Raw genomic sequence first — 122213 nt, forward strand, 5'->3', positions numbered from 1 at the left:
TTTGATGCAGTACTATCATAATATCCTGGACACCATTTGAGGGTACATGTCAGGAATCTTAGTGTTAACACTTAAGATTTCAGCTCTTTACGATGAACGAGAACTTTCAGTTATTTAGAAATAAAGTATACTTCCTTACCTGATGTATGCTAAACTGTATACATTATAATTGCTAAAAACCAAAAGAAATTCATTCTACGAATTTCTTTTGGTTTTCTTACGAATGTCACTGAAAGTAATCTGAACAAAATCTACATGAAAGGTTCGTTAATTAACTCTTATATCTTTGGCATAAAGGTTGTGGTCCCAGCACAGGGCTATATGGAACCCTACTGGTAACTTTCCTTTTCAGGATATTGCCCCTCTGCACACAACCCTTTGATATCTATCAGACAGCCAATTGCTAAGCCACTCCACCAGCTTAATATCTACACGCATACGTTGCAGCGTAATTATTAGTTTATCGTGTGGCACCATACACATGCCTTTACAAAATCTAAAAAAAAATGCAGTGTGTGCATTTCCCTCATCAACAACATTTGTTATTTTATCATTAAAGCTAACCAGATTACTGAAACTAGAGCGCTTCTTAAAAATCTGTACTGACCTTCACAGATAATATTCCTCTGCCCAAGTTTGTATACGAGCTCTTACCAATTACTCCAGTACATCAACAATCACAGAGGTAATACAAAGTGGTCTATAGTTTGATGCCTCCATTCTCCCACTACCTTTATCTAGTGTCACTATCTTATCCTCCTTTCCCTTCCCAGGGACTTTTCTACTTTCAAGGCCTTCATTAACAGCCAATTCAAATATAACTGTTAGTTCTTTAGCACATCCCTCTAGGACTAGTGGCGAAATTTCATCTAGTCCTATCGCTTGCTTACAGCCATAGTGCTTCGCATTATAATGAATTTAATTGAATTTAATTTAATGAATTAATAATAGACTCTATGCGTGCGACAAGTGATAGTCCTACTGGCAGTGTAGAAATTCGTGTCAGAAAGTCCATAACATCGACAAAAACTAGATGATTATCCTTCTCCTGTTGAGATTCCCCAGCAATTCGGTATTTATATTAATAATTTTAATATAAATGTTAATATTTAACATTTAATCCATATGCAGCCTAAGAGCCTTATACAATAGTTGTAAAAGGATTTGATTAGGCAATATTTGCCGTATCAAAAACGAAACATATACTGTCTTACTTATATATACTGTATTACTTAATTGTATGCGTAAATGGATTAATGTACAAAAATATTCATTTTATTAAGCATCATTTAGAGATTTTGCGTGGTTGCAAACTGCATCTCTCCCCTACTTTACATGTTTGAATGGGGTAATCGTTTTCTTCACGCAATCATTGTTTACACGAGGTTGGAACACATACGTTACATAAAGAGAGAGAGAGAGAGAGAGAGAGAGAGAGCCCTGCATCTCACCTGTCTTTTTCTTTTTTCTTTTTAAATAGTTTTTAAGAACATTATGTGAAATTCAAGAGGTTTTTTTTTTTTTTTAGTTTTTTGGACATCAGAGGAATGTAAGATTTAAAATGGGTGGCTAGAGAGCATTTTTTTAGTTGCTTTCTTTTTTCACAATTTCAAAGCTATTGGAAAAAGGTTTACGCCCTGTAAACCTTTTTCCAATAGCTTTGGAAATATATGGATAAATGTACAAAAATATTCATTTTATTAAGCATCATTTAGAGATTTTGCGTGGTTGCAAAATGCATCTCTCCCCTACTTTACATGTGTGAATGGGGTAATCGTTTTCTTCACGCAATCCTTGTTTACACGAGGTTGGAACACATACATTACATAAAGAGAGAGAGACAGAGAGAGAGAGAGAGAGAGAGAGAGAGAGAGAGAGAGAGAGGACTCCCTGCATCTCCACCTGTCTTTTTCTTTTTAAATAGTTTTTAAGAACATTATGTGAAATTGTGTAGCTCAGTGGATGTGGCGTTTGCCAACCACGGCGCTTGGCCGCACGAAGGAAGACTTGGTTTCGAGTCTAGTCGGCGACTAGAGGAAATTTTTCTAAGCCTTTTTTCGACCGGTTCCCGAGTTAGTAGATCTCTGGCACGGGCAAGCAGGTTTTTCCTCCCGGAAACTCGGGTTTTTCGTCCTGTAAACTCAAGAAAATCGACCGTAGAACCCACATTATTTCAGACATTAAATATATTGTGTTAGGGTTAAGGACCACGAGATGGCGGCACATTTGAGCCGTCTCTCTTCACTGAGCACCGCTTAATTAGTGATAGCCTTGGGCCATCTATCTCTGATTGGTACCAGTGGAGATTGAACTGCTCACTCAGTCTCCAAAAGTTAGATAGGGCTAAATGGCCTCGCCTACTCCCCGTATACGGGAATAAAAAGGCGTTAGCTGATTTTTTTTTATGTGAAATTCAAGAATCTCCATATGAGACCGACCAACTCACATTTAGTCGAAAGAGACCAGATAAAGATAATATATATATATATATATATATATATACTGTATATATATATATATATAAAGATATATATATATAAAGATATATATATATATATATATATATAAAGATATATATAAAGATACCTCACGTCAGTGACGTGAGGTATCTTTATCTGGTCTCTTTCGACTAAATGTGAGTTGGTCGGTCTCATATGGAGATAGGGATTTTTTTTGTTCCCCCAGAACAGGCAAACCGGCCCGAGAACACACGCATCTTCAGACATAGGCCACACCCGGAGGCACAGGGCCAACCACATTATCCTCCAGATACGGTAGTGGTTAAATGTAGAAAATCCTCTACTCTGCAAGGTAAAAAAGGAGGGAAGGAATAATAATAAGAATATGATAAACAAATATAAACTTTTTGATCTATAAAAAAACACTTCTCTATAAAGTTATTGAAATCACTCTATAGTCTGTATGAGAAAACAATAATATGCATAAAAGGAGGTGAGTTGTAGGGTAGTCACTAGTGACCAGATCAAGATAAGATAAGGAATTGTGACGTGATTGGTTGTTCAGACGATGACGTCCTTGTGTGTGTCTGTCTGTGTTCACTAGGCATCTACAGATGCCGTATGGTCACTCCGATGCTCGATGATGTTCCACACTAGGCCTCGCCATGTAGTCCTGTTGTTTGCCCTTCTGGCAGCCTCGACTCTCTGAAGATCAGTCACTCCACACATGCCATCCATCCATCTCATTGATGGTCTACCCCTGCCTCTTTTTGCAGGAACTTTACCTTCTATTACTGTTCTGAGAAGTCCTCCTTCCATCCTTTCTATGTGTCCAAAATATTTTAATTTTCTTCTGTCAATATCCTTAAGGAGCCTTAAAGTTCTACTAATCTTTTCTAACACCCATTCATTTGTATGCCTTTCAGTATATGATATCCTCAACAGCCTTCTGCAACACCACATCTCAAAAGCAGATATCCGTTTCTTATCTGACTTCTTTAGGTTCAAAGTCTCGCATCCATAAGTTGCTGTTGGAAAAACAACTGCATCCAAAATCCTCAACTTTGTTCCCATGGAGGTAGATCCATCCTTCCAGATTTTAGAGAGGTCTCTGACTGTTATTTTAGCCATTCCTAACCTTTTTCTGACATCTTCTGAACAGCAATTCTTCACATTAATAATGAATCCCAGGTACTCAAACTTGCTGACTTCCTCAATTCTTTCTCCATTAAGATACATTTGTTTCTCAAGAGCTTCTCTGTTTGTTTTTCCTTTGAGAACCGTGATCTTTGTCTTGCTAGAATTGGGTTGAAGTCCTCTGTTATTACTGATCTTGTTAACTTTGTCAAGAATTAGTCCTAGTTCTTCCATGTCATTACAAAGGAGTACTGTATCATCAGCGTACCTCAGATTACTGATCAATCTATCTCCTATCGTAATTCCTGTCTCGAGCTCATCCAATGCTTCACGCATGATGTCCTCTGCATATATACTAAACAAGTGAGGAGAAAGTAAACATCCTTGCCTAACTCCTTTTCCAACTTGAAGCCAGTCAGTCAATCCAACACCTGTTCTTACTGTGGCTTCTTGCTCCTTATACAAGTTGGCTATCAACCTGATAGTGTGTTGATGAAAACACTCATTCTTTTCATTACTTCCCACAGTTTCACATGCTCAACACAGTCAAAAGCTTTAGAGTAGTCTAAGAAACACATTACCAGAGGGAGTCTGAATTCTTAATATTTTTCTATGATCTGTCTAAGGCAAAGGATCTGATCTCTGGTGCCCCTACCTTTCCTAAAACCTGCTTATTCCTTGGGCATCTCTGCCTCAACTTTGGCCTCAATCCTATTTAGCATGATCTTTAATAAAATTTTGCTTGCATGAGATATCAAACTAATAGTTCTATAATTCTTGCATGCCTTCATATCACCTTTCTTGTGTAGTGGTATGAAAACTGACTTCTTCCAGTCTCTAGGCCATGATCCTGTCTCCCATATCCTTGTAATCAATCTATGGAACACTCTTATCCCTCCATCTCCTGTGGCCTTAATTAACTCTGCTGGGATTTCATCTGCACCTGGGGCCTTATTGTTGTTGAGCTGCTTAACTGCTCTTTCAACTTCATGCCTAAGTGGAGAAGGTTCCAAATCAAAATTTTCTTGGTGGGAGGACTCCACATTTTCTTTATCCACTTTGCTGTACAGTTCCTCACAGTATTCTTTCCATCTGTTTTTGATTTCCAACTCTTCTGTTAGTAATGATCCATTCCTGTTTTTGATGACATTCAATTTAGGCTTGAACTTGTGCTTTAAGTCACGAACTAAATAAAACATCCTTTTATAATTATGCCTTCTAATCTGGAACTCTATTTCTTCACATTTATTAGTATAGAACTTTGCTTATCCTGCTTGATGGCTTTTCTGATTTCTCTATGTAATCTCTTGTATTCTTCGGTCCCTGTGTCTCTTTGTTTTTCCAACCGCCTTCTTTTGATTAGTTCCCATGTTGAATCTGATATCCATGGGTCTCTTGGTTTTCTTATTGGGCCGAGATACGTCTTTGCTGTATCCTGTATTATCATCTTGACTCCATCCCAAAGCATTTCTGGTGAGATTTCCTCATTGGTCTCCAGAAAATCATCCAGCCGAGTTGATGTTTCTTCTGTGAATCCACTAGGAATTACTCTAGTGGAATGTGCCTGACCTGGAAGTCTTCGGAGTCTGTCTTACTTTGGCTCTTACCAGCTGATGGGCTGTACCACAATCTGCTCCAGGACAAGTATGCGCATCAGAGATGCTTGTCTTCCACCGCTGGAGAGCCAGGATGTAATCAATCTGGTGCCTTGACCTATCAATGTTGGATGTCCAAGTATAGGTCCGTCGTGGATGTTTCTGGAAGCAGGTATTGGTAATAACTAATCTGTTAGCACGGGCAAATTCCAAGTCTTTCACCATGGGTGTTACGTTCACCCAGACCAAACATGCCACACTCTGGCCTGACTCTCATACTCTTTCCCACTTTTGCATTAAAGTCTCCTAAGATGTACAGTATGTCTCTCTTTGGTAGGCAGTCCAAAACAGTTTGCAAGTTTTCATAGAATTCTTCACTCTCTTCTTCAGGCCTATCCGTGTGGGGTGCAATTTTAATATGCACTTCGCATCCATGATAACCTTGACGTCTACAGACATCTTGGCCGGTAGCGTGGTTAACCACGCTACCGGCTAAGATGTCTCAGTGTCATATGCTGCTGAAAGATCAATAAAAGCTGCTTCTTTTCATAAGCATCTTCGATGTGCTGCGTGAGATTCAGAATTTGGCCACAGCAGGACTTTCCGGGACGGAAACCGGCTTGCTTGGGTATAAGTTTCTCATCAATGTTTGCTGCTATTCTTTCCAGAATCATTCGTTCAAAAACTTTACACAAGTGGCAGAGGAGAGAAACAGGGCGAAAATTCTTCGACTCTGTAGGTTCCTTTCCTGGTTTAAGTAAAGCTACCACTTGAGCTTTCCTCCCTAATTTGGGCAACTGAAGAGATTCTACACACCTGTTCATCAATTTCACCAGCCATTGGATGGTTACCGGACCTAAACGCTTTATCTGTTCTGTCGGAATGTCGTCCGGGCCAGCATCCCTATTCTCTTTCAGGTGCCATATAGCTTTTCTTAGTTCTTCTTCGGAGAACGGAGAAGCTAATGAATTAGACTCAGCTTCTTCAATGTGCGTAAGATTGGTTTTCAATGTCTTCTTGTCTGTCCTGCCATTCAATAATAGCTGGTTAGCGATATGTTTTGGTGTGACCTCTGTTACATAAACTGGAGTTTTAGTTGGATCGTTGCCTTAAATTCTTCACCAGTTTCCATGCTCGTCTGCTGTTCTGTTTCATATCCAAATCCTGCAGTAGCTTCCTCCATCTCTTCTTTCTACCATCCGTGAGTTTGTCCATCAGTTTTTCGCCTGCCTCAATTGTGTCTACAGCGAAAGGATCCTTGTCATATCTGATTTTATATTCTTTTAGTTGTTCTGTCTGGTCTTCATTAAGTCCAGCGATATACTGAGTTCTGCACCCTCGTAGTATGTGCTGCCGAGATACTACTTTGATGGTATTCATGAACTCTTCATAGTTACTTGGATCCGCTTCAAGAGTGTTTACTGTCTGATCGAGTTCCTCCGCAAATCCGTCCCATCTTGCTTTTTTAAAATTAAACCGTCGCTTAAAAGGTACTATCTCTGGATTGATAACGGTTCTGACTTCACAAGTAACAGGTCTGTGCTGAGTTCTTGGTATCGGCTCTTCTACCATCTTCGTCGCTTGCTCGGCTACTTGTTCACTGATAAAGATGTTATCTCGATTATATCCTCTTCTCCACCTTCCACTATTGAATGATGGTCTTAACTTGGGATCGTGGATTAGCTTCAGTTCTTCTCTGTCAGCCCGATTTTCCAGCTCAGCACCATTTCTGTCAGTCATTTTGTAGCCCCATGTGACAATTAAAGTCTCCGAGTATTATTTTAACCTTCTGGGCGTTAAAGTTGGCAGGTTCTTTGAAGACAAAATCTTCATTAGGTGGCTTGTATACCGATGTGATTGTGCAGGACTTGATCTCGATGGTTAATATCTCTATATTATTATGGGATGTCATATGTATAGATTTAATATCCAAGTCTGGTTTAGCAAATATAACACTACCGCATTGCTCGTGTGGTCTCTCAGCTACTAATTTCATGCCATGAATTTTTGGTCTACTGCTGTTTATCCCTCAATGTGTCTCCTGGATAACTAAAACATCACATTTACGTTTATCACATATGTATGCTAATAAAACTTCCTTTTCGAATGACAGTCCTTCAATATTTATTGAAGTTCAATATTTATTCTTAAAAGCTAGCCTTGAAGAAGCCTGATTTATAGTTCGCCTGATTGTCCCGGTAGCTGAAGGATTAGCCAACGTTGAGTTTCAACGTTGCCCAGGGGACGCCCGATTGTGATTTCTGAGTGATCGCTTTTGTATATAACACAATCTACGAGGAGGCTCCATCAGTGTACCCCATCAATGATGAATTAAACAGAAGAGCAATTATAGTAAATGGAATGATGTCAACATTGTGTAAAAGCTTCTGTAATGAAATAAAACTGAATATTCATTTTATGAATGTATGGGATGAGTTTGCTAAAAGGAAGGAGTATTTTAGGAGAGATGGTTTGCACTTAAATGGATTGGGCGCTTGGCATTTAGAACATTTATTGATAAAGGATAGAGTAAATAGTCAGAAAACTGGGAAACGGGATTTGCTAGGGATACAGGTGATAGAGTCAACTGTAAATAGCACTGAGGTTATTAATCGCTGTGAATTTGGGAGTAATTTAATCCCAAATCTGTTGTCGCTGTATGACAGAGAAGAGTTGAGAAGGAGGGCCATAATTGCAAATGATCTTATGCGCAGGTTATGCAGGAGGAGTGGTGTGAAGTTTGTGGACGTATGGAGTGAGTTTGATGGGCGAAAGTACTTATATAAGATGGAGGGTTTGCATTTGAATTAATTTAGTGTGCTGAGACTGGAAAACGTGTTGCTGAATGAAGTGAAAGTGGATGTGCAGAATCAAGAAAACTAGAGCTATTGGGGGGGGGGTTGATATGCAGATATCAGGGAGGCAGTTGAGTGTAAGAATGTGTATAATATGCCTGAGCTGGTACGAAGGACAACAAATCAAAATGGGATAGTTAGTATAAGGCCTCAAGATATGGGTGTGACTAACAGGCTTCTGCATTTCATGTATACTAATGGCAGGAGTATTAGGAACAAGAAGGAAGAATTATTGGCCTTGGTTGGCTCTTCCTGGCCACATGTTATTGGCATTAGTGAGACATGGTTGACAGAAGATGATATGGCTAGAGGGATAGAATGTGAAGGGTATAGTTGTTTAGGAAGGACAGAGAAAAGAATGGGGGAGGAGTGTTACTGACAGCTGATGAACTACAGCCAAGGAGAATTGAAGCTGAATTGCAGGATAGTGAAGAGAGCACATTTGAGGCTATTTGGTATGAGATTGAGACTAGTGGAATAAAATATATAGTTGCGCGCTGCTATAGACCAGGTGATGGAATAGATGGTAGAGATAGTATGCATAGACAAATAGACACGAGTGGAAGGAGGGTAATTATTATGGGGGATTTCAACTATGGTAACATTGATTAGGAGGAGGAGAGGACACATGGGAGGAAGGAATTAGATTTTATGCAGTTATTAAGGGATAACTACCTGAGACGGCATGTAATGGAATATACTAGGGATTCGATAGTGCTTGACCTTGTAACTGCATCTGAGAATTTGACTGTAATGAATATGACCATGTTGCCACCAACTGATGAGAGTGATCATAATGTCTTGACCTGGGAAGTAGCTAAATGTGTGGAATTTTCAATTAAGAAAGGGTACATGTGGAATTACCGGGCTGGTAAGTATGACAAGCTTAGGAGATTGCTTGGTTCAGTGCCACGGCATGTACAACTGCAAGGGCTGGAGGTTGATAGTGCATGGGAAGCGGTAAAGGAGCGTTTGAAGGAGGTAATGGCTGACTGTATACCTAGAGTCCGGATAATAAATCACGTAGGGGTTAAATGGATGAATAACACCATTAAGCTTGAGCTGCAAAAAAAAAGAAACAACTGTGGAGGGAATTTAAGGAGAAAGGTGACCTGCAGGCCCATGAACAGTATAAAGCACAGGCCAGAAAGGTAACGAGTGTGGAAAGAAAAGAAAAAGCGGATGATGAAAGGAAATTAGCCATGTAAGCTAAAGAGAATCCCAAACAGTTTTTTCGATATGCTGCAAGTAAAAGAAAAAATGCATGCGGCAGAATGATTTTAAGGAATGCCGATAGTAGGGAGATAACTGAATCAGTTGATATAGTGGAATTACTGAGCGAGCACTTTGCAAGAGTATATCATCCAGGAGGTGATATTGCAAGAATGAAGGAACCAATAGCTTATATGGGAATTGAGGTGAATAGTTATTACAAAACCTTAATGTGAATACTTCTGTGGGATTGGATAGTATACCAGCTCGAGTCTTACGTGAAGCGGCCAAAGAATTGTCAGTGCCCTTGACCATTTTGTTTAATTTGAGTCTCGGGTGTGGGTTAGTCCCGAGGGGGTGGAAAGAGGGGAAAATAGTTCCACTGCATAAAGGTGGTTCCAAGACTGCTGTTGCAAATTACCGACCGATCAGCATATCAGGAGTCGGTGTCAAGGTTTTGGAGAAAGTAGTCAAGATAAAAATACAAGAATGGATAGATGAAAATGGGATACTGTATGGGCGACAGCATGGTTTTGTGAAGGGTAGATCATGTCTCACTAGCTTGCTTACGTTTTATAACAGTGACGACTGAACTGGATAAAGGTAATGGATATACAGTGATACTGCTGGACCTTGCTAAGGCCTTTGACAGGATACCACATGAAATTCTAATCAGTAAAGTGCAGCATATGGAGATGGATAGGAGGGTGGTTGATGGAGAGATATTAGACAGTAATTTATTCAGCGGTAGAGTCTAAAAGACGACCTGTGACTAGTGGTATGCCGCAGGGTACTGTTCTTGGACCACTGATATTTAATTTGTTCATTAACGATATAGGAAAGGGTCTGAGAGGAACTGTTCATTTGTTTGCTGATGATGCAAAGTTGGGTAGAGCAATAGTGAATGCACATGATGTCAAAATTTTGCAGGATGATTTGGATAGATTGGATGATTGGGCTAAGGAGAATGGATGTCAATTTAATGTGGCAAAGTGCAAGGTTATGCATTTTGGGGTGAAAAGATTAGCAGCAGTATACCACATTGGTGGAACTGTACTCCAGGAGATTGACGAGGCCAGGGATTTGGGAGTGTTGGTGGATAGGGAGTAGAAGTTTAGGGGGAACATTGCAAAAGTGGCTTAAATCAGCTCATCAAATCACTTGGTTACTGAAGAATACTTTGACGAGCAGAGACAAGCAAGTTATTCTTCCTCTGTATCGAGCCTTGATAAGACCCCATCTGAACTACTGTACCCAGGTCTAGGACGCCAGGGTTTCTTCTTGATGGGGAGGTGGAGAGGATCCAGACGCGAGTAGCAAGATCATAGCAGGTCTAAGGAATGAACCTTATTATGAGAATTATGAGAATGAAGAATTGTGGGTTGCAGAAATTGGTTGATAGGCGGGATAGGGGTGATATGATTGAGACATTCAAATTACTGAAGGGTTTCTATAAGATTAATTCAGATAATATTTTTCAGAACAGGACTGGTGGTGGGAGGACTAGGGGCTATCCATAGAAACTGGGCAAGAATGTGGTTAGCAAGAGTGTTAGAACTAGGTTTTTTACTTGGAGAGTGGTGAATGAGCGGAATAAGTTGCCAGAGTCTGTTGTGGGTGTCATGACTGTGAATGAGTTCAAGGCAAAGTATGATAGATGCTGTATGGATGTTAAGTAGTTGTAATAATATTTAATAATATCTGATAACAGTTTTTAATAATATCTGAATTCCAGCGACAATAATAACATTGTCGCTGGAATTCAGAGATATTTAGTTGTTTGCGGATGACATGAAGCTGTGAAAGGTTGCTGAGTATAATAGATCTTCAGGAGGATCTGAGTAAGCTGGAAACGTGGGCAGATGAATTGGGACTCCAGTTTAACGTTGCTAAATGTAAGCTTTTGAATTTTGGAATCTGCAGATGAGATACTGCATACTCTATATGTGGAAGTATATCGAATGAAGTAGAGGAAGCATGAATCTTGAGGTTATGGTGGTTTTGAAATTTAAGGGGCATAATGCAAAGGTAATAAAGACAACTCACACAAATCCGCCCAGCTATCGAATACTGTTCGCACATTTGGAGTGGGACTCCTAAAAGCTCCCTCAAAATGCTTGACTCAATACAGAGGAGAGCAATTAGACTGATAAATGACCCATCTCTTACCAACTCGCTCTCGTCACTTTCACATAGACGTTTCGTCTCTGCATTTGTATATTCTATAAATATTTCCACGTCAAATGCTCATCTGAAATAACATCGATAATTCCCCCACTCTGTACTAAGCCCATTGGAACACGTACAGCTCCGTCCAACATCCTTTCGTAGTACACCTTGAAACCCAACCCACAGAATAAGTTTCTTTTCCTCCTCCTTCATCCGTACTACTGCAGTACTGTGAAACAGTCTTCTCCCTGACGTATTTCCCAAGGAATACAATATACAGGCTTTTAAATCAAATGTAAACAAGTTTCTCCTTTCCAAACCCACTACCCATATACGGTACTAACGTACTACAGGTTGATTAGCCAACCTCTCGTATATGGGCCCCAACATAAAAAAATAAAAATAAAAATAAAGGATTGCTGCAATATTAAAACGAACGTTAATCAGCAGAGATAAAATTATGGTGGTGATTCCATTGTATAAGTTCCTGATCAGGCTACAACTGGACTACTGTGCTCAAATCTGCACAATAGATGTGGAGATGACACTTTGGACAGATTGCAGAGGGCGCTAACAAAAATCACTTCAGGACTGTGGAATGTTAGCTATGATGAGAGATCGAAGTCGTAATCTGCAGAGTTTGAGGGACAGAAGGCGAAGGATGATATGATCGCGACGGTTAAGCTGTTGAGGGTACTTACAGGATGTATACAAGATTTTTCAGATTATGGAAAATAAGAAAGACGGAAGAACTAGAGGCCATCCTCGGAAACTGCGCAAGGGAGTGATAAATAAGAGGGGAGGGGAGTTTATTATTATTATTACGTGGAGTGTGGTCGTTGGGTGAGTGGAAAGCATTGCCTGCTTATGTTGCGAACGCTAAGAGTGTGAATGAGTTTAAGATTCCGTATGATAGACATGGTGCCGACAAAACAGATTTTCCGTAATAAGTCTGTGGACTTTTGTAACATATGTATACATCAGTGGCGTTGTGTGTCCATTTCGGTTGAGTGTGCTGTCGTGTGCTTACGCAACCCGCGGTTGCGTAAGCACACGACAAAATTCACATGATTTTGACCGTATGATTGCATTTTTATCGATGTATGAAAAGTTTAAGAGTGCAATAGCGCATTAGGGCCCATCTTAATTGATCCAATGCAATTAATTGTAAGAAAACTTTGAATACTTTAATTTATCAATTAATTTTAACAAAATCTGCGTAGATTGGGGGACAATGTTTGTTTTAAGAAATATTAGAAAACAATAATGAAGAAGAATGCTATATTTGAATTACTCACAGGCGTAAATATAATAGTAAATTCGGAATTCGAGAACGAGGCTCACCTCCTTCGACTACAATCATACAATCCACAAAAGCTCTGGCAGAAAATGGCCATTCAGTAGATCGTTTCCCATTGTAAATATGGGCAAAAAATTATAAATTATTTATACGCCAGTTCACACTTCACGCACGCAGAGATGAAACTCAGAAAACAAAACCAGCAACTCATGACAAATGACAGCGTTCAACTGGATTGGTTGATACAATACGTTTTGGTTGGCGCAACTGATTTCTGGATGCTATTGTTTAAGCGCACACCCTGCCTCGCTTTCTGCGTGGTTTATAACCACAAGAATGTTAAGAAATTGAACAGTTAGATCATTGTCAGATCAGCCGAGATCCCTGCGGATGTCTCGGCTGATCTGACAGATACATGCAAATTGTTTAAATAAATATTCTTACACATATCCTGTGTATAGCTTGGAGTTATGACTAGCTGTACATGCATACATTACGTCAGTTTGGTTTAACACGTGTTATGTAAAGGTGCGTTATATTTGACAGCAAATTGTATCTGAGAGATACCGAGAACTCCAATGTCAGTACAGTATTGCTTTAGTTTTTTTTTTGTTTTTTTTTTCTTTGTTTAATAATTTCTAGATTGTAACTGAAAATAAATAAATAATCATGTATTATATTTGCAGTTTTTTTTTTATTGCATTTTAGCACATACTAGTGATGAGTGTGTCTCTCAGATACATGCGACATACACTGCATTTTTTTCGACCGCGACCTCCGCAGGGTTAAGAGCTCAAAGGTGTCCGTATTTGTGACCGCCCACCCAGGCTACTGACGCGAATGTGATGCAATGTTTACGCGTCGAAAAGTGTCATCTTCATGAAGCATTAGTATGTTGTATTTAATTTTTGGAATCATGCGAAGCCAGGAAACACTTAGGGGAGTCTTTAACAGGAATAAATGCAAAACCATAATACTGGTGATATTGCTATTCCATGGGTGTGCACCACACCCAGAATATACGCCCCCTATTTTACATAACGTAATGCAATATAATGTATGTATGATATATAAATGGTGTAAACCTCTTGAGAGTTAATGTAATAATAATAATTCACTTTCCTTATATACAAGCATGCATACTCACAACGACTAGAGTGATATTGAGTACAGTACAGTAACGAGGTATGAAGCGCCTGTGGCAAGTTTCTAACTTGCGCAAAAATGACAAAAATTTTGAAAAATTTAAACGTAACAAGTTAAATTTTACTAAATGCAATATATTAAATATTTACTATTAATCCCATCAAAACGAGTTGCAGTATGTTGCAGAATTTGTGTGTCTAAAGCAGCGTATTGCAGAAATTTAAAAATACAATATAAAATAGCGGACTTTTACATCTATTTATTTATTTTTAACGTTTTTGCGCTCGTGGCGGGTGCCTCTTTCGCCACGCCCTCGTTACGGCACTGACTGGATACTGCACACACAAATGAGCTCATTTCTGTGTGCATCATGAGCTCAGGTCTGTGCACTTAAAAAAGTGGAAGATAATACGACTCTCGCCACGACAAAACAAAAACGCATGAGTTCATGACTTCCGTGGTTGCAGCGTGGGGAAAAAAAAAAAAAAAAAAAAAAAAAGCAAGTAGAAACAGCCAAAGTCTCCCTCTAGAGCTGATTTAGTTGACAAGACTAGCACTATTTAACTAAATCTTATGTGGAAAACATTTCAGAAAATTCTGTTGCTTTATGTTCGAATTTCTAATTTCCCTGAACATTTCGATTTTTGCAATTATAATGGTTTGGTTTATTCACTTTTTTTTTTTTTTTCACGAAATTAAAGATACGGTTCTGAAGATTTTAAAGGTAAACTATACCAACAACTGATCAGGATCAAAGTTTGAAAACTATGAAGCATTATACACAAAAACATAATAGACGAGAAGTTACGAAGCATTTTTAGTATCGTAGTTTGTGCTGCTATTGTGTGTGGTGTGCGAACTAGTACTATATATAAATAAATAAATCCTCCAACTATAAACAATACCGGAAAACATGGTAATGCATATGCATGTAAATATACTGTACGTGTCTCGGATATAGAAATTACTGATATATTGATATCAGTTTTCATACTAAACTATGTAAAAATAAATAAAAAATTACAAAAATATATATACAATTGATAAAAATGGGGGGAGGAAATCCTTAGCCCACCATGGTTTACTAATAATCTTTCGTGGGTGGAACCACAAAACAGAATTAACTTCAGTATGTTAAGGAGAGGATTCAATCCTAAGCCTTTATTCCATCGAGTTTTTTCTTCCACAGTTTTTCCTCAAAGTAATTCTACAGTAGAAGCACTTAAAATTCCATTGGAAAATGAACAAGAAATTCGGAATTTTTACATTGTAAAATCTTCCAAATTCGAGTCCTTTCTTTTAATTTATTCATTTTGTATTACTAGAGGTGTCAAATAATAATAATATCGTGATATTTTACCATAACTTTTTATCTTACATTGTGTGCATTTTCTGCATTCGATTATCGTTTTTTTTTCTCCCGTTTTTTGGATTCCTCGCACTTTACAAAGAAAAACAACTGACAACATTAAAAATAAATAAATAAATACTGTCGCTTCTGATGTGGCAACTCACGCAGAGTAGGATTTTCAATTGGTTTTTTTTTTTTTCGAACTACTAATAAACAAATAATGGTAATAATAAATCGGAGGATAAAGGAGGATTAGGGTTAAGTCTCAAAGCAAACAAGTCAGGTTGCGAAAATTATAATGAGCTATGAAATAAGTGTTTTAACATTGCAAAACTAACCAAAGTTATCTATTAAGTGAAATAAAACACTTGGGCATGTAATTGTTTTCCTATGATAAAAAAAATAAATAAAAAAAAGTAGCGCTGCGCTTTGAAGCGAATAAAAACAGCTGTTAACTTAAATGTAGTCGACTATAAAAGTTGCCCCCTTTTTTGCAGTCGCGCCTTTTGAATTTGTGACACAGCACCTTGTCACTACGGATTTAGTTGTTTAAAATTATGAATATGCTTAATTTTCTTGCTACTATGATAATTCTTATGAACGACATCTCCACTGCTACAGTAATACCTATATATATTTCTGAAAGAAATGCTTCAGATATTATAACATGGAAAGAGCTCAATAAAAATTTGAAGAAAGCATTTTTCAATCCTATAAGGACGCAGTACTTTCCATCGATTCTACGAATTGTATACGCAACACAAATAACAAGGTCCTGTAGCTATGCATTCTTACGATATACTAAAAGTTTACAGCAAGTAGAAGGTTGGGCAGTGCGAAGTAAGTTTCAAGTTTTTAATACTTCATAAATTTAAATTTTCACTTTGATAAACGGTGCATTTTGGAATGGGTAATTAAAGAAATTATCATTTCATTTATAACTATGTAATTAGTAACGGAAGAAAATTCTCCGCAGTTCATTCGGTTTCGACGAAGCCTTTCACACGGAAAGACCTGGGTTTAAATCTCGTCTAAGATGCAAAGTATTTTATTTCAGGAAATTTAAGATTTTTCGTCAGGCCAACCTGCTCGGAGAACACATAAAAATAATACATTTAGGTTAAGACAAACACCTTATCCTAAAATTGTGGTTACGAAAGCCAGTCTTGGCAGGTAGCACTGTGAAAATGGTTTGCATTAGCACTAGGTAGTCCGAAGAAAGACCGTTCCAAATATGATTCTAGTCGACGACTAGAGGAATTTTTCTAAGCCTTTTTAACGAATTAACCGATCTCTGGCACAAGCATGTTTTTTTTTTTTTTTTTTTCCTCCCTGGAACTTGTAGTTTTCATCCAGTAAACTCAAGAAAATCGACCCCGTAGAACCCATACTATTTAAGATAACCCTGTTACGGTAGCCTGAAGAGGATTGGGGGGGGGGGGAGTTCGGTATCTAAAGCACGGTCCCCGTATTACTTAACTCTTAGCCTGACGGGCAGGCTAAGAGTTAAGTAATAGGTTATAGTTATAGTTAGGTTATAACATCATACATCTCTTAGGAGATGTATGATGTTATACATTATGGTGGAAGGTCACTACCCAGACCGGTTTCGACCTTTATTGAGGTCTCATCAGCGAGTAGGTAGACCAGGTAATAAATACTGAGGTTCCGATCTTTGAGTTTCTTATTCGGCTTTGAAATAATGTGGGATTTAATATCCCCTTAATTTAAATAATGTTATATCGCCGAAGTGAAGCCTATTGGCTCTTTTATTTAAGTAATTTATGGGTGCACCTTTTTTGACGACTCGTATAGCAAAGTATATAAGTTCTTTTCGCTATAACCTCAGTATTACCTAGTAGTATACCTACTCACTGATGAGATCCCAAAGAGGGTTGAAACCGGTGCGGGTTAGGCTTGGGTTTTGAGAGGCTCTGCTTGGGGATAGGTTTTTGCTTGTCTCTGAGTAGGGCCACCGCTGAGATTATGGCTCTGCTTGGTAGTGGGGGTGAGCCCGCCACTGGGTAGAGCCTATGCTGAGAAGTTCTTATCGGTGACGGTGTAAGCCTGTCACTGAGTGGAACAATGCCGAGATGAGCGATCTTTCGGGATCGTCTAATTTTTAGAGCCCGCTTCACCTATACATAGGTCGAAACCGGTCTGGATAGTGACCTTCCATCATAATGTATAACATCATAATTCTCCTAGGAGATGTGTTTTACATTATGGGTAATACTAAGAATAGTGATCAGAACTTGACACACCTTCGTAACGAGTTGTCCTAGTGTTGAACCATGTGCTCTAGCATACGCTACAATCCGCCGAAATTTTTATAGTTTACTATATTCGGCATGAAACTCTTTGATTCCGAACTTTGAGTTTCTTATTCGGCTTTGAAATAATGTGGGATTTAATATCCCCTTAATTTAAATAATGTTGCATCGCCGAAGTGAAGCCTATTAGCTTTTTTATTTAAATAATACGGTTTTTTATTTCTATTTTATCTTGGGGGCCGCTAGAGCCTGTCCTATATCCGAGGAGGCATGGATGGAAAATAAATAACTAAAAAGCCTGGGTTCGATTCTTGTTTTATAATCATATATATATATATTCCGCACACAAGAGGTAAAAGAACCTATAGCACCGTGGTGTTCAACTTTTTTTAATACATAAGCTATTTTTCTGTAAAAAGTTACTCGGCGATCTACTCTCTTATATAGATCACGTTCCCCCAACCTGATATCTGATTACGCACAAATAAACAACTAAAAATAAACAACTAAAAAAAATACGCAACTAAAAACTTTGTTTGTGTATTTAAAAATGTATTTATCACTTTTAATTATTTTAATACAACAAATATATATATATATATATATATATATATATATATATATATATATATATTGGAATAAAATATAAATATTTTATTTATTTATATTTTGGAAAACCAAAGTTAGAAAAAATTACAGATTGATTACAAACTCACAAGTTACAGGAAATGCCGGTTGATTAAAAAAAAAAAAAAGTTAATGTGAAATTTGCCATTGTTTGGACCTCGCAATATTTTCATAGTCAAGTTGATATGAAGAAGTGGCCAATCGCAGACAATCATCCAAATGATCATTTGTAATTTGGTTTCTTAATTGATTTTTTATGACGGTCACATGTGAAAAAGCGGATTCTGACAACTATGTCGATCCGAAACACGACAGAATTTTTCGCGCAATATCAGTTAATATTAGGAATTTTTCATGTGCATACTTCCAAATGACTTCATTGTTTATTGATTTTAAATGTAAACTATTCTGAATGTTTATTATCTCAAGTTCTACTTCAGTTTGGTTTATATCAAACAGCCCACTAATTTTATTTGAAATTTCTATGATGTTCAAGTTTTCTTGGAATGGATTATTGATAAAAGATACAATCATTTCAGTTTTATTAAAATCTTTAAATCTTGAATTTATTTCTTCCTCAACTAATTCCATTTCACGAATAAATTCTTTTAAATCATAGCGAAACATTTCTTGATTTTCTTCAAAATTTTTTAATAAATATGGGAGATGTCTAAATTCGCGGTCATTTATATTTTTCTTTAATAAAAGTAAGTATTGTTGGAAAGTTTTTATTGAGCTTAACATGTTAATTAAATTTTTATCTCTACCTTGTAACTCTAAATTTAAATTGCTTAATTTCGTACAGAAATCTGCTAAAAATGATAAGTTTAACAACCATCTTTTATCACTCAATTGTGGATAAATATCTCCTTTTTCATCAAGAAAAATTTTTATATCGTTAATTAATACAAGAAATCTTTCTAAAAACTGACTTCTGCTGAGCCAGCGAACATTATTGTACAACAGAAGTTCCCTATCATCATCTACCTGTAATTTAAATAACCGCCGTTGCAGGGCTTTCCCTCGAACAGAATTTACAATTTTAAATGTAATATCCAAAAGATCTTTTGTGTTTAATCTTTTACTACACAGTACTTGTTGGTGGATACTACAGTGGTACATTAAAAAATCATCTGGATATTTGTCATCGTTTTTACATAATGAAATAAAGCCTGATTTATTACCTAACATTGCAGGAGCACCATCAGTAGTAATAGACATAAGTTTAAAAAGCGGAAGTTTGTGTTGTTTCACAAATTCATTAAATGCCGAAAAAATGTCTTCTCCCTTAGTCCTTCTCAATAATGGTATAATTTTCAAAAGTTCTTCTTTACTTGAATAATCTTGAAATACCATTAACTGAGCAATATCAGTGAAGTCGTTTGATTCATCAAATTGTAACGAAAACGCAACACACTGGTGAATGTCTGACATTAACCTGGCCTGGAAAATTTCCCCCGGCAATTGGAACTCTTCCTTTCGGAAATTTGAAACCTTGTCTGCGGCCTAGAAGTAGTCTCTCTCTAGCGACGTCTCGAACCGAGAAGCTCCTTTCTGGAAGCGGGAAACTCCTCTCTCAAGCAACGTGGATCCGGGCAGTTTCTCTGACGGCGACTCTGGACCGGGCGGCCTCCTCTCTGACAGCAATTCTGGAACCGGAACCACCTTCTGCTTGCTTCAGTCCCTTTTTATTAGGCCTCCTCTGAGACCTCGCATGAAGTTTGGCAATCCCCCAAAGAATCGGTATGAGTCTTTTATCTTAAGTTTCAAGTTCGGCACGCCTTTTGTTCTCCTCCGCTTTCTTTTGATTGTAAGTTGCCGGCCATCGAAAAGTTGTTTGAACTCTTTCTTACTGACTGCGGAGATGTTTACACTTAGAGCCTGCAAACCTTTCTCATACATACAAGTTTCAATAACAATCTTTCTAATGCAGCCATGTACAGCTTCGGCGACAAAAACATTGCCTTTGTTTTTAACACTCTAACATATTCTTATTAAAGCAGTATATACAGTTAGCTTCAAAAGAGTTATTTACAAAAACATCTAATACAAACTATACCGAGACATAGTTTATTTTTTTACAATATTCACATGGGACTTAAACTAAGTAAAAAATCGATGTAATGTGCTTTGGAATATTTAAGCTACAATCGAGTTTTTACACTTTGCTTATAATCGTATTCACTCGGCTCGCTGTTTGACTTCCACTGATCCAAATTAATTCATTTACCCAGACTTATAAGAAAATTACTGATTTGACAATTTTAACGAAAAATAAATAAACAATAGCAATACACTTAAAGCGAATTAAAAATAATACAACATAATGATAAATAAAATATTATGTTTTCAGTTTTAATTAAATTTGTAAGTAAGGAGGAATACACAAGAGATCGACCAAAAATCGCTCCGCAATCGACGGGTTGAACACCCCTACTATAGCACATCAGTGCTGTGTGTGTGTGGGGGGGGGGGGGGTAAATATTAAAATGAAGAAAAAGAAACCTATTGACATTTTTCTTAAAGAGCTGTAGGTTGAAATTGTTGAGAAAAATCGTGGAGAAGGCTATTCCAGAGGACAGAGACTGATGGAATAAATGAGAAAGAGGTCCGATTAGTTTGCAGTTGCACTGTAAAGGGATGATGAACTGCTCTTGTAAACACCAACCCAGTTTTTTTCCCTTTTATCTCCAACCAAAGGAGTGGACGTTAAATGGAGGGGGGGAATAAATCAGCTGGTATCAAAGAGGGGATAAGAGGATTCACATCAGAATATTTTAGATTCTTCATTCTGCAAACAGACAAACTGTCCTGAGAATACAATGAAATTCAAAGTGACTTATAATGGACTTCTTGTAAGAAGCTTGAGCAAAGAGCAACGTTTACAGTACCCTAGGGAACTGGAGACTGATTCTAAAGGGATTCTGGATTTTGAAATTAAAAAAAAAAAAAAATGGGAAATCGAATTTAGGTACTAATGTTACAACTGTAAAAATATCGAAGGGGATGGTAACTCGCGAATAAATCTGGAATCATGAGCTGACGTGATGGATGAGTATTAGCACCAGTATGTCTTGTCATCCCCCGCCGCTACGTCAGAGGAACGCCATGAATCATATGAAACGCTTAGGTAATAAATTCGTTTTATATTCTATGGTACAAACGACGTATCTATTTATAAAATGCAAGCCCAGCAATAATAACAATGGCCACCAAAAGTTTAGGTGCGTTTTCTTGTGAAACGTTGTTTTAAATACATATGGTTCGCTGTAGTTGGTGGATTGAGTGGTGGAGACGGATAGCTGTAGAGTTGGTGCCCTCCCTCGATGAGTTTTTGGACTCCCTGGAGGTGTCAGGCAATAATAATAATAATAATAATAAACCAAATCTGAAAAATGACCTTAGGTTTTTACCCCCCCCCCCTCCCCTACACCTTTATTTCGGTGTGACTTGTTTTAACTGTGTCCTTTAGAGTTATGAACTGAGCTTTCGCAATACACTTAAAAGAGAATATAATACGAGGGGGGTGGGTTTGGAAAGTTCTGATAAACACCTAGAACAAAAATTAATTTTTATGTCATATATCCTAAAGGAAAAGATATTTTCTGAAAAAAACTTTTCAGAAAATATCAGAACTTTCCCCATACAAAGAACAGGCAAGTCAAAAGTGCTCTAAATGCCATTTTATGCAAATAAGAAATTTTGATCTGCGAGCTTTCGCAATTATCCCATAATTTAAAAACTCCTGCATGTTTCAACGTCAGATGTAAGTGGTCATATATCTAACAGTCGCAATTAAATCAAGCATGCTGTCGAATCACGACTAACAATCATAAATAACCAACTTCACTTGCATAATCTCACTGGGTTTTGGGATCGCAAATCGACTATACAAAGAGCGGAATTATAAAGAAGCTTAAGAAAACCTACTACCCAGTATTTCTTTTAGCGCGAAGCACTTAATAGTAGGTGTGCTTTGTTTTGCTAACAGAAAACGTACAGCTAACAACAAAACACGACAAATTCCCTTTTATATCGGTATCCTCTTTATAAATACTCTATATCAGCGTTTCTCAACCTTTCTAAGCCCAAGGACCAGTAAAATGCCTAAAACAATTCTACGGACCACTAAGTTATGTCACTTTTTAAAAAAAAAACTATGTAGGGATTACCAACATTTGGGAAACACTGTGCCATTTATAGCATAATAAATCTAAAAGCATGTTTTGAATACATATGGAAACATAACTAATTAAATTGGAAGTAAACTATTAAAAGTGTATCATCATTGATAACTAACATAACTAATCCATGACACCAGCTTTTTCTCGAATGCCTTTATTTTGTCGTAGGCATCAAGAACAGTTAAAGAATTTCCCTGAAGGGGGCGATTTAGTTCATTTAATTTCGAAAAAATATCTGAAAGATAGGAGAGTGTTGATTGCCATGCTTCGTCAACAAGGAGTGATGCACAATCAGAATTACGTTCATTTACAAAAAATAAAACTTCGTGCCTTAACTGAAATAATCTTGTTAGTACTTTGCCCAAGCCAGCGAATTTCAGAATGAAGCAATAGTTGTATATATTCACTGCCAATTTCATCTCAGAGTACTGAAAATAACCTGTTATTTAACGGTCGAGCCTTAATAAAATAAACTAGCTTTACAGAGTTGTATAGCACAGTTTTAATTTCTGGAGGCATTTCTTTGAAGGCTAACGCTTCCCTATGTATGAAACATTGTACCCAATTCATATCCGGAGCTACTTCCTTAACCATAGAAACAACCCCACTATGCCTGCCTGTAAGGATGCGAGCTCCATCCGAACAGAAGTCTATACATTCTTCTAACTGAATCCCTTGGTGTATTATGTAATTATTGAGAGTGTGAAATATTTGTTCTCCAGTTGTTCGGGATGATTTAGTTCCCCAAAACAGAATATCGTCATGAATGTTGTTATCATGCGCATATCGTACGTAGCATATTAACTGCGCATCATTTGTAACATCAGTAGTCTCGTCTATTTGTAACGCATAATAAGGACTCTTCTTAACTCTTTCGATTAACTGAGATTCTACTTCACCTGCAATAACATTAATTCTGCGACCAACAGTGTCAGAGGAATCAGATCAACAACTTTTAGTAACTTGTTGCCAAAACATTTTTAGCATATCTTTTATAGCTGGAAGTAGTAAATTTTCCTCGACAGAATGAGGTTTCCCTGTTTTCGCTATGCGCAAACTTATGAGATAGGATGCTTCCAGTGCCTTGCTATTAATGGAACCCATGGCTAAAATTATATCTTTCCAATGATTTAATGTCCCTAAGCGTAGCTGAAAAAAAAATTCATTTGGCTTATTTTTCACATCACAATGTTTAGTTTCTAAATGTCGGAGTTTCGCAGGTTTCATGCGCTCGTTCGACAACACTTCATAATACAAAACACATTGAGGTTTCTGTTCACTTTCATCTCCGCACCAAGTAAGCCAGAATTTCAAATATGAACTGTCATATTTCCTACTATGTGTTTTTAGTTTTAACTCCTTGTTTCTTCTACTTTAATAGTATCTGATTTTCTCGCCGTTACAACACGTGTATCAGAATTAGGTTCAGCATCACCTGTTTCGTTTGCTTTTCTTTCAAATCCTAGTTCTAAGCCACTTTTCCATTATTAAAAAACGTTTCCGAAAAATATATAAATACTGGGGTTAACTCACCACACAATTTGTCCAAGTATCACTTAGCACTTCTGAAGATACACTGAGCTTTGGTTGAAAGAGGGAAAACCTTCAATAATAAAAATTAATAAACAACAAGCAATTGGTTGAAATGTGGTAACACATGTTCACTTCAAATCTGACAAAATAGCAGGAGAAGGCGGAAGCAATAAAACCGTATTTTTGTTCACTTCATCCCTCTTTTATTACTCGTCATTCTGCCGCTACAATAATTTGTAGAATGATGAGTAATTAAAGAGAGGAAGAATATTCATGGAATGAACATTCTGCTGCTATTTGTTGGTTTTTTTAAGTATACATTTTATTTCAATAATTTTTACGTACTTATTCAATTTTAATTTGTTTTGTTTGGATAATTAAAAAAATATATATTTATTTAATTAATTCAAGTCTGCCTGCGGACCACGGGTTGAGAAACACTGCTCTATATTACAAGCAGCTGTTTTAAAAATAAAATAAAATAAAATAAAATAAAAAAAAAACGATCCCTTATACTACCACAATACTAGAAGTCCACCATTGCTGAAAATCGTGTCTCAGAGTTTGAATGCGACCGCGAAAGCGAGTGTACACTCAGAAAGTGTTTGGACATCATCAAAAAATAAATAAATAAAATTTAATATTTGTAAATGTCTCCAGTTTTGCCAGATATGAATATTTTCTAAAATAAGAACATAAATCCGCTAACGCCTTTTATTTCCTCCAGGAAGTAGGCGAGGCCGTTTTAGCCCTATCCAAAAGGTTAAAACGGCATCCACTGAAGAGAGGCAGACAAGTGCCACCATCTCGTGGTCCTTAATCCTAACGCAGTATAGTAATGTCTGAAAAAGTGTGGGTTCTATGGTCGATTTTCTTGAGTTTATGGGATGATAAACCAGTTTGTTTGTGCCAGAGATTGACTGATTTGGGAACTGGTCAAAGAAAGGGTTAGTAAAAGTTCCTCCAATCTGCCACTAATCAAACTTAAAATGGTCCTTCTTCGGGTGGTCTTGTACTGTCTTTCTCTAGATTAACCAACTACAGACCATACAAAATCTTGGTCAATGACCTTTGGATCCTCTCCTCCACTTCCTCATCTCAAAGAAACCCAGGTGACTAGACCTGAGCAGAGCAATCCAGATGTAGACGTATTGAGAGGTTATAAAGAGGAGTGATAACTTCTTTATCTTTTGTTAGTGTGTTCCATAATGACCAAGTTATCCCATGAACTATCTGGGTCATTTCAGCAATATGTCCTCTGAACTTCAACTCTATTTATCACAACCTCAAAATCCCTAGCTTTGATTTCCTGGATTACAGTTCCATTAATGTGGTACATAGCTTGTAATGTTTTCATCCCAATATGCATAATATTATACATTTGAACATTAAACTAAACACATTTTCATCATACAGTCAACTTATTTAAATCATTGTGAAAGCTTTCTATATTGCCTTAACTATTACGCCATACAGTTTTGCATCAAAAGCAAACAACTGAATATTTCCCTTCAAATCATTCCTATATCTTTTATGTAATCTGAGCACAGGGCCTTACAGCATACCACTATTCACCTGTTTCTCCTGGATTCTGCTCCTTCATACACTACCATTTCGTAATGTCCATCAGCTACTCTCATATCCATATCACCAGCTTCTTATCCATTCCCAATTTGACTTTGCCATTCCCTTTGCCCAACTCAGCTGTCATGCTATTATAAGTTGGTAAATTACTAAGGTGACCCACCCTTCACAAAAGCCACGCTGTCTATACAGAGCATCATATTCTTATCCACTCATTTCTGAATTCTGTTTTCGACCAACTTTTCCAATACTTTTACCACCTCTTCTGAGATAACAATTAGTCTATAATTTATTACCACAGTCTTTATGCAATGAAACTATTCTGCCTTCCTCCCACTCACTTGGGACATTCTCGCAATATACAAGCTGATATCTCATGATCATATTTGAATTGAGATTCTGCAATATTCTAAGTACTTCCAATTCATCAATCTCTATTTTTACATCAATTGCGCTTCGATGATTTGCAGGGTCGTCATTCAGTAAATCAACTATTTCGTCTGCTTCAGTCACCTTACTACCATCAGCACTCATTAATCCTTCCATAATCATACTTTATTTAATTTTCCATATAGCAAAGGAACACTTTGGGATTTCCTTTGGACCATTTAGCTAATTTGTCATATGATTTTGTTTTCTTTATCATGAAGGTGACCTTTTTTTTTATTTCCTTAGTATTGTACTCCTCATGAGATTACTGATCACCATTCTCCTGTTTATATCTTTAATATTACACACACACACAGACACAGACAGACACACACACACACACACACACACACACACACACACACAAATTCCCGACATTTTCTAATTTTGTAGTACCTGCTTATTGATACTACTCATCAATCTAACTCTTACCAACTGATCCTCCTGCCCTTGAGTATATAATCTGATACTGATTCCTCTGGATACCCCTTGACTACCTAACATGCATGGCTAACATCCTTTCCCTTCCAGATTCTTATGCCATGGCTCTGTTTCATGCTTCCCCTAAGCTTATCATAATACTGCCTTATAGTTCCACATATACTAAAAACTTCTTAAAATTCTTCTTAACTAAAAATCCCACATTTTGGAACTTTCCAAGTCAAGACCACCTGATCATTTTCCCATCAGAACAATATGGCCATCTTAGTTATGGACAGATCTTTTGATCCTATGTCTAGATCCAACACTCTCACTTTGATTCCTCTCCATCACATGCTGCTTCAAGTAATTAACTCTTACTAGATGTATAAATTCCATCTCCTTCATGCCATTTTTCTGTCCCTATAATTGAACCCCCTCCCTCTTCTAGATTTCATATAGAATTTTCAAATTCAAAATTTTCCATTTCAAAATGAATTTCTCCCCCATCCCCCTTAAATTACAATAACTGCAAGAATGGTGTAAGCGGGAGGTTTATTCATTTCTTAAGTCCTACACAAGGGCAGAATTTCCATACTAAGGTTCACTGCTGGGCCCACTGCTGTTTAATTTGTACATAAACGATATAGGAAATAACCTCAAAGGAAATATTCAGTTGTTTGCTGATGATGCAAAATTAAGTAGAGCAATAGTTAATCAAAGTGATGTGGAGAACTTGCAGGATGATTTAAATAGGCTGTCAGTATGGACAAAGGTTAAATAGTTGTCAGTTTAAAGTCGAGAAATGTAAAGTTATGCATTTTGGGATAAATAGATTACATGATGTGTATCACACTGATGGCAATGTACTCAAGAAAATATATAAAGCTAGAGATTTAGGGGGGTGGTAGACAGAGAATTAAAATTTAGAGGACATATTGCTAAGGTTTTTGTTATGTTCCATCGAGTCGTTTTCGACTCCTGGTGATTCTATGAACATACCCTCTCTATTCATATCTGTCCCTGACAATATCTTTCAGAATTTACAGGCGCATTCCAGTTGCTTCTTTAACTCCATCCATCCATCCATCTAATTCTTGGTCTTCCTCTTCTCCTGCTTCCATCAACTTTAGCAAGCATTATCTTCTCCAGATTGTCATTTGCTTGCATAACGTGCCCAAAGTATGACCATATTTGCTTGATGATCACAGCTTCAGTGGAGTAATCTGGTTTTATTCTGTCTATCACTGATTTATTGGTTTGCTTTGCAGTCCATGGTATTCTTAGTAAGCATCTCCAAACCCATAATTCAAATGTATCTATCTTCCTTCTTTCACTCTTTCTCAGAGTCAAACTTTCACATCCATACAGTACCACAGGGAATACCATTGCTTTCACGATTCTGATTTTTGTTGCGAGACTAATATATCTTTATCTTTAAAGACCTTGCTTAAATTTGTCATTGCTTTCCCAATGAGAAATAATCTTCTAACTTCTTCAGTGCAATACCCTTTATCAATTCGGGATCCTAGAAGCACAAAATTGTTAACTATTTCCATTTTCTCCCCTCTACTTCAAAATCATGAAGTTCACATGTTGCCATAACTTTTGTTTTTTAGAGGTTAAGTTTAAGGTCATATTTAGCACTTTCTTCTTTAACTTATTATGAAAGTAGGACGATTTCCAAGTACATTCCAGTTGCTTCTTCCTCCAAATCTTCTTTGCATTCTGCTAGCAAGGTGGTATCATCTGCATACCTCAAATTATTAATATTTCTTCCACCAATTTTAATTCCAATTGAAGACTCCTCCAGCCCTGCCATTCTTAAAATGTATTCACTGTACAAGTTAAACAGGTACAGAGATAAAATACATCCTTGTTGCACCCCCTTTACCTATTGTGAAATACTCAGTTTCTCCAAGAATCGGCCTGGTTAGCCAAGTAGTTAGCGTATCCGCTCTCCAGCCAAAAGGCTGCGGGTTCGAATCCCACTGTGGGCATGGATGTTTGTGATTGTCTGTGAAAGTACTAGTGGTGGTAGTCAGTGGTAGATGGCGTTCATGGAGTAGTGAGATGAAGAGTTGTAGAGTAGATGCCCTCCCTCAATGCATCTTTGAACTCCCTGGAGGTGTGATGTAATAATAATAAAGATTCCTCAGAAGGATAATAACCTGAAAGGAAATATTCAGTTGTTTGCTGATGAGGTGAAATTAGGTAGAGTAATAGTTAATCAAGGCGATGTGAAGAGCTTCTTCTGGTGCCTCTGTAGTGTGTGCATAAACCTGTATGATGGTCATATTCACTGGTTGTCCACCGACTCTGAGAGAAATGATTCTGTCACTCATTGGATTATAGCCTAATACATACCTGGCCATTTTTTTCCTGAGTAAGAAAAATACTCCATTTTTACGACTCGTCTCATGTCCTGAGTAATACACCATATAGTCCCCTGACTGAAAATGGCCCACTCCTGTCCATCTAAGTTCACTTATTCCCAATATTCAGCTTCATGCACTACATTTCCATCTTTATTATTTCCATATATTGTTCTTAACACATTACACATGATCTAGAGTCTTACTATAGTCAAGGAAACAAAAGTAGACACTCTTTTGATATTCCTGTGCTCTTTCTATTATCTATTTCACATTGGCGATCTGATCTCTTGTTCTTCTGCCTTTTCAAAATCCTGCCTGTTCGTCTGGCATTTCTCTCTTCATGAATGGTCTTAAGCAAGACTTTACTTGCATGAAAAATCAGTGCTATAGTTCTGTAATTTTTTCACTCTCTTGCATTGCCTTTCTTCAATAAAGGTATATAAGTTGATTTTTTCCATTCCTAGTCCATGTAGTTGTGATCCAAATACGTTGACATAAAGCTGTTAAAATTTTAACTGCCTCTTCTACCAGGGCTTTGAGCATCTCAATAGGTATCCCCCCCCCCCTCCTGGTGCTTTCTTACTGGATAGCTGTTGTAGTGCCCACCTCACTTCGCTCTCCAGTGGTACTGGCTCCTGTGTATAACCTTGCTCTTCAAATTTCTCAGTAATTTTGGAGTCTTTTCTGTAAAGGGCTTCTGTATACTCTTTCCATCTTTCTTTGATGTCTGCAGCTTCTGTAAGATATCCTTTGTGATTACTTTTCAATACTGTCACCTTGGCTCTGAAATTTCCTGTCAGTTCCCTGATCTTTTTGAAAAGATCTCTTGTTTTTCCTTTCTTGTTTTGGTCTTCTATTTGTTGGCATTCCTTATTAAAGCATTTTTAACAAAGTCTGAAACTCTGAATTCAAATGCCTTACTTGCTGCAAATTTCCTGTAGCCTTCATTTTCTTCCTTTCCTGAGCAGTTTTGATGGCATGTTCTGACAGCCATCTTCCGAAATTCTTCTTCTTACAAACTGTTGGAATATTCTTCTGCTTTAATTATATCTTTAATCTCTTCCCATAATTCATCTGGTTCTCTTTCACACAAATTGAGCATGTTGAATCTGTTCTGTATACTAATGTTGTATTCGGCCAGTATTTCCAAGACCGTATCTGATTGACATTTGTGTTGTTTTCAATTTCTGTAATTTCACATGTAACATAGCCACTAATAATTCGTGATCTGTTCCACAGTCTGCACCTGGAAAAGTGTTGACAGACTGAATTGCACTTCTGTATTTTCTTTGTCCAAGTATATAATCAATTTGATTTCTGTATTGTCCATCAGGTGATATTTATGTGTACAATCTTCGTTTGCATTGTTTAAAGCAGGTGTTACAATAAGCAAAGAATTCTCTGCACAAAGCCGAACTATCTCTTCCCTGCAGTGTTACAAATACCTACACCAAAACAATCTGCTATTCCTTGTTCCTCAGTTTCTCCCACTTTTTGCATTCCAATCTCTGATAAGTAGCCATAAATCTCGCTTTGGTGTTGCATCTTCTTGTAACTTTCCATAAAATTCTTCTATGTCTTCTTCTGTAGTGGATGCATAAACCTGTATGATGGTCATATTCACTGGATGTTCACTGACTCTGAGAGAAATGATTCTGTCACTCACTGGATTATAGCCTAATACATACCTGGCCATGTTTTTCCTGAGTAAGAAAAATACTCCATTTTTACGATTCGTCTCATATCCTGAGTAATACACCATATAGTTCCCTGACTGAAAATGACCCATTCCTGTCCATCTAAGTTCACGTATTCCCAATATCCAGCTTCTTGCGTTCCATTTCCATCTTTATTATATCCAGCTTACCTTGGTTCATACTTCTAACATTCCAAGTTCCAATGTTGTGGGTTCTTGTGAAACAGGAAGTCTCCCTTTTCCAACCAGCAGCATCTGCGACCAAACTTCCTTCTGGGTTTGACCTCGATACATCATAATAACTGGTTCTACTTGTGGAAGCCCTCTGTTCTTCCCCAGTTACATGCCTTCAAGTCCAGGGGTCTTACCATCCAACACAATATAGTACTTTCTCATTTTTGGCATGTTCATAGAATGTTCTTAGCAAGGTATAGAGGTAGATTGCCATTGTCTTTCTGTGGAATATTTTTCGACTTTCCAGTCTAGATTCACACTGTTCCATGAAAAAGGGACACGTCTAGAAGGATGTGACTCTTCACCACACAGTACGGTCTTGGTAAAGGAGAGGCTAAGTCTGTATTAGAGATATACTGCACATATCCTGGAATAAATTATCCCTTACCCCCATTGCTAAGGTAGTCGACAGCCCATAAGATTACTTGAGTATTGAAGAACACATTAACAAGTACAGATAAGGAAGTTGTCACTGTTCTTTATAAGGCCTTGATATGCCCACATATGTGCTCAAGTCTGGTGCCCTAAGTTTCTTGGATGAAGAAGCAGTGGAGAGGATTCAGAAGCGAGTGACCTATGAAATGTTCTGTATGAGGATAGATTGAAGGTTCGTGGATTGCAGAAGTTGATTGATAGGAGAAAAGAGGGGATATGATAGAAACATTTAAGTTGCTTAAAAGGTTTTACAGGATAGATGCAGGGAAAATGTTTCAGCACTTGGCTACAGGGACCAGAACAAGGGATCATCTCTGGAAGTTGAATAAAGGTGTGGTTAGCAGGGGTGTGAGGCCTAGATTTTTTGCCTGTGAATGAGTGGAATGAGTTTCCAGAGTCAGTTGTGAGTGCTTTGTCTGGTAATGGGTTCAAGGAGAGGTATAACAGATTGTGTGGATAGATTGGGTCTCCTGCGACGAGTCTTTGGACTCCATGCTGTTGCCCATATAATAATAACAATAACAACAACTTTATATCAATGAAAGAATAAGATTAGAAAGGATTACACTGTCTTTTAAGGGGATGGGAGGAAGAATCAGAGTCTGGCTTAGTTGTTTTATGAAAGTCCACCACAGAAGCGGAAAGAAAAGAGAAAACATGAATACAACATACAGTTGTTAAGAGATGGAATTTTGTGGAAAGACAGCAGAGGAAGTTCTTGTGTTAACAGTTTGGGAAAATTGTAGTGTAATTTTTTGTCAAATTTGTAAACATGTTTGGCCAAATATGCATGATAAGTCAGTACTTAAAATGCAACAAATAAAGATTAATAATAAATTGAGGTAGGGACGTATCAGAGAGTAATGATGACAATGGGATACAACAGTTTCTGTGCTTGGGCCACTGCTTCTTTAAGAGATGTTTGCTGGGGATGAAAAAATGTTGGAAATGTACAAAGACAAATAAAAAATGACAGAACTGTAGAATATTAGCTATGACAGGGAACTATGGAATCATGGATTACAGGGTTTACCAAAGGCATAAGTTGGTGAGGGAATTTTTACTCTACATAAGAGGGAGAAAGAATCAGATGTTATTCTAGGAAAGTTTAATCAGAGTTAGTTTGATAAGTAAGGAAATGAGGAACCGATTTTTTCTTATGTCACATTTAATAGTTGCTGAAGAAATGCTGTTTATCAATCAGCTTAAGGAGTAGGATATATTGTATAAGCTGGAGAGATTATCCTTGAGAGTTGACACTGCTGTTTCATTTTTATTATTATTATTATTATTCAGGCCTCCATGGAGTCAAAAGACTCATCGTGGGAGGTCCTTCCTAAGAAACACAAAGTCTATCAAGACTCATCGAGGGAAGGTCCCCCCCCCTAAGAAACACAATCTATCATACCACTCGTTGAACTCATTGACCGTTCTCGCTCTCACCACTCCATCAGGCAATGCATTCCAGGGTTCAACCACCCTCCATGCAAAGAAACCACTGCTCAACCTCTTGCTTACAGTTTCCTTTCGTAACTTCTAGGGATGGCCTCTTGTCAGCAATCCTTCCCGCTGTTCAACCCAGTGAAAGAACTCCCCAGTGTAAACCCCTGTAACCACCTCTCAACAGTTTAAAAGTCTCAATCATATCACCTCTCCTATCCACCAAACTCTGCAGTCCATATTCCCTCAGCCAATCCTCATAACTATCATTGTACAGTCCTGAAACCATCTTTGTTATCTGCCTTTGACCCTTTCCACAGTTAATTTATCCCCTTCAAATCCTGGGGCCAAATCTGAGAACAATAGTCCAAGTGTGGTCTGATCAGGGTCTTATACAACGGAATGATAACTGTTTTATCTCTGCAGGTCAGGGTCCTCATTATTGCAGCAATCCTCTGTGTTACCTTCACCACCTTTGCAATATGTCCCCTAAATTTCAGGTTTCTATCAATCATCAACCCCAGATCTCTTGTCTCCCCTACTTCCTCCAGTATAACTCCTCCCATAGAGTATGCAGTGTCCCATCGATGTTTCCCAAACCTCAACCTTACATTTTGCTGCCTTAAACTGACACCCCATCTATCTAGCTTATTCATATCATCTTAAAGGGCTGCCGCATCTGCACTATTACTAATAATCCTTCCCAGCTTCGCATCATCTGCAAACAACTGAATATCCCCTTGCAATCCACTGACAATGTCATTGATATAAAGGTTAAACCGTACTGAGCCCTGTGGAATGCCACTTGTAACCCTCTGCTTCCTTGAAACTGCCCCACCATACACAACTCTCTGATACCTAAATCCAGAATCCAGTTGACCAATCTGACATCCAGACCCATGTGCTGCGACTTAAATATCAGCTTATCATGTGGCACCCTGTCACACAATCTATCCATACAATCTGTATCAGAGAGTTGTGTATCAGAATCCAGTTGACCAATCTGACATCCAGACCCATGTGCTGCAACTTAAATATCAGCTTATCATGTGGCACCCTGTCAAATGCCTTCGCTAAGTCTAAGAAAATGGCAGTATATGCCTTTCCCTCATCTAATGCTCTTGTAACTTATAGCAAAGGTGGAGCAAGCTATGAACACTCCTATCCCAGTATCTCCCATACTGGGATAGGAGTGTTCGTATCTCCCATACTGGGATAGGAGTGTTCGTAGCTTGCTCCACCTTTGCTATGAGTTGCCTGGTGTTGTACCACCTACCCAGGTAAGATAGTACAACACTATATTCAGTCCTGAAGATATTTTCAGGTGCAAACTTTGTTTGCTCTCACTGGGATAAAGGATTAAACTAAATTTATCATAGTCTAACCTAGTGATAAATAAACTTTCAACATCTTTCTCTAAATCCAGAGTAATTTAATAAAAAAAAGGTGGCAAACCTTTTGGCAACTCCTATAGGTAAAGATGACCTTGCTACTGCTTCTGCCTGGTATCTCCAACTCTGGGCCTAGCTCCCACTGAAGAGACCTCAATAAAGGTCAAAACTAGTCTGGGTAGTGGCCAATCCCTTAATGCATAACATATCCACAAGGAAATATGTTTTGCATTATGGGAGATACTGGGATAGGAGTGTTGGTAGCTTGCTCTACCTTTGCTACGAGTTGCCTGGTGTTGTACTACTTACCCAGGTAAGATAGCACAACACTATATTCAGTCCTGAAGATATTTTCAGGTGCAAACTTTGTTTGCTCTCATTGGGATAAAGGATTAAACTAAATTTACCATAGTCTAACCAAGTGATAAATAAACTTTCAACAGTAATATACTTGGATTTCGCAAAGGCTTTTGATAGAGTACCTCATGATAGGTTGATAGTCAAACTAGAGCAGATGGAGTTGGATATTAGATTGGTGCATTGGATTAGAGACTGGCTATCTGATAGGTATCAACAAGTTGTGTATGGGGGGAGCGATATCCAGGAAAAGGAAAGTCACTAGTGGAGTGCCTCAGGAGTCTGTTTTAGGTCCATTACTGTTTAACTTTTATATTAATGATATAGGTGAAGATTTGGATGGAGATATTCAGTTGTTTGCAGGTGATGCAAAGTTGGGACGAACCATGAAGTGTAGTAAAGATGTTGTGGACTTACAGGAAGACTTGAATATATTGAGTGATTGGGCACGGAAATGGGGATGTGAGTTCAATGTTGCAAAATGTAAGGTTTTAAAATTTGGAAAACAAAGATGGGATGATGCAGAATTTATGCTTAGTGAGAATATATTGTTGGAGGTAGAGGAAATAAGAGATCTGGGAGTGATAGTGGATAAAAATCTAAAATTTAGGGGACACATCGCCAAAATTGTGAAGAAAACACAAAGGCTTCTGGGAATGATGCGGAGGACACTGACGTGTAGAAGTAGGGAGATTCTTGTTCTGTTCTATAAGGCTTCGATTAGGCCACACATGGCCTATTGTGCTCAGATTTGGTCACCGGGTTTTCAGAAGGATGAAGAGATGTTGGAAAGGGTCCAAAGGAGACTGACTATGGTAGTTTATGACCACTGGAATGTCGAGTATGAGGAAAGATTGAGAAGACGTAATTTGCAGAGTCTGGTGGACAGGAGGAAGAGGGGAGATATGATAGAGACCTACAAGTTGGTAAGGGATTGTTATAGGATCAATGCTGGAGAACCAGAGGTCATCCCTGGAAACTGTATAAAGAGGGTGTGAGAGTCAGGTTTTTTTTTGTGCAGAGTTGTGAATGATTGGAATGCCTTGCCTGAGAATGTGGTGTCTGCAAAGAGTATGAATGTGTTTAAAACATGGTATGATGAGCTGTGTGTGTGATAAAAGGACCTCCCAGATAAGTCTTTGACTCTATGAGGTCTTGGGGTGGTAATAATAATAATAATAATAATAATAGTGGCGGAAGGTAGATGGCGTTGGCGTAGGTGCGGTTAGTTGTAGTTGGTGGAGATAGACAGATGAAGAGTAGGTGTCCTCCCTCGATGAGTCTTTGGACTCCCTGGAGGTGTCACATAATAATAATAATAATAAAAAAGTTTCACCTCCTGGAAACTTGGGGATAGGGGGGGAAGATCTTTCCACAAAACAGGCAAACCAGCCAGAACAACTTTTGAAATAAACTTTTCAGGATTATAACTAAAACAACAAAGTCTTTATTCACAAAGATTATAATGTTGGAAAGGGTCCAAAGGAGACTGACTATGGTAGTTTATGACCACTGGAATGTCGAGTATGAGGAAAGATTGAGAAGACGTAATTTGCAGAGTCTGGTGGACAGGAGGAAGAGGGGAGATATGATAGAGACCTACAAGTTGGTAAGGGATTGTTATAGGATCAATGCTGGAGAACCAGAGGTCATCCCTGGAAACTGTATAAAGAGGGTGTGAGAGTCAGGTTTTTTTTGTGCAGAGTTGTGAATGATTGGAATGCCTTGCCTGAGAATGTGGTGTCTGCAAAGAGTATGAATGTGTTTAAAACATGGTATGATGAGCTGTGTGTGTGATAAAAGGACCTCCCAGATAAGTCTTTGACTCTATGAGGTCTTGGGGTGGTAATAATAATAATAATAATAATAATAGTGGCGGAAGGTAGATGGCGTTGGCGTAGGTGCGGTTAGTTGTAGTTGGTGGAGATAGACAGATGAAGAGTAGGTGTCCTCCCTCGATGAGTCTTTGGACTCCCTGGAGGTGTCACATAATAATAATAATAATAAAAAAGTTTCACCTCCTGGAAACTTGGGGATAGGGGGGGAAGATCTTTCCACAAAACAGGCAAACCAGCCAGAACAACTTTTGAAATAAACTTTTCAGGATTATAACTAAAACAACAAAGTCTTTATTCACAAAGATTATAATGTTGGAAAGGGTCCAAAGGAGACTGACTATGGTAGTTTATGACCACTGGAATGTCGAGTATGAGGAAAGATTGAGAAGACGTAATTTGCAGAGTCTGGTGGACAGGAGGAAGAGGGGAGATATGATAGAGACCTACAAGTTGGTAAGGGATTGTTATAGGATCAATGCTGGAGAACCAGAGGTCATCCCTGGAAACTGTATAAAGAGGGTGTGAGAGTCAGGTTTTTTTTGTGCAGAGTTGTGAATGATTGGAATGCCTTGCCTGAGAATGTGGTGTCTGCAAAGAGTATGAATGTGTTTAAAACATGGTATGATGAGCTGTGTGTGTGATAAAAGGACCTCCCAGATAAGTCTTTGACTCTATGAGGTCTTGGGGTGGTAATAATAATAATAATAATAATAATAATAATAGTGGCGGGAGGTAGATGGCGTTGGCGTAGGTGCGGTTAGTTGTAGTTGGTGGAGATAGACAGATGAAGAGTAGGTGTCCTCCCTCGATGAGTCTTTGGACTCCCTGGAGGTGTCACATAATAATAATAATAATAAAAAAGTTTCACCTCCTGGAAACTTGGGGATAGGGGGGGAAGATCTTTCCACAAAACAGGCAAACCAGCCAGAACAACTTTTGAAATAAACTTTTCAGGATTATAACTAAAACAACAAAGTCTTTATAATGTTGGCTGCTTCAGTCATAATTCCAACCAACAACAGGAAGAGTGGGTTGATAATGTATATACTTGCTACTGTTAACAAAGGCCCATGAGTATGGGGCTCTTCATGACTTAATGTGAAAATTCATGGCATATGGCAGCACTATGCACTGTGGAAATGCTAAGGGATTGCTTATTGATGCTAGGATCTCCAAACATATTCTCTCAGAATTTGATAAGATGAGGATGAGCAGCAGTCTGAGAATGTCAGTCAATATTTTAACCAATCTGACAATACTTTTGGATTAATGCCCCCTACAGAGTTCCATTTTTGGAGCACAATGTACTCAAGAAATGGAATGCAAACTGTGGACTTGGGAATGCTTAATAGCTGACTAGTTGAGTGGATGGCATATCTGCTCTCAAAACCAAATCATTAGGCTGTGGGTACTACCAAACCATGGATGTATAAATTAAAGATGCCAAGAAAGTATATTCTTGGTTTCATCCTTTATCCTGTAAGCAAATAAAGTTTGCATGTTAAGTAACTTCACGATTGGGCTACTTCTATATGGAGGCTAATAAGTTCACATTAATTGCCTTAGTATCCCATAATGCAATGCACATATCCTTACAGACAAGTATAATGCTATGTATTATGGGAAGGGCCACTACCCAGACAAGTTTCGACCTTTATTTTTCCTTTATCCAAAGGTGGAGCAAGCTAACATCACTCCTATCTCAGTATCTCCTATAATGCAAAACAAATCTCCTTGCGGATATGTATAATGTTATGCATTAAGGGAAGGGCCACTACCCAGACTAGTTTCGACCTTTATTGAGTAGGAGTCTCTTCAGTAGGAGCCAGGCCTTGGAGTCTCATCAGCCAGACCCAGAAGCGATACCAAGGTTGAAGTAACGCAGAAGTCATATTTCTATATATAAGTAGTCAAAAGGTGTCACACCTTGAAAGTTTATTTTTCACTTGGTTAGACTATAATAAATTTAGTTTAATCCTTTATCCAAGTGTGAGCAAACAAAGTTTGCGCCTGAAAGTATCTTCAGGACTGGGGTAAGGTGGTACAACACCGAGCAACTCGTTGCAAAGGTGGAGCAAGTTAACATCACTCCTATCTCAGTATCTCCCATGCCTGGCTCCCACTGAAGAGACCTCAATAAAGGTCGAAACTAGTCTGGGTAGTGGCCCTTCCCTTAATGCATAACATTATACATATCTGCAAGGAGATGTGTTTTGCATTATGGGAGATACTGAGATAGGAGTGATGTTAGCTTGCTCCACCTTTGCAACGAGTTTCCCGGTGTTGTACCACCTTACCCCAGTCCTGAAGATACTTTCAGGCACAAACTTTGTTTGCTCACACTTGGATAAAGGATTAAACTAAATTATTATTAGTGTCACACCTTATTACTAAAATACTCTGGATTAGAGATAGATGTTGAAAGATTTTTTCACTTGGTTATACTATAAATCAGCAATTTTCAACTGGTGTGCCGCAAGATTTATGAAAACAAATTAATTGAAATTGCACATTTATTTATCTTGTGTGTGTAAATCAATCAAAATTATGCCTATTTTTTTGCCAGATTGTCACAAAATTAAAAGAATATATTTTTAGTGTGCCGCAGAATTTTAATAATTAGTCTAGGTGTGCTGTATTATGAAAAAGGTTGAAAATCACTGCTATAAATTAAAGATGCCAATGTTGACACCTTTTGACTACTTGTATATAGAAATATGACTTTTGCATTACGTCAACCTTGTTTCACTTCTAGATCTGGTTCCCACTAATGAGACCTCAATAAAAATCGAAACTGGTCTGGTTGGTGTCCCTTCCCATAATGTATAGCATTATACTTGTCCATAAGGACATGTGCATTGCATTATGGAATACTAAGGCAATTAATGTGAAGTTATTAGCCTCTATATACAAGTAGCCAGTCATGAGGTTACTTCATGCACAAACTTTGTTTGCTTACACTTGGATAAAGGATGAAATCAAGAATATAATTTCTTGGCATCTTTAATTTATAGCATAACCAAGTGAAAAACACTTTCAACAAACCACAGATATTTGTGACTCTCTCTCTAAGGCAGATGGATTTCACTCACCCATGTGAACACAAGTGGAACACTGGTTGGAGGAAAAGTTCTGTGTTTAGTTTCTAAAGCATGGTTTCTGACTTAATTATCTAACCTTTAGCTAAACACAGTACTAATGTACTATAGGTTTAACTTTTTGTAAGTAGTACTCACATAATCTGGAGAAAACTAAAAAGAGTAGGTGGTGATAAAGCAGAGGGGGCTAAGATCAAGGGTGGAGAAATCACTGCTACGATATGGCATGGTTAGAACTGTTTACAGACCCAAAATACGAGTTCCAGTGTGTTTTGAACTTGCACGGACTAAGTTGATTTGCTTGTAAACTGTTGTCATAAACAAAATATGGATGGATAAAGATAACCTCCAGAGACTAAACATGGAAGCGGGTGTAAACTGGTTTAGTAAACAAGGAGAAGCAGTTTCAATTATGGTAATCCAGACTGGAATGAAGAGATGATGGCACTGGATACAAGGAAAATGAATTATGTTTTTAAAATTTGAGTTTTTGAAGACATCATTATAACAGAGGGTTATGACGATAACCCTCTGTGATAATGATGTCATTATAACACTTTTTAGTAAGGAAAAAGTGCAGTAGAGTACAATTAACCAATCAGGCCAAGAAAAATTCCAGAAGGTTCTTTTAATATGTGGCCAGAAAAAGATTGATTATGGAAGGTTGATATTAGTTAACAGAAATAGTACATGGACAATAGAGTTGAAGTATTTAATGAACAAATCACAGCAGAGGAGTGACTGGCAGTAAGTTTTATATATTTTAACATCACTCCAAGAAACGAGAGGCTATAAAGCCTATAGTAAATAAATGCCAAGCATGAGCTAAATGCTGTGAAAGAAGGTATATGAGAAATTAAGTAGACTCAATATTAATAGGATTCAATGAAATATCATCATGTTTTAAAGGAATGTTTCAGTGAGTTGATAGCAGCATTAATATGGATAAAATTATCCCACTTCACAAAAGATGATACAACTCAGCTTTCAAATTATAGGTCAATAATATGAATATCTGGAAATGTGGTTAAGGTGTTAAAGAGAATGTTAACAGCTGAGATCCTGAATTTGGTGGATAATCACATCATTCTCTGTGATGACCAGCACAGATTTTGTTAAAAAGAGGTTGTACTTTAGCAATCTGCTACATATTATAGCAGTATGAGAAAAGCATTTGATGAGGGAAGTTTCATATATAGTAGTGTATTTATGTTTTGCAAAGGCTTTGATAGCTTGTAACATGACAAGTTGGTTTTTAAACTGGTATGGATGATGTTAGATAAGAGTTGGTAAGACAAGTAGGAGACTGGCTGTCTAAAAGGTATCAGCAAGTTTTGTTCATCAAAACAGTAATCCAGAAGATGAAAATCACTAGTTGCATAATGGCATCCTGCAGGTCCATTTGAGACAGGTACTGTGTCATTTTTATGAAAATGATGCTGCAAAAAGTTTAAATAGGGACATGCAGTGTTGTTTGTTTGTTTGAGCACATTCTGTGGCTAAATTTACAGTAAGATCTGAATAAACTGCCCTAGTAGATAATTGAGTGGACTACCAGTTCAATGTGCTTCAGAGTGTAACATTATTCCAAAGTTACAATTTGCAGCATTGGTCCTTGTCCTCCATACTAGGGGACAAGCATTAGATGCAGAGCACAAGAACTGGAAGATATTTTGAAAGAGTCAAGGAAATAAAGGATCTAGGGATATCATGTTGGAGATTTAATGGAATATTTACAGCACTTGGAAAGGATTAAACACTAATTTTAATGCTTCCAATATTTCGTCTCAGTCACTAAAAAAACATCTTCAGGGATTACAAGTAACTCTTGTAACACACACACACACACAACAATACTAAATGAAACACGAGCGACTCTAAAGTCCTATCTAGGTGGAACGCCCTCTATGGGCATTTGTAGGTGGCCTAGGATGTAAAGTAGAACCTCTGACAATTATTGTTTCCCAACTTTTTGGGAAGTTTTATGCATCCATATTTATTTAAATTTGGTAGATTTCTGAGTGCCACTGCAGATTCTAAAAACAGTCTTTCCGTAGTAAATTTAAAAAAGGAAAGACTGTTTTTAGAATGATGTCCTCTCACCATTTAAGCTTTAACAAATGGATCTGGGGATAATGGGGGATAAAAACCTGAAATTTAGGGGAGAGGGGACACATTGCAATATAGAGTTTATGGTTCCATAGTATAAAGCCTTGACAGACTGCATACATATAGATTACTATGTAGATTTTGGTCAGTTTTCAAGAAGATTTTTTGAAAGGGTCCATAGAAGTGTGCCTAAGAGTGTTGATAAGAGGAAAGAAAGATTAAGAGAAATGCAATTTGTAGTGCTTGGTGGACAGGAGGAGAAATAATATGACTGGGACAAACTGGTGAGGAGTTTTCCCCAGATTAATGCACACGAGTTTTTTTAAGAGTGAAAGAAGATAGAAGGGAGAAAAATGAATTTATGAAAGAAGTTTTCAGAAGATAAGGAGTAAACAAGAGGCCATCACTGGAAGTATAAGGAGGGTGTGAACAAAATAATGAGGAAGAAGGTTTTTTTTGCATGGAGAGTAGGTGACGAGTGGAGTGCTTTGCCTGAGAGGATGCGAGCACATTTCAACAAGACAGTGTTGGCCTCCCAAAAATGAGCTTTAAAACCATGGAGGTCTCATGATAATAATAATAATAAGAGGGAACTTTCATGAAAATTGCATGACAGTATCATGAAAGAAAGTGTTGAGGAGTGGAACATTTGCATAGATGGTAGGGGATGATTGGAATACACTGCAGGAGGGATGGATGTATCTGCTGTGCATACACATGATTGTATCATGTGAATGAATTTAAGATGCAATCTAATGAGTATTGTGGCATTTAGGGTACACCTCCCATTGAGGCTTTTGAAATAATAATAATAATAATATAGGTGATAGATGATTTTCATCACGAAGTGTGAGAGCACCATCCCAGTTAATGGATGCCTGGAAGTGACTTGAAAAGTATCATGTTTGGTGTCTAGAGCAGTGTTTTCCAATTATCTAACCTTGAGTCTGCAATGTTTAGTTCAATAATGTTTTATAGACTTTTAACCATTCACAGGTTTGTCATAAACTATAAACATCAGATGGTAATAAATTTTAATTTCAATTACTATTCAATTTTCCTACATAATGAAGAAAAACAAGAAATAAATTATATTAATGATAGTTGAGATATTATACTGTAAATTAATTCTTTTTACATTTACCCCTTATTTTACATGAATGATTTCAAACAATACTTGGCAGATTTTTTCTTTTTTTTTTTTGCAGTGTTGGATGCAACTGGTAAAATACAAAGTGGCATTCTGGATGGCACGTTTCTGAATCTTGGTTCATATGATGAATGTTTGGATATGTCAGTAGCAGAAAAAAACAAGTTCAACAATAAAGAGAACAGCTATACTCAGTTCATTGCAGGAAAATATTGCCTCATTAAAATGACTCATCCTTTACTAATTTCAAGAAACCTATCAACAAACAATAGTCTGCACTCTAAGGAACTTCCAGAATGGGTAAGACTGCCCTCATCATTTTTGCAAATCATTTTAGTATTAAAGATCAATGAAAAGCTACACATGGACTAAAAAACATGTTCATATTACGTGGTACCATCAGATTGCGATGTCCACTCGGGCTCACTTTGTGTGTGTATGGGGGGGGGGGGGAAGGCACACATTTCAAGGTTCACTAAGATATAGTATAACTATAGTATAAGAAATCAGATGTAAGAAAGTTCATAAAGAACCTTCTTAAGTCTGGCAACTCCAAGGTTTGTTATGACAACATAATAATAGTTTAAAAAATTTTCCTTTAAGGCAGGTGGGATGGGGAAGTATTCAAGAACTGGTTTTCTTAATTATTATTTTCATGTTTGAGAAGGGTTAATGTGCTCTAATTTTTTTAATGATACAGAGAATAACTTTCTTCATTTTAGCTCATTTTTTTACTTTAATCAACAGGTAATTTCTCACTGAGTGCCGGAAAGAAAAAAATAGAATTACAAATAATTTCACACAGAGGTATACATTCTTCTTGAGATGGAGAAAGATTCTTTGGATTCTTACCCCTCCTAACTACTGCCTTATTTCCCAAACTTGCACATTACATTACATTATATTATATTAAGCTCTGCAAATTATATCCAGCTACTGCATACAGTTAATCTTAACAACAATCTTTAGCAACTGATTTACATATCACAATAGTAATAGACACACTAAATAAGAGAGATGTGCCGTGATCTGGAAAATATATTTCACAATTTCGACATAGCAGGTGAATAATTAAATTAAAATTGTAAGTGGTTTGGTAGGGTTGTGTTAGGGAGTGATTAGAATTATTGTTGAAGCAACTTAGGTATGAAGGCAGGAATTCTGTCTGTAAATTGTATAAGTGATCAGTTTGACTGTTTGGCAGAAAACTCCCCCTGCCCCTGCTACCTCTGTATGAAACTAACTAGCTCATCTTCACTGAATATCCTTTACAAAGGTTCCTTGTATCTTAGAAAGGATAAAACCCAACCAAAGCAAAGCGAAAATATTGCAACATCTTTGTATTTATATGATAGAGGTGCCATCTATTTGATAGAGAATGTTCATCTGTTTTTAGGTGATGCTTTATACCCATGATTTTCCAGGAGAATAGGTTAATATGCTAACAACAAATCAGTGGACTAAAAATCAAATGTTCTAAATGAACAACGGTGCCTATGAAATAATAATATAATAGTATCTATGAAGAGCACATAATAAAACAGAATTAACATAATCAGAGAAGAACTGAATTAATTAAATTAAGATCACAGAAATATCATTTTGTAACAAGTTTTCTCCCTTGGTTACAAAGTATATTATACTTGACAAGAAATTATATTCTTCATTTTAATCCTTTACCAAAGTGTACATGAGAAAATAAATTTTGCACATGAAGTATCTTAAACGACTTGTCTACTCACATATAGAAACTATTGGTAGGGTGGAAACTATTGCCGGCCTAGTTGGCGGAGTGGTTAGCGTATCCGCTCTCCAGCCAAAAGGCTGTGGGTTCGAATCCCACTATGGGCATGGATGTTTGTGATTGTCTGTGAAAATAGTAGTGGTAGTGGTTGGCAGTAGATGCCGTTGGTGTAGTTGCGGCTCATTGTAGTTGGTGGATTGAGTGGTGGAGACAGAGCTGTAGAGTAGGTGCCCTCTCTCGATGAGTCTTTGGACTCCCGGAGGTGTCACGTAATAATAATAATAATAATAATTGACGACATCAATTGTTTCAATATTTCCTGTAATGTAAAGCAGAATTTTTGACATGGCTATTGCTATGCACTATGGGATGGGTCATTATTCAGACTAGTTTTGAGATCTCATTAGTGGGAGGGACTAGAAAATACTAAAATTAAATCAATGTAGAAGTGACATATTTTCTGTATACAATTAGTAAAATGATATTAATTATTATTAGTATCCTCTCAGCATCTCATATAGCTTATCAAAGAGGAAGAACAAGGAGGCAAAACAGTTACAAATAAATGAATATAATTAAGTAAAACAAGAGCTACCCCATCTATATTTAAGTGAATCCCATCTACTCAAAGTTGTGTACTTATTATACATTAAAACTATGAGTTAATCAAAGGTTAAATAACATTATGCAAACCACTTCATCTTCAATAAGCAGTGTCTCACAACAGGCAAGGAACTGCATATACTACCTAAATGCTAATGTTGAGCATTCTGTTAACTAAAACAATACACTATTTGAAATTTAACACTATGAAGAAATGTAAATGATAATGTGATTAAAACACACACACACACACACACAAATTATGTGTGTGTGTGTAATGGGTGTTATTATGCAGGACTCATCACCTCGTGCCAAATTATTATTATTACAGGTATCTCCATGGAGTCAGTAGACTCATCGTGGGAGACCCAAACTAGCAAAACAATATCTATCATATCTCTTCTTGAATTTATTTACAGATGAAGAACTAACAACTGAGCCTGGCAATGAATTCCACTCATTCACCATTCTCCAGGAGAAAAACCTCATTCTCACACCCTTGTTAACCACACTTTTCTTTAATTTCCAGGAATGACCTCTTGTTCTTCCATCACTATCACACAGCTGAAACATTTCCCCTGCATCAATCTTATAAAAACCCTTTAATAATTTAAATGTCTCTATCATATCCCCCTCTTCTCTGCCTATCAACCAATCTCTGCAATCCACAAGTTCTCAATCTACAAACATAGGGAGCATTTTTTACATCACTCACCAACTTAGTCACTCTCCTCTGAACCCTCTCCACAATCTCCAAGGAATCCAGGCGACCAGACCTGAGCACAGTAATCCAAATGTGGAAGTATCAACGCTTTATAAAGGGGAATAATAACCTCTTTATCTCTGGATGTTAGTGTGTTCCTCAATAATCACGTAATCCTGGACACCTTGGCAATGTGTCCCCTGAACTTCATTTCCCTAACCACCAACACCCCTAAGTCCCTAGCCTCATCAATGTAGTACACAGCTGGTAATCTTTTAATCCCAAAATGCATAATCTTACACTTTTCCACATTGAACTGACATCCATTACCCTTTGCCCATTTTGTCAGCTTATTTAAATCATCCTGCAAACTCTCAACATCAGCTTGATTTTTTTTATTGCGCTACCCAACTTTGCATCATCAGCAAACAACTGAATATCTCCCCCTCAAGCCATTTCCTATATCATTTATGTACAAATTAAACAACAATGGCCCAAGCACAGAGCCCTAAGGCACACCACTGGTCACTTGAATCATCCTGGACTCTGCTCCTCCATACACCACCTTCTGGTATCTCTCCCTGAGCCATTCTCCTATCCATATCACCAGTTTAGTATCCATTCCCATCTGCTCCAATTTGCGTAACAGCATTCCATGGAGTATCCTGTCAAAAGCCTTAGCAAAATCCAGAAGTACCACTGTGTAGCCATTTCCTTTGTCCAACTCAGATGTCATTCTATTATAAAAAGTTAATAGATTGCTAAGGCAGGATCTACCTTTAACAAAACCATGTTGACCCCTATAGAGTATCATAACTTGATTCATCCATTCTTGAATTTTGTCTTTAACCAACTTTTCTAATACTTTTACCACCACTCCCGAAATGGTGATTGGTCTGTAATTAACTACCGCAGTTTTAGAGCCACCCTTATGCAAAAGAACTACTTTGCCTTCCTTCCACTCCCTAGGGACGAGCCAAAACTAACTGTTCAACTTCTCATTTATTACAGAAAGAACTTTCGACTATCAAACATCACACGAAACTAAATGGCTTCTTCGAAAAGAGTACACAACATCTTTTCGATTCTTACAATCCAACACAGAACAGCAAAGATTCAATACGTCGCGTTCCAATTCCTTACATTTCCAGGATTTCAGAACTAATTTCAAGAATTCTGAAGAAATATGATTTAACAGCCACTTATACACTTATTAACAAATTATCCACCCATTTTCCTTCATCTAAAGATAAACGCTCAACCTTGTCTCTACCCGGTGTATCAAGTTCCTTGTAATCTTTCCTACTTTGGACAAACTGGACGTTCTATAGAAAAAAGAATTCACGGGCATCAATCATCAATTCAACACAACAAACCCGAAAAATCTGGATTAGCTCAGCATGGATTAGAAACAAGCCACAACATCCTTTGGTCCAAGACTCTCCTCCTACACAGATGTCACTCAAATTTGAATGTTTATTTAAAGAAAGTGTGAAAGGCTTACTTCAATGTCCTAACTTGAATCGTAATGACTGTATATCTATATCAAAAATTTGGGATAGTTTAATCAGGATAACAGATTATTTTTTTTAATTTTTTTGTTGTAAATTTCCTATATTAGTCTAATGTTATTTAAGATTATTATATGAATTTCTGAATGAATATCTTTAATTATGACTTTAAAAATGTTTACTCTTCTAATACTTAGTGATATGACATCACGTGGCTTGTTCTATGTATGAATGATCAATTGTTCGTATTCCACCATCATCATCAAATTCCTGCTATGTACCCTCAAGAGGTGTACAGGATATGATAGTACTATATGAAAAAAATTACATCATTATTAATTTCCTATCTATAATTTTCCTCCAAATCAGTCTGTTACTTGTCAAGACTCCAACATTATCAGATCTTATATTTCTATCGTCTAAGGCACTTTGTACCGTATCAATCCACCTATATCTTGGTCTTCCTCTGGGTCGTTTTCCTGCCAACCTGGCAGAGAACGCTTGTTTTGCTAATCTTTCCTCGCCCATTCTGTTTAAGTGACCATACTACCTGAGATTAGCTCTGCTAACGCATTCCTGGATGCTGACAATGTCAAGTTCTTTCCTAATATCCTCATTTTTAATATGATATTGCCACTGATGCCATCTATTCACGCCTATAATCTTTCTCAGGACTCTCATATCTGTGGTCTCTAGTCTTTGGTCAAGTGCTTTACTTCTGACCCAGCTCTCAGATCCATAAGTTAAAACTGGTTTGAACACTGTCTTGTATACAGCTAATTTAGTGTTCCGACTAATTTCTCTTTTATTCCATATGAATTTATTCAATTGACTTCCCACCATACCAGCTTTGCTGATTCTGTTGTCTATTTCAATATTTAATTTACCATCTTCAGTAAACATCGTGCCTAAATAACTGAAATGTTTTACTTGTTTCACAGGTTCTCCATTCACAACACAGTTGACATTTTCAATGATTCTGCCTATTTTCATTGTCTTTGTCTTTTTATTGCTGACCTTCATACCATATCTATTACAACAGCTATTCAATTTAGTCAGAGAATCTTGCAGACTTGTAGCGGATTTATTTAGAAGTATAACATCATCCGCATAAAGCAAAGAGCTGACATTAACATCTCCAATTTTGATATCATGTTTAATACCACTTTCCTTCATAATGTGATCCATATAGATAATGAATAATAGAGGGGATAATGTACATCCTTGTCTCACACCAGATTTAACATTAAACCATCTTCCTGTACTTCCTTCAATTCTAACTGCTGACTTACAACTCAAATATTGCTTGATATAATGCCCCATTGACACCATATAACTGCAGTGTATTGAATAGCTTCTCTCTTGGCACCTTGTCATATGCCTTTTCCAAATCGACAAAACTTAAATACAGATCTTTGTTATATTCCCATGCTTTCTCAACTATTTGTCGTAAAGCGAAGATCTGATCCTGACAGCCTCTATTTGGCCTGAATCCAGCTTGTTCTTCACCAAGCTTTTCGTCCACAATTCTTCTCAACCGTTTCTCAAGTATACTTGCATAGATCTTGCCAGGAACACTCAGTAGGGAAATACCTCTGTAATTCTCACATGCAATTTTATTTCCCTTTTTATATATGGGTACTATGAGTGCTCTACTCCAATCATCGGGAATTCGTCCCCCCTGTCCAGGCCTTCTGAACTATGCAGTGCAGCCACTGTAAGACTCTTATACCACCATACTTCAGCATTTCTGGTCGAATATCATCTACTCCTGATGCCTTTCCACATTTCAAGCCTTTGATGGCTTTTTCTACTTCAAGTATGGATATGTATTCCTGACTGCATGCCTGGTCAGTGTTTTTTACCACCGTGCTGTCATCACTGCTTGTTTCATTTAGCAGTTTTTCAAAGTAATTACTCCATACTTCAAGGATATCTTTTTCTCCCGTTTTCATGTCACCTTTATCATCTCTAATTCCTTTTATAGCACTCTTTCCTCCATTCCTAAGCTTCTTCAATAACCTCCAGAATATTTTGCCACCTTCTTGATATTTATTTTCTATATTCTTGCCAAAGTCCTCCCATGACTTTTGTTTTTTAAAACTATTCCTATGTAGCCACTGAAGATGGTCTGTAATATTCAGACTGAAATATTTGCAAATTAAACATTATTCACGTGTAAACTTGTATATATTTCTAATCCCTAGGGAACATACCAGAGTTCAAACTTAAGTTAAATAACCAAGTAAGAGGCGTTGACAATTCCTTTGCACAATCACGCAACACCTGAGCTGATATTCCATCTAAACCTACAGTAGTGTTTGCATTTAAATTTTGCAATATATTAAATACCTCTGATTTCTTAACTTCAATTCTCACGTTAGTTATTGCTATAGGTACAGAGAGAACCTCACTTGGGTGATAGGCTTTTGAAAAGTGATCACTCAGTAACTCTACTATTACATCTGAATTTGTCACCCCAATACCATCTGCACCCACTAAAGTTATCCTTTCGAAGTCATTCTTCCTTTTACTTGCCACATAGTGGAAGAACTCTTTGGGATTACCCTTGATCTCATTTTCTAAGGTCTTCTCATAATCTGATTTAGCTTTTCTTACTATGCTGGCAACCTTCCTAGCTTGAGCCTTGTACTGATCGCCTTTCTCCTTGTACATTCTCCATAACATTTTCTTTTTTTGCAGATCAAGCATGATACTACTGTTCATCCATCTAATGCCTACCTTGTTTGTCTTCCTGACCATGAGAACACAATCTGATATTGCTTTCCCCAGATACCAGCTTATTTTATCCCATGCACTGCTAACATCTTTCTCCTGCATTTATGTTCTGCCATGGGATGGCTGCAAGCTCATTCCGAAGCTTGTTATAATTGCCTAACCTGTGTATATACCCCTTCTTAAGAGAAAAATGCACAGATTTTGTAACATCCCAAGTCAACACCACATGATCATTCTCACCAATTGGAAGTAATGAGGACACCTTACTTATGCATATATCCTTTGAACCAATGACCAGGTCCAACACTCTTGCACCACATGTCCCTTCAGTATGTGCTGTTTCAAGTAATTATCTCACAAAAGATGTATGAACTCCATTTCCTTTTTGCCACATGATATTTCCTCCTTCCAATTGATATCACCATAATTAAAATCCCCCATAATAATCACTAAACTTGCACTCATTGGACTAATTTGCTGATACATGAATTCAATATCCCCCCCCCATACCCCCTGATCTATAGCAGCAACCAACTGTATATTTGGTTATGTTGGTCACTATTTCACACCAGACTGCCTCAAATGAACTCTCATTCATGTCTATCATCTTGATATACTACTTTCTTTGGCTGCAACACATCAGCTATCATCAACAGTACTCCTCCCCCTGTACCATCTTCTCTATCCTCCCTGAAAATACTGTACCCATCACACTCAATTCCAGTGAACACATCTTCTGCTGACAGCCAAGTTTCACTAATGCCCACAACTTCTGCTGAGATTGCACTGACTAATGCCAAAAATTCTTCTCTCTTATTTCAAATGCTTCTTGCATTGGTATATAAAAATTGCAGATTCCCTTTCGTATCTCTTCTTGAACACACTTGAAAAAGATGTACTCATAACATCTGGTGATGGCACATTCCAAATGTTTCACACATACCTTGAGAAGAGCCTAGATCTCACATTCTTCCGAACTACACCATCACCTTCCAGGATGACCTTGAGCTCTACTCCTATCTCTCATAAGCTGTAAAATCCCACTTGTATCTATATTTACTTAATAACTTGTAGGTTCCTATCATCCTCCTCCCCATCCAGACCATATCCTGTCAATATGTTCTCATATCATATCTGCAATTCCAAAAGCCAGTTATAATTTTGGTCACTGCCATCGATATCCCCATCTCCTTGGAACCTATGTGACTGGGTGATAACACACACAGCAGTCCAGATGTGGTCTTCAATTATCAAAAACTTATAAAGTGGGAGAATAACTTACATTTTTTCATATAAGTTCTGTTCTTTTTGATAGTGCATTTAACCGATGCAGTAACTTCACCCATTTAGTAGTGTGGCATCTAAACTCGCTACCTATATAACTACCAAGTCTCAAGATTCATTGACTACTTGCAGCAAATCTGAATTGAATAATCTTACACTTGGCAACAATAAAATGACATTTGTTTTCATTTGCTCATATAACGAGTCTCTTCAAGTTAATACCTACAGGGATTCTCTCTCAGCTAAATCCCTTATCACTATTCTCAACTCATCAGGTCAGACCCTTGCCTAACATTTGCAGAGCACAGAGCAAAAGTACAAATGGAGGCCACATACTATGTATCTATATATTTAAAAATTATAAATAAAGTAACCAACTGTTAAATAAAATACGTTCCACCCTCCTACCTTGGAATATATATACTTTCATAATGACAAAAATCATAAAATATGAGGAAAGCTATGGTTTTCAACTGAAAGTCGGCAAAATATCAAAGATGACTACATTTAATTATTATTGCACATGTCGGGTGCTCTATTGATGGGCTACGATGTTTGGATGAGTAATAAAATAAATTATAGTAATATATCTAAAATGCCAGTAGTATCAGAAATAAGGGAAATGGTTTCACTGATTGAGTTTATTCATCCCAAAATCATTGAAATAAGTGAAACATGATTGAATGAAGATGATATTCTAAGAAGAATAGAAATGAAAGGATACAGTATTTTTTGTGAGGATAGAAAGGACAAGAAGGGGGGGGGTGCTGCTGATGATAGCAGGGGATTTATGTCCACATAATGTAGACAGAAAGAGGGAAATAGTGGCAATGATTATGAGGCAGTGTGGTGTAACATGGAGGTTAACAGGAAGACATATTTAATTGGATGTGGCTATAGGCCCAGAAATCTGGAGGGTAGTGATGAAGAAACATAAAAACAACTTGGATAAAGGAAGGGTAATTATCATGGGTGATTTTAATTATGGCTGTATAAACTGGAGTGAAGAGATAGCATTTGGGAATAAGAAAAACAAATTTATCGAATTATTGAGAGATAACTATCTCAAGCGGCATTTAAAGAAGGGCAAGCAAGGATCGAGGGTTTAAGATCTGATCATTTCATCAGAGGATGTAATTGTGAGTGGGATTTCACACCTTCCTCCAGTTCATGTGAGTGATCATGAAGTGATCACCTGGGTTGTGGCCATATGCAAACTTTTGGGAGGAAAGAATATACATGGAATTATAAGGCTGGCGATTATGACAAGCTTAGAAGACAGCTTGGAGCTATAGCATGGAACAAGGAGTTGAGCAGTAACTAAATAAATGCTGCTTGGGAACATCAATGTGTGAATGTATTTCAAAGGCCAGAAGACTGAATAAGGTAGGTGATTAAGGAGCTTAAGCATGAAATCTGGAAGAAGAAGAAGGTACTTTGGAGGCAGTACAAGATGAATAATGGTAATAGTCAGTTACATGAGGAGTATAAGCAACAAAGTGAACAAGCCAGGAGAGTGACTCAGTAAGGAAAACAAAAGTGCAGTATGAGCAGAAATTGGAAAATCAGGTGAAGAAAAACCCTAGAGAGTTTTGTAGATATGTGGCAAATAAAAGGAAGAATGATCATGGTAAATTGACAGGATACTACATGCAATTCTAATCAGTAAACTGCAGCACATGGGGATGGATATAGGGTTGATGAGATGGAGAGGAGGGTGGTTGATGGAGAGATATCAGAGAGTAGTTTATTCAGGAGTAGAATCTACAAGAAGGCTTGTGACTAGTGGTGTGGTGCAGAGTTCTGTTATTGGACCACTGCTATTTAACCTGTTCATTAATGATATAGGAAAGGATCTGAGAGGATCTGTTCAGTTATTTGCGAATGATGCAAAGTTGGGTAGAGCAATAGTGAATACACATGATGTCAAAATTTTGCAGGATGATTTGGATAGATTGGCAGACTGGGCTAAGGAGAATGGATATCAGTTTAATGTGGCAAAGTGTAAGGTTATGCATTTTGGGGTGAAAAGATTATCAGCAGTATACCACATTGGTGGAACCATACTCCAGGAAATTGGCAAAAGTCAGAGACTTGGGTGTGTTAGTGGATAGAGAGTTAAAGTTTAGGGACACATAGCAAAAATGGCTAAATCAGCTCATCAGATCACTTGATTACTGAAGAATACTTTAACGAGCACAGACAAGCAGGTTATTATTCCTCTTTATCGAGCCTTGATAAGACCCCATCTTGACTACTGGGTGCAGATGAGCCAAAAGACTCATCATGGTAGGTCGTTTTTAGGAGACACAAAGTTTATCATACCACTCCTTGAGGCAATGCATTCCATGGTTCAACCATCCCCCATGCAAAGAAACCACTCCTCACCCTCTTCTCACAGCCTCCTTTCATAACTCCTTCCTGCTGTTCGACCAAGCAAAAGAACTCCCCAATGTCTACCCTGTAACTGCCTCTCAACAGTTTAAAAGTCTCGATCATATCACCTCTCCTTCTTCTATCCACCAAACTCTGCAGTCCACATTCCCTCAGTCGATCCTCATAACTGACATTGTACAGTCCTGAAACCATCTTTGTTATCTGCCTCTGTACCCTTTCCACAGTTAATTTATCCCCTTCAAATCCTGGGGGCCAAACCTGAGAACAATAGTCTAAGTGTGGTCTGATCAGGGCCTTATACAATGGAATGATAACTCTTTTATCTCTGCAGGTCAGTGTCCTTCTCAGTATTGCAGCAATCCTCTGGGTTACCTTAGAGAGGATTCAGAGGAGAGTGACCAAAATGGTAACTGGTCTGTGGAATGAACTTTATGAGAGCAGGTTGAAGATTTGTGGGTTACAGAAGCTGGTTGATAGGCGGAAAAGGGGTGATATGATTGAGACGTTCAAATTACTGAGGGAGTTTTACAAGATTAACTCAGAGGAAATTTTAGAACTAGGTGTTTTACTTGGAGAGTGGTAAATGAGTGGAATAAGCTCCACTCCCAGAGTCTGTTGTGGATGCCATGACTGTGAATGTGTTCAAAGCAAAGTATGATAGATACTGTGCGAATGCTGAATAGTTCTTGACATGATGTTTAGGGCTTCCCTCGATGATTCTAAGGAGTCCTTGGAGTTGCCAGTAATAATAATAATGATAAAAAAAGTTTATGTTAATGGATGAAAGTGGCAGAATGGTAACTGCTGCAGAAGACATTGTTGAGATATTCAAGATATTCAATGATCAGTTTACAAGGGTGTTTCATCCTGATCAGGATGGAATCGCAAGGAAATTAATATATCCTCTCCTATGTCCTCTGCACTTAAGTTTCTCATGATTCCACCCTGATCAGGATGAAACACCATTATAAACTGATCATTGAATACCTCAACAATCTCTTCTGCAGCAGTTACCATTCTACCACTTTCATCCATTCACATCATCTTACCATGATCATTCTTCCTTCTATCTACCACATATCTATAAAACTCTCTAGAGTTTTTCATGATGTCAATAAGGCAATAGGATTTAATGACATATTACCACGCATCTTAAGGAGTGTTCCAGAGAATTTGCAGTAGCACTGGCATGCCTGTTTAATAAGAGTTACAGCAGCACAGGTTCCAAGGGAGTAAAATTGTGGAAAGAGAGTAAAATTGTTCCACTGCATAAATTGGTGATATGGCTGTAGCTTCAAATTATAGGCAATTTGTATATCTGGAGTTGTGAAGGCATAACTCCAGATACACAGATTGGCCTATAATTGAGATGATTGTAATGATTGAGATAATTGGTGATTATAATGAAGAGATCTAGGAGTGATGGTGGACAAGAACCTGAAATTCAAAGCCACATTGAAAAAGACTTCCCATCGAACAATGGCAATGATGTGGAGGACCCTGACACTGGACAGATTGGTAAGAAGTATGACACAGAAATGGGTTGATAAGAGTAGTATTCTCTATGGTTATCAGCATGGGTTTGTTAAAGGGGAGATCATGTTTTACTAACTAACTTATGTACTATAACAAGGGGAAAAATACCTTGGACAGGGGAGATGCATATACAGTAGCGTACTTGGATTTTGCAAACGCTTCTGATAGACTGCCACATGACAAACTGTTAAATAAATTGAAACAGATGGGTTTGGATAACAGACTTCTGAGCTGGATCAGTTACTGGCTGTCATATAGGTATCAGAAAGTTGTATATGGGGGTGCAGTATCCTGAAAGAAGAAGATCACTAGTGGTGTACCAAAATGGGTCAGTTTTGGAACCATTGTTGTTCAATTTGTATGTTAATGATACTGGGATGGGTTTAAGTAGTGATATGCAGCTGTTTGAAGATGATGGAAAATTGGGAGAGCAATGAAGAGTCAAGCAGATGTTATGCCTTACAGGAGGACTTGAATAGATTGCACGAATGGGCAGGTAAATGGAACTAAAGTTCAATATTGCAAAGTGTAAGGTTTTGAGATTTGGTAAGCAACAATGGAATGCCAAGTATACACTTGGTGGGGAAACTTTAAAGAAAGTAAAGGAGATGGACAGATCTAGGAGTGATGGTGAACAAGAACCTGAAATTCAGGGCCACATTGAAAAAGTTGTGAAGATGTTACATTGGACAATGGCAATGATATGAAGGACCCTGACATGCTGAAAAGAGATGCCATTGTATAAGGTCTTGATCAGGCCTCATATGGATTATTGTGCACAGATTTGGTTGCTGGGCATGGTGATGAGGATATATTGGAAAGAGTCCAGAGAAGATTCACAAAGGTGGTCAGTGATCTTTGAAATGTGGAGTAAGGACATATTGAGAGAATGTAAGTTGCAAAGCCACATGAATAGGAGGAAGAGGGGATGGGGATATGATCGAGACATATGAGAGTGGTCTGAAATGTTCTCGGCCTCGACCATAAATGGCAACACTATCAGCAATTTTTTTTTTCCTAAGTTGGTACATTTGTCAAAAACAACCATGTGAAATTGCAAGTCATTCTATAAAGTAATTTGTTTTTACAGCTGCCTGAAGCAAAAGTGTTGCCTATATAATCGCACAATACTCAATCGATTATAAAATTCTTTGTAAAAGAAGGTTTAACGCCAATAGAAATTCATTTGAAGTTCATAAAAGTTTATGGGCACTCTTCTTCTTCGACAATTAAGAAATGGGCTGCCGAGCTTAAGCATAGCCATACCAGCCTTGAAGATGATCCACGTGAAGGATGTCCAAAAAGTGTAACACCACCACAAATCATCGATCAAGTGCACGATATGGTATTGGATGACCAGCAATTCAAAGTGTGTGAAATTGCTGAGATTATAGACTTTTCAAAAGAACATATAGGATATATTTTGCATGAAGAATTGCAAATGAAAAAGCTTTGTGCAAGATGAGTCCCACGCTTGCTCACAGCAGATCAAAAATGCACTTGCATGAAAATCTCTGAACAGTGCTTGGAGCGTTTTAACAAGAATAAAACTGATTTTGTGTGTTGTTTTATTACTGTAGATGAGACTTGGATTCACCATTACACACCAGAATCCAAACAGCAGTCAAAAACAGTGGACAGAAGCCGGTTGTTCATCACCAAAGAAGACAAAGTCAGTTCCATCAGCAGGAAAGGTCATAGTATTGGTGTTTTGGGATGCTAAAGGCATTTTGTTTATTAATTATCTTGAAAATGGTAAAACAATAACCAGGGAATATTATTCCGATCTTTTAACCAGACTAGATGAAAAAATTTGTGAGAAAAGACCCACAAAGGTGTTTTTTGGCAATTGGAAAATTAAGGGATCTGCACCATGAATTGTTGGAACATCCACCCTATTCCCCAGATTTGGCTCCCTCTGACTTCTATCTCTTCCCAAAACTAAAACTCTTCTTCAATGGTCAGCGTTTTTCTTCGAATCAAGAGGTGATTGCAGCTGTAGAGGAATATTTTGCAGATCTTACTGAGAACCACTACATGGGTGGGATAATGGCACTGGAGCATCGTTGGAATAAATGTGTTAGTCTTAATGGTGATTATGTTGAAAATAAAAATCATTTTGAAATTATAAATTTCTTTTTACATTGTTAGGCCAAGAACTTTTCAGACCACCCTCGTATAAGCTAGTCAGGGGTTGTTATCAGACTGACATAGAAGAGGATTTTCATAGAATGACAGTGGGGACTAGAACAAGAGGCCATCACTGGAAACTGTAAGAGCAGGTTCTTTGCATGGAGAGTGGAATGCATTTCCTGAATCTGTTGTGAACGTAGACACATTAAATCAGCAAGGTACAGTTGGATGAGTATTGTGTGCAATAGTGTGTGTATCTCTCACAATGAGTCTCTGGCTCCATGGAGGTTAGATGATGATGATGATGATATATTTATGTATCTGTAAGATTGATTCTGAATATTTCATTTGATGCCTCTTATTTATTTTATTTTATTTATTTTTTCTGTGTGTTTGTGATATCAAACAAGGATCTAGAGACAAATGACCAAAGCGATATTGGAACTCTGGAGTACTGGTTATGCAGAGAAGTTGAGGGAATGTGGATTACAGAGTTTGGTGGATAGGAGGAAAAGAGGGAATATGATAAAGACCTTCCAGTTGGTTTTAGGGGTTCAACCAGATTAATACAGAAGGAATTATAAAAAAAGTGGACAGTAAGATGAGAAGAACAAGAGGCCATCCCTGGAAGGTGTATAAAGATATGGTGAAGAAGGGTGGGAGGAGTCATTTTTTTACGTTTGTGAGTGGAGTGCATTGTGAATGCAGGGAGTGTAAATGATTTCAAAGTTCAATAGGACAGACATGCTGCTTGTTGAGTGGCCCTCCCATGAGGGATCTACTGACTTCATGGAGATTACTGTAATAGTAACAATAATAAAATAATAATATGCAGTGCCCTCTAAAGTGCAGGGCCAGGATAGTTGCCTCTCTTGACAGTTATTTACCTGATGCAATGCTACCTTTGGACATTCTACAACATCATTAATATACAAGTTAACCAATAATGGTTCAACTATTAATGATCACTTCTTTCTCTTAGAGACTTAGCATCTCCATTCATCACTTTCTGATATCTATCAGTCAGTCAATCTCCTATTCATGCAACAAGTTTACTTTGCATACCCATCTCTTTAAGTTTGATATAGAAAAAAACATGACAAGTCATTGTACAATCCCACCAATGAGAGGTAGAAGAAACTATAGCACATTAATGCAGTATATGTGGTGTGGACAAATTTTGGGAAAGAAGGAACCTACTGATATTTTTTTCTTGAAAAGCTGGAAGTTATATTTGTTATAGAACAACTACAACCTCCAGCTTTGGAGGCTGTTCCAAAGAGCAGAGGTAGACAGAATAAAAGAGGAAGAGGAGAAACATGTTCGAGGCATTTGCAGTTATATTATAAATAGATGTTAGGCAGCTACTACATGTATTTTAAGAGGCCTAAGAGAAAGCACATGAATGATGGATGCCATTTTAGTGGTGAAGTAGCCATGAAAGTACCTGAAAAAAAAAAAGTTATCATCTATCAGCTGAATCACTGTCCTCTGGATAGCATCAAGAATTTTTTTTTAAAGAGGATTTCATGTGGAATTTCAAAAAAAAAAAAACATTCAGTACTCTTATCCAACTATGCTATCACTATTACAGAATGAGTAGCAAACTGCTAATACAAGACCTACCTTTAGCAAAACTATGCTGTCCACCACAGATGAATCTCTAATTCAAGGAAATCTGTAGCACTCAAATGATTCAAGCTCTTCCATAACCAATGCTTTAAACACTGTTCTCACCATTCTGAAGTGGGAGTGAAGTAAACTGAATTTTAATGCTAGCAAAACAGTCCTGTCTCATTACCCAGAAGAATGATCCCAAATCACTCCTTCTTTTGAGCGTTCTGATTTCTACTCAAGATCAGAATTCCTTTCTTGGGATGACTCAGCTTATCCTGGCATAAATATATTACATCTATAATCCCTTCAGCTTCCAAAAAACTTGGTATTTGTTCAAAACACTGTCTCTCTTTCCTGCTCAACTCCCAACACTTTATAAAGCTCAAATCTGAGTAACCTTAGAATACTGTTTTCCCATTTAGGGTGGCACACTCAAAATCTCACTAAAAATTCTTGGGTATCTGTAGAAGAGGGCAATCCACCTAAAATGACCCCCTCTCTCAAAGATCTCATCTGAGATCAACATCCATATGCAGTTTAACTCCAAATATATCGAACCAACATTCATTCCAACTACTTCTGTTCTTCAGAACAGCCTTCCCCATACTGTGAATTTGAATGAATACAACCCCAATTTTTCAAAAAAATAAAAATTTGTTAATAGATTCCTTCTTTCTTTTTAACTACTTGTCCACACATCACAATGGTGTGTTATAGGTTTTGTGATCTCTCATGTTGTGTGGGTAAGTTAAAAAACATTTTTTAAAAAATCAGAAAAAGAATTCAGTGGATCAATCGTAGCAACGAAAACAATAACTAAAAAAGAATGCACATAAATGAAAGTGTTTGGACACTCCTATTCATCTAAAATTTTTAAAGAATATCTCTGTCATGAGTTACTGGTTTTCAGCTATGGTAGTCTTTACTGTTATTATTATAACAATGTCTCCATGGAGTCAGAAGAACCATCGTGGAAGACCCAAAGGGCATTCAGTGCCAGATTTATTGGAAGCATAATAGGAAGGTTGTGAATTGCAAATGCAAATAAAACTGCTCCTCATTCATCTAATCACACCCTTCTTCACACTCTTCTGAAACAGATGGGTTTGAATAGATCTTGAATAGACCTTACATACATTAATAGCTCTTGTTCTTCTCTCCATTTATGAAAAAGTTCTGCATTAATCTGGTGACAATCCCTTATCCACTTATATATTATCATATCTTATGATGTACAATCATATTTTCCTCCTATCCAGCAAGCTTTGCAAAAAGCATTCCCATAATATGATCACAAATATTCCAGAGATCATGATATCACAAACCAAGTGAACATTCTGTGCACAGTAATCCAGTGTGTGTGGCCTGATCAAGACCTTATTTTTATCATGATGATCCCACATATAAAAGGTCACAGGACCTATAACACTGCAGTGCCATGTAGCTTGTGAGTAAGTGATTAAGGAGAAAAAGGTAGCATACCAATAAGAAACATACCAATAGGCTATGTTTCTTAACAAGTTGGAAACTGTACTCAGTGGGAAAACACTGTGGAAGATTGTTCTAAAGAACAGAGGTGGACAGAATGAAGGAAGATGATGAGAAGTTTGTTCAGTATGTATGGAGTTAGACAGCATATTGGTGCTGGCCAGTGGCTGCTCTAGTTCTTACGTGGTTAGAAGAAAGGGGAGAAATAGTAGTAACCAATTCAGATAAGCAGTACCCATGAAAGTACCAAAAAAAAAAAAAAAATGCAGAAACAGAGTGCCTATTGGAAAGTAACTGAGAGTTTGTGAGGAAAGGGTCATCTATTAAGCAGATTGCCCTCTTTTAAATATCATCAGGAATTCTTAGGGGTCTTGAATGCCATCCCAAATGTGGGAACAATAATCTAATGTTTGCTGGATCTGAGACTTATAAAGTGTTAGGAGTTGAGAGGAAGAGAAATAATATTTTGAACAGGAAGAAACACCAAGCTTTTTTAGAGGCTAAGGAGGCTACGAATGTAATATGTCTGTGCCAGGATAAACTAGATGTGACAATCAACCCAAGAAGAGAAAGTTGATTTTGAAAGGAAATTGGAATATCATCAAAAGTAAGAGAAATAGAGGCAGGATCTTTCTTGTAAGTAATGAGGAAGGTCTGAGTTTTTATTTTTTTTCATTACAAGTTGTCTTCACCCCATTTGAGGACAGGGGCATGTCAGTAGTGTCCAGCACCTGTGTGCAAAACTTTAGTTGGCGCCCCTATACCCAGTAGCATGCCAGTAGTGTCTGGCACCTGTGTGCAAAACTTTAGTTGTGCACACAGGCTATACCCTCTATACCTCCTCCCTCCAATAAAAAAATCACTTTAAAAAAACATTTTTTTAAAGTATTTCCTCCTCTTTGGCGCCTTTACTATCCTGGTGCCTGTGTGCATCGCACACATGGCCGGCATGTCCCTGTTTGAGGATGCTGAGGAGATCAATGTTTAAGTCATTGGTTAAGGAAGATCTTGAGGCTTCTATCATTTGAGTACTACAAGATTTCTTGAATGAAGAATGAAGAGTACTGTCATCAGTGAAGCTGTGAACAGAATCTGAAGTTAGAAAGAGATCACTGATGTAAACGATGAAGTGTGGGTGAGAGTATAGCACCCTGGAGTACTCAAGCATTGATGGAGAAATCTGATGAGAGGAAGCCATTCATGACATGCAGTGAATGACTAGTGAGAACAATCTGTGACCAATCACCGAGTGCAGGAGGGAAACCATACAATGGTAGCTTATTCAGATTTGATGCCAGACACAATCAAATCATACATACAACAAACATCAAAAACACAGATAGAACATAGAAAAAATATAAACATATCCTGTTATCTGCTAGGCTTCCCATAATTAGTAGCCTTGTAGTGTCAAATATATACTTTCTTCATGGATATTCCTGAAATGGCTAGTCAGTATCCATGTGATCTTGCCAACTGGAGGGAGGGGGGGGGACTAACGTCCTCTGATTAATGACCAAATCCAAGACTTTTGATCTTAAAACACAGATAAAACACATCATAAAACACAGATAGAACATACAAGAAACATAAACATATCCTATTATTTGCTCGGCTTCCCATAATTAGTAGCCTTGTAGTGTCAAATATATACTTTCTTCATGGATATTCCTGAAATGGCTAGTCAGTATCCATGTGATCTTGCCAACTGGGGGAGGGTGGGGGAGACTAACGTCCTCTGATTAATGACCAAATCCAAGACTTTTGATCCTTAAAGGAATTATACCATTTATTACAATTTCCCTCAAACTTGAGACATTCATTTTTCTCTATTCCTAGATGCCATTCTTCATTCCAATTCACATTACCCTTATTAAAATTGTTCATAATCCCTCTTCTCTTCTGTTGAATGAAATTGCCTTTACATTTCCCATTCACACCCCCCCCCCTTCCATATTCCCAGCCCTAACAGGAACACCACACTAACTCATCCTGTTTACCTCACAGCATACTGCCTCAAACCATTGCTGCTATTTTCTAGTTGCACTGTTGCCTTAGAGGTATAATTGGCCAAGTGGATAGCATACCTGTTCCCCAACCATAGGTTGTGGGTTTGAATCTCATGCTGAATGTTTGTAAAAGCATGCTCAGGATGAGCTTGTATAGCTGCTTGAGTTTATAAGGCTTTTTTCATTTTTTTTTAATTGCCTTTGCTGGCATCAACAGCATTCCTCTTTTCTTCTTACCCTTCTTGTCCTCGCAATAAAACAGCACATCCCTCCATCTCTATACCTGTCAGGATATCATCCTCATCCAAATAGGATTCACAATTTTTAAGCAAAGAACTTAATTAATGGAACAATTTCATCTCCCTTATTTCTGATACATGTGGTATTCATAAACAAACTTAGCAATAACCTGTGCCATGATGTCTCCTCATCTGATCTTGATCCTTCCACTTTATTGCCAACTATCAGCATTTTTCCCCGTGTCCTGCTACTCCCCATTCAAGCCATTGTATTTAATGGTGATCACAACCATCATATGCTCATTCACTAACACTACCTCACTTTCCATATACCATGCCATCCTTTTCACCTCAGCTTTCCCCTGAAAAAGAAAAGTGTTTCTCACTGGCTCATCTTCTTACCAGTTATTAAGATCTTTTTGATTATTCCTGATATTGGTGATCTTAATGTACATGCTGATGTGGCATAGCAACAAGAAAAATTAAATTTTACTGACTATACAGCATTTGGCTATAAAAAGGAGATCAAAACTGTACAGCTGTCCATACTGTAAGTAACCACAGCATCACCTTTTCTGGTTTCTATCTGGAATTTAAGAAAATGTGACCTGATTATTATTATTATTTGATGCCTCGAGGGAGTCCAAGGACTCATTGAGGGAGGGCACCTGCTCTACAACTCTATCACCACTACTCAATCCACCAACTGACTGCAACTATACCAATGCCATCTACCGCCGACCACCACTAGTATTTCCACAGACACTCACAAACATCCATGTCCACGGCGGGATTTGAACCCGCAGCCTTTTGGCTGGAAAGCAGATACGCTAACCACTCGACCAGCCAGCCAGCCAGATGATTAATAAATTTTCTTACTATAACCTGGTTGCACATTCTGAATCAGAAATCTTTATTTTACTCAATGCCATTATAAGTAAATGTGCATTATTTAATGAAAGTACTGCATAATCACCAAAGGAATATGAAAATACATTTACAGTTAGCACAACAGAGTTAAAAATAAAATTTAAAAAAAGTGCTCTCTCTCTCTCTCTCTAGTTTATTATTAAATAAAAACTAATATATATATATATATATATATTTTTTTTTTTTTCTTTCTTGTTAATTTAATGTAACACTGACTTTTAGAAAAGATGTTAATGCATCAACTGGTAGCTAGCGAGTTATGTGTCTGCAGAAACACTTAATTCAGTTGCTTAAAGTAGTAAAGTTTTGCTTTATCAAATAATATTTTTTTTTATAATATTAATATTTATCTGTGGAGCCATACTATCCACATGTCGAATTCCTTCTTATCTTCTTGTAGTGTGTGCACCAAGAGTGGACTTAACGTCCATTAGAATCATACCGTCAGGGAAAGCTCTAAACTGAACTACATCACTTTTATGTAGTAACGGGGGGGGGGGGATATGCCCTGCAACACATTTGAGAGGGATGGAGGAAAATTCGTGAACTTTGCAGGATAAAAAAAAGAACTGTTGATAGTGAAAAACGTACTTTTCTCCGTTCTATGGTACCGCTTCCAATATTATAGTGGCAGCCCAGCACAGAAAAATTAAAGTTAGTGAATGTCAAAGAAAAAAATCCCATGCTTGAGCTATTTTCACATAAGACAATATATTCTTGAAGTTGTACATTCAGTTTCGACATACCGGTGTCTTTCTTTGTAGCAATTTTTCTTCAGCTGATGCCTATAGTTCAAATTACTAAAATTGCTTTGTCAAAAACTTTTTTTGCTATATAATCTGAAATATTATATTTTTTTTAAATGGGTAAAAAGTAAAACATTAAATATATTCTTTAGGTTATGTACATATTGTGATTAAATTAATATAAAATATGCAAAAAATTTATTTCCAGAAGTTAACAAAGAAAAATTTTATTAAAAACGTAATAAAGATTAATGATGGTGCCATTCGTGTGCTGCCCGGATAGCTCAGTCGGTAGAGCGTTAGGCTTTTAACCTAACGGTCCAGGGTTCGAGTCCCTGTTCGGGCGGTTTTTTTTAAATTTTGATTTTTCTTTCATTCATTTTTTTTTTTTCATTTGATTCCAAAATTCGTTACAATATGTACACTTATTAGTTCTATTTGTAATTAAAAACAAAGTCAATAATTGTATTTAACTGTCACGGAAGGGGAGAGAGAGTTCTCCACACTCCTTTGACATGAACCACATGATAATTAAGTTACTTAGCTGTAAAAATTAAAACAATAAATAAATGAATAAAACAGAAAAAAATAAGTAAATTTAATATAACACATAAACACTGAAATAACTATACAAAAATGCGGTTGCAAAACATAGTTTTTTTTTTTTTTCTATTATGAATGTGATGGATAATTTATTTGTTTGTTTAATATGGGAATGTGGTGTACTGTGACAATTTCTTATCAAGTATACTTTATTAAAAGTATAGCTGACGAGAAATTAGGAAAAATTGTGTATGCCTAATTCAATAAATTCGAATTACAAGCTAATTAATATATACGATCCAATAAACCTTATTTTTATTATATTAGTAAATAAAGTAAATATAATTCATCAGTTACATTTGTTAGAACAGATCTGCTTGTTATCTCATAAAGTCCAATCCTATGTTCCAGCCAAAAGTATATGCGTACGATGGGTAAGGAATAGGCTGACCATACGTACATTTTTGAACAGGACAGTACCGTTTTTTTTTTTTTTTTTTTTCCCGGCCATCCCATCATTTTAATAAAAATGTCAATTTTGTCCCGTTTTTAATAAAAACTATAATATACTTTCATATTCGTCGATCATAAATTAATATTCATAAGTTATAATCATATATGAATATCATGGATACCAGTAATTTGTATAACTCATTGTTAAATACTAAATATCGATATCTGCATTGATTTATTCAGAGAAAATAAATACATGTTGGCAACACTTGTGCGTCTCAGACGCGGCGTGTGTTCAGCTGTAACGTTAGTTTTTGTTTTGCCTGTATGATAACCGGTGGCTTTGTTATTCAATGCCGGCGGTTTAAATTTCATATTTTTTAAAGTTTTAATCTTATTTTTTAAAGCTTTAAGTCTATCCTTGCAATGTCAAAGAGGCGAAACTGCAGTTTTAATGACGATCTCCAGAAAGAATTCAAATTTATTTAACTGGACAAGCTGTATACAAGTGATGGAACAAAAGTACAGATATTTTTCTGAAATGAGGGCAAAACGCCTAGACTTTCAAGACTTTTGTAATATTGTAGAGTTTATTCTTTGTCTTCTAGGAAATACAGCACCTGTTGAGAAAATATTTTCTGTTATGAACAGTATGTGGTCAAAGGAGAAATCTAGATTAAGTGTTGAGACAATGAGGGCTATGTTAGTTGTAAGACAAAACTGTGTCATGGAGTGTGAGAAATTTTATGATAAGATGTTGAAAGACCGAAATTTGCTACGTAAGATCACTTCATCGGAGAAATATTCATGGTACGATCGTGATGATATACCCCCTCTACGTCTACATAAATTTTTGTATGGGTTCTGTCACTGAAGAATAATGGTAAGCTCAATATGTTATATAATAACACTTTTTTGATCGTCTTACTTTTTCATGAATACAGAATATTACATAACCCCCCGTCCCGTTTTTTGCCATCCCAATGTCCCGTTTTTGTCTCAAGGAAATATGGTCAGCCTTGTAAGGAAAGTAGTAGAGAAGGTATGAAATTCTGCGACAGGCTCAACAAGCAAGCAACGTATTTCTCTGTAGCTAACAAAGAAATGAAAGAATCAAAGTTGGTGGAACGGTAATTGAAATTGAGAATAGGAGCATTGACACGTACATTTAAATTTAGCCGTTTCAGATATTATAATGGAAAGGAAATTAGATGTTCTGGTTTTAACTGAGGAAAAAAATAAGATATCTTGTTTTGGAAAAAGAATGATGACCAATCAAACAATAGTGTCGGTTTTATAATCAGTAAAGAAGTTAATAATACGCTATGTGACACCTCCAAGGACTCATCGCGAGAGAGAGCACTCCACTCCTCCACTCACATCCCATCGTCTCCCCATCGCTTAATTCTCCCACTACACACAGCTATCATCAATGGCATCTGCCGCCCATCACTACCACCACCAACAATAATATTTTCTGTCTGTAAATTGCGTGTGTTCTGAACGCCGATTTGTCTGTACGCGGGATGAAAAACCCTGCTACATCTGTATGAGATCGGCTAACTCACCTTCAACTTAAAAAAAAAAAAAAAAAAAAAAAGCCCATATAAATGCACTCTTTCCAATCTAAAATTGGTGGCAATGTACTGTCGTTCTTCCAATTGCGCTACGGAGGCGCTATAGTGTGATAGAATTAATAATTAGTGAATCAGAGTTAATTAGAGTTAGAATTAGCGAATTAGAGTTAGTGAATTAATAATTGTGATGGAATTAATAAACTAATAATGAGACTTATTTTGTATGTAATGGAAAACAAAGTGCACTTATTTAGATATAAGAACTGTAACAAGGCTTAGATATGGAGGAAAAAACATTATTTGAGGACCAGTTGAAGACGCTATCCAAGATAAGCGTGTAATAATCTAAGGAGATATATTAATGCACGGTTCGGAGAAGAGAGAGAGAATAGGAGCAATAATAATAAAACAAAAGAATGGAGCTATTTGGTTTCGGTCAAAGAAATGAAGAACAAAGATCGTTATTAAGTGACAAGTCCAAGGACTCGTCGTGGGAGAACACACTGCTCCACAGAATTCACTGTCTCCCCTACTTAATCCATCGACACACACCGCCATCTACCGCCCACCACTAGTTTTTTTTTTTTTTTGGTCTGTAAATTGCTTGTGTCCTGGACGATTTGCCATTTTACATGAAAATCACCGTATTTCAAATTTGGAAACGGCTGATTCGAGAAGAGATAAGCCATAGAATTACAAGTTATATAGAGTTAGGTCGGTAAACAAACATCTATAATAGATTATTTAACTCTTAATAAGGAACACAGCAAATTATAACTGACAAGAAAATGTATTCTGACACACACACACACACACACACACACACACACACACACACACATATATATATATATATATATATATATATATATATATATATGTAGAAAGTATTTTACCTTGGGTATAATAAATGTTAATAATACCAAGCAATTTTTAAACCTGGTTTTACTCCATTTCCCAAGTAAGCAAACAGACAAATAAGTCAAGTTTGCGCCTGCAAGTGATACAAGTCTAGCTGATCCGAGTTGCCCTGGTCCTGCACTACCTGTAGGATCAGCTAGACTTGCATCACTTGCAGGCGCAAACTTGACTTATTTGTCTGTTTGCTTACTTGGAAAATGGAGTAAAACCAGGTTTAAAAATTGCTTGGTATTATTAACATATATATATATATATATATATATATATATATATATATATATATATATATATATATATATATATATATATATATATATATATATATATATATATATATATATATATATATATTCTGATACATACTTGAGAAGGAATTATAATTATGTTTTCATATATACATATTTTGACATATACCGGACAAGAAATCATATATTTTGCTCACCGATGTCAAGTCAATAGCCTCTGTATACAAATAGCAGTCGCAAAGATAATTCACGCGCAAACTTTGTTTCCTTTTTATTTATTTATTATTTGTTTTATTTTATTTTATTTATTTATTATTATTATTATTTTTTTTTTTTTGAGCAACACCCGAAAGCGTTCTGCGGAGCATAGTCCGGATATCACTGGCTTAGATGAAGGTCATAGGCTTTTTATAGCCTCGTTCCAGGTGTACAGATAATAAATTATTATTATTATTATTATTTCTGATACCTCCAAGGAGTCTGAAGACTCATCGCGGGAGGACACCTACAACTGTCTCAACCACTACACCGAACCTCTACTACGAATGTGGTATTTAAAAAAAAAAAGAAAAAGCTTAAGCTGTGGAGATTGAAACAGACTGAAGTAAAGCAGTAATTTAAATTAAGGGTCAGGTCCAGGATCAACAAGTAATGACAGATAACACGAAGGAAGAATGGGAGAAATTTCGAGGAGCAATAGTAGAAACAAACAACAGGGGAAGGTGGAAGTGAAAAAGGGAAATAAACGCATCAGTGGTAAGCGAGTTAAACAATAAGAAAAAAAAGACCACTGGAAAATTTATAAAAACTAGCTGGTCTTGTTTGCCGCGTAGAGAATGTATCCGCAATGCAACTAATACGATATAGGTTTGAATCCCGCCGTCGGCATGTGCATTTATGGATGTTTTTAGGTAGCAGATGGATTCCATTGTTCAAGTACCATGTATGATAGCAGGATTTCTATATTTTCTAATCGTAGCCTATCCATAGCGTTAATACTAACGTACTATAAACTGCATGACTAGCTGTCATAGTATGTACAGAAATTTTGGCTGCGCAGTGTTACTATCGTATACATGGAGTATGTCAGAAGACCGAATGCAGTAATGCAGACTATAGACGTTCGATGATCAAAGGTTGGATAACAACGGGGAAAGCACACTACTGGACTAACATCAGAGTGAAGAAACCCAACCTTATAGCAAGCAGATGAGATGAGTTAGTCCTTAACGTACAAGTTATAGGTATTGAGCGTTCACTCACCATCCTCCATTTTGAGAAATTGCCAACTATGCTGAAGATCAAGACATGGAGTGTTTACTTCAAGAAAAATCCATTTCGCACAAAAATTTACTTCCAGACCTGTATATATCCTTTAGATGTGTATGGTGTTAGCAAAGTTATATGGACTTACTAAGTTTGAATTGTTTTAGTGCCTTGTAGGCCACACTGGCGGCGTGGCGAACTCACTACAATCACTTGTAGATCCTCAAGAATCTAGAGCTGGATATCACAGATTTTATGGGGAGATCGACCTTTTCAAGCTTTACGTACGAGCCACAGTGAGTAGCACTGATTTCAGTGCTAAAGTATAAAAATAAAATAATTTACACCCTTTCCTGGGTAGGATATGCATAAAGAAAGATGACAGAATTGTTTATAATGCGATAAAGAGCCATGTAAAGAAAATAGTTAAGGAAAAAAAGATAAACATAGCTGGACTGAATACTGTTGTATATAAGTTGAAAGACATTAATTGAACAATAAATGTATGGATTAATGAAGAGCACAAGAAGAAAATGAAGAAGTTTTTTAAAATAAATAAAGTTGGAAAATTCTGGATGAGAGATTAGGATGCTGTGCCAACATTATTTGAGAAAGAGCGAATAACCAAAGAAGAAAATATGAGAGGGACAAACCGGAATGAACAGAGGTCAGAAATCAGAATATGGGAAAAAGAACTGATAGAGGTTGGAGAAACATTAACGAAAATGGGGGGAAAAAAAAAAAAAGGAAAATCTCCTAGCACAGATAATTTAGCTTGTTGAAATGATCAAAGCTTCTGGGATGTGTGATATCTTTAGACAGACCTGAGGAAGATGCTACCTCAGGATTAGACAAAGACGATTATTACACTAGTAAACAAAGGAAGCTTAAGGAGGAAGTGTAGTTAAGTATAAAAGAATAACACTGTGTTGATGTGTAAAGATTTATGAAATGATGATGACAGCAGGAATATGGGGAAATAATCCAAAAATCAATGCTAAAAACAATGCAGAATACTCCAGCGGAGTATTCCTCGGATATAAAATCTGATGGTTTTTCCATTGTGCAGCTAGCAAGAGAATGAATGATTATAGGAGGATAACTCTGCGGCGTCGAAAGGGTATGATAGTTACCAAGGAAGAAGTTATAGTGGAACTATTCAGTGATCATATTAAACCAGATGGAATTTTACCATGTTGTAAAAGAATGTGTCAAGGAATTTCCATTTCTATCAACTTGCATGTTGATAGAAATGGAATTACAGATTCGTACAGAATTACTTTCCAATTACAGATTCGTACAGAATTACTTTCCAATTACAGATTCGTTTGCATTTCTGAAGTGATTGTTAAGGTTTTGGAGAGAGACTGGCTAGAAATAGGATAACTGAGTATATAAGATTCTGTTTAGCGGTCAACATGGGTTTGTTAGGAGGTGATCTTGTTTCTGTAATTTACTTACCGAATAGGATAGGGGTGATTTATATACTGTGAAAGTTATAGATTTTGCAAAGGCATCATTTGACAGACATTTGACACATAATAAATTGGTGTATAAGTTACGGCAGATGGGTTTGAATAATCGGTTGGTTGAATGGATAAGAAACTAGCTCTGTCATATATATACTGTATATATATATATATATCAAACTACTGGGTACAGAGCTGTTTAATTTGTTTGTTACTGTGGGTAGGGCAATAGTGAATGCAGATGACGTCAAAATTTTGCAGGATGATTTGGATAGATTGGAGGTCTGGGCTAGGGAGAATGGATGTCAATTTAATGTGGCAAAATGTAAGGTTATGCATTTTGGGGTGAAAAGATGGGAGGCAGTTTACTGCATTGGTGGAACCGTGCTCCAGGAAATTGATGAGGCACGAGATTTAGGAGTGTTGGTGGATAAGGAATTGAAATTTAGGGGACACATTGCAAAAGTGGCCAAATCAGCTCATCAAATCACTTGGTTGTTGAAGAATACGTTGACAAGCAGAGACAAGCAGGTTATTGTTCCTCTGTATCGAGCCTTGATAAGACCTCATCTCGACTACTGTGCTCAGATTTGGTCACCTAGGTTTCTTCTTGATGGGGAGGAGGTGGAGAGGATCCAGAGGCGAGTGACCAAGATGATAGCAGGTCTGTGGAATGAACCGTATGAGAACAGGTTGAGGATTTGTGGGTTGCAAAAATTGGTTGATAGGCGGAGGAGGGGAGATATGATTGAGACATTCAAATTACTGAAGGGTTTCTATAAAATTAATTCAGAAGATATTTTTGAGAACAGGGCTGGTTGTGGGAGGACTAGGGGACATCCATGGAAACTGGGCAAAAGTGTGGTTAGTAAAGGTGTTAGAGCTGGGTTCTTTACTTTTAGAGTAGTGAATGAGTGGAATGCGCTCCCTGAGTCTGTGGTGGATGCTGTGACAGTGAATGAGTTTAAGGCGAGGTATGATAGATACTGTATGAATGTCGAATAGTTGTGATGAAAATGATTTGGGGCCTCCCTCGATGAGTCTAATGACTCCCTGGAGTTGCCCGTAATAATAATAATAATAATAATAATAATAATATTGCGAGTGGTTTGCAAGCGGATATTCAGCTGTTTGCAGATGATACAAGTTACGCATATCTATTAGGAATGACACTGATGCAGTGGCGCTGCAGAGCGATTTTAATAGACTTGCTATATGGGCAGACAAGTGGAAATTCAATTTCAATACCAATAAACGTAAGGTTTTGCACTTTGGAACTCGAAAATGTAACGCTGTATCTATCACACCCTGGAGGCGTTGTATTACAGGAGGTAGAGGAAGTGAGGGATCTCGGGATATTAGTGGATAGAAAATTGAAGTTCAAGGGACATATTCTAAAAGTGATAAGTACAAAGTAATGCCACTATACTAAGAAGACCACAACAAATAAATATATATAAGGCTGTGGTCATTCCACTGTACAAGGCTTTGATTAGCCCACATCTTTTGGTTGTCTAGATTTTTAGGAGAGGAAGCAAGCTCTGGAAAAGGTTCCGAGGTGAATAACAAAAATAGTATCGAGTGTCTGGAATATTGACTATGATGACAAGCTGAGAGAATTCAATCTGCAAAATTTAGTAAATAGGCCGTGGAGGGGTGATATGAGTTAGACATACAAATTAAGAGGAGCTTACCAAATAGATACCCAGGATATTTTTCAAAGGGTTGAAGGAGGGAAGGGGGAAAAGGACAAGAGGTCATTCTTGGAAATTATATAAAGGTGTGGTGCATAAGAGAGTGAGGCATGACTTTTTTTCTATGAAGGGTGGGTAGTGATTGGAATGCTTTGCTGAATGATGTAATAAGTGCATAAACATTGAATCAATTTAAGATGAGGTATAAAGATGCTATCTCATAGACTGCATTTTACTATTGCTTCTCTCGATGTGGCTACTGGAGGTTTGTACTTAAAAAATAAAAATAATAATATTTCAAAATTATAATATAAATTAAAATTTTAAAAAATGTTGCTAGTTAAATCGAAGTAAATATATTATTATTAATAATAAAAGAATTTCTGTTAATCTGCAAAAAAATCCCATTACTCCCGCCTCCAAATTTGGATACACCTCTTATTCAGACTTCCCAAAAGGGAGGTAGACAATTTTGCGTCATTAAAGGAAGATCCAGTATGATTATTTTTCGATTTTGTTATTATTTCAAATGTATGCATGTAATAAATCTTAAATAATTATTCAAATGAATTTCCGTTATTTTGAGTTTTTCTTCAACAGTTCCGTAGTCTCTTAATACGCAGTGGGGGCTCCGAAAGACTGCTAGGACTTTGGCATGGCGTTTGTATTCCTGCTGCCTGTTCCGCAAAAGATCTTCATTTGCTTTTACAAGAAGGTAACTTTTAATAAAGAAAGATATTCAAATAGCTAATGATGAATTTAAGATAATGAAAATATTTACCTCAGTTAATCACAATGCGAAGAGAAGAAATGTGTGAATTTCACAAATAATTCATAAATAAGTGCTTGTTTTGAGTTGTTGTTGTTTTTAAAATAAGATTTGTTATTATTTTTATTCATTGAACAAGGAGTTCAAAATCTGTATTTGCAGAGTTATAAATTAAGGAAATTCCAAAATCTTTGTCTTTACTTCTGATGAGGGGCTATAAAAAAAAATATAAAAAAAAACTGGATGCCCAACTGCACGAATATATCGAACTCTTCAATACAGAAATTCGAGGCCAATACAGGACTTTTTATGTTATCTAATAGAGAACTTTTTTTTTTAAATTTATATTTGGAAAATATCATTATATTCCACTAATAAATACATTTCCACATTATACACTCATGAGCCAAAACAATATGACCACCTAGCCTGTTTCCAGTTAACCGGACTGTTTTGTATCGGAACAAGCTGGTGGTCGCGGTATTCGAGTACGGAGATTGTTCTCGGGGACATCACACACATAACCTTGACCAGTAATTCTTACCCGGGGATTGTTTCGTACCAGGTACGGCCCTACAGTAACAACATGGCGCGATGGATCTGGACTCTTCCAGCAGGACGACACTCTATGTTACAAAGACAGCAATGTTCAGGCATGGTTAACAGAGCTATCCAAGCATTCTGTGCACTTCTCTGCCAATCTAATTGTATTCATTTGAATCTCATCACGCTCGGTCGCTGACCTTCGGGGCATTATTCTTCCTAGTTGGTTCGGAATACCTCAGTAATGATACCTTCCGTGGTCTGGTAAAATCAATGCTAAGACGCACTGACTTTACTAGACCACTAAGATAGGATTTGGAGGCTTTGAAGACGTGAAAGAAAACCAGGCTTCTCTGTCATATGCTAACTGACGGATCTCTGATGCGGAGAGTTGGGGGGGGGAGAACATTGCTGATGTATTTCCAATATTAAGTCCGGGGTCTGCCTCGTTTTCCATCTGTAGGAGCTTAGAGGACCAGAGCATCGAAAGGTATAGAGGGTGGATGACTGAGTTGATGGCCGAGCCATTTTATTTGGTTTCTTTGAACAGTGATGACTAGAGGATCTTGCTAGGTTTCATTTAATATAGTAGAGTTGGGAATGTGGTCTTGCCAGGAGTAATCCAGGATATTTCTCAGACAAGTAGTTTCCAAAGCAATTTAAAATATTGGTCGCTGCTTTTGTTGAGATGTTCCAGGTCTGGGAGCCGTACAGAAAGATAGACTGGCTGGTGCACTTGTAAAGATGAGACTTCGTCTTCTTTTGAGATGAGGCTCGACTTCCATACTTTATTAAGATTTCTGTGGAACTGGAGTAACTTCTGTTTTCTTGTTTTAATGTCTGTTAAGGAATCTGAGATGTGTGTATACATCTCAGATAAAGTAGAGGACTTTGTATATAAAGTCCTCTACTTCTTCAAGGTGATCATTTTAATTTATATCGATGTGCCTATCTATCTGATTTTTAATATCTTTGTTTCTTGGGAGTTTATTTTTAGTCCAAATATTTCTGGGGTTCTCCTAAAGTTGTTGAAGAGGTTTTGGGCATCTGTAATTTTGGATTCAATAAGGACTATATCATCTGCAAAGCTCAGGTTTTCAAAGTTCATCTGTATATATGGGTCTTTGATGAGGATTCCAGATTTAACTTGAATCAATTTAAAAATATAGTCAATCACTATGATGAATAGATATGGGGCCAGAGTATCTCCCTGTAGGACTCCTGTAGTGATGGGAAAACTGTCTGTTTTGTCTCCATTAACTAGTACTATGGCTTGATATCTCTGGTAGGGTGCCTTGATTGACCTGATAATTTTAGGTGGAATGCCATAACGTTTGAGTGTTTCCCATAGTTTTCCCTGTCAACAGAATCAAATGCTTTAGTAAAGTCAATAAAGTTCAAAACCAATGGAAAGTTCTTGTCCTTTGAACCGTCTATTAGTCTTCTGATGCAGTGAATGTGTTCTAGAGTACCACGTTTTTTGAGGAATCCAGCCTGGTTTGTACGATGAATTATGAATTCCTCAGTTAGTTTAACTGTTAAGACAGCAGTTGATAAAATCAATAATTTCAAATGAGGAATCTCTTGCATGGTTTTTATTGGTACTCGCTTTAGTTCACTGGAGCGAGTACTAGTAAAATGTCGTTCATTCTTTGTATAAAGACATTATGCTCTTCCAAGTGAAGTTACTGTCCCGATGATTGCAGTCTTGCAGTTCTTAATTCCAAACAGTTCACGGTCACTGGAAAAACACAGTATAACCACTGCCGAAAACTTCGTAGCTCGAGAATACAATTCAACAATAGAATAGAGTATTAAGATGAAAAGCCAAACGGCTATTTTTTTCTGGCGAGGTTGATAAGTTAAGGGGGATAAAAATCCCTTATTGTTTTTCAGCCAGTAAGCGAAACTAAGATCGAAAACTACGATCCGAACGTTTCATGCCGACGAACTGTCGGCGGATCCAAGCGTAAGTGACCACTTGGTAGTGCCACACCAAGGCAACTCGTTGCAAAGGTGGAGCAAGTTTCCTCACTATTCTTGATATTTTCGCATAATGTAAAAACACACAGCTCCTAGGAGATGTAGTACTGTTTTACATTATGAGGAGAGGTCACTACCCAGACCGGTTTCAACCTTTTTTGAGGTCTCATCAGTGAGTCTAGACCTAGAATATCAGAGTTTAAGAGAAAAGAACTTACATACTTTTGCTATACGATTGCCAGAAAGGTGTGTCACTATATTATATTATAACATATTATAACTAAGATGAAAAGCCAAACGGCTATTTTTTTCCTGGCGAGGTTGATAAGTTAAGGGGGATAAAAATCCCTTATTGTTTTTCAGCCAGTAAGCGAAACTAAGATTTCGATCTTAGTTATCATTTTATTATCATTTTTATATTTGCCTTAATAGCATTTTGTTTAGTTCATACCGCTGTACCTAATAAGCATGTTCATTTTGCAGTTGTAAAGCCATTTGGATTTCGAATCAACGTCAGACATTGCGAAACAAAGAGATCTCTAGAGTTAACGTCTGCTCAACTTACGTCACTGTTAGTTATCTTCTTTTATTTTATCTTAAAATCAAACAAAAGAATATTTAAGTATGTTGATTTACAATTATGTCTAGCCTGTTTTGACAAAAGAAATTAATACTCCCTTTTAAAGCATTTACCGAAGTGTACATTTTGTAATACTGAACAGAAGAATAAGAATGCTTTGTTATTTTGTGTGTACTCTTGGTTCTCATCCAAGGACTCCATATGATTACAGCTGACTCACGTTCAGTTGAAAGCAATTATAATTGTTATTTACTTTTTAAACGGATTCAAACCTCCGTCTTTCTAATCAAAAGTCATCGTCGTTACCTATGTGAGCTATGGACATCACTTGCTCTGTGGTTAGCGTATTTAAATGTCTAAATCGATGATAAGGTGCTAGCAATTTCCAGGTGAAACATTCGAAAGTGATGGCACCATTACATTCTCAATCATCTCTGTCCTCTTTGCTTTCCAACTCTCCAGGTTCCGTCGTCCCCACCTGTTTCTTTTGGAACTCGAAGGATATGTTATCCTGGTCCACTTTATAAGCTTAAAATAGTCACGTGAGCTGGAATTATATCCAGATATATACCTCTCATTATTCCATAACACCCCGTTGGAAATATCTGAAAAGCTGATCACCAAATTTAAATTTTCGCGCAGTTCAACATCTTCCACTGCGATAATGCTAACAGAAATTACAAAAAAAAAAAAAAAAAAAAAAGCACGGGAAATAGCCTATGATGAGGACATGAATTTTTTATTAGACTAGTTGCTCAGCCAATTAAGGAAAAAAGGGGGAGGCAAATGAAACCAGTGATGCTTTTTGTGTAAGAGCAGTAAAATCAAAAATATCTGAAACAGAGTTTTTATAGGCAAATCTACTAATAGTATCTAGATGGCAATCACGTAGGATATTTGGCATCACCTGACACTACCTATCAATAATAAGGATTTTGGTTGAATTAGTAACGACTGAGCAGATATAAACTGGACGTATATTTAACTGCGTGTATTCTCCGGCTAGTTTATCATTTTTTCAGAACGTGTTAAATTATCGTAGGGAATGAGTTATAGATTTATGGCTACGAGCCTGAAACAAAGCGAATTTTGTATAAAAAAAAAAATAAAAAAAATAAAAATAAATACATGGTCTTCATATCGCATGACGAATGCAATTGAAATCCAGTTAAATACCAAGACAAACACTAATGATAAAGTAAGAACGCACTCTGGAGAAAAAAACGAAGATATGCATAATACAATTCAATAAGAATACGGCAGCAAGAAGGTATTCCTAAATAGGCTATTAGAGATGTGATGAACGATGGAAGGGTCACTGGAAATAGCAAACAATCAGACGGACCACAATTTGAAGTAGGAAAGTACTTAAAGTAGAGTGAGCTACTTTATGTGTCTGCACAGTGCAAGCCATAAATTATTGGGGAAAGAAATTTAATGCAACACGTCTAACAAATGCATTGCATTCTTTTCTTTTGAAGTCTGCTTATAGCGGTATTTGTTCAATGGAATGCTTTTTTTTTTTTTTTCACGTTTCGCAGAAGTGGTTAGCAGAAAGAGAAAAAAAGAATAGGTAAAGTGAAAAATACTGTTGTTGTGTATCTGAACCAGTGGCGGCTTGTACATAAGCACTGCGACACTGCAGCACCCCCTTTCCCAAGGAAAAAAACGAAAAAAAAAATTTTGTTTGTGTTTATAAATAATAACAATACTTACAACATTATATAAATGCAATACATGTTAAAGGTTACAGCTTATGTTTATCGGCGAATATCGGCGAGTCTAGCCGGAAGTGACCGAACGTGATAATTACCGACACTGATTGAGTAATAATTGGAATTGTTCGATTAACGCTTTAGATTACGAAACAAATGCACTGTGATCTAACGCAGTGTCATGAATTATCACGTTTGGTCAGTTCCGGCTAGACTCACCGATATTCGTTTGCACTACATGTAACAAGTGAATCAGACACTGCTCGTTGAGCAGTGAGGCGACAGATAAATTGTATGCTTGCGCGCGTTATTTCTGGGAGATAAGAAACTGTTATTATTGGTGTGTGTTCTTGACGAGGGTGAAATATTTTTGGTAAATCTTATTTTATTCTGTTAAAATAACATAATTATTTATTTATTATAGATACAAGGCTGAAGTATGACAACTGTCGCTGTTGAAAATATGAAAAGAATTATATTTTCTTAATTATCGTTACACGAAACAAATGCACTGCGATCTAACGCGTGGAGGAATGTCAAAATCGACACTGTTCGTTAACATTAACATTAACATTTCTGGCTAGATGGGTGAAGAAAAATTGCTTTTCATATTCCCCTTTGTCTTGTAATGGAAGAACTTTGAATGGAGTGTTTGTGAGCTATATGCTCGCCAATTGAGGGAAGTGAAGTTAGTTGCGTTCAGCTGAACTTAAAATAGATTTTGGTCTTTTAAATTTGTAGATTTCTTCTTCATTATATTCCAAGGCTTCCTTGATTAACGGTTTGGATGGTTACTTGTCTTGGTAAAGAACTTCTCAGCTAGATTTATGAGAAAGGAAGAGATATAAGGGATATTAACTTCTCTATGGATCTGGGTGTTTCTTATGAACCAGGGGGCATCCAGAATCATCCTCAGGCACTTATTCTGTAATCTCTGAAGTTTTAGAATGTTAGAATTTGCGGTGTGGCTCCAAGCTGCGGATGCGTAAGTAATAACCGGTCTAATTACCATCTTGTAAATTGTTAATTTTGTTTGCATGTCCAGTTTACTTTGTCTGTTGATCATAGGGTAGAGCTGTGCTAAGACGTTGGATGTCTTTGAGGAAATGTAACTAATATGTTTGCTGAATAGGAGTTTACTATCAAGAATCACTCCAAGATATTTAACTTCAGTTTGCCATGGAATCTTTACTCCCAATAAATAAATATCCTCCATGGTATGGATTTTCTTTCTAGTAAACAGTATGGCTGAGCTTTTCTGGGGGGTTAACTTGGATCCTCCAATCTGCCATCCACTTTTCTAAAGTGTGTATGCTATTTTGTAGTCTTTTAGTTGCCAGTTTTGGGCTCAGTGATCTTGACATCAGTGCAGTATCATCTGCATATAATGCAGTGAATGTTGTTCTTGGGTTCAGAGGGATGTCTGCTACATAGATTGAAAACAGTAGAGGTGCCAGAAGAGATCCTTGAGGTACGCCTGCCGAGATCCTGCGTCTGGTCGAAACCGTTTCGCCTACCCTGACCTGCATGTATCTGTCTTTCAGATAAGAATGTATTACCTTTATTAGTCTGACTGGGAAATTAAATTTTATCAGTTTGTAGAGAAGACCTTGATGCCATACTTTATCAAACGCCTTCTCTGCGTCGATGAAGATGGCAGCTGTATTGAGTTTCCAGTTGAAACCTTTAGTAATGATTTCTACCAGCCGGTGAACTTGTTGGGCTGTACTATGGGCCCTACGGAAGCCGAACTGTTCATTAGACAAAATTCCTAACTTATCTGTTTCTGCTTGGAATCTTGAGAGGATCACTTTCTCTGTTACCTTTCTGAGGCTGGACAATAGGCTTATGGGTCTGTAGCTTTCAGGAAGGTGAGTATTTTTTCCTGGCTTCTTCAGTGGTATGATTGTGGCTGTTTTCCATGTAGAAGGGAAATGCTGGAATCTAAAGATAGCATTTGTAATGTTGACGAGATGGACTATGGCTTTTCTTGGAAGTAGTTCTATTATTCTGTTAGTTATGCCATCCGGTCCTGGAGCTTTTCTGTTGTTTAGATGGGAGATGATATTTATCATTTCTGTTGGATTTGTAGGAGTGATATGTTCTGAGTTGACAATGTTCTGTCTTAAGGTTGACCTAACATGACGATGAATCTTGTATATAAGGTTGATATTTAAATTAGTATTGATGGGTTGCACTGAGATTCTAGGTTATCTACTAGTGCTTCGGCTTTCTTTTCATCTTTGTGAACTGTCCCTTTCTTGGTTTAGATAGGGGGTATGAGTTGCTTTTTGGTGCGGATTGCTCTTAAGAATTTCAATACAGAATCATCTTCAGTATTGATGTTAGCCAATTTGGTTTCCCATTGATGGTTTCTGTGTTTTTGAAGAGCTTCTCGGACCTGCCTGTTTAGATTGTTCAATACTTTTTTATCTTGTGGGGCTCTGGTATTCTGGTATCTCTTCCCGGCTCTATTTTTTGCTCTGATTAGGTCCATGATTTCTTCAGGGATACGGTTAGTTGGGTTGAAGACAGTTGATTGTCTGACTGATTCAATTGCTTTCTGAATTTGTATGGTTAAGTTATTTATTGCTGTGTCAATCTCTTCCTTTTACTGATATTGGGTACCGGACCAATATGATCGGGAAGAACCTTGGCTAACTTGTCCCATGGTATGAATGTGTGCAGAGGAGAGAATTGATCTGATGAACCTAGATTGAGCACTATGGGACTGTGGTCAGAAGATAATTCGTTGACTGATTCCAATTTGAATTGGTATCTTAAATTTTTAAAAATGACAATGTCCAGCACATCCGAGCCACCCGAGAGGCTGAAATGGGTGGGCTCAGTAGGGCCGGCGACTACAACAGAGTTGAGCATTGCATAGTTGAAAAGTGTGTAGCCTTTGGTGTTAGTAGATGAGCTGTACCAAGATGTGTGTTTTGAGTTGAAGTCTCCTGCTATTATTATGGAGTCATTTGGACCAAGTACGGAGTCTAGATCTGTTGTCAGCAGAGGAATGCTTGGAGGGTTATATACAGCATAGATCTTGAGACTCCCAGCATTGAAGGTATGTACCTCCACACCAGTCACCTCCAGGTTTACTGTTTTGGGGCTTGTCTATTGTGTTATGATTCAAATAACTCTTTATATATATGGCTGTGCCTCCACCTCTTGTGCCAATTCTGTCGTTTCTGTACATAGCGTATCCACGGATTTTTGGGTTATTAGCTGGTCTTAGGTGTGTTTCACCAATCAAGATGATATCAGCACTGAGATGAGTTGAAAGTTCTTGTAGTTCCAAAATCTTGTTCATCAATCCATTTGCATTCCATGCTATTATCTTAAGAGCTTTTGGTTTGAATTTATTATTCATGACAGATGGCTGTTATAATGTTTTGAGTGCTTTGCAGGAATCTCTTTCTGGAAGATGTTGAGGGGCATGTCTTGCTGAATTCTTGCAGCATAGTGGCAAGTGAGGCTGTTAAAACGGATGTTATGTTGGAGCTTTCTAGCTCGAGAGATGTAGGAGGCTTAGTTCTTGCAGCCTCAGCATATGTTTTGGTCATGGTTGTTCCTTCTTGTGAGGAAGAAGGCAAGGTGTTTCGGACTGGAAGACGATTTGTTTGGTTGCTTAAAACGTTGTTACGTGGCGGAACAAGATTGACTTTTGTTGGTCCTCGGTTTTTTGGATTGGAAAGGCATCCCTTGTAGTTGGCGGGGTGAGGTCCTCTGTAGTTTGCACAGCATGCTGGAGTTGTGCGAGGTTTGGTGCAAGAGATGGTCTGGTGTCCCTCGCCGCACTTCAAGCACCTGTAGGCTGCCTTACATAATTTTTGGACATGTCCAAATCTTTGGCATCTATGACACTGACCTGCAGATGCTCTTTTCCTTAGAGGCTCAGTTGTAATTTTGAGACCGCATACTACAGTCAGTTCATAGATGTGCTTTTGTGTGTTGTTTATTTCCACCAGCACCAAAAGCATTGGCCTTTTATCTGCTCTGAGCATTCTGCTCACTTTAACTGGGGACAGGCCCTGTCTGGAGAGATCAGCGGACACATCTTCAGGAGTGATACCTTCAGCTATCACACGTAGAACAACTTTCAGGTTCTTTTTACTAGGTAAAGTGAAGGTGTGGTATGGGATGCTAGCTTTGTCCATAAATCTGGTCACCTGTCTGTAATTCGAGACTGTAGAGGGTTTTGCTCTCTTAGGGCTGATGAGATAGGGATCCATTTTTCTTTATCCCTTAATATGACTGGTGGTATCTTTTCTTTAGGACCACTGAGTGCTTCTATCCCTGATGTTTTGGGTTCTTCCACATTGGTGGAGATTTTCCTCTTCTTTTTCACCAATTGGAACTCTGTATCAGTTTCCAAGTTATGATGACTGCTGTCTTGGGATGTAGCATCTTCCATACTCGGGAAGTGTGCTAAATCTGATTGCGTCTGAGTTATGGGCTCTTCACTCATGTCAACCATATTATCCTCTGTGACTGCTGTGGGGGGGGGGGGGGGGGAATGTGTCAAAGAGCTTGACTTTTCCTGGCCAATTATCACTCAGCAGCTTTCCCAGTCTGAGGAATTCAAAGTAAACTTCCTCGAATTTGGCCTCATTTAGAAGTTTTGCCATGATAATATTCGGAAATAAGTCACGGATGGAGAAAGAGTAGAGATTGCTCAAGTGTTCCGAGCAGGTAAAGATAATCCTGTGGACTTTTGAGGGTCCACTAGCAAATCCCGTAGACACACTAAGGTGTCTACCAGCAATAAGATGTGGCGATATAAAATACAACAATGGCGATACTAGCGGCAGTAGGCCTAGCGTATCGCCCTTGTAAATTCAATAGACTTACCTGGATAAACTAGTATAGAAAATAAAGTGCCTGTTTATGGCAGCAAGTAATTAACTGATATTATTAATGAATAAGCAGAAATCTCTAAAAACATATCAGTCAAATTCACAATTCACCATCAAAAATACACGACACGAAACACTAACACGCAAGCCGCCATCTTACTGATCTCGTAATATCGACACTGTTCGTTCAGCAGTGTCGCTACAGATATATTATGTGCTTGCGCGCGTTATTTCTGTGTACGAAACTTTTATTATTGGTGTGTGTTCGTAGTAATGGTGAAATATTTTTAATACAGCAATTTTTGTAATATGTAAAATTTACTTATTAATAAATTGGTTACTGATTAGAAAAAAAAAATTATTATTTCTTTTTTTGTATATGCAACACTCCCACTTGAAATTTTCACCGGCCGCCACGGATCTGAACATAAGATAAAAGTTGACCATGCTTCTATGAAAATAAAATACTTTTCATTCATAAAATTGCTATCTAGGAGAGCCGATCTTCAAACATCACATTTCTAGTATTAATTACTAAGAACATGATTCTTCTTATACATGTATGTTACAACCAGGTCCTCAACACACTCACGGAAATTGGAGTTCCTCATGCGGTAAATAGACCAACTGGCCAGCAGAACATGAGCCATTTAGAAGTAATTTATTTTCAATAAGCATAAATTAAGGTTATGAAAGCCAAGGACGTTTAACCCGTCGTCGGTAGACAAGGCCCGTAAGTACCAAATGGTGATAATGTTGACATGCTCGATAAGAGGCAGTATTCCTAAATATTAGTTATGTGCCAGTGTGCATGTTCTATCGACCATTCTGCTGTTAAGATTGCCCTGAGATTAAAAACTCATGAGCCAAAGATCGACCAATTCTGGAGTCGTTGATAAACGACCTCGAAAAAGTTCATGTAGTCAATAACTAAAGTAAGCCTACTATAGTTTTTCTTTTGCAGACCTATCGACTTGATTGCTAAAAGGTTATGCACGTTGTTGTTTTTAATATTACTGTTTAAGCAACTAATGCTCTCAGCTAAGTGGATCATGTCTGTTCATTGGGTGTGCTCACTGGCTGGTTTGCGTATTTGAGGATGAAAAATCCTGTGACTTTGTATGAGACCGTTTATGTAGATCTATCATCAGAACACGCAATTTACAGGCAAAAAAATATTGTTATTAGTTGTGCTGAATGGCGGTAGATGGCGTGGCGTTGAGGCACGCAATCTAGTAGGTAGTAGTTTCGCTGTCTGCAGTAGGTGGAGAATTAGTGACAGTGGAGACTGCGAGATCTGTGTAGCGGAGAAAGGTCATCTCACGCGATGAGTCCTTGGACTCCTTGGAGGTATCACATAATAATAATAAAAATAATATATTTCATTGAATACTATGTCTAAATACCATATGCTTATATCTATAAATAAGAATAAAAAAGTGCATATGTAACTGTGAAGCATATATACTTTTGGGGAGAAGACAATTGCGTCCGTAGGAAAGAAGACAATTGTACCTGTAAGCACCAATTAGTTATATGTGGTCATGCCACTATGGTACTTTTTTTTTTTTCTTGTTTCACGCAAAACTACTCGCGTGTTCAGAATTCCTAAAATTTTTCGGTTTCTCCCTGATCTGAAAAATTTAAACACAGGGAATGTAATGTGAAAAAAAAAAAAAGCCTACTTTTAACTTTTTCCTTCATTCATAGAACAAATAATGTATAGGATGATTCGACCCCACATCATAAACTTTAAAGGCTTATTCTGTACTTCAAAACTAATGAAAAGGTCCGAAGAAACATGGGTCCGGTAACTTGGCATTTCCGATATACAGCATCTAACAACTCAATGCGTTGAATCACGTGATTGTAATCAACCAAAATCATATGCAAGATCGTCCTGAGCAAGTAACAGTGAAATTTATTGCAAATGTTTCTAAATTATACGTGGGTGCTTTACAATGGAGGGTGAGTTCACGTTTACTCAATTAGCTGACATGCACTTTTATTAATGACCTGCCAACGGAAATACACAATGAAGCATGTCGGTTTTACCAAGCTTTCCCTGGCTTTCGAATTCCATGCTGTCGAATATTCACTCGTCTTCATCCAGAGTGTGTGAGATTGGAAACTTTCTCCATCACGAAATGAAAGAGGGAAAGAACGATGAGGATATGGAAAGTGAGGAAACTATTCTGAGTCTAGTGGCAAGAAATCCGTGCACCAGCACAAGGAAGAAAGGTGGAAGAAGGTATCTCCTAAACAGGTGCATGAAGGATCCTACATGAAAATCAGCTTAACCCCTACAATTTCTTGGAGATGGCGTCTTTTAATAGACAACCATCATCATTAATTTGTATTTGTCAGTGATTCTACAAGCGTACGTGAAACAAACGGATTCTATTTTGTGTGATCTTCACAAACTTGGCGACGTTCACGTCAGATAGTATTCTTATTCTCAATTTATCAGAACAACCACATTTTGGGATAATCAAAATCCACATGCCGTTATTCAGTCAAGAGATCAGCAGCAATTCTTCATCGACGTATGTGTAGGTATCAGTGGAGACAGATTAACAGTACCGCATGTTTTTCCAAACATACTTACAGGGCTTTTGTGCCGAGACTTCTGCAAAAGTTGTTAGAAAACATCTTCTGTTATGTGATCGATGACGTTCCCTTGGCGTGGAGGAGAAATGGCCATGCATGATACATATTTTGGGGCCAAGGGATAATCTTAATCAAAGGTTTCTTGAAAGATGGGATGATTAAGGTGGGCCACTTCATCATGAAGTAAATCCTGTGGATTTTTATCTGTAGAATCATTTGAAATCAGTGAATTCTACCTATTGAGAATGTTGGTGAACTGCACGAAGGCGTTGAACATGCACGCACAGCCATCAGAAAACAGCCAGGAACTTTCTGATGCGTAAGATTGTCAGTGGTGAGAAGTCTCAATGGATATGTGACTGGCAAAAAAAAAGTACCTCACACTATATGTTCAAAATTGTGTGAGGTACTTTTTTTGGCCAATCCAATTTACAAATATATTTTTGTTTATTTCTTGATGTTTTGCCTTCTATCCGCGTTGAGGATTATTGAGTTCGTGCTCGTGCTGCTGCTACTGCGTAGTTTCCGGATATATGTAATCTTTTAGTTAGTTTTGAAGTAAAGAATAACGTTTATGACAGGGATGTGCCACTCAGTATATTCTACCATTAGAGTTGATCCAGATGTCTCAGCTGATGAGGAAAGAAATTCCATCAGGAGCACTTACGCGTTTTTCAAAATAAATTTAGTTTTATACCCCATTATTGTTGATATTCATTGAAATGTATGAAAACTGTTCAGGGTTTAATTTAATCAGACTTTGTCTTTATTATATAATAATTATACACATTAGACGACCAAAAGATCATTTAAATCGAGTAAGTTGCACTACACAATGTGAGAAATACAGTCATCATATTATCTAACACACTTACTCTTTTAAAATGCGTAGCGTAGTTAGCTTGTCACCTCTCCAGAAAGGAGAAAACTTTTATCTTGTCTATCTATCTAGCTTACCAGTAGAATACAATATTCCAAAGTTTCAGAGAGGATAACCGTCCTGTTCATTTCTTCTCTGGTCTCAAAACCAAACCCACCAGGGTATTTAGATTAGAGCTGCGCAGGAAAGTACTCGAAGTATGCTAAAGTATACCATTTGCCCTTAAGGCAGTGTTTCCTAACGTGGGGCAATTTGAATATTTTGGGGGGCGCAATTAGAAAATGACGTTGCATTCGTCACCTCACCACCGATATACTCAAAAAGCTCACCATTGTCGGCGATAAATTGTCGACGTTGCAAACCTGACTTTCCAAGAAAAAAAGCTGACATCACTAGTATAGCAGTCAACTTAAATAGAGTATCAAGAACTCTCAGAAAAGCAAAATGATGAGTCTATTAGAACTTTATTCAACATAAAAGGAACAATGGGATACTTGCTTTGTGACGAGACAGAAACGAAATACCGAAATTCAACTAACTAGTTTTGCAAAAAAAAAAAAAAAACTGTTGCCCTTTCCCGTCGTCATATTTAGTTAAATGTGGCTTTAGTGCTGTAAATGACTTGCTACTGAAAAAAAGAAATCATCTGGATATTACAAATCATGGGGATTTGAGATTGAAAAATGATTAAATTAGTACCTCAAATAAAAACTCTTTGCAGCTGACATCAAGCTCAAGGATCGAAATTAACTTTGATTTTATTTTCCCGAGTTCAGTTCAATTTATCTTTTATAATATACAAAGTGTAATATAAAATTTATATTCACTGAAGAAAGTCAAATTAAAAACAGTTTTTTCTATGTTCCTTTTTTATTTAAAATACATATTTATATTATACTTTTTCAGAACTTGGCTGACTATTATGCTAGGAGGGCATCAAAATCTTTGAGGAATTGAGGTGGGGCATGATCCACAAAACGTTGGAAAACACTGCCTTAAGGTCATATGAAAATTTTGAGGACCTAGCATATTTTAACTAATTATTGTATTTTTGCTATTTTCAAAGTGATGGAATTAGTCATTAAATCGCTAATAACTTTTTTTCCAATACACTATAACTTAAGAATTACAGCTCGACTGGGGATTTCAATAGTCTAATACTGCCCTCTTTTCGATGTCCTTGTCAGACTACTGATCTCATCTTCTTTACTGTGGCTCCGATCATTAAAATATTTAATCTACTGATTAACTATGCCAGTTAAGGATAAAATTATTTAAAGTTTTATTCTTGTTCAATAACGAATTTAATGCAAAACAGTTAACTGTTATCTGGTAGATGGGAGCAACTACTCTTTTATTCCTAAAACGGAACTAATCCACTAATATGAACTTCTGTTTATAGTTTAATTACAACGGTTTGATGTACTCTGTTTATCAAAAAGAAATGAAGATACTCTTGGTATTTCTCTTTCTCTCTTCTAGATGTATCCTAGTAACAGTTTGTCTCTTAGTGATGATCGGAACACTGTCAGACATAGTTTTCAGGTGGAGAGGAAAGGAAACGGACATTAAGGAAAGAAGTAAGTGATACATTTTAGAGTATTTATACAAGTGTCTTCTCCTCCATTTTTGTTTGAAATGAAATATTTCAAGAATAAAAAAGTTGGAATACAATCAAATCTATTCTGACCAAGAAACTTTTATATTCCGTCTCCAAAACGTTAACATTAAAATTTGTGTCCCTCTTCGTGATTCGATAAAATCGAGTTAGATTAGTTGGAATTACTACAAACTAAGGCTATTAAGGCTAGTTATCATATCTGTTATTTGCACGTATTCTTTTTTGGTCAGGCTGTCGCATTTGTAGAAATTCTAGTTCACCTTCTGCTGAAAAGACCTTAAAAGGTACTTATATATCCTAGGAATCAAGGGAATGAATTCAAATAGCCTATAAATAGCATTCATTTAATTGCAGAATAGACATTGTACTTATGATACAGCGGATAATCGTCTAGATTAGCCTGAAAATCATGCAATATTGTGAATTCAGATTTATTGCTGATAATCATTAGATCCCCTGCGAATGCGTCAAGCATTTAGATCGCGAAGAGCCTGAAATGATCTGATATTATCGTTTAGAAACTTTAACAGCCAGTTGTACGAACTGGAAGTACATGAAGCCTGGATGTTTTTAAAGAACAGAAAATCACTGAAGTGAAACCACCGTACAGCAGACTTTGACTTTGCGAATGTCTGGAAGTTGACATAACAAGGTCGGCTGCAGTTTAGAAGTGACAGCTTTACTGGCATTATGTTTGATAATCATTGATATTGCTCGAATTTCAGAAGGAATTTACATTCTAAACAATAATGTCACCCAATAACCGCTTCTGAATTGCGGCCAACCACCTACTCCTCAGTATAGGGTTCACTTTTTTTTTTTGAGATTATTTTGCATTATATACTGTTTATTTTGAAATGAAGTAGGAAAAACAGTCCAGTAATAATTGGCAAGTCATCCAATGAACAATGAGACGTATAGCGGTATCCGCGATTTTATTTTTATCATTTCCTTTATAACTTTCGCTTTCCAACTGTGACGAAAATGTCAGTGAACCTTAAACAATGTAAAAAACAATATTCCATATTTGGTCTAAAACGGGTGAATTATCTGACATATGGAGAAGTTTGGGAAGAAAGCTATATCTCCTCCTCCTCCTGTAATCTTCCTTCATTTTAGTCAGATCGGCTGAATTTCCTAGAGGACCTTAAGCAATATAAGGAGTAAGTATGAATTTCAAAGATCCCATTTAAAAATTTCCCCTTAATTTCGGTCCAACGGGAGCATCACCAACATAGAAAGTAACTATTGCATATCTCATATATTAAAAAAAAATATAAGTCAAGTATTGAGAAAATATGAGGTAGACTACAATTTTGAAGCCATTCCTTTTACTGACACCTATTTTTATTAGTGGCCTTGTTCTTGCTGATGGTAATACTGGAATTTCGGAGGAAATGTATATTTTTAACACTGACACAATAATGTCAGCCAAGAATCAGCTTCTAATTTGCAGGAGATCTGCTTCCTTGGTAGATATATATATATATATATTTTTTTTTTTTTACACGAGGTGTTTTTGTTTTATGAAGTTTCACTTACACATGAATTAAAACTAGAGGAATAAATCGCTTAAATCGGTTGAAAATGATGCGAAGTGTAATCATCTTTGTGATATTTTACTCTCTTCTTCCTCCTGTACAATGTCGCTATCCATTTAGACCCGTTTGCATGGAAATTGTCAGGGAGCCTCTAGCATTGAATAAAGCATGTGTATATTCAATATTCAAATATTTGTCTAAAAGGTGTCTGCAGAGAACGAAAAGAAGAAAAGAAAAAGAAGAACGGTGCTTATAAGAGTGTTTTCGCTATTTTAAACATTCTAGTTTTCATTAATTGGATTTAATTTCGGATATAGCAGGTTATACTTTTGAATACCTCAGTCAAATTAAAAGTGGCAAATCGATAACATTCACCTTAGAACCGAAATTATAGGGGACAGACTTTTATGCCTCGGATTATTGTAATAACTGCAACTCACGATAATATTTGGCTTAAGAGTTACTACCGTGACAGTGTCTACAAATAATAGAGTATAAAATATTACGGTAAATTAACACCCTCACATATAAATGAATCTGCGAAGTATATATGTGAGACGTTATGGCAATTAATACTTTTTTTAATGGATCCATGAATCTCTCTCTCTCTCTCTCTCTGTGTGTGTGCGTGCGTGCATGTGTGTGTGTGAGAGAGAGAACTGCAAATTATGAAGAGCTTTCCTCCACCTGGACGAACATAAGAATTTTTTGCTTTGTCAGCTAGGACATCTTTGTTTGCCGCAGATAGCTCCCATAGTTTTTAGGATTAACATTTTAATTAGTGGCATTGTATTGTTAAAAATATAAAGCACTGTTCTTATTGCTTGAGTTCCTCAAAATAGAAATTCTGTTGAATACAGTAGATAAAATAACCTCCTGTAAAATTTACTCCTGTAAGAGTAAACTTCACAACATTTAGGAAACATTAGAAGCTTTTACACCTGCGCTGAACATATGATTGTTTTATGTCATATATCTATCTATAGTACTTTGGTACGGCTGATGGGCAAGAAGAAATTTGTTAACATGCAATGTGAAAAGCTGTGGATTGTATTCCTAGAGAAACACATAGAAAGGAAGACTGTTCCAGAGAGCAGCAGAAGGAATGAAGGAAGAGGAGGATTTTCCTGTGAGTTTGGAGTTGAATTGAACTGCGAAGGAGTGTTGAATAGCTACTACGTGCAGCAGCTATTCAATAAAAGTACTGTCGTTTCTATGGACTTAACAGAAAATAAGGAATTACTGATGCCAGCTCAGACGAAGAGAGTTGCGGAAGTACATTTCTCGATAAAATTAACAAAATACTTAGAAAAAGTGGTGTGGTTCATGCAGTTTTCTGTGAAGCAAGACAAAATTTGGTATGGTGGTATACAATAGAATCATAATGAAGTGAAGAGATCGGAAATGTAGGACAGGTATAAGAGATTTTACGTAGGGGGTTGGTGTATAAGAATTACCAAAAACATCACATTACAGAAGTCGACATAATATTTTGTGAACAAGGAAGTCAATTTGTGTTGTGGACATTAAATTCTCCACTCTAAGGAAGTTAGTCTTATTTTATTAGAAAAGAAAGAAAATCAAAAAAGTTCAGGAATGATTGGTAGATTAGGAGAGCGATAGACTGCGAATGAATTTGACAGAATGGGGTATAGAGATATTTAGTCAAAAGAGGTAAAAAAACAAGAGATTCTAAGTTGAATGCTCTTTGATATGGCATTATATCAGCGCGAATATATGCAGTGATATCGCCTTTGAAACAAAAGAGTCAATGAATGTGTAACTGTGAAAGCTGAGATGAGTAGCGTTTGAAGAAATTACGATTTGAGTTTCCTGACAGAAACTCAAATCGCAATTTGATGGAAGTAAACATTACTGTACATTATATTGCATAGGGAACGTGCTCAACACGTGAACTGAGAATTGTCGCATGCACTATTTGCGTTCTAGTTTCACTATGGCTGTCGGTAACACTTGATTTTCACGCCTGCATTTCTTTTTCATAGTCAAGCACGCTTCGTGCTCAATTTCAAGTTTTTTAATCCCAGCTGTTGACGTGTGTTAGTAGGCCAGAAGAGATGGCACCATCACATCACAGTTCTCTTTTCGTGTTAGACTCGATAGTCTGTCAGGGCCAAGTAACTTGGTAATTTAAAAACCTTATGAATGCTTATGACAGGACGGTTAAACCCAGAGCCGGCGCTAGGGTCTTTGCCGCCCGCATGCAATGTTTACCTAAGTGCCCCTATAACGATCCGGGCTTGTGTGGTTCTTTTACGATAATAAAAATTTAAATTATTTGAAATTTCTTAAATAAATTTTGACAGGAAAGCCACACGTTAGTTCGCTAAATGTAACGAACCGCGGGTGTTGACTAAGCAGGATAATCGTTAAAAACCAGAATATTCAAAAAATTCTCAAAAGTTAAAGCAAATTTTGATAAAGCCACCTCACTTTAATCGTTGAATATAATGATACAGGGATTATAGCCTTCTCACTGACCCGAATCGCTAACAAAATTAAAATGAATTTTAATTAAAGTTAAAATTTATTTGAACTTTAATTTAATTATTTGAGTTAAAAGTTAAAATTTATTTGAACTAAAGTTTAAAAAATTCTTGCATTTCACAAGTTACGAAATTCTTAGTAACTTGTAAAAAATTTTTAATAATTTTTATAAGTGGAACTATCTTTTAGGTAAATAAAAGAAACTCAAGATAGATGAGAAAATAAGAAAAGAATTCAGAAATAATTAGAACATTTAATATAAGTATTCAAAAAATAACATCTTTACAGAATAACAGAAAATAAATTAAATTACATAAATGTATGCTTGACATTTTTTTAAATTAAAATTTTAGGGTTTTTGATGGAATATTCATAAAATTAGAAATAATGGTCTTAACGTCTAATTCCGCACATATATCATTTTCAATGGCTATTACGCCAAACTAACAAGCCTTTTTTGTGACATATTTGTTCTTAAGTAGGTAAAAAAAAAAAAATCAGCTAACGCCTTTTTATTCCCGTATACGGGGAGTAGGCGAAGCCATTTAGCCCTATCTAACTTTTGGAGACTGAGTGGGCAGTTCAATCTCCACTGGTACCAATCAGAGATAGATGGCCCAAGGCTAATTAAGTTATCACTAATTAAGCGGTTCTTAAGTAGGTTTTAAATTAAAACCTACTTTTAATCAATTTCAACTTGGAAAAGGAACGTTCACCGCTCGCTACACTAACAGGTAAAGTTAATAGTATTCTTAAAGCAATTGAAAAGTTAGGGAAAGATAAATTATTGGACAAAATAAAATTAAGAATATCGAAAGGGTTTTGAATATTTAAATTATCCTTCCGAAAAATATCCCGGAAAGTACATAACTCGTCATAAGTTCTATTGTATTTACGTCTTTATTGTCGCCGTCCTTCAAGAGAATCTCTAAATCGTCACAATGTTTTCGTAAATCTTCGTTAATAATTTGTAGTAATCTATACAAGAAATTGAAATTATCATATGTTTTTAGTTGTTCAAAACATTCTATTAACGAACACATTGCAACGTCTAGAAGTGTATAAAACACATTCAATGTAAATTTAGCTTCTGGCGATTGTGGCGTTTCGTCATGATGCTTGTAGTCAAATTGCCGTGTCTTCTTTCGTCGTCGGACTTCCGTACTAGTTTTAAATTCTTGTTCTCCGTCCACCTCTTCACTCAGTTCTTTTGTCGTTTTAGAGCTTCTTTAAAATTTGTATCTGATCGATACACTTGTAAGAATATTTTTAAGTTTTCGATAGATTCTAAAGCAAGTGTAATGTTCATATTTTTGTCTTGAAGCATTTTACTCACAGGGTTTATTCTGTTAAGTAAATCATGCCAAATTATAAGAGAACAAATAAATTTGTAGTCCTTCATTTTAGCACATAATGTTTGTGCTTCATGCTGAGTTTCTTTATTAAAAGTTTCATTATTTAAAATTTCAAAGTGCATCGTAAATTTCTCGTAACTGATATCGCAGAGGGCGGATTGCATTAATTTTATTTTCCAATCGCGTATCTGATGGCTGTTTCAATGTTAATTTTTTTACGAACTTTAAAAGGATTGCCTAACGTTTGTAAGAGAATGAAAAGAAATTGTATATTTCTTGAATAATTGCAAAGAAACTAATTGTATCTGCATTCACTTTGGCTGAATCGTTAACGATTAAATTTAGAGTATGAGCAGCACATAGCACGTAAAAAGCTCGAGGATTTTTGTTCAAAAGTAAATTTTGGAGCTCATATTTTTTTCCCTTTCATATTTGTCCCATTGTCATATCGTTGACCTCGCATGTCTTCAATGGGAATGTTCCATTTTTCCACTTGTTCCATTATTATTGCGCATAAATCACGTCCTGTGGAATCTGATATAGCTGCAAAACCTAAAAGGTTTTCCCTGATCTTAACAATTCCATTGTCACAGGAAACAAAGCGAATAATAATGGTCATTTTTTCTGTTTTACTTACATCAGGTGTGCAGTCTAAAATTATGGAATATTTAGATTTTCGAATTGATAATAAAATTGTATCCCTGCTTCCATTACTTAAAGTTTCCAATATTTCATTTTAACTGTCTTTACTCAAATAGTGTACTCCAATGTTTCGTTGTAGGGTCCTTTCAACATGATTTTCCATAACGGGATCAAACTTCACAAACAGTTCGACTAATTTTAAAAAATTGCCGTTATTCCTTTCATATAATTTATCAGATGATCCGCGAAAAGTTAAATTTTGGCTACCAAGAAATTTTATAATTTCAATCAAGCGTTCTAAAACACTCGTCCAATGTTTCTTTTCCATTGAGTCTCTCAATCAATTGTAGTTTTGTTTTTTAAATTTTTATCAACTTCCTTCTATTTTAAGAAATTTTTCATGTGAGTTAAACTAGTCTCATGTATATGCAAAATTGTACTTACATTTCTCGTTATAACCTTCTACAAGACTACTTGATTCGGTAGGTGCGAAAGGTTTGCAACAAAAGGAAAAAAACAGAATTTAAAGTTGGAATAAGTGAGCCATGTTCTTGGCACGAGGTCACCGTTTTCCATTTTTCTATTATAATACGTGTCGCCAAATTTATGACCATATGTATCTCTGGGATATATCATATTTTTCTTTTGAACAGGCCCCATTTCAATTAAAACAACTCGTAATTTTTCATCAATATTTCCCCATTCACCTGGATATTCTAAATTTACAGACTAACAATGTATTATTTGCGTGGTCAACTACAACTAAATCTTCTCCTAACTGTTTTTCACTTAAATCATGCGTCTTTTTATCTTGTTCAATAGTTGCAATAGTACTTTCATGAAAACTGGATGATGTGCACGGTTCTTCAAGTCTGATTTCTGATGTATCGAGTTGGTTACAATCTACATCAAAATATTTTAATATTTTAACATATTTATTAAGAGCCCCAGTTTCTTAAAATCTGCTTCTTTCGCAGCATGACGCTTACGATTTTGTGCACCGGATAACTTTTTTTTTTAAATTTTTGATTCCATTTCTATTTTATACCCACAATAATAGTCCGCACTGCGCTACTGTCAGTAGCCTACTGAGATGCGTAACATATGACTGGTTAACTAGCAACAAATGTTTTGTACGAAAATTCGTTTCTGCACATAAAAATCGTTTACAATTTCACTTTAGATAGACTGCAGTAGACACAACATTCTTTAGGTAAGCATTTAGCCTGCTCTCGCTGCAAAATTGTAAACAGCCGGCTGATCAAAGAGGCGGCAATATACAATTTTTTAAAATTTTTATTCGGTGTATCCGGCCAATATTTATTTTAATATTGATCATTCTAAGATTTTTTGTTTTCATGATAAAAATTTTGTTTCTTAAAAATGAACTTATGAACGGTGCCCCGGCGGCGGAGTCCCCTTCGTAGCGGCGCCCACATGCATCGCATGCCTGCTTCCGCCGGCCCTGGTTAAACCTATCTGCACTGTCCATTATGTTTGTAAACTGCGTGTTCTTCTGGCTGGTTTGTCTGTTTTGCGGGATGAAACACCTAAGTTTCAGACAGGAAAAATCCTGTGCCTCCTCCGTATGAGACCTTTATGATATCATACGTAAATCCCCTTCACTTGAAAAGCCCAGATAAAGGTTCTCCGCGTCTTAGACAAGATTCGAACTCAAGTCTTTTAATTCGAAGGATATCGTCGATGTCGACTGAACTACGGAAGCCCTCGAAGAGGTTCACCTGACAATTTTTCTGCAGTAAAAGTTACATTTTACGGCGAGCTTGTTAATTTTGTTGTTTACTGTCGTGCTCCTTTCTGAATGGAAGTTGAGGACGATAGCATTATATATGGGTGTGTGTGCGTGTGTGTGTAGAAAGTATTTTACCTTCGGTATAATAAATGTTAAAAAATACCAAGCTATTTTAAACCTAGTTTTACTCCATTTCCCAAGTAAGCAAACAGACAAACAAGTCAAATTTGCGCCTGCAAGTGTTGCAAGTCTTAGTGATCAGAGCTTTTTCTACTTTTATCATGAGTTGCCTTGGTCTTGCACTTCGTGCAGGATCAGCTAGACTTGCAACACTTGCAGGCGCAAACTTGACTTGTTTGTCTGTTTGCTTACTTGGGAAATGGAGTAAAACCAGGTTTAAAATAGCTTGGTATTTTTTAACAGGCGTTGTTCCTGGATCGATCGATGCATCTTCCGAGGTTTAAGAACTCTTTAATTTAATCGAAGGAAGCACTGAGGACAGATTCGTTGATTGAGGCTGGCCAGAAGACTGTGACCCATTCTTCGATCTTTGCACAGCAACATGATACCAAAAACAAAAATCGCACATACGAGTTTTTTGTTTTTCTGGTGTCTAGTATGCTAGCTTCAAATGATCTGACTGCACTAGCGAAACCCGTGGAGCATTGTTACTGCCTATTTTGCTTCGTGTATTTGGAATAATTCATTCCCGATACATTTGCGTGCAGGCACTCACGACTGATATAAAAACAGGGGGAAATTCTTTGTCATCTTAGGATCTATTGCTATATTTTCATTTAGTGTGGAAGTTAGAGAAAATCACTTTTAAAAACTATAAAAGGAAAGCACACAAATTCAAAACAACATATTCCAAAGAAAATGCCGCAGAAAGAATACCGTAAGATATTACAAAAGCAATGAAGTAATAAACAGACACGACCAAAAGATCATATGAATGACGCCAAAGTTCACAATTTTTAAGAGATCCCTATATGTCTCATTCGTAAAAATTTACAACTGACCTTTCCAATTACATTTGCTATAGCAGAATGATGCTCCTAAAAGTCACAAATTATATTTTATACAAATTTCACACTCGAGTAAAGCTATTCAGAGATGCAATTTTTAAACCACGGAAGGCTTGCTATAAGCACTAATGGTAACCTTTTCTAAATGAGATGAAATTCTTTCCACAACTATGATATTTACGGAGAGAATAAAATTGACTTTTTTAATTAAGTTATAAAGATCATTTATTATATTTATTTGTTAAATTTATAGATTTATTTATTAAATCTATAAATTTATTGTATAAATTTATAGATTTAATGACAGATGACAATCCATCTATCATTTTGGTCATGCTTAGATACTTTATTATTATTATTATTATTATTATTATTATTATTATTATTATTATTATTATACAATATAGCGCACACGCTGCTTAATTTGTGCATGTTTCTTAATTCAAACGGAAATGCACTGGTTTGCCGAGTGTATAGTGTACACGATCTCCAACCGACAGGTTGTGGGATACCACCCACTAATGTGTGAACCCTGTGTTCAATGGCCAAAGTGGCCGTTGAAAACAGAATTCAGAGATAATACACTCGCCGTATTTTTCTTCATCTTTAAATACTTCAAAATATGTTATAACTAAGTTTATCAGTGTCTATGATATTGGAGAAATATCGACTGTAGGTGGCCATTGCAAAGCAACAATTCCTTTTTGTTTTTTTTGTTTTTTTAAAAGAAAAAAAAAACAGGAAAGGAATATAATAATTTTTGTTAAGAACCATTCAATATAATTCTTGTAATCATCATCATCACGAACCATGGGCTCACTGCCCGTTGATGTCTGATGCCTCTTTCTTGTAATACTGTCTCATATTTAATTTGTGGCAATAATTATGATGATATTGATATTAATATTGTGAGCGATATTGGTATTAGTTGGTTGTATACTAATCGCTAAAAAGAAATACGAATATAGGCTACAGATGGTTTTGCTAATGAATATTATAAAATTTTTGATTGTGCAGGTCTCATAGTAAGGACGATTGTTTCCTTTTCTGCCTACACAAATACAGAAGATCTTCTGAAGATTACTGCACCAAAAGAGAGCAATCTTGGTTTTCTTTGTGGTTTGAAATTTTTTAGCTGCCTATGGGTAATTCTCGGACATACATATTTCTTTCCGGACACCTGGAATTTACTTAAATATCGTAAGTAATTTTATAATTACATTTGAAATAACTAATGACATTTGGATGTTACTCTAAAAATGATTTACAAGTTCAGAATTCCGGACTTATGCATAGTTCTTAGAGCAGAACTTATAATTTCTCTTTTCGTTTAATGGTCTGCATATTCCTGTGATATTCTATAGGGAACATAGTTGGCTTTGAAGATTTCCAGAAAAGTTTCGGATTAGCTCCAGTCGAGAATTTTACTCTAGCGGTAGATACCTTTTTCTTCATCAGGTGAGTAATAGTTGTCTTTTTTTTTTTCTTTTTCTTTTTTTTTTTTTTTTTTGGTAATAGTAATTGTTGTAGCAAGCATTGTGCGATAGTTTTAGCTTATTGCAGGATTCTCGGATTATATTCTTTATATTCCTTATACAGAATAAGTGTTAAGATACTTGTTCTATTTTAAGCAATTCAGTAATCTATAACCGGATATATCACCTGTAACAATAATTATCATACTTATAACTAAGATAAAAAGCCAAACGGCTATTTTTTCTGGCGAAGTTAATTAAATTAAGGGGATAAAAATCCCTTATTATTTTACAGCCAGTATGCGAAACTCTGAGATCGAAAACTACGATCTAAGAGTTTCATGCCGAAGAACTATCGGCGAATCCAAGCGTAAGTGAACACCTGGTAGTACAACACCAAGCAAACTCGAATCAAAGGTGGAGCAAGCTCCCTCACTATCCTTGATATTTTCTCATAATGTAAAATACAGCTCCTAGGAGATGTAATACTGCCTTACATTATGAGGAGAGGTCACTAACCAAGGATAGTGAGGGAGCTTGCCCCACCTTTGCTTCGAGTTGCCTTGGTTTTGTACTACCAGGTGTTCACTTACGCTTGGATTCGCCGATAGTTCTACATGAAACTCTTAGATCGGAGTTTTCGATCTCAGAGTTTCGCATACTGGCTGTAAAATAATAAGGAATTATCATACTTTTGTGTTATATATATTTTAAATTACATTTTATACAAAATTTAAAACTAGATTTAGATGTCAGAAATTGTGTTTTTTTAGACATTGTTTGCAGTACTCTAGTTCTCCGCCTAGTATTGGTCAATGTGTGTGTGTGTCATTCGTTAGTGACCTTTTTTCCCCTCCTCTTCAAACTTGAAAGGTTTACCTTAAACTGGACGCTTTTACCTTACACGGATTTTTGAAGAAAATCCGTGCAAAAAGAGCATCCCATGTAAAAATTTCATTTTATTTTATTTTAAAACATTTATATATATATAAATGGACGCTATATATATATATATATATATATATATATATATATATATATATATATATATATATATATAGCGTCCAGTTTAAGGTAAACCTTTCAAGTTTGAAGAGGAGGGGAAAAAAGGTCACTAACGAATGATATACACACACACACACACAAATTGACCAATATTAGGCGGAGAACTAGAGTACTGCAAACAATGTCTAAAAAAACACCATTTCTGACATCTAAATGTAGTTTGGAATGGCGTTCCAAAAGTACTCATTACAGTACTGTATTCTAAGTCAGCATAGATATTAGTCATCTATTATTGAAGTATCTGGAGTCCGCCTAAATCGATAAGTACTTCTCGTTATTTTACTATGCTTTTTTTTTTGTATCTATCATGCTCAATATTATCGGACACATCTTCGAGTCGATTTACGCTTCGTTATGTGAATAGATGGCACTATTAAGTAGTAAATTTCCTATAATAACTATTACTGCATGAATAATGGACGATAAATAAAACTTTTTCGCCTGATTCACAAAGAATCAGCAGAAAATTTCACACGCCACATAGCAAGAGTCCAAACAATTATTCTTGAATAATATCTAACACATCATAATAATAATTAGTTGAGCGTCTGTTGCAGGATCCTATACAATACATAGCTAATATAACTGCAGATCATTATTACTATTATTATTGTTATACATGAAGGTGAGTTAGCCGGTTTCAAATCGAAAGAGCTTGCACTTTCAACATACTATAATAATATAATATTGCTTTCATCCTAAAAAAGTGAAATTCACTCTAAAAGTGATAAGTTTAATAATGCAGAATGACAATTCAAATTTTAAACTTTTTTAACCATCTATCTATCCATTCTATTCTATCCATATATCTATTTTAGTGGATTTTTAACGATGTGGCGTACGTGGGAAAAAATAGGAAGTATGAAATGCGCTTATCAAATCGGATGGTTTCTGTTCCATCGATTTTTGAGGTAATGTATAATTTAAAATAAACATAATAATTGCAATTTTTTCTAGAAAAATTAAAACAATTTTATTTCATAAAATAAATGTTTATCAGGTTTCTATTCTTTTTAACGTCTAATTATTTTCAGAGCCAAAGTTCAAATTTTGGTTTTGAATTGACTGGTTGTTCAGTTTAAGCGTATAAACTTTAGCTTTTAATGTGTCAGACTGTTTTGTGGTAGTACAGGTTTGGTGTTTATTCGATATATCGGTTTTAGATAAGCCACAATTAATACTGAAGGTCACTGCTGTTTTAGATTTTACTATGAAATGAATATTTGAATTAATGTATAATTAATAAGGGTTGCATTGTTAATACGAAGGCAAACTACACTGGCAGCTAGGCTTGCATTGTAGCTTCTCTGCTCTTCAATCTAGGTTGCGGGTTCGAATCATATTCTCAGCCATCCACTGTGGCATGGAAATTTGCAAATGTTGCAGATGATATTTTATCACACATAGTACTTTTTTCAAGTAATGGAATATCATTTGAAAAATTCTTTGTACTTGAAAAAGTACAAAATTCCTTGCAAAAAGTACTATATACTTTTCGCAAGGGATGAAATTTTCAAGTGATGAAATTGTAGCGCACGAAAAAAGTACTGTGTACAGTTTCATCAGGGTTTAGGGAATTACCTAAATTTTTGCCCTTCACGATTTCAGTGAACCATAGGTTTAACAATTCGTGAGGACGATGCTTATAAAAGGAGATGGAATTACTACATGAATGCGAATTCGTAATGAATTAACAATTCAAGTTTGATTAGTTAATTAGTAATTAACCAGTCAAATTTCACCAGAATAGTTCACAAGAAACGCAGAGAACGGATCACAGATATTCTAAATATAACTGGCATTTTGCTCTCAGTTTAACGTAATAGTTGAATCTGAAGAATAAAAGAACTCTATACTACGATATAATAAGCCGTTTATCCTGGTTCATCGTGTTGACTTAAAGGCTTTTCTTACTCAGATTAGTAATTATCGCTGTCATACTCAAAATCTAAAAGTTAAAACACTCTATAGAAAAAAAAAAAAAGAAAAGAAAGAAAAAAAAAAGAACATAATACACGCCGGCCTGACTGACCGAGTAGTAACATATCGCTGTGCAACTAATAGACTGCAGGTTTGATTCCGCGCTATGGACATGGTTGTTTGTGAGATCTTTAAGGTGATAGATGAATTATTATTATTATTATTATTATTATTATTATTATTATTATTATTATTATTATTGCGTGACATACCCAAGGACTCATTACGAAGTGCACGCCCCACCATCTACACTTAATTTCTATCTACGCACAAAGCCATATCAACATGCTATGCCACTATCCATCATCTACACAAAACGTCATAACTGCCTACTAATTTTTGCTTTGTACACTCAGCGTAGTGTAAAAAAAAAAAAAAAAAAAATTACTACCAACGTATTAGATCGGCTTCAAATTAAAATTCCTCATATAAAGATACTTCTTGTCACGACGAGAATCGAACTCGGTGACTTTTCAATAAAGGGAAGCAATGTCCAGTTTTTCTTCCAACTGCGATACAATTTCATCACCTGTTGGGAGACTACTGCTCCACTCACTGGAGACATAAAGTGGCTTGACAAAACGTTTATATTAGTTTTCTAGAGTAGGGGTTTCGAATTATCTAAATCATAGGTAGCCAACAGCAGGCCCGTAACGTGATTTCGTGCTGCTCGCGGCAGGATAAAAATTATATTAAATTATATGTATTATCAATTTAGCTATTAGCTTAGAAAGCAGATTTTCTGATTGTTATACTAATTATATTCATTATTTCTGATGACGCTCTGCTCTGCTCTGGTTACAGTGATCAGTTTCATTATACTTATATTTATATTTAAACTTATATTTAAATCAATCAAGTATTTTATACTGTTCTCGCAGTTTGTTAAAATGATTTAACAAATATAGTAATTCAATACATATAACTATTCCCTTGAAAAAATGCAGAGTTTATTTTTATATAAGTTCTGTCTAAAAGTGCTGCCCGTGATGCCGTCACTCAACATATATTGGCCCTCGTGTAGAATGAAGTTGGCCACGCCTGATCTAAAAAAATAAATAAAATTTAAAAACAAAATTCCTAGCAGGCGGGGCAGCTTGAAATATTTAGTAGCACGAATTACTAAACAGTAGCTCAACAGCTAAAAGTTCTTGTATTTTAATATATAAATGCTACTTTCATTAATAAGTGTGAGGGTCTTGTCCATCTACATAATAATACTTATGCAACAACTTAAATTAACAACTGTTTCGGTGTATTTTATAGATTCTGTATGAAAAATTACAGAATTAATTGCAATAATTCATTCTGTGGGTCCTTTTATTTATTTTTATTCGGTGAGGAGAGTGTATATGTGAAACTGTTTATATTTTTATTATACATAATGAAATATAAAGATTACTGATATAATAAAAAAAAAACACCAGAAACAAAAACAACCAGTTTTAGAGTCGTATAAAATATTGACACAGGCAATCACTAGATCATATGCAAATCCAGTGAAAAAAAATTATCCATTAATTTTTAAAATGAAGTAACGTTCATTTTAATTACAGCCTCCATAGCTCAGTTGGTATAGAAGTACTCCGGGTTCGAATCTCATCTAGACTTCTGGAACATTTTTATCAGGTCTTTTCAATCAAATGGTGAGTTAGCCAGTCTCTCAAAACAGACAAACCGACCCCTACATATCTTATAGCAGTGTTTCTCAAAGTGTGGTACGCGTATCCCCGTGGGTACGCGAAAGGTCTTCAGGGGGTCAGTGGCAATTTTTGGCTATGCATCATAATCAATCACATCTCCTCTCCAACAGAAACTGCTGTATAAACTCAAGCAAAACCATATGGTGCCGATGCAACATATGGTTTTGCTTGACACCATCCCATCGTGAACGTGTTGTAACCAAGAAATATACAGTGAATGTGTTTCAGATATTATGGAATTCGGTTGAAGAGAATTAGCATTTCAACTCAACTGTTGAAATGCTAATTTGTCTTTGGTTCGCGCGATCTTTTGTTAATACCGCAGCAATCATATGCACCTCTTCGTGGCTGCTCTGCGTATCTCAAGTCTTGTAAATTACTGGTAATATTTGCTTGAAATAATGGGAAAGAAGATGAAGCTATTTGAGTGGATGACTTTGACAATGCACACAAGGAAACTTTTCTCGATGCCAAAAGTAGCGATAGCGAGTAGGAGCTTCTTGGTAAGTCACAATATTTTCAGTTTTTTTTTTCTGAAAACTTCAGTTTCCGAAACTCCCCGCATCCACGATTTTTTAGCTTTAATTTCGGGGGAAAAAGTGCGAGTTATGTTCGAGTAAATACGGTAATTTTTTTAGCTTTCAAATTCTTAAATATTGGTTAAAGATTGGATGTATAAAACCCACAAAAGAGAGCATTATAACAAATAGTATATCTGTAAGCAACAAATTTCTTGTTGCTTACAGCAAGTAGCTGTAAGCAACAAGAAAACGTTGATATTGCATTTGGATCAAATAAAATTGATAAGGGTATGTCGTCTGACATCTCTAGAGAACCAACTAGGAAGAAGATGAAAAATCTTCGTAAGTATGATATGAATTACTTGAAATGTGGATTTTCATGGACGGGAAATAAAGAGGAACCTATTCCAAATTTTGTTCTATTAAAAATAAATCATATTTTTTGTTTACATGAACATATAAATTCAAATAAAATAGACATTTACAATGAAATAAACTTTATTTATTTATTTATTATTTGATAAGGGGATACTTGGTAATAATGAAAATTTAAGAAGGGGTATGCGGATATCTGAAGTTTGAGAAACACTGCCTTATGGGATGCAGCCCATAAGGTACGGATGGATTGAAGAAGAAGAATATTTCTTCTTCAACCCATCGTTGAACCCAACATTACAATTAAATTTGCGCTACTCGTTTATGATCTGACATATTTCCTGCAAGACTCTACACCCAATCTTTAGTTGCTTATTAAAAATGAAAGCACGCGTAACCACAGTTTTATAAACGGATTTTCCACAGTTGTATCTCCACCACCAAAATAATAATAATAAATAATAATATCTTTATTTATGCTTTTTTCCAGGTTAACACCGGTTCAACTAATAATAATTGTCATCTTCTTGATTCTTCCAATACTGGATTCAGGTCCTTTATATCGTTCAACCATGGAACCACAAATTACCACTTGCCAATATAACTGGTGGTACAACTTGTTTTATCTCCAGAATTTGTGGAATGCCAACGATATAGTAAGTGACAGGTTTGCAATACTTTTATATATGATGGAAACAATCAAATTAAAGTTGATATTGGTTCCACATTTTCTACTATATTCGTAATATTAATAATTTACATTAATATATGAAATGCTTTAATATTACATTCATGACATGCGATGATGATGAAACAGTTATAAAATTTTCAAATGACGAGTTAGAAAATAACCCATCGATAGAAATGTGATACACGTCACTGCAAGCGAAAGACACTTTCATAATCCAAAGAGAAAAGGAGATTTTAAATCAAAAAGGTTCTAAACAGAAACCATTTTGCATATATCTGATCTAAACCAATTTCTAGATAGGAATATCGAATACTCGAAAATCTCAAGAAACATGCTTATTTTAAGGGGGAAAAATACTTGAATCGTTATAAGTATCCCAGTAATGAATGCTATTTTATTATTAGCACGTCCATGTTAGCAGTATTGTATATTCTGCGCATCTAGTGAACGTGAATACTATACTAAAACAGGAGCGAGTTATCAGTGGATCGCACGCCTTGTTAGTTGTTCACATATGACGCCGTATGGTCACTTCCACATCTCACTGAGTTTTGGGAGTGAAGCCTTCTGCTAGAAGACGTAGTAGGGCAGCAGGTGCCATTTCCACAAAGTGTTAGTGGGATAATCACAAACATCCATGTCCCTGAAGAGATTCGAACCCGCAGCCTCTCGGCTGGAGAGCCGATAAGTTAACCACTCAGCCACCAGGCAAGCACACGCCCTGTGAAATGTGAAATATAATTTTGTTAAGTTTTATAAGAATCATTATCTTATCATTGTTTTATACAAGGGGTGATTGGAAATTATACAAGATCAAGGCTGCGTAAACGTAAACAGAATTTATTTGAAACAAAAAATAATTTACATTTATGAGAACAACGTAGATTACTTTTTCCCACTCAGAAGTGACTCACACATCTGTCACTGGAATATCAATGAACTGTAATGGAGCAGTTAAGAACTCTTTGAATTGTTCTCTTAACGGCAATTCAAAGAGTTAGTTTGTTTCACTTCTATAAGTCTCTCAGTTATTTTGTGATAACTGATTATATTCATCATCTGCAGCAACTCTCTACTTTTACGCAATGTATGTTATTGTAAGAGTGGCAATTCCCAATGTGGGAGGCATCGCTTCAAGAATGACAGAATGGGACTAAAAGAGGGCTAAGGATTTTTCAAGAAGGCTAGAAATCAAGGTTATACAATGAGTATTTAAGAAACAAGTGCTGCGTCTCGTAATAGCAAGAGAAGAAAGACCATATTAGAATGCAATTTCGTTAGCCCTTCTTAAATCATTTCGTAAAGAAAGTACAAGTTTGACAATGCGTTGGTATTTGTGGTAAATATTTCTTTACATAAGGGAACACTGGACTGAAAAACAGATGGGAATGAATGAATGACCTAGTCAGAGTGTGGCTATTTATCTAAGTTCTTTCAGGATTTACCGCATTTACTCGAATATAACTTGCCCCTCGTGTATACCTCGAACCCCTGATTTTACTTTATACGAAAAAAGAAATTAAAAAGTTTCACATATACCTCGCCCACGAAAAAAAAAATTTAAACACGCTCACGTTGGGGAGATAGGTAACTCGCTCCCCGGGGTAAACAGCACGCCCTCGATTTTTTACTTTAATTTTTTACGATTTTTTAGCTTTAATTTTGTGAAAAAAGTGCGAATTATAGTCGAGTAAATTATATTTTATCCATGCAAATCCATTAGCTTTTGCAAAATACTGAATTCTTTATTACTGATTGGGCATGACCACTAATTTTAAATTATTTTATTTCTTTTATAGTGTCTCCTCCATACATGGTATTTAGCAGCCCTAATGCAGTACCACGTGATAGGCATTTTACTCCTTGTGCTGTCATATAGGTAAGGCCTTTCGAGCATAAAGACGTTGTAATTAAATATAATTTGCAAAAATAGGATACAAGATCGACTTGCAAATCTATTGCGCATTACTGTAAAATGTAAAAATGTTTCATTTTCTCTCGCTCTCATTTAATCAAATAACCCTTTATTAGCTCTTTTTTTACAAAAAAATCCTTTGGTATAATAATATTGAACAATATGTTAAATAGAATAGTACCCAAACTGGGTCTCAAGTTCGCCAAACGTAGGGAGCAGTCATTTCTGCATTACAGTCCTCCTTCCCTTATGCTACCCCCCCCCTCCCCAAGTATACCTATAGCACAGTGTCAAGTTAAGGGTGTGGAAATATTTCAAGACACTTCAGGCTTGCCGACGACAGGATTCGAATCCGTAGACTGTTTATCAGGTAGTGGACATTTCAGGCGGAGATGAACTTTGTTGAAGTACGATAAGGAAGAAACAGATTTATTTATTTTATTTTTTGGCCATATATGTACCTTTCTTTCCCGTCTCTCAGTAAAGATCCAATCTCTCCAATTAAGCACACATACAAAATATTTTATAAAAATTTCTTTCCCCCATATCACAGATCAATATTTTTGTTGGGCGGATAAATCATATAATACAGTCTGCTCAGTGTGGAAAAAATGTACCTCTTCTCTATACATGAGAGAGAGAGAAGTTAGTTCATAAAGACTTTAGATGTAATCAGTCTTTCGAAACTCAAGTTGATTATATTTTCGCGTGAACAGTGAAACATGTCGCAATAAAGTACATGAGATACATACCATATATGCAGTGGCATAACTACAATTCTTCTCATATCCACGTATCAAGGGAGACACACAATGAGCGCTTTCATTGTGTCGCTAAACTTCCATATTATCGCATATTGAGTTTTCGTGGTGGGATAGTTATACATCACTATGTAATCTAAAAGTGCCTTGCTGTACAATTTTTTAATATTTTACATAATATTTTAAGTAGTTATCGAAACTAAAACAACCATTTTTGTAACAGGTATCCCCTCATTGGGTTATGTGTCGGCGTTTTTCTGCTTCTGCTTTGTTCCGTGACCACGGGTGTCCTTACTGTTTTATATAACTTTCCTCCTACGCTTTTAGCAGTGGTTAAAGATTTCGAGTAAGTTCAACTTTTCTTTATATTCATAAAAGTAATGTAAACCAATTCTGGTGTGTGTGTGTGTGTGTGTGTGTGTGTGTGTGTGTGTGTGTGTGTGTGTGTGTGTGTGTGTGTGTGTGTGTGTGTGTGTGTGTGTGTGTGTGTGTGTGTGTGAGAGAGAGAGAGAGAGAGAGAGAAGAGGCATCCTCTTCCTCATATAAAAAGTTCTATAATTCGCATAAAATCACTGCTCTAAAAGTATGCCCAAGTAAGTGGCTGAGTCTATTGTTTCTAATTTCTACCTTTACAGTAAATAACGTACCTATTTATATAATTATTTGCAGCAACTGTTTACTATTATTACCATGCAATACCGAATTTTCTTCATTGTCTATGCAAAGTTTCATTTTGACATACTTCTTAATTTTAAGCTTCTTTTCTATTAAATTTAAGCACTATTTTAAATGTACGATTTATTAATTTTTAAACAGTCGGTTCAAAATTTGTACTGTAGCTGTTTTATCATATTAACATATGAAATTTATTTTCTGTGCAGTCTTTTGCTGAATTATTCGTCTGTGATATACATCAAACCATACTGCCATATAGGAGGATATCTGGTGGGGATGTTAGTTGCATACCTTGCATTGAAGCACAAGAACAAAAGTTTCTCATGTGTAAGTAATCATTCTGAAAAATAGACCACTATTCTTTCAAAACTACAGTACATTCAAAATTCTCCAGTGAAAACGTCTAATAAATAAGGCTTAAAATAAAGTAACCTTATTAATTAGTATACCAATTTCTCCTGTAACCAAAATGAGAAAGATTTCCAGTTCTTTTCCACCAGTTAGTATTACAAGAAGATGGTAGAAGTTTTCCTATAGGAAACAACTTTCTTCCTACCACTAATGTATGCAAATACTACGGTGTTGTCTAGTTTCTCTAATGTCAATTCAAAGAGCACAACCCAGAGGGGTCAGTGGTATCTTGTGAATATTGTTGGTCATCAGCGACTAACCAATCAGTCAGAATACACAGTAGCAGTCTTCATCAAATATAGCTAATTTGTTTTCTCATATCAGAGCCAGCTTAATGGAGAAAGTTATGGAAATATCGTTGTTCATAAATACAAAGTGCAAATGTATAATATTAACTACATCTGAGCCATCGGTGGTAATGCTGATGCATAAATCAGATTGTCTCCAGGACTCCACACTCTTTTATCACTGTTCAATTAATTGCAGAAAATGTTACGTTTTCCCCCCTGCTTATCATATTAATCAGATTAAATGTGAAATTAATCCGACTGCAATTCACTGTTATATGATTGTTGAATTCGTATTGTAATCGTGAATCTGATAGTAGTTACACTTGTATTGATAAATGGGTTGGCGGACGGAAGGGAATGATAACAACCGTCTCCTTTAAATTAGGATACATGATTCTGTTTAACTCATAACATTAGGGAGGATTTCAGTTCAGTTTTACGGTTCCACTGCCTTTAATCCTGCACTTTTTATCTTTATCACAACTCTTTACAATTTAAAGCATCTGCTTGCATACATTACTGAAAGTTCAAAAATTAGAAATAAATACTATGGTGGACAACTCTACTGCTGTTAGAGGAGTGACTTAATTATTATTAATAGCGGGTTTCGGGATTACGTTTTCTGCTTTCTGTTTAATACAATATCCGCTACATCGAGATAAAAAGCCGAGATGTATTTATTTTCCTTACAGTATGATATATAATAGACTTGGCTTAAAAGCTTGCAGTTGATAAACTACAAGTGTTATGCAAATAGGGACAGGAATAGGATAAGTTTCTTTTCCTCAGTGAAAATTGCAGCAAAAGAAGAAGAGAAAGAAGAACTTTCATTACCGTAAAGAAGCTAAAATAGTTCCATTGGTTTTTCCTTTTAATGGATAGACTTTTAAAGAGGCAGAACCTCTTTAGTATCGTGACATAGGTCAGCTATCGAATATCGAACGGATAATATAGCTCAATAAGTCACAGAGAGAGAGAGAGAGAGAGAGAGAGAGAAAGGAAACTATTCATTTATCTACCTATAAACTTTCTTTTCCCCCCCTCTATCTGTTTTCTTTTATACAGCGTGTCGAAGCCATTGGATGGCTGATTGCAGCCAGCTGTACGACATCGGTTGTTTACGGACTGTATGATTATCGGAGAGGACGTTCAATAAATTCAAGTCTTATTGCTTTTTATGCAGCATCGCACAGGATAGTGTGGGCCATGGGCATTGGTTGGCTTACCTTGATTTGCTTCCATAAACCTAACGGTAAGTATAATCTTTTAGAATTCAGTATTCATATAAGTTTAGTAGTGAGTTGTGTTTAGACGTTAAAAAGAACACACATTTGTTCTTTGATATGAAACGAGTAATAATTGTCAATGTTACACCAGTCTCTGAAATAAACAGAAATTACTAACAAAATTTGGCTAAAAAATTAATGACTTGAAAAATAAAAGAATATTATCATCACGCTTTGTAATCCTGGATGCTCAGTTTGGTCTTTTATTTGTCCGTGGCGAAAATATAGAACATCTGCACAAAGGCAGCAAGCTAGTTAGCTTTGGTTTTAATATCACATAAATGCTGCAGATTATTATACAGCAGCTGTTCTAATTGCTACTCACAAGATTGAATATAAATTAACTATTAATGCAGAATTGTTTGTGCAGTTAATACTAGAAAGAAAGAAAAAATGACGTAGTTGGGGTACGAGACTTCACCTCTGTTCACGCTGCACTGATCTGAACTGTATTTTCACAGCTACGTTAAGATGTATAAACTGCTACGTTCAAGATGAACTGCCATCTAGAACATAGCAGTTTATACACTTCACAATTAAAAACAAATTAAAATGAAAAAGAACTAATAATAATGCTGTGGATAATGAAAATTTTATCCCACTTGAAATTTATTGAAATAAAACCAGTAAATGATATAAATCAACGAAGTATTCCTATGAATGAAAATATATATGGACAGTGAAATCATGGAGCAGCTATGAGCAGATTGTGTTCGGTTATGAAGCTTTATAAAAATAAAAATTATAATATTAATTAAGATATCTCTAACTGTTTTTCGATTAGAACAAACTCCTCTCTCTCTCTCTCTCTCTCTCATGCAACATATAGCAGAAGACTCAAGTGCCCCACCCCAACACACAATACAAACAATGCACCTTGTCGTTTTATATATATATATATATATATATATATATATATATATATATATATATAAATTTACCTAAATTCAACAGAGAACATTTTATCTATAATTTTGGAAAACACCAATACTTCTACTTATATTAGTAGAAGTATTGGTGTTAAAATTAAATTGTAATTCTAATCTTAATCTTGGGCTATACATGAAATGCTACCTGTTAAAACATAGACATTATAGCTCTTTGAAGTTCCAAGTATCAAGGAAGTTTATCCACTTTTATTATATTTCTTTGTAACATACGTTTGATTTCTTTCATAGTGGAAAAATATGAAACGGGAATTAATGATGTTCACGCAACACACCTTTCTGTCACATTTTCAAATTCTGAAATACTTTCACTGGGATTTTTTTATCTATCTCTACTGCTCTCATGCCTTAAATATCAAGAGGCCACATTTTTTGCCAGTTTAGACCTTTCAAGAATAAAATACACTTATATTTTTAAAATTATTTCTCTATCCAACAGCGTTCCTATCAGTTAATTTAGTGTATCAACTCAACTGAAAAAACATAGTCACTCTGAATCCTTTTGGCTACTGATAAAAATGAAGACAAAGCAAGGGCAATTTTTATTCTTTTTCATCATTCTCATGCTCTTAAGTATTTCATCGTATTCTGGCATTAATTCAATTCAATAGCAGCCTATTGCTTTATTCATCCCAAACACTGAATGGAAATATCATATGCATGCATATAAAAGGTAATATTTTGTTTTCCCAATTTCCTAGTAAAAACTGATGGATGGTTCGTTGGTGATATGATATTTTAAAAGTAAGGATTTATGCTAACTTACGCATACTACATATATCTCACTTTTTTTTTCAGTTATACAAATAAAAACAATGAGCATGCAGGCAGTAGTGTAAAATATGATTGATTTTTTTAGGAATCCTGAGTTCTGTATTGTCCTGGAAGCCATTTCACATAGCTAGTCGACTCAGCTACATCGCCTACCTGATTCATCCTCTTGTTTTAATGTTCCGAACTGGGAGACTCCGTCAACATTTGTATTACAGCCACTTCGACATGGTATGTGAATAATTCTCTGCTATCCATTTTTTTACTACTCATTAATATGCATTCGTCTCTCTGAAATAAAGATTTTCCAGTAGTGAAATTAGCAAAATTATCTACAGTTTACTGTTATCTCCCTCACTATTAATTTAAAAAAAATCGATCATTATTTGATCTTTTTTCTTTCTTTTTTTTTTTTTTTTGAAAATTTAAATCCAAAGGACTTCAACGAAGCCCTTTGGCTGTAAAAACCTGAGATCGAATACTCTCGAGGACGCGAAGATCCTTTATCACGATCTTCTAATAAAGGTATAAAGGTAAGTTAGCCGATTTCATTCAGGCATGGCAGGATTCTTCATTCCGTAACCAAGCAAACTTGTCAAGAGAAAAGGTGAATATACGCACAGAAATATATATATTTAGACATAAGACTAACCACCTTATCCTAAAATTATGGTTACGGAAGCCAATCTAGGCAGGCTGTGGACATTAAGACGTATTTTGAAAATTATTATTATCATTATCGCATAACACGGCTCACCACAACTCTTTACACAACTGGACCCTTCGACAACTCATACGGTTCAGCAGTGATATCACATCTCATACCCACGCTACTCAATATTCTATACAAAATTGAAAACACAGACAGCTACAGAACACTAAAACACGAAACTGTGGAAGCTATATCAAACAGTTAAGCAGAGCAGATACCAACAAATCACAGAACTACAGCATCAAGTGCCTATATTCCATTCATAAAAAGTGCCAGATAGCATAAATAGTGTTTGCTAATCCCACTCTCTTCATAAAAACTAATCCTAGCTTCGAAATCTGTGGGATTAGCCCGCGTCAACACGCCTTAATCAACTAATCCCCATAATTACTATTTATAGTTATTATTAACATTCATATTATTCACTAAGTAATACATATTGAACTCTTCAAACAGACTGCCGTGAATTAACTATATAATTATAAATAGACTGGATGATAATAATCTTTCTCTGTGTCAAATGTACTGTATATATTAGGGGTGGCCAACTACGCGTCCTTTTGGAGGTAAAATAATTTCGGTAAGACTTAGAAGAGCCGCAACCTTTGACCGATGCGATGGTGGGTGTGCGCATGGCGAGATGAGTAGTGGGGATGCATAAGCTACGACTGCCCGCCATAACACGTTAGTTACACTTCTGGCGCTCATCTATGGGTACCGTTCAACATATTGTTGCGTGAATCCATTGACAGTGCTTGTTATCGTTGAACTGTTTTTCAAATGCTTAGAAATGTCGCATAAAAAATGTAAATATGAAGAGGAACACAGAAGTTTTAGGCTAGAGTGTGAAGAGGAGTTTCTTTTTGTGAAACCACAAAGTAAACCAATGTGTGCCATATGCCAAATAGCACTTGCGCAATTCAAAGCCAGCAATCTCAAGCATCATTATGACACGCATTGCAGTATTTTAGTAAAGAATTTCCTCTTGGCTCTGATCTGAGGCGAACTAAACTTTCAACTTTGAAAGAACAACTCCAAGGTCAGAATAAATTGATATCCGCGTTTACTAAAGTGGCTGATGTTACTACCGAGGCTGGTTTTATTTTAGCGTTTAATATTGCCCATGCAAATATTGTTTAATATTGTCCATACACTTCCGGAAGGAGAATTTGTCAAGAAGAATATTGCACAAATAATTTCAGTTTTAGACCCCGGATAATAAAAAACTACTCAAACTCATTGAACAGATGCTAGTCTCTAAGCATACAACTGAAAGGAGAATTTCCGTTATTAGTGCTGACATTGTAAATAACTTACACCATAACTTGAAAAACCGTGCTGCATTTAGTCTGGCTTTGAATGAATCTACAGATATTCAGGACAAATCATAACTAGCTACACTTTTCCGCTTTGTATCTCACGACGTCCAGGTCGTGAGATACAAAGATACAGATACAAAAAATATACATGTATATTTTGTAAATAGTACATATGAATTATGAAGATTAAATGAATATTTTAAACAAACTATTGTTATTATTATTACACACAGATTGGGATGCAACATGTATTAATTCTACTTACTGTAACAAAACAGAAGTACCTAGCAATGAAACTATTTCATCATGGTGTTATTTTTTAATCTACTTTTGTGTACATGTAATTTATTTGAAAGAGAATACATATTTATTTATTGTAAAAATATTTTATATTATCATATTATATTACGCGGATGCTAATTATACAGAATCCAAGAATAATGCGCCCTATATCACTCTCACGCATCACTGTCACGCATACCACTGCATTAACAACAACATTAGCTGCCACTGCCCTGAAATTACATCCGCAACACCCTTGGCCTTTGCATAAACTGCCACCTTAAATGGAGAGAAAATATATAGAATACCTACACACTAAAATCTGCAACACTGCAGCAACACTTTTCAAAATAAAATACATAGTTCCATCTAATGTAAAAAAAAAAAAAAACTCATTCATCAGGGTATTTGCGAATCAATACTTACGTACGGTCTATGCAAACAATGCAAGCAGCCATTTAACCAAATTAGAAAAATTACATAAAAATTGTATCAACAGTGCTTTGTAGACTTAATATACACCAGCCAATAACCGAATTTCTTATGACGATACGCAAAATTCTGAGCATTAAAAACCTGAAACGTTACGTGATGTTACTAAGGGATTACTTCAACAACACCTATCGTAACAACAGATACACATCTCGCATAACACGACCTGGCACAACTCTTTAAACAACTAGCCACTTCAATAACTCATACGGATCCGCTCTTAGAAAACACCTCGTACCTATGCTACTGAAAAACTTACCAAAAAATTTAAAACAGAAACAATTACCGAACACTAGAAAGTGAACTGCCGAAGGTATATCAACACAGTGAGTATAGCAGATGATATCTCCACCCACTTTACAAATCAGAGAACCTCACTCAACCCTTCGATTCCATTGATAAAAAAAGTATACCAAACAAAATATATACTGTATACTAATCTCGCTTTCTTCATAAAAGTTAACACTAGCTTCAAGTTGGTGAGATTAGATCGCCTCAACGCGCATTAATCATCCAGTCCTCATAACCACCATTATAGTTGTTATTAACATTACTATGATTCAACAAACACTTAATAACGGAGTCTTCAATCGAAAATTGCAATGTCTAACCGTACAAATGTAAGTAGCTTAAATGATAATAATCTCTCTCTCTCTCTCTCTCTCTCTCTCTGTCTGTCTGTCTGCGTGCGTGTCCTAATACAGTACTTATTTTATCATGATGTGGGTAAGGCAGATTTCATGTCTGGTTCATGAAATCTGCTGTTTTTCCTGATCGCGTTGCATCCAGTTAGATCTTAGCAGCAGATACACCGCTGAGCTGCAATCCGTGCAGTATGCATTTAAATGTACACTAAAGAAAAAAAGTTAAAATGATATACAGATGCTCTGAGCTCTTTATACACCTGTTCTCTTGTTAATGCAAGCGCAAAGAGATTGCGTATTTGCGCAGTCACTTCACAGGAATACGAAATCGAACAGCATCTACTGGATATAAATTTAATATAAATTGTGACTTGATTGTTACTTTGTGAGCCTGCGGATTCGAATCCCGCTAAGGGCATGGATGTTTGTGATTATCCTATTAATCGTTTAATATATGTACTGCTGTTACCTGTATCGTGATGCAGTGTGACCTTTCATGTCTTTGCGCCATAAAAATCAAATCAAATCATAATCCAAAAATATCCCTGCAACTGCCAGTTTATAATCGCAATCTTTGGTTAAGAATGTGAAAATGATTACATGCATTTATACTATTTATAATATTGTAATTATATATGATATAATACCACATTATACCAGTTATAATCATACGGAGGTGGCAGACAATTTTTCTCCTGGAAACCTGGAATTTTCATCACGCAAACGGGCAAATTAACCAGAAAAATGTGCGTAATTAACAACAATAATACACTGGCCTCATAGTCTTAGCTATTTCGGCCCTAATATCAAATAACAATCATTTATAATGTTATGATTTTCCGCAAGAAGGGAATTGTATCAGAACAGATTTGAACAATTTATTTTTACGTTAGGTTGCCTTTGATTGATATACTATGTTTACTTTGCAGATGTACAGTTTTATTGGTCACACGGTAATATCGTTTATACTGTCGTTCCTTCTTTATGTGTCTGTGGAATCTTCGTGTGCCAGAATTCAGAATTTCTTATTCATTCGTGATTCAAGCAATGCAGCAAAACCGAATGCAGAAAACCATGAAGTCACAACAAATTCTTGAAACAGAACAACACGCGCTCGGAATTTCCAACTGGATGTTAACTACTAAAAGAAATGTGTTCATTATTCTCATTAATTCTTCTATGTGTTGGTTTTAAATGAAATTTAATGTTCTGAAATAAAGAAAATCTTTATCTTCTTGAAATAATGAAAACCTTTATTTCAAGAAAGCGGTTTTTGTTATTTTTCAATAGACTAACACTCTTCATTATGCTGGTGTCATGCTTTTAACAATAACAATTAACTAACCGCTACTTGATTTCCTTAGTGTTGAAGGAAGGTAAATGGTTGCCGTCTTGAAATGTACAGTATATGATAGAAGTAACGCGAACAAGTCTGTTTTTATTCTGACAAACTCGTTGACTTTCAGAAGAGAAATTCATCATTTATACTAATGACTGGCGTTAACATCTGTACACACGCCTTCTGCGTTTCTTTATTGTTATATTTTCACCAATCGCCATTCTGTCCATAAAATGTTCTCACGGAGAAACACCACTCAGCATCATATTGTTCTCTGCTCTTTAAAACTGCCTGCGTAAATGAAGAGATGTTTAATACTCATAAATTAAACTTAATTTACACCGAAAACATCATATTTCTTTTCTGTGTTTATTTCTTTTATTATTATTTTTCTTTATTTGTGTGTGTGTGTATATGCGCGCGAGAGGTTTTTTTTTTTCCAAAATATACCAAGATTCCTGGAGACTTTGTAAAGCCATCACCTCTAGCATTCTTCCGTGAGTTTGCATTTCACCAAAATAAAAATAAATAAATAAAACTAGAAGCATACTCAAAATTTCAAATTATAGCATTTATTTTCCATAAATTCTGCTTCAGGTTAACAGAGTGAAAATTCGTTATTATTATGTACTTTGTTTTTAAATTCAGCTATTTAATTCTCTTGCCTTTTTTCACATGGAGGTTAAAACTAGAACCGTTACTTGAAATAATTAACACTTCTCAGCATTTAAACACGGTCTACTAAATGAAAACTTTCAAGAGTATTAACAATGTAAATACAATTTAAAACATTTCGAAAATATATGATTTCCAAGGAGTTACTATATTGGTCCATTATTAATGTTTTTGATTAACGGTTCTCTTGACCTGGTGGAACTGTTCTGAATTGGCCTTAGAATAATAAGTTCTCTTTATAAGGGATTCTCAACTGAAGGTACACGTGCGTTAGTCAGCCTCATACCGGAAGTGGCTGGTTTCTCCCCAGAAATTCTCATTTTTCTTTCAGTAAAACAAGCAAACTACCGAAACACATGCAATTAACAGACAGAAAATGCATCTGTGATATACACTAATAGATACAGAATGGCTGGATGGAGTACATTAATGTGGTGTGGTGTGGCGGGCACTCATCATGGATTGCCGCTTCACACCACATTATTATATGGCACCTCAATGGAATCCTATGGAGGTGCCGCATAATAATAAAAAACGAATACACAAAGTTTTAGACATTATCCACTCATACCGGAGGATTTGTAAAGTCGTAAACTAATTTCTATCAATAAAGAATCGAAGCGCATCAATACGTTATAATTCTTTAATGTAATATCAAATGAATATTTCAGGCTTTTTTCTTCGTTACCAAAGTTGGGTCTTCACTTTTGAAAAGATATAATTTTTTCATTTATTTCTTTTAATACGACCAGTCAGCGTAACACTAAATCCTACATCTATCAGATCATATTAGCGACAATGGAGAGGGAGAGAGAGAGAGAGAGAATATGGAAGACATACCGAACACTGAAGGAGACGCTTGGTGTTTTGATAAACGGTGAAAACAGCTAGTATAGTTTAGCTTATTAGTTATGCATGTCAAGATTTTTACTACATAAAACTGCTTTTCAGGAACGTGTCTGGGATAGGATTGTGCGAAGGGTAAAACAGGTCTTTGTGCAATAAATTACGCGACATATTTGACTATAAAGAACGATTTATCAGGATACAGTGACATGCAGAATTTTTCCAAGGTGATGTTAATTAACTTTTTTAATTCTTATAAAATATTGTCCTTACAATACTCTCTTCTAATAACAAAAATTCAACACACTTCCTTAAATTCTTCAAAATTATTGATAAATTCGTATGGCATTAGATATACACATTATCTTTGAGGAAGGAGTAGTGAACACGCGAATCTGTTCCCTCGCTGCATATGTCAAGAAATCCTAGCAGTGATACAAGCTTTGAATCAAAAATATCGCACCAAGGGCTAAATTTATAACAATTTAGCACCAAACAAAAATGTAATCAAAAGTTTTATAGCGACATTCCAAGATTATTTATCTTAACCTATTCATGGCACTAATGTACTATAGATTACTAACATGTTTCGTAAATGGGATCCTCATAAAAAAAAAAAGCGTACTCGTTAGACATGTAAGGCTAAGTAAAATGTTGAATGCTGATCCCTCTCCAGGTAGTGTTGATTTTCTTCAGGTTTCTTTGAAATACTAGAAAATTACGAGAAAGTCAGTTAGTAACGCAGAACTTTATAATTTAAAGAGAGAAAAGGATAGACAACCACATCTGTCTTTAACCATAGCTCGCAATTCTAGAACAACAGTGTTTCTACTCCAAATTGAGATGATATGGGTATTTATTCAATTTATCATTCTATCTGGATCTTTATGCGTTTAAGAATTAGACTAAGAGAAACAATCCCCATGTTTTAGCAAATAGTGACCATTCTGAGAACATATAAGCTTGAACTTAGGATTAAGTAGCTCCACAATAATGCTGAGGAACCACTTCACTGACTTGTTTCATTTACTTCTGAAATAGTTTTAAAAGACTCCTTTCAATCTTTAGGAGAAAAGAAATCTTATTCCATTCGAGAATGCCGACTACGTTGCTGAAAGTAAAATGCTACTATATTTCCATCTCTTCAACGATCACACAAAAATAAAAACAACTGAAAAGCAACCCACGGAGTTTATAATATATTATATCCCCCCCCCCCTTCTCTAACAATGAGGATGGTTTGAATTTGATTCTAGAAATGCGGCTGTCATTTTCACAATCCATATTCTTTTGGCTACTGACTATAAATCAGGTAGTAAAATTTAAGGTACAGCATTACTTTCTGATCTCTAGTAGAGTTTATTCCCACAATGCTGACTACAACAATATTTATCTTGTATAACAGTGTTTATTATTATTATGAATTTGGCGTCTCAGCGTTATTAATCGAATGTTCACATCTTCATCTTATAATTTCAAAACTAAAATCTTAAATTTAGACATTCACAATAAATACCACGAAATACAAGGAAAATATAATTTTTCCCCACAAAAATACACACTAATTGGGTTAGACTTCTTCAAGATGATTAATTATTATTTTTTATATTTTTATCCGACTCCCACCCACCTGTAAACGTATATATATAGTGTACTGATACCGTGGGTGGATCAAAGTTTTTCTTTAATAATGTATTTATCTATATTTTGTCTGTTTACATTGTTTTCAATAGATACTAGACCTATTTATTTATTGAAGGAGGGTCGGTAATCGCCTTACAAACTGCGTATGCTTTTGGAACGGCCACAATAAATTTAAAAAAAGTGTGGATTCTGATGTGCCAGAAGTAGATAACAAATAAACTATCAAAAGATCTATTTAGTAACTAAAGGCCAGCATTCACTGACGTATTAGTTACAAGGTGAATCGTGTTATAAGTTAAGGGGATAAAAATCCCTTATTGTTTTTCAGCCAGTAAGCGAAACTAAGATCGAAAACTACGATCTGTAACGTTTCATGCCGACGAATGAAACGTTACAGATCGTAGTTTTCGATCTTAGTTTCGCTTACTGGCTGAAAAACAATAAGGGATTTTTATCCCCTTAACTTATATCAACCTCGCCAGAAAAAAATAGCCGTTTTGGATTTTCATCTTAGTGAATCGTGTTAGTTACAAGGTGAATCTGTGCTACTGTTGAATGAGAATCAACCTGAGTTCTTGACTCTTCATTCCTTTATCTGAGTTCTTGATTGTGGGTGACGAGTTTAGTGTGCATATTTTATCCGCTCTTTGTGAGCATATTGTGTTGTTTCAGCTTTCTTTTGCGATGAAGGATTTCGGCTTTCTATGTTTGAAGCGGTCTGAGGGCTTGTAGTCAGCTGCCTGTCGAATTAGCTGATTTGGGTGATTGTCTGTGACTGTGAAGAATTTTTCTGCAATGCCTATCATGTGGGTCTTGATATCTGGCAGGTTAGCTTCTCGGTGTAACTGGAGGTTGGTTTGAACCAGGGAGCATTTATCGCCATTCTTAGGCATTTGTTATGGATCGTTTGTAGTCTTGATGTTTCTTTTAGTCGTGTGTCCCTAGGCTGGTGAGGCGTAGGTTAGTTGAGGTCCTATCACTGATTTGTAGAGGAGAATTTTTTGTTTATGTTTAGGAGGCTGTTCCTATTCAGGAGTGCATATAGCTGTGCTATGGTCTGGTTGGCTATTTGAGAGGTCTGATATGATTTCATCTATTGTAATTGTTTGGGTTACTCCTCTGAGCAAACTTTAAGGTTCTTCTCGCTGTTGAGTGCAAACGTGTGGTAGGGTAAGTTGCTGTAATCAAGCAATTTGGTTAGATTTCTGTAATCGGTGGAAGTTTTTGATTGGATGCGAATTCCTTCTTCTGTGTTGGTAGCTTCCGTAAATGTTATTTCTAATGTTCGGAGTGAAGTGACAACAGATGTCTAGTGATTTTTATCTCGTAGGATGACTCGGGCTATTCCTTCTTTTGAGTTTGTATCATTATCAGTCTCTATTTTCACTGGTTTGAGTGTGTCTCTGGTAATGGAGAATTTCCTTTTTTATATTTTTGACTATTTTTAATTTCCTCTTGTGTGTCAGCTGTATCCGATATAAGGTGGGCATTAGTTTGAAATTTTGCAGCATCCTCAAAATTTGGTAACTGGTCTGAGCCCTCTTGTCTGTTGTTTAATGCTATCACGTTCTCGTGGTTTCGTCTTCCAGAGTGTCTTCTGTGACGATTGTGGGGAGAAATGTCTTATAGACTTTAATTTTTCCTGGCCAGTTATTATTAAGTACTTCCCCCTAATCTGATGACCTCCCGATATACGTCTTCGAATTTCGTTTCATCCATTAGTTTTTCCATGTCTATATGTCTATCAGTGTCGTTATTTGTTGAGATTAGAAAAGTTTTCCATACCTGCGTTTGTTGTAGCTGCACTTATAATACTATTCACAATTTAATCGTGCAAAAACTATCACACATACACGATAAAAACTGTATTACTACTCATAAAATCAATCATACTTAATTAGTGTAAATATTCACAGTTTCACAGTTAAATACAGGTAGCCCTCGTATAACGCGGATGTTAGGTTCCACAAAAATGCCGCGTTATATAAATCGCGTTATGCGAGACTCAGATCACATAGAAAAATAAGTAGGGTTAGGTTTCCGAAATCGTTTTTTTTTTTTTTTAAGATTATATAAACAATGACATATCCAACAATTTTTTTTTTATTATTTAATTCAGGTGATTCATGTAAGTTAAGAAAACATATAAACTATGAAACAAATACATAGTATAAAATTATAAAAAATTATAAATTGTACGAAAACTTCATTGCACATAATGCATAAATGTTTTAGGCGAAATAAAATAAAGCGCATATTTTAACCGTCATCACTCTCTTTAAAACTAACATTTCGTAGATGTTCTTTATTTACGAGTGACTGGACCTCATCATCACTTGAAAATCTCTTGGACATCATTTCTATAATTCTCATTGCATACTTCGGCTGGTTTAGTTATAAAGAAGTCAGTAATAAGACCTTCCTTACCACTATGCTGCCATTTTTTTATTAAGTTCATAATATGGAGCTAAAGAAATATCCATTTGTCTCGTGAATTTTCCGGAGCGCTCCATTGAGGGATCATTATCCGTAAAATAACTTCTTAATTTTCTTGCCAAGTCCAATCCTTCTGCTAATTTCTTTAAACTGAATTCTTTAACGGATTCATCACAATCAGAATCTTCGGCAGAACTTTCCCCGCCATTTGGTTCGACGTCATCTATTAATTGTACCAGTTCCTCCTCATTTAAATCTGTTTCCCCATCAATTAATTCACTGTTGAAGAGATTGGAGCACTTATGAAGAAGTTCGCGAAGG

The 122213-nt window shown here is 36.3% G+C and overlaps 1 protein-coding gene and 1 non-coding gene across 2 annotated transcripts; both read left to right on the forward strand.

Annotated features, from left to right (window-relative positions):
• Nucleotides 1-21193: 21193 nt before the first annotated feature.
• LOC150103033 (nose resistant to fluoxetine protein 6-like) lies at nucleotides 21194-116049 on the forward strand. Its single transcript, XM_090398056.1, has 15 exons — nucleotides 21194-21254; nucleotides 42459-42700; nucleotides 72848-72962; nucleotides 76026-76113; nucleotides 87672-87769; nucleotides 97655-97837; nucleotides 98002-98095; nucleotides 99996-100088; nucleotides 104247-104412; nucleotides 106247-106326; nucleotides 107347-107469; nucleotides 108005-108125; nucleotides 109565-109751; nucleotides 111592-111734; nucleotides 115882-116049. Exons 1-15 carry the CDS (start codon nucleotides 21194-21196, stop codon nucleotides 116047-116049), a joined length of 1962 nt encoding a protein of 653 aa, XP_090254182.1.
• Nucleotides 64353-64425, forward strand: TRNAK-UUU (transfer RNA lysine (anticodon UUU)). The gene has a single exon. It is a non-coding gene; the product is annotated as a tRNA-Lys (tRNA).
• Nucleotides 116050-122213: the final 6164 nt, after the last annotated feature.

Source organism: Typopeltis vanoorti, chromosome 9, assembly GCF_054136105.1.
Source record: "Typopeltis vanoorti isolate ZY-2024b chromosome 9, IOZ_Tvanoo_1.0, whole genome shotgun sequence".
Taxonomy (NCBI): domain Eukaryota; kingdom Metazoa; phylum Arthropoda; class Arachnida; order Uropygi; family Thelyphonidae; genus Typopeltis; species Typopeltis vanoorti.

Bases quoted from the DNA above. Each gene is read 5' to 3' on its own strand.
- LOC150103033 (XM_090398056.1), top strand. From the start codon at position 21,194: ATGTCTTGTCATCCCCCGCCGCTACGTCAGAGGAACGCCATGAATCAT. The intron at 72,963-76,025 runs GTAACTTTTAAT...TTCATTTTGCAG, and splicing joins TCATTTGCTTTTACAAGAAG to TTGTAAAGCCATTTGGATTT. The intron at 97,838-98,001 runs GTAAGTAATTTT...GATATTCTATAG, and splicing joins CTGGAATTTACTTAAATATC to GGAACATAGTTGGCTTTGAA.